Raw genomic sequence first — 112,919 nt, 5'->3', positions numbered from 1 at the left:
TACAATAAATGACAAAGGGTCATCGACTCATGGAATAATGATTAGAGAAATAATGGGTCACCATCCCGTTTGAACCTCACACTACATCTTTATTCCCTTCAATCACATCTTAGAACTTTTACATAGTTATATCTTTCTCATCTCTCATGTCATCCCCCTTACACTACTAGTTATTTTTAACAGGCTGCTCCCCTGTATTTTCTCGTTATTATCACTCCATTATCCCCCTCAATCATTCTTCTAAAATTCTGATTATCACTATCTACTATATATTATAATAATATTAATTATATCTCTTATTATCACCTTATCACCTTATATTTTCTCATCTCTCACCCTATATGTTATACATATCTCATCTCATCTCACTACTCACTATTTGAAGAATATTACGTCCTTAATTATTGTTCCTTGTGGAGATGATTTGTACTCATCTCTAGCTGAATTCACATAAGTGAGTATAAGTTATATTTTTATTGACTAAACTCAAAAACACCAATAGCAATATAAAACTCTATTTTAGTATACTAATAAATAATTCATATTTTTACTAAATAACTACCTCCTAATGGAATGATCCCTTCCTCACATTATGGTAGATATTGATGGAAATATATGTGGCCGACAAGCCAATCACACATTCTACATCTCGTTCCATGTTCATTAATAGAACATATTCATTATAGTGCATGTGTAATGCTTATAATGAAGTCCATGAATACATGATCGAACTTAGTGAATTATGATGAGATCGTAATACGGAGATCACTAGCCTTTACAGCATGTGTTCTAAATATTCTTATTCGAAGAATATGCGAGAAAGACATCGAAGTATCCGATAGAATAACACTATCTAGCCTTAATCATATGATGAGTACGGCCGGTCTCGTAGCCATTAATGTGGAGATACTAATGATAGATAGTGGGTGCTCTTTAGTGAAAAGAGTTCACTGAATTGATCCGTACGAATCCCTTGATGGTATTATACCGAAAAATCAATCAGTTTGATTCAAGTCACGGTTGTGTAAGAGGTCCTTAGACCTGAGACAACAAAGACATCTTGTGGACAGATGGTTGTACTTTGACTATGGCCAACGAGTCTCTAATCATGGGATTCTAAACGGTCTTAGTTCGGGTGCATCAAGAAGTTCACAAAGACGATTGAGTGGTCAAGATGGGATTGTCCACCCTCGGTATAAGAGGCGACAGCCCAGGGAAGACGATGCGATGAAGTCCTTGGCTAAGGCAATGAAATATCAGAGAAGAGTTCTCCAATGATTTCCAAATGCATCTATACTAACTCAGATGACCGATTAGGGTTTGACAATTGACCATACCCTAAGTCACCCAAGGAGTGTCAAGTGGATGAGGGACTATACATACACTGTAAGAGATGATGAACATGTTCCATGAGTGAACCAGTGATGGAGGACTATCCAGTCGATCACGCCCCGATCCGTCGCCAGCAATGTCGTGAAGCCCGAGCGGATGTGAAGAGTCTAGAATTCCACTACCAAGCTTGAGAATCAACATCGTCTTATCTAGAGATGACCAATCCTTGGACTCGTCATGTTGTTCTGTGAATAGGTTGGATCAGTCGGACACCAGTGGCTTATTAGGATTAAAAACTGTGCGAATTTTTGCTCGCACGAAATGCCCCGTGTGATATGTGGTGCAAATTTGTGCAGTAATTCACACTGCACATCACACGAATTTGCACAAAATTGGAAATAAATAACGAGTGCTAAGTTATTTTAGAAAATTTACAACTCACTGGAACCAAAATAAAAATTTTTGAAGCACAAAAAACACATAAATTCTTCATTTTTTCTTATTTTTTGCCGGTCCAATTTCCAATCCTATAAATCTTGAAATGAAGCAGATAGGAATTTAGAAGTTTGCCTCAGTGCTTAAAACAAAAACATTCAGCCTTACTATCTAAATAAATACTACGAAGCTGATAACATTCTAAGCTATAGAGCAATCATATATCCTCCGAAATATGGTATATACATCAATGATACAGATGTATAACAAAAAATTCTAAAATAAAATTTATCTGTGACATCTGTGCAGTAGAAATGACACAAACTTTCGATGGAGAAATTCCATCCTATATTTGGTTAATCCGGGATTGAAAATTTTGAAAAAGCCATGACACCAGCGCGGTAATAGTCTTTATCATTATGCTAACTGATCCAAAATCCGGCACAATTTCATTTCCTCAAGGTTCCATTGATCCACCAATCCGTCCAAGAAACATAAAAATCTGAATTAACAAGGGATTACTCATACTAACAACTTTAGAACCTTTATATTTCCATCTCAAATATTCAATATCCCCATTGAAGAAACTGCTCGCTGATGATGCTGAGAAGGAGAAACACTGACCAGCGAATGCAGTTCCATCGTAAGCTATGATCATCTTCCACTTATGAAGCTGCTTTGACGAAGCATGACAAGGGGGGGGGGGGGGGAGGGGGGAATCCTTCATAAAAATCAGACATCCGCACCGCACAGACTGCGAGTATCTTGTGAAGATCAGTGCGAAATTCGCACCGCACCACACAAACACACGAAATATTTTCGTTCGCACATTTGGACCTTCCCTACTTACACGCCGCACTCCTCTGTTTAGAAGGGAACTTCAACATGTAGAGGTCAGAGTCAGGTGTTATCAGGAAGGGGACAACATAGTTCCCAAAGATGATGGACCCAATTAAAATTTAGTCCCAGGATATATGTACTAAAATTTCATTTTATGATTTTTTGTCAAGTATGCCGTCCCGACAGTAGGAAAACCGTCCGGACGAATTTTCGTCCCGTTTTCGTTCAGTGACGCGGACGGGACGATTTTTCGTCTACGGACGAAAAAACCGACCCCTCCGCGTTACTGAACGTCATCGAAATCGTTGACTTTGACGATGACGCGACGGTTAATGCAGTATAGTGTTATGGGTAGCATTTATGATCGTTTAGATCGAAGAATTTCATCAAACTTAGAAGCGGGGAGGCGTTGAATCATCGCAAAATCGCGAATTCTGGCGATGAATTGCTGCGAGGGCGTTTCTGAGATGAGCGTAAGATTACTCTGCGGCAGAAGGCTGAACGCTGTAATTTCAAGTGGCGAGCCCGAGTTGTATTGGCTGGTCGGATCAACCCTCGTTCTCCCTCGCACAGTTGTCTCCATCATCAAATGCCTGCACTGGACGCCATCGCTGGGTCCGGAATCCGTCGATTTCTCCCGGGAAGCAGGTGACGGTATTTTCTTTTTTTTGTTTTTTTGATTAATTGTTGAGATTACTGGGATGACTGATCTGGGGTCGAGCTATTTTAGGATTATTGCGCGAATGTTGGGCTTAATTTTTCGAGATGGTTAGTACCAGTCTGAACAGACAGCATACATTGTTACTCTTCATCAAGGTTGATGAAAAGTTGGCCAAGAATTCACTTTGAAAGCTGTGATTGGAAACAACAGATGTATTTTTTTACTACAAAATCCAGTTACAAACCTGTAGGATCAAGTTCTTGATATTCCCTCGAACATAGAATGAAAGAGACCTGAAGTTGCCTTGATAAAAAAACAAATATGGTGGCAGTGACAACAGTACTCACAGCTGATTGGCTCTTGGAAATGATATTTTTGAATTGGGTGTTGAAAGAGCTCTGTGTCAAATTTATACAAATCACTTTGTTTCCTTTATATTGCAGATAATTCGTGATTTTCCTTCCAGTTTTAGTCTCACGAAATTAAAGTTCTATTTTTTTTTTTCAGATGACTTCTGGTCATTGTGTCCATAATTTTTTCGCAAGTAAGATTTCCTGATAAAAACTTACGGTTTTCTATGATTGAATACAGATGACTTCCGAACATTTCTTCTGAGAGGGCTTGACGTTGTCGGAGCGCTTATTGTTAGCAATCAGGATCACGAAGAAAATGCTATGAACGCAGTTAAAGCGACAATTGGGATCAGAGAACGCTTTGTTCCTGACAAGGGTACTTGCAGTGTGATTGGAGCAAGTGCAAATGCAAGTACAAAAGATGTTAGATTTTTTCTTTCTCCAATGGGAAAACTGGAATCTTTGGATCTTATTCCGAGTGTCATTCCTGAAGACTTCCCTGAGAAGTTTCTATGGGAGCGAGTTTGCCTTATTAGATGTAGCCTAACCTTGAAGCTGCCGGTTTATGCCTCCATTAATAAAAAATCAGGTGAAAATTCTCCATTGATAAAAGATATCACATATATCTACTGCCTATTATTTTTCAGCACTTTTCCAATGTTAATAAAATTTTCAGAAGAAATTGAAGAAGCATTGCTACTTCTAGAATATCTTACTCTTTCTCATGGCTTTAGACCTCATTTATTTGGAGGATCATCCATTATTGTACCAGAAGGCAAATCACTTCCAATATATATTGATTCAGTTGTGATCTGCTTAAGAATGCGCCGAATGTAGTTCATTAATCTAAATTGATGCTTTTCTTTTCAGACTCTGAAGAGGTGTTTTCCTCAACTGTTGATGCAGTTGCTGCAAAGTTCAGAGATCCGACAACCTTGTATCTGATTGAATCGAAAAAACTGAAATCAGAGGAAACTATTCCTCCTGTTGTTCTTCATGGCAGTGAGTTAGGGTTTGATGCATGTGTTCCAGATTTTGGTTTTCCTGGAAGTGCAGCCACCGTAGGCAATAAACCTCTTTTGACATGTTCGCAATTCTTCAAAAACATGAAGCCCCCTTCCTCATTGATGGAGGTTTGTGAGTAAAATACATAATGTCCTTTTTGCTGATGCCATAATTGTGTCATTTTTTGCGCGCGATAGTTGTCATCTTCATTGTCCGCAACTTGAGTGACAATATAACAATTTCATCATTTCCTTCATCATCCTGGTCACTGACGAATGACAATGACAATGACAATTTCATCATCATATCTCTTCATCTGAGTGAGCTTAACAGAGCGAGGGTGACGAGGCATTATGATGAGACTAAATCGTCATCCGACAGGTGAACATGAGACAATGAGAATAATAATCTCATCATGGTCATTGTTATCTGGTGAGATAATCCACGACTACAAACACTACCTTGTACTAAAATTTTTTTCAAAAAGAAAACTACCTTGTACTAAAAACTATTTTATGTTTCCCTTTTGGGCCTGTGCCCAAACTTATCCCTGCAGATGTGGCCAGGATATATTTTGTGGATAAACCAGTCAAAATATTTACTTTACGAGGCAGTAAGTGAGAAAGGTTTAGTCCTTACTGAATTGGGGTTTAGAATTATTCCTTAATCATGGCTTTTCATAGTTGATCAGATGTCCAAATTCATATTATTATTTTTTTTCGCAAATTCATGGTTGGAACGCAAATTCTGACATTTGAAATTTCTTCAATGCAACTATGTCTGCTATTCTCTTCGTCACTTGTCTTAGTTTGTTTCTGAAATAATTAACTTTCAGAATGTGGACACTATCCATGTGAGTGTCTTCTCCAATTTGTCAGACAGTTCCTTGGCATGTGTGGCACCTCTGGGGAGATATTTTCCTGGTATATAAGTTTCTCATTATCTACAGCATGTTAACTTATCTTTTAGTAATTTTTTTACGTTTTCAATGTGCATTCTGATTCATTTGATATAATGTGGTATTTCAACTACTCTGCAGCGCCCGAACCAGTAAAATGTTCTGTCGTTGACTTCAAGTTGGATGTGCTGTGCTTTTCTTCTAGGGATTTTCCGCTCGACTCAACTATTTCCAGATTAGTTATTCCTGCTCTAGTTTCTCAGCTGTTAGAAATGAAGCAAAGCACCACGCCTAAATTATGTATGAATCATCCCCAGGTAATTTTTCTTGACCGTTTTTGGTAAAATTTGTTGGTGCTTAGTTCTTTCTTCTCTATCTCAGCCTAGGTTTAGTGTTCATACTAGACATCAGTGGACATGGAAGGCTGAGACATTCTTGTTCTTTCTGAGAATATATTATTATTGATTTAATTATCAAATTTTTAAAGGAAAAAGGAATATGACCCGAGATTTTTAATCAATCCCATTCTAGAAACAATTTTAAGAAGAATTTCAAGGACCAAACTAGTTCTCTCCAAACCACCTGCAGACAAAACTCTAAACTTTGTGAAAACGACAGCGTCCATCAAAGCCACCCTCCCCTTGAAAATAATCTCATGATTATATAACCAGATCACCCATAGCACTGTGAAGAGACTTCCCCACTCCGCCTCCCTGCTGAATGTTCACCCCCTGGGAGAAGCCCAGAAGGTCTCGTCCGAAGTACCTGCCACTCACGAAATTTTCTGGCTGGTCCAAACCACCCCAGCAAATTCTGAACACCCAGGACAGGAAACATGCAGCACCCTCAAAGAATGCAGCATGCACAAAAAATCCTCCATCCTCTGGTCTGATGGAGCATCCACAAATATTGGATTCGATGTGCACCAATATTACAATCCCTAACCTTGGCCCAAGGGTCTCGCACAAGTGGCAGACATCCATGCAATGGGCTCTTCGTCTACCCTCTGATCTCAGTACTTTCAGTGTCCAATTCTCCCGAGAACGCAGATCTTCCCCAGTTTTGTCCCTAGTCTATGAAGATATTATGGACCAAAAATGTGATATGGTTCTAACTATATCAAGAAACAAATTCTTGAAAACGATAGAATTGACTCAGAATGGTAGTGTAGCAATACAATTCTTCAGATAGAGGAAGATCCCAGATCCGTAGCACCTTCTCGAGCTCCCCAGCCGAATGCAGCTTCAGCTTGGCAATGCCTCCAATCTCTAGGTTCTTTCTCCAAGTGATCGATCCCCTCCAGTCCAGAGGGGGTTTTCCTTATATGGGAGCAAGATGTCCTTGCTCCTAGCCCAGGCAGTTAGTTACTGCCCTGGGAGGTTAATCTTGATCTTGGACTACATGGACTCCACATGTGTGGGCCCAAGTGTGGTCCCACGTGCAGACTCATTCACTTTTTCTCCTCTCTGTCCTCCTCCTTTCTTCTTTCTTTTATATGTAATCCAAGGTATCGTAACAAAATGTTAGAGAATCTGAGCATCTTTAGTTAATTGTCTTTCTATTTTCTCAAAACGGATGTTGGTGGCATAAAAAATTAACGATGAAGGGTGGGAATACCTTGGTGATTAAGTATTCTCGTTCTTGCATGATGAAGGTGGCATACCTTGGCGATCTCCCCCTGAGTACCCAGGAAGTTGCTCCATAAACATGTGAGATCTCCATACGGAAAAGCATTGGAGTCATCCAACTGATGGTGAGACCATCCCTTATCACTGGCACTGAAAGAATAATGCACAAGGATATAAATCAAACCACTGGAGAGAAGGTTTCCTTGTAATCTACACCATATTGCTGAGATTGTACCATTGATTGACCGTACCATCCTGATTTAACTCGAGGGTGAAAGCCCATCTGCATTTAACAATGTTAGCATCAATCGGTTGCGGGACCAACTCCAATGTCCCCAGCTGTATGGAACTTTTTACTCCAAATCCATAGCCGTCTTCCAATGCAGTAGCTTCATAGCCTCTTGGCGAGACTTGGGATTGACTCGGCAGCAAGTGAAAGAGAAAAGGCCTGGTATGTAGGATGCAAATGGTCATGGTGGGCAAAGTAGGGAATGGATGATAAGTACATGAATGCGTTCCTTTTTGCGTAGCAATGGGTTAATATAGATCTTCCAAGGACAGTGTTATTGGCGTCAGACTTGCGCATAAGGTCAAGGATGTGTCGCATGGAGTAGAAGAGATTAGAGTGGGAGTAGGCAGGGATCTATCTGGGGGAGGTAGCATTAATGGAGGGGCAATCGAGTCGGTAGAAGAACCCTTTAAGTAACATCAGAGAAGATGGAGGAGTCAACAGAGGAAGAGGTGAGTGATTCTCCAGAAACATTGGAGATGGTGAATGGTGAAATAGAAGTCCATGGAATGGCCTGGCAATGTTTGTTGAGGTTGGGATGCTCTAACTGCAGATTCCACTAAAGACTGGTATCATGCTGGCAAAGGTGCAACAAATGCCGTGCTAAGGGCTGTCAGGAACTCCCTTGTAGGGTCCATGTTCAGTCTCACATCGCACACCAATTCTCTTTCCTACCTCGAATCCTGAAAGGTGCAATCATAAGGAACAAATGAGATGAAGCAAAATAAGGGCTGGGTAATGGCGCTGATAAACAATAGGTTAACTGGAAAATTTGGATCACTAAGAGCATTGGATAAGGTACGAGAGGACAGAGGAATGGCAACGCCTTTTCCTTCACAGGACAGGCACTGCCATCGGAAATGGAAACGGCTGAGCGATCAATTAAGCAATGTAAGTATTAAATATGGGGCTGGATACCTGACATATGGGCTGATGCCCCCAGTCAATCATCCAGTGTAAACTTTCGTTATTGGGTTAGCCATACACTTCACCACTATCTATATATGATTCTTTTTTTCGAACAAGAGGCTGGGCGCATCTAGGATTGACCTAGAATTATGATTTATTGCAGAACCTTCCCTCATAAAAAAAATATGGAATGACGATTGGGTCTAGGAGCCTGCTGAGCCACAGGATCCCCCTCTTTTAATCGATCAGATAGAGGTTCTGATTTATAATAATTTGACTTTTCTTTTTTAAGAAGTCAAATATAAATAAACAGAGAAGGGGCGAAGCGAATAACTTAAGAATAATTCTTTAACAATTCCCGAAGCAAAAGTCAAGCTATCGCGGTCATGTTTATTATTTCCGATATTGAAAGGAAGGAGGATCAAGGTGGGAACCGTAGTTGTTTCGTTTGAAGCTGCACCGGTGATCTCGATCGGTACAAAGTAGTTGATTCCAGCCGAGAAGACCAGGAAAAGGAAGGATAAAGAATGTCATATATCTCAGGAGCTAAATCAGTTCCCAATGAACAAGTAAGAATTGCATCAACTAAAATTGAAGGAATTGGACCTAAAATGAGTGGCAAGGTGAGACGAGTGAGTAGCCATGGGCAAATTCTGTAGCTTCATCAGATGATCTGAAGCCTCTCGAGAGATGGTCATGGGCTGAGAAGACGAGGAGGGTGTCACATCAGTCGCAGAGTAAGCAACCTCGTTGGGTTTTCCAAACTTTGCCCGCCAAGAGTTAGCGATGGTCATTCTTCTGACATTGGTGATATATGGGGTAGAGCTGACCATTATTTCCCCTACCGTGTCCCTGGCCATCATGACCCCAGCCACGCCCAACATCTGCACCGCGTCCCTTGCTGTGACAAATGGAGGACAAAAGCAATGTACAATCAGAGGAGGGAGGAGACAATGCAAGTGTGGTCCTGGCAGAGACCTGTAGAGCAGTAGAAAGGGCCTCACCAAGTATCAGCAGATGCGTGTCACTTAAAATTGGGTGTCAAGACTGGCCCGAAAGAGGGTGGTAGCAAGCTCCTCGCTCTAACTGCGCTGGGTCATAAGGTTGTCACATACAGCTGTTAGATTTCCAACTGATTGGGAGACTGCAGAGTGACACATAAAGTCCTGAAGACAGCGCCTTTATTGCCTCCTTGTGAATAACTGCTCGTATATGTCCACACCGCGAGAAATATTGGACATGTATCTGTCACACGAGCCCATTCATCCAAATGGCCTTGGACTGAGAGATGAGTTGTAGAGGCTCGCCGATAAAGAATGTGGCTACCTTTAGCATCCAGGCTGTGACGGCTTGATCCTGAATGAGCCATGCCTGGAGTTTAAGATCCTCGCTGGTTGGAGGATTGTGGAGTTAAAGTATGAGAGAAGACATGAATCTGAAGAAATAAAGGAAGCTGGCAGACCATGTAATTTTGATTGTAATATACCCTTTGATTGTATTTTAGGGGAAAATTCTTTGGTTATCTTCATATTGCAAAATAGTTTAGTCTAATTTCTAAGTAGCTTCCTGTCATTAAGCCCGACAAGCTCACAACTCTCACAAGCCCCCAACAAGCCTATGCAGATTATATTGTGCATTTACAAAATCGTCCCTGTACTTTCAGCTACACCCGTATCATTTTTATCCTCCTGGCGTTTTGCATCCAATAACAGCCATTTATGACAAAACCTATGGGGAGATGGAGGCAGAACAAGGTATCTAATCAGTAAACTTGCACTGTTCCCTAGGTTTTATTGTCCCAGTATCTTTAATAACTATTGCCTGCCTCAGTTGAAATCAGAAGATCTCTCCATCTCAGATTTGGGTTACCGGTTGATCGCCCTCTCCTTCTCACATCCAACTCGCTGCCTTTTACATGCATGCCAACAAGCAGTGAATCAAGGAAAAGTGGTAAATTTTGCAGCATGTACCTTCTCCGCCCTAATTTTGAATGTTTCTCTCATTTATAAATTTATCACAGGGACTACTCTTCTAAAAGATGTGCATATTGACATCTCAAGCAGAGGCGGTGAGCCTTTATTCTCCATCTCTTAGTCAATTAGAGTAAAGTCCTGATGCACTTTTCATTCACCATGCTTTGTGCAGTTTCTGGGGGACTTGTGTCATTAATTCAGGGATCTTATGAGTATTACCATTACCTTCAGAACGGATTTGATGACAATGTATGGAAAAATCTTTCCTTTTTGCAGTTCGATTTTAAATCTCCTAATTTATTCGTACATTAAATATGTTATGTTCTTTACGGCCATTTGCCTTTGTTCGTTTTATTTCATTTAATTTTTCATGTATTTGATATGAGTACCGTATGATTTATATTCGTCCCAGCTGAAACATGCATACGTCTCAATTACTATAGCTTCATTATTCTTCAAAAAAAAAACTATAGCTTCATTATTCACTATCCTTATGAATAGTCGGTTTAATGTTGTTAGTTACGTCATTAATTTAATTAGAGACTATCATTTTGGGATTTACAGGGTTATACTGGAACAACATAATATTTGAACTTCACAAATGTATTCTTTGAACATCATCTAGTTGTTTTTCTGTAAAAATTATCTTCGTTGAGATTTTTCTTTAAACTTTAGTTGCTATTGTTGTTGGATGTAAATGAAAATGGTGCGTGGATATAAGGGTCTGGTAATTCCTTGAAAAAAGTAAAAATATCTAGAGAAACACCTTTGTGATTGATGTCAATCTGGGGCATAAATTGCAATGTCTGCCAATACCTAATTTTCTATTGTATTTTCATTGACATCTTTGTCCTGTGTTGATATTTAGGGATGGGGATGTGCATATCGTTCTCTTCAAACAATAGTATCATGGTTCAGACTTCAAAACTATACATCCATTGAAGTTCCTTCTCACAGGTATGTATTGTTATTTATCTTCGAATCTTCATGTTCAGTTCTCTGAAATAATATTTGGAAGTCCTGAAAAGTGTTTGTTAGAGTAGGCCAGTCCGATTGAGATGAGCCAGCTTGTGTAGGGCAAGGAAGTGGACATCTGTTGGTGGGGAGGTTCTGCCCTTGAGGGTTTCAATTGCAGTTCTCGTGGGCTCACTACATAGAATTTTGATTCCCTTTCGATGACTGACAGGATGTCAAGAATCAGGTAGCGACATGTTTCGGCGCTACTGCGATTAATATTCAGTGTTATAAGTTGTTCAATCTGCTAAAAAATTGAAGTTGTGTAGCAAATCCCCGTCACTGCATTGGCCGCCAAAGCTGCTCTCTCTTGCCTGCATTCCTAAGTGCAAATGTCTGCCACCACAATTGTTGTCTGGGCTTTCATTGCGGCTGCCTTTGCATCTGCCAAGTTCGCCCCATCTGCAGCCACAGTCGTCACTGTGCTACTGGCCCTAACCATGACATCAGATGCAAACGACCCAGAGCCAGGAAATGCAATAGCTGCCTTCTCTACCATCAATAATCCAAGTAGTTTCCCGGGGCCTCCTGACCCAACAAGACAACACCATGGGGTTCCGATCCAATTCTGAGCCTACGTCATGGGGGTGAACTGCTGATTACTCACTGCAGCCTAAACCACCATGGCCGAGGTGGTCACAACACATTTCAACAAGCATAGGGGCAGTCCAGGATGGGTTAGACCAGCAAGCAAACTTCCAATGCTGCTGTGGCCTTTGCCCCTCTTCATGCCACTAATCTGCACCCTTGATATGAGCAATGTATCGATAACTATTTCCCAGTTAGAAAGACTTTGCCAAATTTGTAACAACATCCAGGGATCCATGATCTGAAATAGAGATCAAGAACAACCAAAGAAAGGGAATAGAAGAGAGGATAAAAAGACATAAAAGGACAAATAGAGATCTCTGGTACAGATCTCCCCTCTAGACAGCAGAGTCAATACTGCTACCAACCGCAGGTTGCTCCCTGCAACCACTTCTTGCGGAAACATTTGAATGCCCTGCTCCTTCCCCGCCAGATTATTTATAGCTTCTCTCTCATGCAATAGTAAGACATGTATCTTATATTGATTGACCTTTCCTTCTTCAGTAACTATTGGAGACGAATCATTGTGTATCAGCTCTCCATCCTGACAACTGTCATCGCTTCCCCCACCCTCGTCATCAGCATCGGACTACCTTGCTTCCACCAGCCACTGTCGTTGGTTTTGTCCAACAATCTGTATTCAAAATGCCAACATCAACAGCCCCCATGCCGTCGTCGTTTGTCATGGTGACATCAGCAACTGCCACAACAATTCTGTCGCCATGCCAGGCAATGGTGCGCTGGTATCATATCCAAGGAGGCTGGCTGTCATGCTTCTGAGTTTAGTGAACCTCCTCTGCCCTAACTGCCAGTGTCAAACAGTCCCTAGCCTAACCCTGGCCTCATCAAACAAGGGTCTAATAGCCTACTAGGGCCTAGCTGCATGCCAAAACTGCCAATCTGGGATAACCTCCTTGGGGCGTACTGTCCTGTGGCAAATCATCTCATTGTAATCCTGAGACTATGATACAAACCTCTTTAAGACCTATTGAAGGAGGGCACACGAACAAGTGGAGCCATGTGTGGGATCTTATTGAAACTAGGCAGGGACTTGCGGCCCTATAAATAAGATGTGTTTTTTTTTTAAACAAAAAGATTTGGCCCTTAAAGAAGGTATTGGGCAAGGTGATGTCGGGGGATGAAGGAGCCCTCAAACGATCTGAGTACTAAAGAAGGCAATGTATTCAGCACCAGTGTAACTTAAATCACTCTTTTCAGCAGAGACAGATGCTTTAAACATAGGGATGGGGGCTGTTCTCAAGCAGGAAAAATGACCAATCGCCCAGTTTTAAGCACTATAGTCACTCCATCTGCTTAATGAAGAGTATTACTGAAAACTCATAGCAGTAGTACTTGCCGTTAATCATGGGCTGCATTCTCTTGTGGGCACAAGTGCATGGTGGAGACTGATCACTTTAGATCGAAACATTTATTCTAACATACACATTTTCCGTCAGTATCAAAGGCTGATAATGAAGCTCCTCTGGCCTGATTTTGAGATCCAACTTGAGGCAGTGGAGGAAAATGTTGCAGTAAATGCAGGAAAGAGGCAGACTACGTCACCACCATGTCTCTCTCTCATCCCTACTTGACATGGCGCAGATCACTCAAGAGACAAGCCAACCCCTAGTTGTCGCCCGTATAACAAGGTCTACAGAGAGACAAACCAATAAACTTTAACTTCCAGTTGTGTGAAGACCAGCTGCGACTCCAATTTTCATTCTCTTAATAGGATGGGCAGAATACTACAACAGTCCAGACAATGAAATTAAGGCATGCTGTTATTGAGGTTTCCACCTTGAGGTATTTGAATGTCCTTGTTTCTTCTTTGTTGGAATCTTAGCTAGACCTCTCCCCACCCATTGAGATTCCTTGATTTCCTCACGTATTTCCTCGGGCGTAACAGTTTCTTCCTATGTTTTATTTCAATTGTGCTAGCGAGCTTGTGCTTTTGATAATTTTAGCTTTTCTAAGAATAATGCGATTGATCCGTGCGTGATGATTTTTCTTTACATCTCAGGGAGATTCAACAGGCTCTAGTTGAGATTGGAGATAAGGAGCTCTCCTTTGTTGGATCACATGAATGGATTGGTGCAATCGAGTTGAGCTTTGTCTTGGATAAACTTCTTGGTGTAAGTACTAAAATTCACTTAAGTATTTTATTAATTACTTAATGAACTCAAATCCCTTGACTTATATTCTGAATGCGGAGATGTTGAATCTGGAGAATTTGTAGTGTATGGTTGGGTTATGAAATGTCAATCTCTTGATTCGTCATGTCAAATTAATAGACCGGTAATGTACGAAAGTGATCTGACTACCCTTTCCATCACTTTCCTCTTAATAATTTCACGTATAATTTCATGTATAATCCATACACATAATCATACCAAAATGATGTAAAAATCCTTCCTGCCACTTTCATGATAATTTTTTCATTTACAATCTGTGGATTAGTTATCAACTCAAAATGACCTCAAACCACTTTGGCAACATAATTTTTACTACTCCATTTGCAGACTTCTAATCAACTCCGAAAGACACAATTACCGTTCCTGTCACTTCATTTCCCTAACATTATCACTCTGTCGTGAACAGGTGAGTTGCAGGATTATGAATGTGAGATCAGGCGCCGAACTACCAGAGAAATGCCGCGAGCTGGCAATGCACTTTGAGACACAGGGTACCCCCGTCATGATCGGTCCGTACATTCCTCCGATCTTTGATTAATTACCACTTTATTTTTTCTCATTTCTTACAGAGCCCATGCAATATTTTCCTATTTGGGGAACCAGGTGGGGGGGTTCTGGCCTACACACTCTTGGGGGTTGACTATAATGACGTGACCGGAGACTGCGCCTTCCTCATCCTTGACCCCCATTACACCGGAATCGATGAGGTCAAAAGGGTGGTCAACGGGGGCTGGTGTGGGTGGAAGAAGGCGGTAGACAGCCGAGGTAAGAGCTTCTTCTTGAGTGATAAATTTTACAATCTCTTGCTTCCCCAGAGGCCTAATATTGTTTAAACATGTTGATGACACACATGAGATAACAAGCATTACAGATTTAACAAATGTAATATTCTAATTATTTTTGTTGACACTTAAGCTCTTTTTTTTTGTAACTAATAGTCCCATATGGGACATTCTTAACTAGCCCATTAGGGCTTCCCTATATAAACACTTGTAATCCCCTCTTATTTTTTTAATCAAGTTGGTTTTCTCTTTCTCAAACCTCTTTCTTGGTTCAACAATTTTGATTGGTTTTCTCTCTCTCTTTCTATTTCTTGGTTTTCTCTTTCTCAAACCCCTGGCTGCTTTTACCTAGGTTTTTTTTTGAAGAGATGTATGTTATTTCTATTATTTTGGTGATTTGGTTTTACTCTCAATCCGATATCTTCATGTGAGGTTGCACTTCTCCTGACTTTTTATGGGATGTCTCTCTTTCTAAAGTATGTGTATTTATTATTATTTATGACTATTTCTTATTATTTTTAATTTAAATTTCCTTGAGAAATCCACCGGATGCCCTAATTTTACTATAATTACTCAATAACCTGGGAGAAATCCCAGGTTTATTTTATTTTCTGAGTTTGAATGGATGTTCTTTCTGCTCTTTAAATGATTAGCCTCGTTACCATCCAATCCCTTTAAGTGAATTATTACTTCTCCTTTTGATTTGGCTTCTCTGTGCAACTTTATAAATATCAAATCTTAGGCTGTTAAAATATAGTCCATCGATTTCCTGAAATTTACTGACTCTGTACAACAAATTAAGGAACTACTCCTCAAGAGGTGAATAATGATTACGATGTTACAAAGGTTGTACTATGGCAAAATATTCTTAAAAAAGTTCTGTTCTACGTCTTATGTTCTCATTTAGAGCCCACTAATGCACAGAGATTTTTTTCAGATATCGAATTGATATTTTTAATCACTTAAGTAACTTCAATGAAGTCTTATAGTAATAAAGAATTATCCATAATTTATTTTATGATCATCACAAGAAAAACAATATCTGGAACGTCTACATTTAAGTGGGAAACATTGTATAAATACTTTAATGTTCGAAGGTAAGTTTTCAACAACATGAAATTTATCAATATACAGACACCATCTATCATTAGTAAAGTACAACAAACCACATATGTCGAAATTTTCTAATTTTTTGTTCATAAATATACTTCTAATTGGATCATGAAATCAAGCTCTAATATCCGAATGAATGCAGATGTTGAGAAAATTCGTTTTCAGTAAGAGACCATTTTTAAATAGAAAGGAACTTTAGGTGATTTACTAACTGAAAAGGAGTTGCTCATTGACAGTTTTCTTTATCACATAAAAGGTTTCATTTATCCTTCCTCCCCAATATTCCACAATTGATGGAACATATTTTTTTCTGCAAAGAGGGCAATTTTAATAAAACATAAAAAAGACATTCTCGTGTGCATTTTTAATAATTTTACTCCAACCCTTCCGATGGTAATGAAAGTCTATTAATTGTACTTCAATGGCGCACATATAATCAAAACGTAAAAAAAAAATTCTGAAGGGAAATGTAATAAGTTAATATGGTGTTAGAGTATAGCATTTTTAATGTGATTTATGAGCATCTCAAGTGATAGAAGTTGTAATGCATCTTAACTGTTGAAAGGGGAAAGAGAGCACAAACGTGATTTTGGGAGCCAAAAAACATTAACATTTAATTTTAATGTGCAAGACAGTTTTAACAAAAGGAGAAACTCGAGAGGGATTTATTCTTGTGTGCTCTCCACACAATTGAAATTTATGCTACAAACGAGTTACCTATAACCTATGGATTTATATACTATTTAATACACTAGTATAGCTCATAAAAGAATTAAGGCTATGCAATTATTTATGCATATTTGGAATACATACCTATAGTAGTTTAATTTTACTGTGAATTTAAATATCATTATTTGATACAATGGGAAAACAAATGAAAGCTTTCTATGCTTTTCAAGGTTTAATGCATTTCTGGAATTTTAAATAAGCACATTTATTGAAAAATGTTTAAATAAGCATAGTTTTCCCCAAAATAAATATATCACAAATTTAATACATAAAAAACAGTCTTCACAGACACATATGTTAAACTTAATGTTTCATGCATGTCTGAGATACATGGTCAACATAAGTTAGTTCTTTATCTGAGTTAAGGAATCCCAAATTTAACACACAAAGATAGTGTGCAAGGAATAAGAGGATACAAGTTTGGAGTTATATGGTATGTGAAATATTTCCTCCAAGTTCCGACTTGCATGATATACGAAACCTTTCATGCATGGTTTAAACCAGTTACAGTTCATAAATCACAATTCAACATATAAAAATACTCTACAGTATTATATGATATAACAACTCCATAGATATTTGGACAAATATACCTTACAAGGGACAATATGATACATGTTTAGAGTTATATGTATGTGAAATATTTCCTCCAAGTTTCGACTTGCATGATATATGTTACATTTCATGCATGGTTAAAATCAGTCACAGTTCATAAATTACAATCCAATATATAAAAATATTCTACAGTATTATATGATATAACAACTCTACGAAGTACAATCTTGCATGGATATTTGGACAAATATACCTTACAAGGGACAATATGATACATGTTTAGAGTTATATGGTATGTGAAATATTTCCTCCAAGTTTGGACTTGCATAATATATGTAACATTTCATGCATGGTTCAAATCAGTCACAGTTCATAAGATATACAGAATATATTTGATGATATACCAACTCTGCAAAATGCTATCTTCCATGATTATTTGGACACAGACCTCTACAAAATTATAAATTCCTATAATACCCAAGAATTTCATCTATTGTGAGACTACCACCCTTCTATTATCTGCATCATCTCCATACCAATCAATCCTCCATTTGTCTGCATTTCAGCGCTTCTCGGAGCTTCGAAGAGAGAAGCTGAGAAGCTTCTGTTCATCAGCAGCTTCTCCAAGATCAAGAGATGGCGGCATTTCTGGCGACTCCAGCTTGTTTTCTTCCTCCCAAATCTCTCATTTCATCTCGTTTGCAGCCTGAGGGGGCTTTCCTGAGCTTCAATCTCCGTCGGACCGCTCGAAGACCCAATCAGCTAAAGATTGTTCATTTCTCAAATGGGTTTTCTCGTTCTCGAAATCTCACCCCTGTTCATGCTTCTGGGGAAGCCACTGAGACCGATGCTGTCGAGGAAACCGCAGCTGAGGTATGGTTTCTTCCAATAGATGTAATGTCTCCGTATAAATTGTCGATTTTGTTTTTATGGATGTCGAGGATCGCAGTTTTTCAAGAACGTGAGTATTATGGTGTGTTGGGTATCTTTTCTGATAATCCTCCTAATCATTACACCCATATAACCGTCGATTAATTACTGTACTTTCTTCGTTTTAATTGTCGATTTTATTTTTTTTCTGTTTTCGGAGGACTGCAGGTTTTCAAGAGCTTGAATCTTTTAGTATGCTGGTATAATTTTATGATGACGTATTTTGATACCCTTGGAACCGTTGTAGATCATTGAAATGACTAATTTCTGAAAAGGGGTTTCCGTCCAATTGATGTTATTTCTTCATAGAAATAGGCGATTTTCTTTATTATGGGTTTGGTGGATTACAGGGTTTGAAGACCTTGAGTCCTATGATTTGTTGGGAATTTTTAATGATAATCGTCCGTGCTTTTGCATAATATATACCCAAATAACCATCGATGATCGTTGAATTGGCTGATTACTGAAAATGGTGTCTCCCTATTGATGTTATTTCTTCGTTTTTACAGTCGATTTTATTCACAATGGGTTTGGTGGTCTGCACTTTTTTAATAACGTTAATCCTTGATCTGTTGGTGATTTCTTATGACGATCTTCTATTCTTCACAAGTATTTTGATGCCTGAAAGTTGGATGAGCTGGCCTTTTCGTGAGTTGCACATGTAATTTCTTATGGTATTTTAGAATTTCTTATGTTAATCATGCATGCCTTAAAGTTTCCTTGTGCCCACATGATCATTAATGATCGTCGAAGGACTAATTCCTGAAAACAAGATTTCTTCCCATTGGTGTCATTTCTTCCTGCTGATAGACGATTTTCTTTATCCTGTGTTTAGAGGTGTGCATATTTTGAAGATCTTGATTCATAAGGTATGTTTGGAATTTTAAATGATCATAATCCGCACCTTAAAAAAAAATTATTTTGATGCCAGAAATTTAGATATGCTGGCATTTACTTTGATAGCCATGTAAACACTGAGGATTATTGAAAATTGTAATTCCGGAAAATGGGGCATCAGATGCCAATAAATTGTTGGACTCATCTTTTTTATCAACCGAACACTTATCTGGTTGTTCTCTGTAAGATTCTTCCTGTGAATGAAATTTAGTGGTCTGTCGAGACCAATTCTTATCAATATGATCCCATGTGTCCGGATCAATCAAAACTTAAATTTTCTTCTAACTTTTCATTTAAAATGACATTCATATTGTTCCTAAATGTTTAATCGTGACCATTTTTTTGCCGAATCATGTTATGTTCAGAATCTTGTTAACGTTAGATCATCTATCATTTTATTAACAGGCAAGTCCTGGTGACGAGACGATTGCTCAGGAGGATAATGCAGATGGAGGAGAGGAATCACCCGCTTCTGCTGCTCTCTCATACCTTCAATCCTACAAAGAAGCGTTGATCAACGGGGATGAGTCGACGATTTCAAAAGTTGAGGCCTTTCTTCAGTCGATTGAAGATGAGAAGAATTCACTGGAAATCAAAGCTTTTGCATTGAATGAGGAGTTGACGGTGGAGAAGGACAGAGTGCTCAGAATCAGTGCTGATTTCGACAACTTCAGGAAGAGGACAGAAAGAGAGAAGCAGTCGCTTATGACCAACGTTCAAGGGGAGGTTTTGGAGAACTTGTTGCCGGTATTGGACAATTTTGAGAGGGCCAAGGCACAGATCAAGGTGGAGAGTGAGGGAGAAGAGAAGATCAACAACAGCTATCAGAGTATTTATAAGCAGTTTTTTGAGATCTTTAACTCTCTAGGAGTTGAAGCTGTGGAAACTGTTGGTGCCAGCTTTGACCCCATGGTCAGTTCCCTCCACTTATTAATTAATTCATTGGTTTTCGGGTTATCATCGTCATTAAAACATATCACTAATCCAATTTTTAGTAGCTTTAAATATCAACAAATTTAGATGATTTCGTCCATAATAGAAACCTTCTTCTTGTTTTTTGCGGGCTGTGAAAGTCCCATTTAAGGGCCTGCAAAAAAATTTGGTGGAGTCGATGAACTCTAGAAACCTTGATTTAGTTATATTTTTTAGAATTATTTTTTCTACCCTTTTCAACTAGCATCAGACAGCTTTTTCTAGTTTTTTTTCAAGGTTATGGATTGTGAAAATTTCGTTTGTGTCATTAAACTAATTTTAAGTGCGCAAAAATTTCTTAAAAATTTAGGTGATTTGTCATTGACGATTCTGCTGCTTGCGCTAGCTGAAAACCTTTCGAGTTCTCCAGCTTCTAGTTGGAAGGTCTAGTGACTGTGAAAATTTGATTTAACGAAACAAGATCAAAATTACTGTCTGCAGAAATAAGATCAAAATTGTTAGCGAGCATTTCTTACCAAATGACATTCTTTTCTGAATTATTGAATTTTCATGTTTCATGTAAAAGCTTCACGAGGCGATAATGAGAGAGGACTCTTCAGAGTTTGAAGAGGGCATTATACTGCAAGAATTTCGAAAGGGCTTCAAAATTGGAGAGAGGCTGCTGAGGCCGTCGATGGTGAAGGTGTCTGCTGGGCCTGGGCCGGCCAAGGCCCAAGAGGATTCTCCAGCCCAAGAAGCTGGTCAAGATGCCAATGATGAGGGTGAGTCTTCTGCATGAAAAGTTTGTCCAATCAAATTTCGACAGCTGGCCAATTTTGTAGAGAGAAACTGAAATTTTAGGGGGGGTTCTTCTAAAGTAAAATCTCATTTGACTTATGATAGTGTCCCTCTGAGGACCTGTCAGAAGAGGCAGAAAAGACAACAGGTGGAGTTGAGGACCCTAAAGAGGGGAATCCTAATTAATTAATAAAAGTAATTAATTAAGTAATATTGTATATATTATAGACTCAAATTGGCCTCCAAATTAGCTGGAAAAACCCGTCTTAGGTCCTCAAGTCAGATCCTCAGAGGACAATGATGGGGGTGAGTCCTCTGCTTAAGAAGCTTGTCCAATTAGATTTTGACAGCTGGCTAATTTTGTACAAAGAAACTCCAAGATTGTTGGGGGTTCTGCATAAGTAGAAAGAATCTCACTTGGGCTATGATAGAGCCCCCCTGAACACCTGCCAAAAGAGGTAGAGAAGTTAAAAGCAGGACTAAAAATACCTAATAATTTTTAGGAGTTAGTAGTGGGTGATACTTGAACAAAAATGATGATGAGTGTAGAAAATTTTCAAGACTAGTTTTCAAAGATTCTAAGTAGAAAATTAGTAAAGTGGTATATTTTGGAAGATAAATGGATTCTGAAGGCTGTTGCATCGGGATTAAACGATTACTACTGTAAAAATTGAGCAAAAATGAACAATTGAATTAACATTATTGTAAACAATATTTGGCGAATTCTGAGGGATGACTCAATTTTTTAGTCTTTAAAAATTGGACGCTCAGATATGATTTCAGTGTGTACTGTAAGGAAAAATGATGATGATAATTAAAGTAGAAGTTTAAGATTGTGACTAGGGTTTGAATAATTGTGAGCTTGACATAATATTCTGATGTTAAGAGCACTTTTGGTGGTGTGTATTGCCCACATAATCACCCTTGATGCATATGGTTGTGCCGCATCATTGGTTCCCATTAATAAGGCTGTTGGGAATGAATATGGATGGGGTCATAGAGAAGGAATCTAAAAGGAAGTATTTCGTAGAACAATTGTCAGTAGCACTGCAATGTATCTGTAAGGAGTAAGTCTTTGATCCTATGAATCACATCAAATGCAGTTAACGGAGTTGGAGAGGATGGAAAAAATATTGAAGTGGTTGCTTTCAGGTGGACTTCATTCCAGAACCTAATTTTTCTCATTCAATGGTTGATCAATTCTCCTGTTCAAGGTTCAAAAACATAGTGTGGTTGAATAGTGTGTAGATGTTAACATCTCATCAATTTATCTCTCTACATAAAATCTTCTATACCCAAGAGCTTGGTGACACCTTCTTGATCTTGACTATTACCTGGAATATTTTACCTTCTAGTCTTAAAGAGTAGCTACTAATTAGTTAGAGGCTCCAAGATAAGGTAATAATGAGAGTTTTTCAACTAACATCTAACTCTACTTACTGAGAAGTAAATGGAGTCCTAATCCAAAAATCAGATCAAACTGAGGTGACCAATCTGAAATGACAAAGATGACACGTTTAGGGGATTAATATACTATATGTAAGATATTTATATGCAAATTTATAGTTTTTTATTGGTCTTAAAGTACGAATGAACAATGGGCCAACGAGTTTCCCACTAGATTTATCTTATTTGCGATAGATTTTGTTGGGAAAAAATGTGTCTTGTAAGGCAGCTACATATTCCACAGGTCATTCAATATTCCTGAATACAATAGATTTCTTACAATACATATACAATGCTTATAACATAAGTTAATGAATACATGTAATGATTAATTAAATTATGATGAGTTCATAATAAGTTGATCTTGAGATTTTTAAAATATATCTTAGGAATCCCTATTTTAATGATACTAGAGGAAGACATCAAAGTATCTGCAAATAATAACACTTTTAGCCCCACTCATATGATGTGAATGGCCAATCCTGTAGCCATTAGTATGGAGAGATTAAGGACATATAGTCGGTTCTGTTTGGGGAAAGAGATCATAGATCTGATCTCTATGAATCCCTGAATTGTATTTAGATTAATATCAATCATGTTGATTAATTTGATGATTGTGTAAGTGCGCCTTAAACTTGAGAGACCGAAAACACCTTGTGCGTAGACAGGGACCGTGATCAATGATCCTCTAACAACGAGCTTTAAATATGTTTAGTTCAGATGCAAAAACTTCATGAACATAATTGTGGGCTCAACATGAGATTTTCTGCCTTCACTATTAGATGAAATTGACTCAAGGAGGAAGATGTAATTAAAGCCCTTGATAGGGTGATGAAAATATTGGAGCTAATGTTCCTAAAAAGGCCTTGTCATGCATTAGTACTAACAAGAATGAACATTTAGGATTTGAATATTTGGGGCCATCAGTACTAACCATACTTACACGATAATTGATGATGATAAATGTTCCATGAGAGAGTTGACATGTCCTTTGAGTTGGGTACACTGCACTTGTTTGTTTATCTGAAACTAATTTACACATGAAATGATGTAAATAAAATCTGATTAAACTATAAAAATAGATGATCAAATCACCTTGTGTGGAACTAGTTCCAATCTAATTTTGGGACCTAGAAGAGTGCCTTCAATCCATTTACATGTATGTCCTCTGGACATATCCACACAATCACTGGAATATTGGATCTCCTTCAGATTTGGTTGATCTTATCATCATTTAGTCATACTCAAGAGTGATAGAGAATTTGGGAAGGGAAGAAGACAAGTGTGGAAGGGGGGGGGGAATCTTGTTGGAATGGAAACCTGAAATGGGTTTGTGACTCTCTTAGATATGTTTTTAAAAACCCTTAGAACTCAAGCATATCCACCAACATCCATAGATCTTTGAGTGTGTGACCCTCTTGGTCCATGTATCTGTTTAGTTAATATATTTAATCATCTAGTAAGATTTATTGACCAATCTTACTAATTAAATATATTTGCACATATTTATTAATCACATATAAATTCAACCCCTAATTCATATATTCACTTTCCTATATAACACACCCTTCATTCACTCGAATCCTGAATGACTTTGGATATGGATAACCATCAAACCTTAATATCTCATTTCATTCATTAATGATGAGTATAATCTCTTCTCTAAGATCATTAGAGAATCTATTCTCTAACATCTCCACTACACTGGTAATGAATTTGATACATCTTCCCTAAGTCAATATGTTCTTATATTATAGGATGAATGATTCCATCTCGATCATGAAATTAACTTTGTTTATTTACACATCATCCGTATGATGTCTTTGGTTTGTCAGGTCCGGGGGCCACATACATGACCGTGACATGAATCTAACTGATTAATTCTAAAGTGTAATACCATTTAGGTTTTGATATGTATCAATTCAATTAACTCTCCATCTAATCCCAATATCCATCATATGTCAATAGTATTGGAAATTAGATCAGCTGTACTTGTAATAAAAGTAAATTTCACAATACTATTCTTTCTAGATTTTTTAAAGTTTATATGTATCATCCTTAGAATAATAATTTAATGACTAGTGAATAATATGTTATGATCTCATTGTAATTTTGCAGTCATTGCATGTATTCAATGATTTCATAAAAAATGTTCAACGATAATGATAAGAAAGTAAATGTTTATTTAACGAGTTTAAACATTACGTAAAAATATGGCTGACCTGAAAAACACATAATATCTATCAGTTTATTTTTTCTAGAGCATAAGGTGTAGCTTGTCATCTATGGGTGGGTAACTTAACATAAGGTGTAGTTTGGGTTGAATTATTTCTTGATTAACTAATATATATGTTGGTAAATCTGATTATTAAGGTTAAAAAATAAATGTTATTAGCCTGTTAGATGGTCCAAAGAATGTGTCACACAAGAGTTTTAGACTTTGACAATTATTAGGCTAATGAACCATCGTGGTTGCTTCAGTAGAATGGTCCCATATTTCCCAAGGGGACTGCACTCACATCCTATGGTTATTTGGTTTTCCCTGTCAACCTGCAAGGCTGAGACCATCTAGGTTATCCAATTCCGTTCCTCTGACTTAAGCCCATTATTCCAGCTCATCAATACCTGAATAATAATGGTTCCACATATATGTTCTGACCAAAATTTAATGAAATAAATATCAGTAACTCTTTGATACATAGTCTGATTTAGAGGAATAATTTATTTATGAATAAATGCCTTAAGGAAAAATCCTTGATATATTATGAATTTATTTTAATTAATAATTTTAAAAAATTATTTATAAAATAGGCATAATGGGAAAATTAGGTTTTTTTTGTGAATAATTGATGTAAGTGTCAAATAAATAATGAGATTAATTTCTTAATATATTGAATATATACTTGATATATACAATAATGATCAATGGCATATTTGGAATGGAATTTTTTTAAATTTTTTTGCACAAGAGATAATTTGACAATTAGGTTTACCACAAGTTGGGTGAAACTGGTATGCTTTTTGTATCATTATTGTATATACTTCAGCAGATATTTATATATTGTCTTGAATGAGTGTGTGAAAGTTCTTTTGTCCTCAATATTGGATATCTTTTTGGCTGAATTTATCACATATCTTACCTTAGGCTTGATTGGAGTTGACCTGTTATTCTCTCCTCCAGGACTGAGGTTGATGCAGCTTAGATTAGTCCATTGGTTGCAGGAGGTATTCCTGTTCTCAACTTATCCTGAAAAATCCCTGGAGTTATGCTCCTAGAAGAAGCTACACAAAATTCTGGGAAATGGTTTTGTGTAGTGAAGTTTAAGGTCAATTTGTTCAAAATACCTACATTATTGTCATGATGAATGTTCAAAACGGTTCAAACTGTTAATATCACTGTGAGTCTTTATCTTCAAAGTTAAAATGGGTTCCATTCATGTTCAATTTGACTTCACACCCTTATCAAGTATAGAAAATGAATAATAAAAATTACTTGATCATTATTTGAATTCAGAGATTCTGGACATCCATATCTCATTTTCAAAGGGAGCTTATTTTTCAACATGTGATAAAAACCAAAACTTTCAAATTAGGACTCAAGATTTCTTTCACACATATTCTATCATGTCTGATAATTTTCATTTGTTTTAAATTCAAGATTTTTTTGATTAGTTCAATGACAATCTCAATACAAAGATATTTAAAATGGCCAGTAATTGCATTGTAATAATATCAAAGAATGAAATGGAGTAGAAAATGTGGGCATAAAGCTGGTGTTGTCAGGATACTTCAAGACAGTCAACAATGGTCCAAGAGAATGAATGTTGAAGGGCAGGCTACGCGTAATAATTGAAACACGTTGTAATGGCAGATCCTAGGCTCACTGTAACCAAAGCTAAGTCGTCTAAAAGGTTGATATAAACGGAGCTGAACCTGCCCAGGCCCATCAACACCTGTAATGCAATTCTAGAGGGTTCTGATTTCTCAATCATAAAACTCTATTCTATAAAGATGGATGAAATCTTAGAAGAATTCATTTCATCTTTTAAAATTTAAGATAGCTATTTTCTTATTTTCTTTGGGGATTCCCAGATGTTTGAAAGGTATATCTCTGTGACAGTTGGTACAACAACCCCCTTGGGCCACAGAAGGAACATTAAACAATGGCCTCAATGTGAGTATATTATCATGTAAAAGGGTCCAATGGAGAAGTTAGAAGGGTGGAAGATTATTATCATGTATAAGAAACTCAAATCATCAAACAATAGCCTCAATGAACTAGAGTGAAGCTACAATTTGATCTCATAAATGGGATCACACACATTTTACTATATATCTACGTTTATTAACAAATTATTGCATCTAATGTGATTTTATAAAGGTTGGGATTGATACATTATTCACAATATTATGGTTGAAAATATGTGTAGAAACCTGGTTAGTTACATAACCATGTCGGGTAGTTTTGTAATGTGTCATCTCCAAGTGGTCCTCTAAAAGGATGGTTTTGGTCACTAGATTAGGCGGGATGCGATACTTTCCAACCCTTGCCCACATTGGAGGATTCAGCCTCCACTACTGTAATCCATAAGACCCACTCCTATCCATAAAAAATATGGCCTCTGGTATGCTTCTGTTCAAAATATTTCTATCAATTGGTATCAGAGCATCCTTCGATAGAATTCACTCTAAATAAATTGCACTTCCTCCTGTTTTATTTTAAAATGATATCGTAATTGTCTACTGGGTAGCTGACGTCAATATTGTAATCATATGGTTGAACATTCTGAAAATTGTAGCATCATCTTTTGGACGGTATCTCTGATAACTTGTAAATTATAACGTTTAAGTGACCTGCATTATGATGGTCAATATTACATTACATTTATGTGTTTTAATGGAAATATTTTCATGTTAACATAAATTACCTCCATTATGATTTTTATGATTGTTTCAAAATTTTAGTATTTTTTACATGGTATTTGACCTCTTTTCCTTGAATAAATATTTTTACAAGGCTTAGAATACTTGGATAAAGGTTGGTAAGGGGTTTACTAATTTTCTGGAATTTTCTCCATATAGTTTAATAATTTTCTGACCACTATTTAGCCAAGAAAGGAATTTTAATTTAAAGAATTTATTTATTTATTTATTTGGGATTTTAAAAGAGGAATTTATACATGTATATATATATATACATATATCATGTGGCATCCACGTCATTCACCCAAAATTTGGGTGAATAAGTGGATGCATAAAAAAGAGAAAAGAGATGAGAAAAGAGAACATTATTAGCTCATTATGGCATCGCGATGACATAATGAACAAATCAGTAGCTCGAAAGGATTAATGTGGCACTGTCGGCGAGAAAAGAAAGGTACGTATTTTGTTTTAGTTAAATTTTTTGTGCAATAAATTTTATTGCACGCAGTAACCGACACATGTGCATCTTAAAAAAATAAAAGGAAAAAGAAGAAGAAGAGAGAAATTCACGTTGTATTTATTACACGCGACAATAGATTTGCCGCGTGCATTAAATGCACACCGAAATCCATTCTGCATATATTAATAAATTCTTAAAAGTACCTTGTACGTACAATTGGTTAGCCGTGTTCATTTTTTGCACGTGGCAACCGACACTGTGTGCATTTAATATGATGTAAGCTTACCTATTTTTTTTTATACTTTTCTTTATTTAAAACGGTGCTGACGAGGCGACCCAGCATTTTCGTAACCGTTTAAATGCATTATTATTGAGAAATAATTGCGGCCTGTGGATGCGCGCAAATACGTGTCAGAACGCGATCCGAGGTCAGAGAAAACAAGGAAAAATGTCAGCCAATAGAGAAATGTCATTTGTAAGAGAGATAAAATGATCCAATGACCATGATTAAACATTGATAAATCTGCGATATCTTGAGATCTAGCCATCTGATTGCGTTGAAATTTTGAGGGCATGTTTGTCTTTTATGTCTTTACAATCCATATGGTTGGATCATTAAATAGAGGTCTTGAAAAAAGGTGAAATTCACTTTTTGAAGCTCTCCCTAAGGATTTGGCCAGGAAGGACACAAGAGTTGCTTTGGAAGTCGACAGATCTTGATTCTGATTCAATTTTGTAAGTTTCTGATTTTTTATTTTGAACTTCTTCTTGAGAGATTCTAGAATGCCTTGGCATGGGCAAAATATACATGCCATAGAAGTTGTTTCAAATGAAATTAGCATTTCAATTTTATTTTGATTCGAGATCAGATTTTTAATCTTTAGTTTAAAATAGATTTATAACAATTCTGCATTTTTAGATTTTGAAATTAGGATCAGATTTCACTTTTCCCTCAAATTCTTCTCTTTCTCTCTCTAGGTTAATTCGTTTATTTTCTCTCTGTAGATTGAAAATTCGAATGCTTGTAAATTTAAATAAATATTTAAAAACCCTAAATATAAAATTTCATCCAAAAATTTGTCCATCTTGATGTCCAATTTCAAAACCCCCTTATAGATTATTAATTCCCAATTTTAATTCATAAAAATTGTCTTAAAATTTTATAATAATTGGGAAATTAGTAATACAAATTAATATGATATTATAATTAAAAGTATACTATCTCGATTCTTTTGACCGAAAATATTTAGAATCAAAATTAAGTTTATCTTTAATGTTGATTAATTAAAATCATAGTTGAATATGATAAAGGTTTATTAATTGCAAAATTAAGTCATTCTTGAATTCATTTATTTAAAATTAAAAAATTAATTAGAAAATATTTAAAATTACACTTATGCTTGCTTGCTTTATAAATTTTATTGAGTCAAAAATAAAAGCCCAATTAACGACGTATTTGCACATCATTTTTATGCTTATCAATAGGAAAGGACACGCTCCGGTCACGGTCCAGTTTTAGAAAAAACCTAAACCTAGACCTAATGTTTGGTCTGGTTTGGTTCAGTCTCGGTCCGGTCCGGTCTTCGGTCCGGTTAGGTTGACTAGTAAGTGTGAAAGTGAATGCCAATATGAAGAAAATAATATAAACAACATTTAGAAAGTATTTTTAATCAAAAATATAAAATAGGTTAATAATTTTTTGAAGTTTCACTGAAAGTAGTCCCCTTATTCCTACTTAGCTTGCCTTTGCTGCACTTGGTGATATCGTCACATCTTACTAGACTTGATCAGAGTGCTTGATATTGTGTACATAAGAGAATCAACTATATTCATGTGATTGAAAACATAAATAATATGCCCAAAATAGAAAAGATCTTCCAAAATAATAGTATAAAAAAAGATTGTACCTTTTTTAGTCTTCAATTTCCTCCACTCCCATGTCCTCAACTTCACTGTCCTCTCCTTTGCATTCCATGGTGTTCATTGAAGGCCAACATTTTCATAGCATCACTTTGACTTTTATAAAAGAAAGTAAAAGTGAGAGAGGGAGAGAGAGAGGGATCTAATGAGAAAGGAAGAGGGAGATAGTGAGAGAAGGAAGAGAGGGAGAAAGTGAAATAGGGGGAGAGGGAGGGAGCAAGAGAGGGAGAAAAGGAGAAAGTGAGAGAGGAAAAGGGAGATAATGAGCGAGGGAGGGAGGAGATAATGAGAGAGGAAGAGGGAGATAGTAAGGAAGTGAGAGAGGAAGAGAGTGAAATCAGGGGAGAGGGACAGAGCCAGAGAGGGAGATAATGAGAGAGGAACAAGGAGATAGTGAGAGAGGGAGAGATGGAGAGAGTAAGATAGGGGGAGTGGGAGAAAGAGAGCTAATGAGAAAGTAAGAGGGGGATAGTGAGAGAAAGAGAGAGGGAGATTAAGAGTGAAATAGGGGGAGGAGAGAGAAAAATGAGAGAAGAAGAGGGAGATAGTGAGAGAAGGAGAGAGGGAGAGTAAGAGTGAAATAGGGGGAGAAGGAGAGAGCGAAATGAGAGAGGAAGACGGAGATAGAAAGAGCGAAAGCGGGATATAATGAGAGAGGAAGAGGGAGATAAAGAGAGAGGGAGAGAAGGATAGAGTGAAATAGAGGGTGGGGGGAGCGAGTGAGATAGGGGAATTGGGAGAGGGAGAGAGGGAGCTAAATGGAAAGGAAGAGCGAGATAGTAAGAGAAGCAGAGAGGGGGGGGGAGCCAGCCGAGTTTCGGGGCAACAACCAACCTTACTCAAGCCAGCCCTGGCAACAACAACTCAAATAAAGGTAAAAACGAGTACTCAAACCGTAACGGTGGTGGTTCTGGCAAGGGAAACATACGCAACCCTAGGCAAGGAAATGGCAACAGCGTCGGCAGGCCTCCTCCAAGGTGCCAAATATGCTCAAGAAATGGCCACCGAGCCTTGGAATGCTATGAACAGTTCAACCAAACCTACATTCCACAAGATCCCTGCAACAGTCAAGGGCCATCATATGACACACGCAACACTTACAGTCAACCTCCGTCAACGTTCGAGCAACCTTTTTGCCTGCAGCCGCAAGCACACAGCACAATGTCGTCCGTCGCACCATCTTCCTACTGGTACCCGGACAGCGGAGCCACCCACCACATCGCCACATATCCAAATCTTCTCGTGGATCCTCAAATTTACTCAGGACATGACAAAATATACATTGGCGACGGGTCAGGTTTGAATATTCAACATTCAGGTCATTCGGTCATTCTCACTACCTCTCGCTCTCTGACTCTTCATCACGTTCTACATGTTCCCAATATTACACGAACTCTCTTATCAGTACAGAAATTTGCCAAAGACAACAATGTTTTTTTTTGAGTTTCATGCAAATTATTGTTTGGTTATGGATAGCTCTAACGGACAGGTTCTACTCAAGGGTCGCACTGAGGCCGGGATGTATCAGCTCACGCCCGACGTCTCACCAACGACCCTCCTCAGCGAACGCAGCTCCCCGGACATCTGGCATCACCGGCTGGGTCACCCATCATTTTGCATTCTGCAACAAACAATTCGTCTGTTTGATCTTCCATCATCCCATCTCCCTACAACCTACATTTGCCAAATTTAGCAAATTCACAAATTTAGCAATGTACTACTTCCAAAATTCACAAATTTCCATTTTTTTCTTCCCAAAGTCGAACTCAGACACCCCTACAGCTCATTCATTCCGATCTCTAGGGACCTCCCCCATTCGCTCCCATTTAGAATTCTATTATTATGTGATTTTCATCGATGATTATAGTCGTTACACATGGTTTTACCCCCTGAAATCCAAAAACGATGTGTTCTCAATCTTTCTTCAATTTCAATCCTTGGTCGAGAGACAATTTGCCTCTAAAATTGTCTCCTTCCAATCGGATTGGGGAGGGGAATTTCACGCTCTTCATCATCACCTCATACAATGCGGCATCCACCACCGGGTGTCGTGCCCACACATGCCTCAACAGAACGGAACGGCCTAGAAAAAGCACCGTCACATAGTCGAAACAGCGCTCGCTTTGCTCAGCCATGCCCAACTAACTTCCCAGTTTTGGGATGAAGCTGCAGCAACTGCTACCTTCTTGATCAACCGCATGCCATCACCAGTCCTCGCCAACAAGTCTCCTTTCGAACTTCTATACAAAGCTAAGCCCTCCTCCTCTCTCAAATCTTTTGGTTGTTTGTGTTTTCCTCATCTTCGCTCTTATGCAGCCCACAAACTCACCCCTCGCTCCGAGCGATGCGTCTTATTGGGCTACAACGCACATCATGAAGGCTATCGTTGTCTGTCTCTCTCCTCTCATGTAAACTCTTCATCTCCCGAGATGTTAAATTTGATGAAGGTACATTTCCTGGGTTGACCCCAGAGGATCGTCCACCCCAAACCTCCAGCCTCCTCGGCTCGACACCCCTTACCGCTCCACTACCCATGCCTCCAACACTCATCCCCCACTCTCGAAAGATCCACGTCGACACCTTTGTCCAACACGGCCGACAACTCTCCACTCTCGACACCCTCCTGATCGCATCAAAACACTCCATCCATTCCCGACTCGCCACCTCACCCTTTCCATTCCCTTTGGGAAATCTACGCTCGCATTCAACCTATCTCTCCTCACTGTTATAACATCACCAAACCTACCGCCGAGCCTACTTCTTACTCTGAAGCCGCCACTGAGCCCGCCTGGCGTGATGCCATGCTCTTCGAGTATCGCGCTCTCCTTCAAAATCACACGTGGACGCTCGTCGCCCCTCCCCCGAACACCTGCATTCTCGGCTGCAAATGGATCTATCGCCTTAAACTTCATCTCGACGAATCTATTTCCCACCATAGGCCCGCCTGGTGGCCCAAGGATACCGTCAAACCCGCGGCATTGACTTCTAGGAATCCTTCAGCCCCATCATCAAGATCACCTCCATCCGCCTCCTTCTTGCCACTGCAGTCTCCCAGCAATGGTGCATCCATCAGCTCAACGTCTCAAACACGTTTCTTCACGGTGACCTTCAAGAAACCGTCTACATGTGCCCACCCCCAGGTTTTGTCCATCCTCAACTTTCTTCTCATGTTTTCCTCTTACGGAAATTGCTTTATGGGCTAAAACAAGCCCCACGTGCTTGGTTTCTACAACACTCCACTTATCTTCTCTCTCTCTCTCGGCTTTTCCGGCTCCCGCACTGATACGCCTCTATTTTTTAAAATTACCCCTCTCTCTCGCATTTACCTTCTAATTTATGTTGATGATTTTCTCATCCTCGGCTCGGATCTCCAGGGGGTAACATCGCTCCTTAACTCCCTATTACACAAATTTACGATCCGCGACCTTGGACCGACGCGTCATATTCTCGGCGTCCAGCTCATCCCTCATCCAAGCGGTTTAGCTCGCTCTCAATCTCATTATCTCTATACCCTCCTTCGCCGTACCAACATGGATAATTGTAATCCCACGGTCACTCTGGCCCCTGTCTCCACGTGCACAACTTCTGACGGCTGTTGTGATGCCACTTTCTACCGTCAAATTGTCGAAGGCCCCCAATAACTCACGCTTACTCGCCCAGATATTTGCTATGCTGTCAACAAAGCATGTCAACACATGCATCAACCCCAACCGCACCATTGGAAGGCAGTTAAACATTTCTTGCGGTATCTCAAGGGTACTGCCAATTTCAGACTAATTTATTATAGAAACTCTCACTCATGTTTGAATATGTTTAGCGATGCAGATTGGGCTGGAGATTCAACGGATTGGCGTTCTACAAGCGGATACCTCATTTATTTTGAGACTAATATTGTTTCTTGGAGCTCCAAGAAACAAAGTACCGTTGCCCGCTCCAGCACCGAAGCGGAGTATAAGGCAATGGCCAATGTAACGTCGGAATTTATTTGGATTAAATCTCTCTTGCAGGAACTCCAGATCTCCACGCAAGGCACCCCCCTCCTATGGTGCGACAACCTCGGTGCCACCTATCTCGCTCGCAATCCCATTTTCCACGCCCACATGAAGCACGTGGAAATTGACTTCCACTTCCTCTGCGAACAGGTAGCCGCCAACCAGCTCAAAATCGCGTTCACTTCCAGTCACAATCAACACGCAGACATTCTCAAGAAAAGCCTGGCCAAGAAACCTTTCTTGCTACTCCGGTTCAAGCTCAACCTCCTTCCACTGTTGCGCTTGGAGGGGTGTGTTAACAAAGATGACATGTCCAGCCAACGGCAAGACGAGACAACGGCAGCCGAACCTTTGAGAAGGATTCGGCTGACATAATTGCAATCCTCCACTGCCACTTCGAGGACCGGTCGCCGCCACACGACCAAGGCCACACCTTGTTCCAAGAGCACCGCCCATGAGATCTCGCCTCATCCCTATGTGGCAGATGCAGAGGATCACACTGAATCACGCTGACACGTCATGGACGCCACCACGACTTAAATCCCATTAAGTGATCAGCCACCTAACGCATTGTGGAGACTCTATAAAGAGAACCCAAAAACTGTATTTCAAAGACATCGCCGATAGGCATCAATTCTCTCCTTTTACCTCTTTTGTTCATTTCTGTTTATCCTCTATCTTCTTCCTTGTATTCTGCCTGCCTACCAAATTCTAACAAGTGGAATAGAGGAACAGGGAGAGAGAGAGAGAGGGAGCTAATGGGAAAGGAAGAGCGAGATAGTGATACTAGCAGAGAGAGGGAGAGGGAGAGAGAGAGAAAGGGAGCTAATGGGAAAGGAAAAGCATGGAGGGGGAGGGAGTGTGCGAGGGAGTGTAAGAGCACGGAAGGGGGAGGGGGTGCCGGGCAGAGGAAGAGGATGGCGAAGGAGAGAGGGTGAGGGTGAGAGGAAGATGATGGCGGAGGAGAGGGGGTGCGGGCGAGAGGAAGAGGATGGAGGGGGAGAGGATGCGGGCGAGGGGAACAGGATGGAGGGGGAGAGGAAATGCGGTGGAGAGGAAGTGCATAGAGGGAGAGAATGGGTGAGGCAGAGAGGAAGTGCATGGGGGGGAAGAGAGGGTTGGGGGAGAGGAAGAGCATGAGAGGGGGAGATGAAGAACGTGGGAGGGGGAGAGAACTGCGGGGGAGAAGACGACTGTGGGAGAGGGAGAGGAAGAGTGTAGGAGGGGGGGAAAAGGAGTGGGGGAGAGGAAGACAATGAGAGGGGAGGAGGAAGAGCATTGGAGCAAGAGAGAGGGAGAGTGTAAGGAGGTGGCTATGAGAGCATGCGAACAAGATAGGGGGAGTGAGAGAGAGAGAGAGAGAGAGAGAGAGAGAGAGAGAGAGAGAGAGAGAGAGAGAGAGAGAGAGAGAGAGAGTGAGAGAGGGTGAGGGTGTGAGTGAGGGAGAGAGAGAGAGAGAGAGAGAGAGAGAGAGAGAGAGAGAGAGAGAGAGAGAGAGAGAGAGAGAGAGAGAGAGAGAGAGAGAGAGAGAGAGAGAGAGAGAGAGAGAGAGAGAGAGAGAGAGAGAGAGAGAGGGAGAGAGAGAGAGGTGATAAATCCAAAATGATAGTAATATATATGTGCAATTTCAGCTAATTTATCTACTTCTTTATCTTTATCTGGACATATTATCAACATTTATGTTAAGTTGTGAAACATCATGAACCAAAATCACCTTTTTCTAATTTGGAGTTAATTATTATCATTTGTGGGACTAATCCCACTTAACTCAATGAGTTAAGTGGAATGAATCTCACTCTCTTCTTAGTTTATGTGGAAGATGCAGGAATTAGGTGAAACTTTCATGAATAAAGGAGATAATTAAATGAAGAGGAAGCTATTTGGACCAGAGGAGCAGGCTCAGCCACAACCTTGGGCCAAGAAAGAAGGCCCAAAGCAAGACAGTGGCTCTAGTCTAAAGGCCCACTAAGGAAGCTCCACTAAGCCCACTATGAGAGGCATGTTGGGCCAAAGAAAGGAGGGCAAGGGGAAGGTCCAGTCATGATTATTTATGAATATTTCAGGGGCTTAAATGATGATTGGAGGACAACCTTGGACGTGGATCCAAGCCAGAGAAGAAGATCCAGCCATTCAATCCACAAAACATCCAAGGGTGGAGACTTAATGATAGCACCTTTAATGCTAATTAAGGAAAGAAGCCTTGAACGTCCAGGGGGTATTTCAAAGGTCTCAATGCTGATTGGAGGACCATAATGGACGTGGATCATGACCCTGAAAAGAAGATCTGGCCATCCATTGTATTAAAAATCCAATGGCTCTCCTTTGCTCTCTCTCCCTATATAAACCCCTTCACCCTATTGTAAAATTCATCTTGTGATTCAATCCAAAGTAATGTTTGGTGGCCTAAGAGCAATTGAGTCATAGATCCATTCACCTCAGTGAGTGCCAGGCTGAGCAGGAAGCATCCAAGGCTGAAGAAGCTGGTGGAAAGGAGAAGAAGAAGTCCCTTGGACCTTAGCGGGTGTGACAAAGAGGTTACCTTATTATTTCTCCTTTTTCATTCTTTTCTGTTCGTCTTTTGTCTTTTGGTTAGTCTTGAATCAGCTAGCCAATATCCAGACGGTTCCAGTGCATCCAACCACGCTCTAAAATTCCTTCTAGAACTCATTCTAGAGTGATTTTAGTACAGTCCATTGTTTCTCTCTCCTCCACCAAGGCACCTTCCCCATTTGGCATCCGGACTTAGCCAAATTTTGACTGTCCAGAGCGCCAAACTGTTTCATTTCCTATTTTGTTTTAGCTTTCAAATACTACTAAAAAATACTAAAAAATTATTTTCTGCCTATTAATATTATTATAATATTATATTAATATTTTATTTTTCTTTGTTATATATTTTTATTTAATTAGTTATTTATCTTCATATGTAGTAAACCTACCTCGAAAATTATTAAAAAATACATAACTAAAGCACAAATTCCTAAGAAATAAACCCTTGCTCCCTGTGGATCGACCCTTACTCTCCCTACGCTAGTAAGGTTATTATAAATTTTTGTTGTTTTAATTTGGATAAACCAACGACACTAATTAGTGAAGTTAGCTCATCACTAATTACCTCAAAATGTGAATTATCAAGAGGGAGAGTTTGAGAGGGAGGGAATTAGAGCAGAAGAGAGGGAGAGAGAGAGATAAGAGGGAGAGTGTGAGAGGGAGGGAATGAGAGCGTAAGAGAGGGAAAGGGGAAGAGGAAGAACATGAGAGCAGGTGAAAGCAGGAGGATGCGACGGTAGGAATGAGAGCGGGAGAGGCTGAAAGAGAGAGGGAGAGAGGGAGAGGGGTAGAGTGAGACTGAGAGATGGAGAGAGGGAGAGCATGTGAGGGGGGCACTGCCAGAGGGAGAGAGAGATAGGGAGAAGGAAATGCGGCTTACCAAGTCTCAAATGCGACGGTGAGAGGGTGGCGGTGGCAAGAGGGTCTCGACGGTGACGGCGAGAGGGACTGCGAGAGGGTGGCGGTGGCGACGGCGAGTCTGGCGAATGAGAGTCTCAAGTGTGCTGGAGGTGGCGACGGCGAGGGGGGGGGGTGGCATCCAGTCTGGATCCTCTCCCTCTCTTCCGTATTGACCGAGGAATGTATTGGCAGAGGGGAGAGGAATGAGGGGAGAGTGATTATTTTAATTATTATGATTAATATTATTATTTACGAATGGTCCTCCGTCCAGTTCGACTTGCGAACCGGACCCAGACCAAATGGTTTGGTCAGCCCAAAATTGACTGACCGACAATCTGGTTTGGTCCGGTCTGACCAAAGTTTGGTCAGACCGTGTCCTTCCCTACTCATCAATGCCTAAGGCATTTTAAGGTGTGACATGATACTTTAGCTTGGAATGAAAGTCACAATTTCAAATATATGAATCAAAACAAGATGCAAGTTTACGAACGAGAAATGAAGATAAATAAAATGATCATCAAGTTTGGTGCGATGGACTAAGGAATGAAGATGAATGTGTAATGAAGTCAATACAGATGCATTTAATATCATGAAGTCAATGAAGATAAATCTGATGAAGGCCTGCATTTAAGAGGAATAAGTAAATGGGATACTTTTATAAACCAGGCTGAGCTCAAAAAAGGCGCTAAAAGGGCAACGTGGATTCTTCTTAACCATTTAAGTAGAGCATCAGTTCTCCAATGATTGCGCACTGCGGACGCAGACTACGACGTGTCAGAACGTGATCCGAAAAGGGGTAAAATGAGAAAATAAGTACCAACCAATCATAAAATGCCATTTTAAGAGATTTTTTGAAGAAAGATAAAAGATCCAACGACTGAGATTAAACTCCAGTAAAATGGCGATATCTTGAGATCTAGACGTCCAATTGAGCTGAAATTTTGGGGTCATGTTTGTCTTTTCCCCCTGTACAATCCATAGCTTAGATTTTTGAATAGAGGCCGGGAAAAAGGCAAAATTCACTTTTTGAAGCTCTCCCCTAGGTCTTGGCTAGGAAGGACACAAGACTTGCTTTGGAAGTTGACATATCCGGATTCATTATTCAAAGTTGTAAGTTTCTAATTTGTAATTAGAACTTCTTGAAAGAATATAAAATTCCATGGCGTGGGCAAAATTTACATGCCCTTGAAGTTGATTTGAAATGAAATTAGAATTGTATTTTGATTAATTCAAGATCTGATTTTTAATCTTTAGTGATACATTGATTTGGATACATTCTGCAATTTTAGATTTTTAGATTAGGGTCAAATTTCACTTTTTCCCAAATTTTCTAATTTCTCTCTCTAGGTTAGATCACCTCTTTTCTCTCTGTAGATTTTAAAATTGATTATTGGGAAATTCAATTAAACATCTAAAATAGTTAAATCTAAAATGTTATGAAAACAATCATCCATCTTCAAGTCCAATTTCATAAATCCTTTCGTGCTTATTAATTCCCAAATTTTAATGCATAAAAAGTGTTTTGGTTAATCACCTTGATTTGAATTTTGGAAATCAGAATTGATCTGATAAAATAACCAATACTATCCTATCCAAAGTCTCTTGACCATAAATATTTAATTTTAAAATTTTTTTCTACTGAATTTTGATTAATTATAAACATAATTAAGGATTATTAAATGCAAAATCAATTCATTCTTGGATTAATTGATTGAAATTGGATAAAAATTATTGCTTAGTGCCTCCTTGTAGTTCGACCCCTGGCTTTCTCTATACATAGTATTTAGTGATTGAGGATTATTATTAATTTTATTGCCCAAGTCTAAAAGCCCAAACAACGACATAATTAACGCACCAATTTTAGGCTTATCAATCTCTTCTGTGCATGAGGTCTCCACGTGCTGCCAATGGTTCCCTTCTGGCAATATCAATGTAGTACGAGTTGCACTTCTTCGTGGGATATTTTGACACTCACACCTACAGGTCACACTTTCTCCCCTCTCTATGCAGTACGATTATTTTCTTCTGTGCCGATCTTGATTGCTTCATCGCCTTGAGTGAAAGTAAATGTGTGATAGGACTAGAAATCGATATGATTTAGGATAATTCTTTGGCGGTGGCGGACCTACCCGTTCACACCGACAGTGCACATGCTCTTGGACGAAGATCGTTCCCCACTCCGTCGACCCTTGATCTGGTCTTGTAGATCATTGGGAGCCTGATCACATTATAATCTCTCTCGTGTTGACAATTGGTTACTCCTAAGATCATTCAACTTTCGGAATGCTTGTCGTTAATCTTCTTAACAAACATATCTTCTCATATCGTTACACCATTTTCTATGATCGTTCCTCAATGGTGTAACATGACTCGCCCGATCCCATACGTCATGTTACATCACATTGTGTGCGTGGTACCAATTTTGTTGCATATAATCTATTTTAATATTATATTGTTTCATTATATTCATGTGGTCACTTGTTGGTCCAAAGGACTGTAGGTATTTGGCCGAATGCATTTAATGCATGGTTAGTACAAATAATAGTACTGATCTGGAATTTTTGTGATTAACTTTTATCTATCACGTTTTAAACACAACTTCTGTTTATGAAAGTAAATTTGTTTCAATACTAAGATGGCAATGTGATGTTATTTGTGTGAATATTTTTTGGCACAAAGGAATATATTCATGGGCGTCTTTCTACATCTAAGATAAGACATTTTGGAATTTCATGAATAGGAACTCAGAGGTCATGGTGAAGCTACATTTGTCATAGTGACTTAAGCCTAATCATTACTTACAAAACTATGACCTGAATCAACTTGATTTACAATTTGATATACTTCCTACCATATAAGAATCCATACATATAAATCCAGTTCACTATTTCCTTTTTAAAATTTTATGACAAAATCACGGTTCCGGGTATGTCCAACCATTGCCTTGTGCCCCTAGTTGATCCATCCATGGCCTGGATGCCACCTAGAGGGTGTTTATTTGTAAAATATAGTGTTTTCATTGTTTTTAGGTGTGGAGCGAGCGTACATGTCCCAATTACACACGGACCCTACTCGCCCATGCCCATGTTGCAGGGAAGAAAAAGTACATAGGGGTTACCTAGTGAAGGAATGGAGATGGTCACTTGTGCCAACATGACCTGGGGGAGCCCTCGTAGCGATGCAATGTGTAGAGTGGGTAGTCCACCCTGCCATTCGCAAGTGTCATCGTGGAGGTGCACAACTTGACAAACTATTAGGTGAGAGGGTGAGCTCTTGTCTTAATTCCATTGAATAGAACCTACTATCTATCCTTATTATCTCCACACTAATGAGTATAGGGTCAGCCATGCTCATCATATGATTGAGCCTCCATAGGGATATTTTTTTGGATTCTTTGTTGTCCCTATCGATACTTTTTTGAATAATAATATTTTGAACACATGCTTAAGGACTAGTCATCTCTATATTACGATATCATCATATTTTATTACAATGGTTCTTGTATTCAAGCGATTCATCATGCTACATGTGCATATATATATTTTGCGATTTTCTTGCTGGCCATATATGTTTCCATAAGTCCCTCACTTGGACAAAACCGAATCATTTTTAATTAACAAACCCATTGGTTCCTATGACGAGATGGAAATATATATAGCGTGCAAGCCAATCATGTATTCCATATCTTGTTCTATGCTCATTAGTAGTATGTATTCATTATAGTGCAAATGTCATGCTCATAATGAAGTCCACGAATACATGATCAGACTTGGTACATTATGATGACATCGTAATACGAAGATCACTAGTTTTTAAGAATGTGTTCCAGATATTTCTATTCCAAGGGTACTCAAATAAGACATCAAAGTATCAGATGTAATAACACTATATAGCCTCCTCATATGATGAGTATGGCGGGTCCTATAGCCAAGGCTCTGTGACTTGGTTCAATCATGGACAACAAAATTTTCCATGGATGCAAAAGGGATTATCAACTATAAATGGATTTTGAAAATTATACATCGCACGTATCTCAAACAAAAATTATTCCACCCTTGACTTGCTCAGTGTAAGATTGATCTGAATCCTTTCATGTGCCTGGCCTCTAGAAGTATCCATGCGATCACATTGCTCCTGGATCTCAGCTTGTTCTTCTTTAACTCTCATTGAAAATATTGAAACTCCTCTCACCATGAAGACACTCTCCTTGATTGAGTGGAGAAGAAGTAAGAGGGGAGAGAGGGGGGGGGGCTGGGTGCTTAAAATGAGTGCCCCTTCCCTATTTAAACTTCACTTAACTTTTCTAAAAAACCAATTAAGTAAATATATTCACCAATTCCCCTCTGATTTTATGAGCATGATCCTCTTGGCCCATGTATCATTCTTATTAATAACTTTAGTGGGACACTAATAATTATGAGCTAAGATTATTAATTAACTATATGAACATATTAATTAATTAATTAAGGATCAATTTAACCCAATTGATAGGTTAAGTTTCCAGCCTGTAGGGTGCCAAGCTGCACCTCGTGCATTAGAAAACATTGAGTAGTGTTCAAACTCCCTAATGGAACCTTTACCAACATCAATTGTCATATATTTATAATCCATGATCTGTGCGAGACTCTCGAATGACTTAGGGTATGGTTCATTTTCAATACCCTAATCTCTCATTTGATTATTACTGATGCATAATAGGAATCATTGGAAAATACCTTCTCTAATATCTTCACTACCTTGACTAGGGATTTGCTGCATCGTCTTGATTGAGTCAATGGCCTCTTATATCGAGGCTGGATGATCCCGTCTTTACCACTCAATCATCTACGTTAGCTTCTTTCTATATCTGGTCTATGGCCTGTTTGAATCTTATGATTTGAGCCTCATAATTTATAGTCAAAATGTAGTCGTCCATCCATGAGATGTCTTTAGTATATGAGGTTAGCGGAAGACTTATACAAGTGCAACATGAATCAAACTAATACAAATTTAGGTAGAAATACTCTTGAGACATTGTTCTAATCAGTTCAGATATTCTGAATTTTGCACACTAATAACAACATGATCAAGTATACTTATCGTAGAAGTAAGATTAGTTAGTGCAATTCTATCAATGTCTATCTAGACTATCCATCAAATATGAATATTTATAATATCTGTTAAAAGCATAGTGATCATTGTATTATGATCTCATCATAATTCACTAGGTCATTGCACATATTCCTGGACTTGATGATTGATAACATAATAACACGCTAAATTTGGTATTATTTCAAGAAATTAGCATAATTTTATGCACTTAGAGTTAAAATAAGGTTGTTATCATACATTACGTGTTAATTAATGTTTCCAAGTGAATTCTGATTTTCCCTGATTTTCTGTTAATTTATGAATTCTGTGGAATTTGTTTAAGCTTGGAATAATTTTGTTTAAATGAAAATGGCAGGTTTAAAAATTGGTTTTAATATTAATTAATGTGGGGACAAATTACTGAATTTTCTAGGATTTTATTGGATTTGTTGGGAATTATTTATGGAATAAATGAATTTTTCAACAGGAAAAAACTATATTTGTAAGAAACACAAGGGTTTTTAAGAATTTTTCTAAAATCAAGGGGTTTTTCATATATTATTTTTTGTAATTATACCCTTAAAACAGCTCTCGGTCGTGTTCACATGCGTAAAGACATTATTAAAATAGTTACGTGGTTTTATTGCAAGTATACAGGAGTTTTAATGATTTTCAGGAATAAATGGAACACGTTTAATTGAGAAGGACATAAACACATATTTCTTGGGCAGCATCCATTTGCACGCACACGTTTAATTGAGAAGGTATGTACAAAATTGTAGTAAATTTTCTCTCCGCGCGGTAAGTTCACAATCTGACCCACACATATAAAGAGCGCGGACATGGGATGATGTGGTGCTTTGTGAGCGGCTGAGATAAGTGCTAGTGCACAGGTATGTGCACATCTCTATTTAAAAAGTTGATTTTTCTATTTTTTCTTATTTATAGGATTGGGTACGTGGCACGCCCAGAGAGGAGGCGCCAAATTAAATGGAAATTTCGCTACCAATCAGCCATCGACACATCATTGAGTGTAAGAAAGATTGAATTAATTAAAGGAAAATTGATCCAATGGCTATGATAGGTCAATTTCCATGTATTAATGAATTTTGATCCTGAAGTCTGATTGAGATGATTTGTTTTATGGATTTGCACATCTTGACCTCCTCTTTCTATCTGTTTGGTTGGATCATTTAGATCAAGCCTAAATGGGTGGACAAGAATTAATTACTGATTAGGGGTAAATGGAAATTTTTACCAATTTACCGAAGTACAAAAGCCGAATTTTGAGATGAGGAGGCCCTTCGGGAGGGGGTTCATTCACAGCTGAAAGAAAGAAAGGAGCTTCATCCTGGATCAACCCTGTTTGGTACTTTTTGCTTCATTGTATTTGGATTTTTAGTGTTATTTGGATGATTTGTTAGAGAATTTCTTTGTCGTTCTTGTCAATCTTGTTCTCAACTACTAAATCTCTAGGCTTGAACAAAATGTACAAGCCCATACTTGGATTGAGAGGAGAGATTGTGAGATTTACCAAGCTATTCCAAGTGCACCATAAAAAATATTACAAAAAGTTTAATTGCTAGGAGATATTTATTGCCCTTCATGATCTAATAGTTAGTACATTTTGAATTACCAAATCCCCAAAACCAACTTAACCAAATCAAATTTCCTTCTTACTCCCTCTTCTTGAATCTTTTGATCCTTTTAATTGGATCAAAGAATTCAATTTAGAGCTCCCTATTTCTTCTATTCTTCCTATCTCGTCTACCTCTTTCTCTAAATTCTTCCTCTAATTAGGGTGATTTGATCTTCGACGAAGATTAAATTAACTCTAATTAGCACAAATTATTCAAGTACATCATCAATTGAATTACCTTACTATCTTCCCTTGGAGGATACCTCTACTTATCATTATACATCTTAAGTGACGGTTTTATAAATTTTATTGTATAAGCTAAAATTAGCAATGTGAAGGGTTTATAACATTGCATAATTCACCCCTATTTTTGGCTTATCAATGATAAAAATTCCGCTATAATAATAATAATAATAATAATGAATGCAATATTTTATTCGATGAACTTAAATAAAATATGGTTGTGTGGTTTGTGTTGACGGCCACATAATATCCGTAAATTAGTGTGTAGACCCTCAGGATGGATAGTGGGTGCTCTTTAGTGGAAAGAGTTCAATGAATTGATTCATAAAGTTCCAAAAAATGTATTATACCAAATTGTCAATCAGATTGACTCATGCCATGGTTGTGGAAGTGCTCCTTAGACCCAAAATATCACATACGTCTTGTACACAAATGATTGTAGTTTGGTTATAGCCTACGGGTTCTCTATCATGAGATCTAAATAGTTTTAATTTGGTTATACCAAGAAGTTCAGAAAAACCATTGAGTGGTTAAGATATAATTTTTTTGTCTTAGTATAAGAGGAGACCATTAATGAAAGATGAGCTGAGAAAGCCCTTGGCCAATGTGGTGAAATATCAATGAAGAGTTCTTTATAATTTAATCACACATCAGTACTAACTTGGATGATTGATTTTTGTTTGACAGTTATCCATAACCTAAGTCATTTGAAGAGCATCAAGTGAATGAGGAACTATAGGGACACGATAACCAATGATGAACATGTTCTATGAGTGAGTTGAGATACATTCCTTTTCATCTTCTAGAACACGAAGTGCAGGTTGGCACTCCATAGGCTGGACACTCAACTTAGAAATTAGGTTAAATCTATGAAATAACAATTAATGTATATAATAATATAGTTAATTAATTTTGAAGGTCAATAAAGGTCATTGGTATGTTGTAGTCATTAATTAGACTATTGCACAGGTCTAAAGACACACACAAATGGTGTTATGGACATAATAAGATGAAAATAGGGGAAGGTCGTGAAAGAAACTTAGTCCAGGATTTTTGTGGGGCCTTCCCTTTCTTCTTTACTCTCGCCATAGCTCGTCTTTTCATAATGCAATCAAGATGGCATAACGACAACAACAAAAATTCTACATAGCTTCTCAAGGTGAAGGAGGAGATTTGAACTGATGGGGATTGTGTGGTACGTCTAGAGGTTCCATACATGCTAAGCTTGACACATATCAATTAAGGATTTAAGAAATCACAGATTGAATCCATGCCCATGTGATCCAATTCATTTTTTTGATGATGTGCTAACAATACTGTCTTCCACTAAGCTTGTATTCACATCAAGGCCCCGTGAACCCAACATCATGCTCAAAATAGGTTGAGCAAACGAGCTTGATTATATTATCAACTTCTAATGAGGCGTTGTATCCTTCTTCAGATATGTAATAGGATTATTGGTGTCCTAAAACAATGGAATTGGGTCTTGATTCAAAGGTATGACTCCAAGCTTAGTGATGAGCATGCAAATCATCCATATACTTGGATACTTTAACTATAATTATTTACTCAGATTTTGTCATCAATTTTTAGGTTGGCCTACGTATAACATTTGAAGTAGGCTATACCGTTATGCTTCATAAACATGACACCAAGTGTATACTTTCTATAATTAGGATATTACTGAATATGGTATTTTGTGTTACCCCTTAGTTTCAATTCATCTTCTTCATGGACTGCAAATTTGTAATTATGCATTGTAAAGATGTTAAGAACATATACCACATAAGTTTAATGCTCAATACATATAAGAGAGTACATTACTCACAACACAACGAACCCCTATTAGAATTTTCACCCCAACGCCTTTTTGTTATGATTTTTATGTTCATGGATTTGGACACTATTTAGAGCCTTACTAAACTACATCTTTGGATCCATATTCAGAATTACAAAGATTGGTTCTACCAAATAATGAGGTAAACATTCCTACATCATTCTAAATGAGTAGAATGCCCTCAACATAAATAATTATGAAAATTATGAGAATTACAGTGCTCCCCCACAGGTGTTCATTTGTATACAAATGTGGATTGTTGGGAAATAGGTGGTGTGGGCTATTAGGTTCACTAGACCCTAGCCCACTGAGGATTCCCACTCTTAATCCCACATAGATAAATCTGTAGTACTCTCTCGCTCAGCCCTATATAAGGGCATGTATCCCTTCCTTTCTAAGGAATTGAGTAATATACATCTTCACTTCTTCAACATGGTATCAGAGCCTTGGTCGATGACCTAGGGCATCTTCCGCATCTACGTCCAGGGTGAAGGAGGTTTTCCCTTATGCTGCCCTGCATCTTCTGTCCGCGAATCATCTTCGGCGATCTCCTGGCGTGCGCTCTGCATCCCTTAGGCAATCTCTGTCCCACGGCATTCCCATGTTAGGACTCCTCCCCCTCGATGTCTCATCTCCTCTCCACCCTAGTCTCGATGTCGGCTTCCTCGTCGGGGTTCACCTTCACGTCCTCATCTGTCCCTTCTACCTCCTCTTTGTCCTTGCTTTCGGTGTCCTCCTTCTCCTCACCATCCTTATCCCTCTTCTTGACGTCCTTTGGCCATCATTCGTCTCCGTCTACGTTCTCTTTCCGCTCGTCTATCCTCTCTGGTGGTTTGCGGCAGACTCCGACCGTCTCCAGCCATCTCCGGCCATCACCAGTCATCTCTAACCATCTTTGGCTGTCACCGGCCGTCCCGGCCGCCTTCGGCAGTCTCCAACTGCCTTGGCCGCCTTTGGCTCCCTTGTTGGCCGCCTCCACTGCCTCCGGCCGGTCTCATTTTCTCACTACACTAGCATGTCACTGGCCATCACCTGCCATTACCGGCTGTCACCAGTCGTCGCCGACCATCTCTGGCCATCACTGGCCATCTCCAGCCATCTTCAGCCGACCTCGCTTGGGCAGCCCTCCTCGGCCACCTCCGGTAGCCTCAGGTGGCCTCGGTCACCTCCGGCCACCACCGATTGCCTCGGTTGCATCGGCAGCCTCCGACGGCCTCGGTCGCCTCAGTTTCTACTAGATGCGTTGGCTGTCTTCGGCAGCCTCCACTGCCTTGGTCACTGTGGGGCTCTCTTCAGCCGCCTCCTGCGCCTATGGCTGCCTCGGTCGCCTCCAGCCGCCTCAACTGCCTCGGTCACCTCTGGTCGCCTCGGCTGCCTCGGTCACCCTCGGCTCCCTCCACCACCCTCCGTCGCCTTTGGCAGGCTCCGATGCCTACGGCTGCCTTGGTCGCCTCAGTTGCCTCGGTTTCCCGCGGGCTTCCTCCTCTGCCCACCGCCGCCTTCAGCCACCTCAAGCGCCTATTGCTGCCTCAATCGCCTCAGTAGCCTGGGCCGTCTCTTTCTTCCTTAGTCGCCGCGACTGCCTCCTCTCGTCTCCACCACCTCGACGAACTTTGGCTGCCTCGGCCATCTTCTCCTTTTCAGTAGTCTTCAGCCTTCAGCCGTGCTCCGCCATCTTTCCGGCCATCCTGCACCACACTCTACATCGCCTACTATTACATCACAATCTAGGCGTGGATGACAAGCATCCACGCTCCAGCTTGCAGGGGAGTGTTGGAAAATAGATAGTGTGGCCTATTAGGTCCACTAGACGGTAACCCACTGAGGGCCCCCTCTCTTTATCCCACATAGATAAATCTCTAATACTCTCTCTCTCAGCCCTATATGAGGGCATGTATCCCTTTTTCTAAGGAATTAATGAATATATATCTTCACTTCTTCAACATGGCTCATTTGATTCTTACTGAAGATACAACAAGCTGGCTTCAGCCCATACTTGGACTCTAAAAATTCACACTAGGACGGACGAATTTAGGTTGTATTGTATACACCTTCAGCCACATCCATGTTCCATATTCAAGCCATTCTTTTATGGTGAGAATGATTTTGGTTGATTTTATCATGGAAGCTAGTGAGAGCCATTTGAGAACTTGAATATTTACACCAATACTTATTTGAAGATCCACGTATATCTGATGGGTACCATTTCATTTTAGGGGTCCACCAAGCTCTAAACTTGGTATGTGGACCAAATATCATAGTTTATATGTTCTCGTGCCTTCCTAGATTTACAGTAGCCTCTTCATAATTCAGAGACCACAATGTAGGAGATAGAGTAACTATACAGTTACTTGAATCATTATTTCCAACATTATAGTCCTGTTGTTTATTCGTCTCTACCAGATATAAGAAGTTTATTTGTGTAAATTTTTGATAAGTTCAGGATAGAGTCCTTGATAAGGTCTAATAGATAGCGATCAATTTATCTATTGTGTATGATTAAAAATAAAAAAATATAAGTTATATATTGAGTGCAAATACGTGGTATTGTTTTCATTTATTGGCTTTTGAGACTAATCCCATCTGATTATCTTGAAAAAGTGGATTATGCTTACAATTTACTTAGGATTTTATTGAAATATAATATTTATATAAAAAGTATTAAATTCTGGATGAAATTAGGAGATACATAGAAATCTAAGCATGATATGGATCATTATAAGAGGGTAATTATTCAAGGATAATAATCGAATCTACTTAACCATTTTTTGGAGACCATGTTAAAGTGAGAAATGGCTTATAGATTTAATTTCGTGAATTCAAATTTCAAAGTAGATTTCTCATTGGAGGATAAAAGAAAGTCCAGATCAAGGGTTGATTTTAAGATAATAAAAGTCTCATATATCCCTGGAGTTATATCTATGAGTTGAGAATATTTGGCCTCCTCTATTTTAACTTCTCGTCCCCATCTTTGTGTCCCATCATTGAATTTCATCCCAATATTTTGCTGGTGGCCTTAGTGCATCACTTTCCTAGCTCCAAGTTTTTTTAACAGTGTCATAAAGAGAGTGAAGCAATCCAAATCTTTTAATCTCAAGAAGAAGAACAAAGAACACCATCTTGGGCACTTACTGATGTGAGAAAAACAATTTGTGCAGTCCTTTTCCTGGTCTTTTGTTATTTTCCTGGTCTTTGTTTCTTGGTCACTATTTAGAAAGGCAGCCTGGATTCAAATCTTTACAACTCATGAGATCACACCTAAAATTTATTCCTGTAATGAACTAATTTTTTCTGTAGACCCTTAAACACATACCAAAATTGAAACTCACTAGCCCAACAACCAGACACATGCTTTTCGGTCATCTTGGGCCCTAACTGATGTGACAGAAAATGTATGTGCATTCCTATTGTTTATTTAGTTATTTTCTTGGTCGCTTTTGCTAGGTTACTGTTGAGAAAGCTTCCAGAGATCCAAATGTTTCCAAATCATAAAATCATATTTAAAAATTTATCCTGTAATGAAATTTACAACATTTTTTTACACCCCCAACAATAGCCCAAAATTTTCGCTTGCTGCACCCCCCCAACAGCCGCTCGCTTCATACATAGGCGCACATCACCGCTGTCAATAATGCATGGGCAAAGGTGATTTTTTTCTACTTTAAATGTATCCCTAAAGTTTCCTAAATAATTCATAAAATACCATCAGTTTCATAGAAGTTATCAAAAATAATAAATTAGTTTGTTTCAGTTGTTTTCTTTCACTTTTACTGAAATTATTTCGTTTAAAATCATAAATATAAAAAGATATATATATATATATATAAATTTAAAAGTATTAATTTTATATATTAAGTGAAAATTTAATATTTCATAACCTGGGGATATGACCCTTATAATGTGGTAGGCAAAATTTTTTAATTATTTTTTATTATAAATCATAAACCTTTAATGACATAGTTAAGCTCCAATGTTAGTTTATTAGTCCTGAACCTATGAGGTTGTGATGGTTTTGGATCGATAGTTTCTTCCATGGCATCTTTTGGTCTCACTGTTTTCTATTGGAACTTAAGAGTCTATTGGGAAAACATATTTAGAACAAAACATCTTTGTTCCTCAGGATTTTAAAAGTAGTATATCCAATTACAAATTTTGATATCTATAAAATCTATGACTGAATTACTTTCCAATTAATCTGAGTCATCTGCATCATGCCTCGTCAGATGAAATAGACTTCCGGATTTCATACTATTTAGAATTTAGTTTAATTCTCTTTTCTTAATTCTTATCGATTGAAATTATGTGACTGGGTAATAAGCTCAGCAAGTATGCAGATATAATGAGTTCCAATACTGATAGGAACACTAGAAATCTTAAGTATCTCATTGGACATCAAACTATATCTGTCGAAATGTAATTCCACATCTTTAATGGAACATTTATCTGAGATGTATGTGGTTAAATCAGTATAGTTAGGGTATCATTATCCTTCATGAACTATTTAAATAAGAAAATATCATACTTAATAATGTTGTAGGCATATCTCCATTCATAGGATTGGAAACATGGGTAATTTACCAATAAGGAGTAACTAGTGAGTTTCATATAATTAAGAATAAAATGCACTATCTACACATCCTATGAATTTTTGTTATTGACCTTTTGGTTATTAACACCTTTCTTTCTCTTCTATGAACAATACAAAAAATTGATATAATTGTAAGGAGCATTGAATATATTTATTGTGATTGGGCTACATGAACATCTTTATTTTATTGTCATTCTCAAGCGAATGTATCACTTTCATGTTGGTCATAAAACCAAGAATTCTGGGATTTAGAATGGATATTATTTAGCAAGTTAAATAATTCAACCAGCTTGACCTGAATCTTGTTCCTATTAGGATTAATTATAAACTAGGAATTAGTCATGAAGGATTGGAAAGTTGAGGTTAATCTCTATTAAAAAGAGAGAACCATTAGACAATCATATATTACTATTTGTTCATTCAATGATCCTCAAGACAACATCACATGCAAAATATCACTCGACCATGTGAACAAGAGATAGAGGTTTGAGATTTTAACATCTAAAAGTTATATTTGACTATTCACATGATTATCATTCAAGTCTCATAGCCTTATGTCATACATTTTCATATTACCGCATTAGAAAATGCCTCATTGAAGATGTCTAATGTATCACATTCACTGTACAATGCATGCGGTTATTGATAGACAGAAAAACCATGGTATGCATTTCTGTGTACTAGTTAAAGCATTACGTATGTCTGTCACCTAATGGGATATGTTTATTAGATATTAGGTCATTTATGACCTAATGATTTTTATAATATTTTCTATTGACGAGTAAGGAGTCCAAACATATACAAATCTATACAAATTCTATACAAATCTCAAGTGTACAGAAGAAGAGAAATTGAAATTCTCTTGGTGGGGATCAGAAACTTAATAATCATTCTATGACTTGAAATATGCCCCCACGAATCATAATACATATCAGCGAGCACCCATATCATGGTGCTGACTCATGATTATAATATCCAATCTTACTTTGGTCCTCAATCCTTGTATGACCAAGAGTATACCCCCACCAAAAACTGAGATTGGTATAAGTAGTTTCTTTCTTAATTAAAATAAATAGATTTCCACGAAATCTTGGAGTACACCCCTAGCAAACTACATCATTCCTCTCCAGTAGCCTAATATCAAAGACTAGTTCTTGGTCCCCCCCTCCCAAATAAGAAGGCATTGAGTGGAGTCCACCAACCTAACTTAAAGAGATTGGGATCCTAAGACTACAATGAGACCACGGTTGTGTCTATTATTCTCTCAGTAAAATATATGAGGTTAATCGAGGAATTGAGTTTTATTCTCTAGTTTATAATGGGATTGTGATCCTCATTAGACATGTTATAAAATCAATTGCATAGAAGAATGTTGAATCAAAGATAGCTCCTAAATTAAAATACTGTATAGATATAGACATCACCTTCGCATAAATAACATTGATGGTTTCTTAGTTTCTTGTGCGAGCAACTTCAAGTCATTCATATAGGCCTCTAGATGTATCATGAAGATCTGGAGAGCACTTGATTTCCTATTCTTTTCATCAAACTCTACTGCTGGATCTGATTTCCTCTCCATCTAGACTCACTAGAAGCACCACTCGGAGGAAAAGAAGAAAAGAGGATCATTCAAGCTGAATGACATGGGTTCAAATGAGGGTGACCCCTCTATTTATATGGTCCAATTTTTTTCATAAAATTCTACGAAAATGATACAGAAGTCATTTTGTCTAAGAATATTTCGTAAAATCCCTCAAACCTAGAGTACATCCGCAAACATTAAAAAATTATATATATGAAGGTCTATTTATCAGTCTAGTTAGTATCGCAAGTAGCCTAATAATCTTTATTGAAAGTGCTATTATATCTTATTTAGATTTTTTAGTCAAGGATAAATTTAGCTCATTTCTACGGTTAAGTAGCCAACCTTTAGGGTGACAAATTACAACTCGTGTGCTAGAAGATACAAATGATTATGTCTACTCTTTCATGGAGGCTTTACCATAATTGGTTATAGTGTTTGTACAATACTTCATCCATGTGAGAATCATAAATGACTTATGATATAGTTAGCCATCGAAACCCTGATTGGTGACTCTGATTAGTACCAATGTGTGGTGAAATACCTCCTATATTTCCTTAACCCTTAGACATGGATTTAACTACCTCGTCTTTATTGAGTCAATCTCCTCTCTCTCTGCTCCGCTGCCCCCCCTCCCACCTCCACCTCTCTCTCTCTCTGCTCCGCTGCCCCCCCTCCCACCTCCACACCTCTCTCTCTCTCTGTTCCGCTACCCCCCCCCCCCCTCCCCCTCTCTCTCTCTCTCTCTTCTCCGCTGCCCCCCCAACCTCCACCTCTCTCTCTCTCTCTCCGCCCCGCTCCCCCCCCCCCCCCCCTCCCCTCTCTCTCTCTCTCTCTCTCTCTCTCTGCTCCGCTGGCCCCCCTCCCACCTTCACCTCTCTCTCTCTCTCCTGCCCCCCCTCCCAAAGAGTGCCGCGCCTTTTATTTATTAATTTTTCGTCATGTTCGTGTTCGAACGAACCGAACGCGAACATGATTTTTCTGCTGTTCCTTCGCCAACGAATAATCTTCGTTCGTCGACGAAACACGAACTTTCCTACCCTAGTCTAAGCCGTCAATGTCCATCATAGAAAGTTTCTATTTCTCATTGTAGACTGGATTAGAGTGAATAAAATTTAAATTAACTTATTCACCTCTCAGAACATACTTTACCCACTTAGAATAACATTTATAATAAATGTCTTTATCCCATCATTACCATATGAAAATTACTGTAATTGAGAACCGTAAATGATAGCATATTCTCTGTAGATTAAGGAATTACTCTAACAGATAATTGATTTACATGAAAGTTTAAGCATAAAAATCCAGATTCACATTCACGTATTACGCATCAGTTGGTGCGTTTGCTCCGGAAGATCTCCGTTTTAGCATTCGATGTTTGAAACATGCTGAACATGATCGGTATTGAGTACGCGCCATCTGATTCGTGTCGTTTAATAAAGTTGCGAAAATGGCCTTTTCTGGAGTAGATGTATTCTTGCCCTCGTTATCGTGGAAAAAAACCCGGTTATCTTCCCCGCAATAAAATGAAACTTTCATTGATACCTGATGAAATACAGTAGTCGGCAATCTGCATAAAAATCGGCAGAATATCCTCCATAATTTGTGCATTTGCTTTGTTTCAAGCTTATTTGTCCGCTCTGTTCTCACTCCACGCGTGTGATCATGCTCATCTTGCAAATGCATTACCATAAATAGGCCATGTGGCAAGGTCAAATATGTTGAGGATGCTGCGATGTTGAATTAGTTGATCTTCGATATCAATAAATTTAATGCGAAACAAAACGTTGACAAATGTTAATGTAAAATAAATGAATCGGCGGTAGACCCATAACTCATTAACATTTTAGGTTTTCGAAAACGATAGGGGCCCCTCAGAGCGTTGACTGAATCAATGAATAAGTTTTCTTCTCTAAGTACAATGTTAACTTCTGGTCAGCATTCCGTGTGGTCCATCGTTTGACGAAGTCTGCTGTGTACCCGATGGTATTTATTTCTCTTTGTTCCAAAAAAATTGTTCCGATGAATGGTTTCAGCAGTGCTTTCAGACAATTTATCTTATCAATTTTCTGTTATAAATGGAGTTGTTCTGCGTTTATTCAGACCTTTAGAGTTCAACTTCTAATATCAACTCGACAATGAAGAAGCGGGCAAGACCAGTCTGTTCTTGTTCACCCACACACAACCACGTCAAATCGTTTGCAATCTCTACTCATTATTATTAAGAAATGATCAAGCATACATTCTATAGTTGAATCCATTGGCATACATTCTATAGTTCAATCTCTACTCATTAAATGAATAGTGCAGCTTTTCTTTGGGGGAAAGACCCAACGAACATATACAGGTAACGATCGGAGATCGCAGCAAATGGATCTATGTGCGGTGACATATTTTATTGCAGGTCTGCGCAATTTCTTGCATGTGCTCATTTCTTTCCTTTATCCGAGTGAAATGGTTAGGAAAATGTTAACGTTCATCAAATAAAATGATATTTCAGACGCTAACTCAGAATGATTCCAACAAATTTTTGACAACCATAAGTGTTCGACAGAGTGTTCGAACACAAGGCATTTTTTTTATATGCATAGCATTGTTATAGAATGACTCACAATCATTTTGGTTCTTTGTTATAGAATGACTCACCTATCTTTCAAGACGAGGAGTATCAATCACAAGGGTAGTGTTTGCCCGTCTCGATACCGGTATCGGATGACGGTATCGGGACGGACACTGTATCGGATATCAGAAAAGGCAATTTTCCGGTATCCGTTCATTCCACTATCCAGATATTGGATATCGGTAGCAGATATCGGTTACTACAGTGCCGATATCCGATACCGATACCCGTCTCGATGTCTAGGTCCGTCTCCGTCTCAGGGGGAAGGATGACGATATCGGATATTGGTTTCAATATCCAACACCGATATTTTTATAAAGGGTTAATAGCACGGTACATCCCAAACTATGTCCAAAATCTGCGAGTTAACCTTAGCTTTTTTTTTGGCACGGTATATCCCAAACTCACTAAGTCAACTGAGATATATCCCAGTGATGACGTGGAGTCCATCGTGGCTGCCAGGTGGATCTTTGGCCAGATTTTTACATGGCGGAACCCACCTGGCATCCACGCTGGATTCCACGTCATAACGGGGATTTGTCGATCTGCCAAGGGTTTTCCGATAAGAGAGAGAGAGGCATTCTAGAGAGAGAGAGAGAGGTGTTCTAGAGAGAGCGGCATTGTTCTCTAGAACACCTCTCTTTTTCTCTCTAAAACACCTCTCTTTTTCTCTCTAGAACACCTCTTTTTCTCTCTCTAGAACCTGCCAAGGGTTTTTCGATAAGAGAGAGAGGCATTTTAGAGAGAGAGGGAGAGAGAGGCGTGTTAGAGAGAGAAGTTCTAGAGAGAGAAAGATAGGTGTTCCAGAGAGAGGTATTGTTCTCTAGAACACCTCTCTTTCTTTCTCTCTATAACACATCTCTTTCTCTCTCTAGAACCTCTCTCTCCTTTTCTCTCTCTTTCTAGAGGGAGAGGTGTTCTAGAGAGAGAAAGAGAGGTCTTCTAGAGAACAATGCCTCTCTCTAGAACACCTCTCTTTCTCTCTCTAAAACCTCTCTCTCCTCTCTCTCTCTCTAGAATGCCTCTCTCTCTCTCATATCGGAAATCCCTTTGCAGGTCGACATATCCCCGTTATGATGCGGAATCCAGCGTGGCTGCCAGGTGGGTTCCGCCAGGTAAAAATCTGGCTGGAGATCCACATGGCAGCCACGATGGACTCCATGTCATCACCGGGATTTATCTCAGTCGACTTAGTGAGTTTGGGATATACCGTGCAAAAAAAAAGCTAAGGTTAACTCACAGATTTTGGACATAGTTTGGGATGTACCGTGCTATTAACCCTTTTATAAAAGGGGAAATACTACGTAGCATCACCAACTCTCTGTTTTGTTCAAAAAATAGCACCAACTTTCTGTTTTGTTCAAAATATAGCACACGCCAACAAGAAGACGCCAAGTGGCGTCTTCTTTTTTTTTTGCCAGCGATGGTCAAAATGCTGATGTGGATTCCGTCGTGGTAGCCAGGTGGACTCCACAATGGCATCCACGCCAGGTGGACTCCACGTCAGCATTTTGACCATCGCTGCCCATTGCCGCCGCTGCCTGTCGCTGCCCGTCGCGGGCGGATTCCACCGTGGCTGCCTGTAGCGGGCGGCCGCCGCGGGCGCCCGTTCCTGGCCGCGCCGCTGCCGCCGCGCTGCCGCCGCCGCCGTCCGTCTCCGGCCGCCTCCGCTGCCGGGCGCCGCCTCTGCCACCTCCGCCGCTGCCGGGCGCTGCCTCGGCCGCCTCCGCCGCCGCCGGCCGCCCGTCTTTTCGCCTCGCCACCTCTCTTCCTCTGTCCTTCCCATTTTCTCCTTCTCATCATCTGTCCCTCTCTCCACTCGTTCTCTCTCTCTCGACCTCTCTCCCCCTCTCCTGCTCCTTCTCTCTCCCTCGCTCTCTCTCCTCTCCGTGTCACCCTCGCTCCCGCTAGTTCTCTCTGTCTCTTATCCCTCTCTCTCGTGCTCTCTGTCTCTCGCCCCCTCTCCCCTCTCTCTTTCTCGTTCTCTTGGTCTCTCGCCTAGTTCTCTCCCCCTAACTCTTTCTCGTTCTCTCTGTCTCTCATCCCCTCTCTCTTTCTCGTTCTCTCTCTTTCTGCCCCTCTCTCTCTCTCTCGACGTCTGCTCCTTCTCTCTCCCTCGCTCTCTCTACTCTCCGTCTCACCCTCGCTCCCGCTAGTTCTCTCCCTCTCTCTCTCGTGCTCTCTGTCTCTCCCCCGCTCGCCCCCTCTCGTTTTCATTTCCTCTCTGTCTCTGTCTCTCTCTGTCTCTGTCTCTCTGTCTCTGTCTCTCCCTGTCTCTGTCTCTCCCTGTCTCTGTCTCTCTGTCTCTCTGTCTCTGTCTCTGTCTCTCTCTCTCTCTCTCTCTCTCTCTCTCCCGCTACTTCTGTAGCCCTCTCTCTCGCTCGTTCTCTTCCTCTCTCTCCCTGTCTCTCTCTCCCTCGTTCCGGTCTCACCCTCCCTCTCGTTCGCTCTCCCTCCCTCTTTCCATATCGCCCTCTCTCCCGCTCTCACTCTCTCCCTCTTGTTTTCTTTCTCTTTAGTTCTCTCCTACTCTCCCATTCCTCCCTCCCTTCCTCTCTCTGCCACTGGCTCTCCCTCTCCTTTCTCACTCTCGCCCTCTAGCCCTCTCTCTCATCCTTTCTCCTGCTCACCCTCTCCTCCTCTCTCACCCTCACTTTCACTCTTCCTCTCTCTATCCACCTCCCTCCTGCTTTCACCTCTCTCTTCCTCTCGTTCTCTGCTCGCTCGCCCTCACTTTGGCTCTCCTTCTCTCCCTCTCTCATTCTCTCTCATATTCTCTCATATGCTCTCCTTCTAGCCTGCTCCCTCTCCCTCGCGCTCTCTTTCCCTACTGAACTCTCTCCTTCTCGCCTGCTCTCTCAGTCTCTCTCCCTCTCACTTCCCGTCTCCGGCCGGCGACGGCGGCGGCGGCCAGAAACGGGCGCCCGCGGCGGCCGCCCACTACGGGCAGCCACGGTGGAATCTGCTCGCGACGGGCAGCGACGGGCAGCGGCGGCAACGGCCAGCGATGGTCAAAATGCTGACGTGGAGTCCACCTGGCGTGGATGCCATCGTGGAGTCCACCTGGCTACCACGGCGGAATCCACGTCAGCATTTTGACCATCGCTGGCAAAAAAAAAGAAGACGCCACTTGGCGTCTTCTTGTTGGCGCGTGCTATATTTTGAACAAAACAGAAAGTTGGTGCTATTTTTTGAACAAAACAGAGAGTTGGTGATGATACGTAGTATTTCCCCTTTATAAAAATATATTTCATTTATTATAAATGAGTGAGATAGATAGCTTATCGATATTGGTACCGATATCAGTATATCGGTGTTCGATATCCGGATATCGAAAACAGATATCCGGCAACCGGTATCCACCTCATCCCTCCACCTTCGGTACCCGATACCAATATCCGTCTAACCCCTTATAGACGGATATCAACCGATATCCGTTTATAGGTTGACTTATGCATATCGGTTGGGGGAACACTACACAAGGGTATCCCATAACAGAGTGGTATTAGGTAAAGTAACTTCACAGGCGCCCCTGAAACTGCACGAAGGAAGGTTCATTATTCTGCATTTAACTTGAGAAAAGAAGAAGAGAAATGACAGGCTTCATGGGACAATACACAGCTGACTTACGTCGGGGGAATCACGTATGATGCACAGTCAATCTTCCTTGGCCGCCCCGAGAATGTAACCCCCTCCCTTTCTCTCTTCCACACCGGGGGGGCAGTAAGTTCCCAAGAGCATATCCCACGTCGCGAGGAAGTGAATCGAGTAATTGTACTTGAAGCCGTAGACCTGGTGATGAACGCTGTGGAAGGAGACGTTGTTGCGCAGAAATCTGTGCATTGGATTCCAGTTGGGCAACCACATGCCGCAGTGGTCGTCCACGGCCTTGATAGAGATCAGGCTGAAGAACAACGCAGAAGTCATGGGCGACATACCGGACACGGCCATGGCGACTGCGCCGCCGAGGTTCTGCCCCACGAACGCGTCGAAGAAGTCGGTGTACTGCGCGCCGTAGGAGTAGGGGACGAGCAGCCGGTGGTGCAGCGCGTGGAAGTTCTTGAAGAGGAACTCGTTCTCGTGCAGAATTCTGTGCCAGAAGTATTCCCACGCGTCCATGATGAGCATCGCCATGGAGATCTGGCCCGCCACTTGAAGATATCCCGCCTTGGCCTTTGGTTTCACCGCGTACCTCCCTATAACCTGCGTTGATGATGCAGCCGTTCGTTATTCGACCAAGACGGCGGCGACGACGCATCGAACAGAACAGAACGGAATAAAAGGCACGAAGGCTTTCGTGCCGTTTCCCTTCCGAGGTTAGGACGGATGGCATTCGTCCTCGAGCCTCAACCTATAGAGTAAATCAGTGGTGCCCGAAGACGGAACGGAAAGAAATGCGCGACGGGTTCATTTGCGTTTTCCGTTCCGTCCTCGAGCCTTGGATCGGTTTGCATTTCATGCCCGTCTCCGTTAAAACCAGCGCAAGAGCAGTACTCGTCGGTCGAAGATGGTAAAAAACATGATCGGGAGTCGGCCTGTTTTAAGGACCATGAAGTAGAAGACGGCGAGGGCTATCTGCGTGGCGTGGATGGCGAGAGTTCCCAGAATGACTTGTTTTCGAGTGGCGATGTTCTTGGGCTCTATCTCGCCGAAGTGAAGCCGATTCTCCTCCCGCGAGTAGACGAGGTATTCGTAGACCCAACACGTTACCCAGTAGACGGCGATCGGAGCGAAGGCCGGCAGCAGCGCCTCCATATCTTGAGCGATGCAGTCTTCTGATGGTTATTGGTTTCGCTCTGTTTGCGCTTCTTGCTAAGTGATTATAAGCATCTTTAAGGGCCACCGTAACACTACTTATGGCGACATCTATAAATACAACATTTGAGCGGTCAAGTCTGTTGTTGGGCTGTCAAACAGTTGAATTATGAGGCCCTAAAGTAAGTTCAGCTCACCATAAGTCACAAGATTTGGGTAAGGAGATAAGATTCAACCAGCAAAAGAATAGCGATTCGAGTGCCTGTAGGCGACGAAAAGGGAGCTCAAGAAAGTAGCTGTCACCGTCCCTCGCTACTTGAGGTTAACTAAACAGCTGTGAGACGCGCCGATAGGAACTCATATTCACAGTCCGAAGAGGTGTCCATCACTTTGAGAAACAGACTAAAACTTGAAAAAGACAAATATTTCTGGTGAATGAAAGTCAAGGCCGGGACAAGGACGCATTAAATAATTTTTGGTTTCAGAGTTGAATTAAACCATACACTCATTAGAACCCCTAATATTTGGTTAATCTTCTATACAAGCGGAGATTTAGAACTGTTTCTTCGAGGAGTTCTCATGTAACCTTGGGAACATTAAGACATGGCTCGGTATTGAATGCGTCTCATCTACTAAAGAAAGGAAGGGTGCTCTGACTCTTTAGAGGACTTGTGTCTCAATTGGTCAAATCTTCAGACCTCCGGTTTTAAAGTCCGCTCGACAATTCATATGTCCGCCTGTAATAGTTCATCTCAAAGTGCAATCAAATCGTTTGTTATTCTTTCGTTTAAGCTAAATGACGAGTGACTTTCCCTTTCATAATATCTCACAAAAAGTCAAGAAAGTAGTTGGACGGAACTCCCACATGCGGGAAACCCTTAAAACATATTGAAAAATATTTATACGGTCGTCGTGGTAGTTGGTAACGTATCATTGCAGGATTCTACTAAACTGCAAAATATAATTAATTATTTTCATAGTAGTTCATATTTCTGAATGTATTAATGTCAATTTGGAACTTGACACATCCAACATTTGAATATTTAAGAACAAGTTGTGATAGGAAAGTTACAGAGCGGATACATTTCAACCATTTGTGCTGGATACTGCAGATTTTTAGTCGTCAAGACTTTAAGGCTTCACGTTTTTCGTATCCATATAGTTGTTAAATAATAATTTAGTTCACATTATGCATTTCGTTTCCTCTTCGTAAGCATGGCATATCTGAGTTTTCGCTTCACAAGCTTAGGGAAATATCTCAACTTCTTAGAGTTGACTGATATTTGAAGTGTAATTATCATTGTTTTTAAAATTAAGTGTATTATAAATATTATTTGATGAAGAGGGGAACTTTAAAAGATTACTTCCTCAATAATTTTTCAACTTTGAAATGAACGAATTCTCCATGGTGCATGCCCAATTAGCAAAAGGCCCATCTCAAAGCCTTTATCAAAGTTATTTGACATAGAGAGAAAAGGGCTCTCTATAAAGGAAGGGAGAACAGAAATAAAAACGTCCCAGATAAGAGAAATGACCACTCTTTTGGCGAAGGGGGCAGAGGACAACAAATCTTCACCTTGACAAAGCTGGATGACATTTAAGCAATATTAAACATTTGCCTGAAGAACAAAATATGTGTTCATACGTGGCTGGTCGTGGAGAGTTCCAATTTTCCATTAAGAGACATCTCTATATCCAAAACATTACAAAATGACAACCACCACTAATATAATTTTTTAGCTTATGAAACATCTTATCCTGCTTCACAAAACAGCATAAACATGCGCACCATGCTCTGGGGATTGCCATATTCAACAGTTTGAGTTCGTATTCACATAGGGATATAAAATGCCAATAAAGATGGAAAATTTAAATTCAAGACTAAGATTAATACCTTTTAGAGAAACTACCTGAGTATGTGGGTCAATGAATGTTGTAGTTAATTTATGCCAAAGTGAGGCCTTAGTCAATGGGTTTGGAATTAGCTTATACACTTTAATTCCTATCAGGAATCATGCATGTAAAGGTAATTGATTTAATAGGGTTCATATTATGAAAATCATAATATGAAACTTTGATTATCAGGTTCTATATTGGTGGTCAAATAGATATCCTTTTCAGTCATTTAATGTGATACCTAAAATATATCCGAGTTAATGGATCATTGTATAGATTTTAATGATATTTTAAAAAGATAATTTCATTATCTGCCAGAACTATAGGAGAAAATTTTTAAAGTTATATTCATGGGGAAATTGCAATGATTTGCAATGATCAGTTTTACTTTTTAAGGTTCATAAAATGAAGCAGTGATATCTCCTATATGAACTAATGGGCAGATCAAATCGGAGAAGTCAAGGTCTTGCCAAATAAGTAAACCTTAAATGTTGTGAAAGACGCGGTTGGGAATTAAAATGGAATGCACTGGATTTTAGCACTTAAAACCATCAAACTAGAGACCAAAGTGGGGCTTGAAAAAGAAAAATTGTCATTCTTCCAGATCTTTCCAAAAAATGGAACTTGAATTCTATTACGATTATAATGACAATTGCAGTTGTTTGCATTTTATTTATTATTCCCAGCCAAGCCCTAAAGAAATCACTAACTGAATGCCTTATAGAGTCTCAAATCTCTCTAACGCTGATAATTTTATATGTGTGTTTGGGTAATTCAGATATTCGGTTTTTTTCTCCAGTACCCTTTTTAGCATTTTGTGGTATTCAGTGCCCATCCAGATGGAGGGGATGAATCAAGCATAAAAAAATTATTCAAATTTCATATCTGGAAAGGAATCTCAGTTTTTTTCTGAATTGACTTTGTAACCAGCTTGTAAACTTGCTCCTTCTGCTCAAAAAGTAGTCCCCACTCATTAACTCAAACCTTCTGACTCAGTATATTTTTATCGAAAGCATCAAGTTTTGCTCCTTAAGTTTTTCCTTAATAGATAACCTTAGAACCTTGCCATTATAATGAGCTGCAACAGAAACACTTTTTTATTCTTTCAACAAACTCCAGTAACTTCGCTGCTCCCCTGCTTTCCTTTCAGCTGTATTGATTGTAATTAATATATACCTTTGAATGTTGGAGTTATGAAATGTCATGCTTTTGTGTTTTTATTTCATGGTTGCAAAGTGTCCGCAACTATACTACCTTCTATTTTTATTAAAAGATATGCAATATAGGTATCCATTAGTGAATTGATCAACTGCTTAGAGCTCAGCCTTGTTTACAAAAATATCCCATGTACTTCTTCCTCCTAAAGGTGACCCTTCTTCAGATTTATCTTCATTGACTTCATGATATTAAGATGCATGTGTATTGACTTCTTACCAGATTCATCTCCATTTTGTAGTCCATCATGCCCAACTTAATGATTATTTTATTTATCTTAATTTCTTGTTCATAAACTCGCGCCTTGCTTTGATTCATTTATTATAACTTGTGAATTTCAATCCTGCCTTAAATAGCGTGTCACACCTTTAGATGGAAAGCCTTAGGCATCTTATGCCTAGGAGCACAAAAATGATCATATTTGGCATACAAATGGTGGCAGAGAAATTTCAAATTCAAGAAATAAAGAACCAGCCTAGAAGGATCAGGGGATAGGGAAGACAAAACCCATCGAGCGTTATTTGTAGTACCTTACTGCAACCTATTAGTTTTCTAAATACAAAATAAGCTGATGCAATGTAACGAGTGACTACAAACCTGACATTCTCATTCACTTACTTTAAACTCAACTAAGAAGCAGGTTCTGAGGTCACAAAAATGTTAAACCGAATATGCAACTTCAGGCACCGATGTCTAAGCAGACAAATGAACATGATATGGATTAGAAAAAGTTAGAGGTTACCAAGAAGTGGAATATACAGGAAATCCAAAATCGAATATATTTGGTATCGAACGGATAAACGGTGAAACTCAGAATCAAAATAAATAAAATAAAAATATAACATAAATCAGAAGAAAGTCTCTTTCTTTAGTCATCAATAGAAAGAGGTTCACATCTGAAGCTAAGATGGCTGGCAATAAACCAACAAAGATGAGATGGACTGACCGTAAGAGGCCGCTACGAGACTGCCAGGGGAAATCCTGCCCTTGCTAGCTAAGATAGATAGATATTCGTGGTGCAACTATTCTGTAAATAGAATCTCTTACTGATAAGGACAGAAGGAAGCTTGGATATGATTGGCTCAGTCGGGGAGTAAAATAGGGTTGGATTAGAGGGAGGGGAAGAGATAATAAATTAGTTGATAAAGAATCACTAGACTGAATGGCATTGACCAAATGTAAGAGAGAATAACTATCTCCTTCAATATCATACAATAGACCACTCCCCCACTTAGGTTATTACGGCTTACAAAGTCAAGTGATTTCAGAACTTGCTCGTGAAGTCACCACCAACTTTTTTCCTTCTTGGAAAACATATGAATTTCATTATAGACTTATTGATTACCTTGTTTTCTTTCCTATTTTTCTTTCATTTTTCTTTCATCATTCAGACATGGAAATATTCTTTAGAGGTTGGTGCAAGTCTTCTGGGAGGTCTTCTATAAAAAATAACAGTCTTCATTATTTGATCGACGAATGATGTGAACGAATATTCTGAAAGAATACATACTGAATATAAATGCCTGGGCATCCATATCATATGTTGTTTATGTTTCTAGATGTTGAATTTGAATATGATAATAGGCATTTATGCATCCCTTTGATTTATTGACATGCAGATTTATGATTACAGATCAACTAGAGAGAACTCTTTCTTTGGAGCAAACAAATGCAACCGATTGGGAGAAGAACTCTTTCTATGGAGCAACAGCACAACAAAGAATATTTTACAGGAATATATTGAATTATTGCATTAACATAGAATCTCAAATCTCTGATTAGTGCCACCTCAAATGGTCTCTTTGTATATATTGGGCTACATGTTGGTGACTTCATTAACATAAAATTTGTAGTTGACTCAATTCCAACGACTTTTTGAAGACTTTCAAATTTAATTTCTTAAACTTTTTGAAAATGATTTAAGATGTTATTTTTTTCTCTTGCTTTTAAAGTCACGCCTAAAATTATTTCTGCTCATCAATCCCTCCTAAAATCACGTCTAGCAGCTAATGATTTGGAACATGGAAGAGTTCTGAGATCATGCAACGATGGAAATGAAAAAGAATGAACAAAATAAGAAGAAGAATGAAACTTTTATCTAAAGGTGCAACTTTAGCAGTAGAGCAAACGTTACCCTGTTCAATGCTCCGAAGGTTCTGTAAGAACATTCTAGGACCTAGGGCTGTCACAAACAGTTAAAAAATCTCAATGGTGAGAAATGCACTTGGTCATTCAGGGAAAAGGGTCCGAGAAAAAAGTGATTGGGATCAACTATAGTGATGCAACAGCTATAGATTGGAAATCCATGGATCCAGAAACAATATCTCAACCTGACCAAAGAGATAAGTGAACTGGTTTGTTGTAGAGTACTTATTATTGATAAACCGATGATCTTACTTCTGGAGTAGACGGATGAGGAAATATTTTACCTAAGACATGGAGCAGGTGTGAGTTTACAAGGAGGAGTGAGGCATAAGGAGTGGGGATGAGTCCATGAGTATAAGGGATAAGTGAGGTAAATGAATGTTATTCAGGTTCATATTATTTATCTGTTGGATAACTGACAGAGACAAATTTCAGTGTTATTTTAGAGTCATTGTGATGGCACACACCATACCCACTGCCCGCCGTCGTCGTCAAAGATTGGGTGAAAATTGCTCGATTATCGCGTTTTGTTTTTACATCGTTCTTTCTCCTTTGTATTTTCCCGTTCTTGTCGTTGTGTTTTCATTGGTTTTGCGATGTGTCCCGTACGTCTTTCGTTTTCGTCACGGGGAGGGGTCAGCCATTTTGGACCCGCTCCCTTATGCCTTGTCTCTTTGTTTTCTTTTCCCTTTTATCTTAATTTTCCCCTTTTATCTTTTAATGAGGGGGTCCATTATAGAAGGCCCCCCCTCAATGGACAATTCTTCCCCCCCCCCCCCTGTTAACCCAATTTGGGGGCCCATTTGACCTCTCCCCTTTACAAGGGAAGAGGGGGCGCCCTAATCATTCAGACAAGGAAGATCAGAAGAAAAAAAAAATTCGTGTTGCCTTTCTGGTCTCCCCCCTTCCATAGAGAAGAGATCTCAGAGAGGAAGGGGAGGGGAGGACGGTCGAGCAGGACAGGGAGCTGAATTTTCTCACTCTTGCGAGGCCCTCTACCACCTGTTCAAGGAGACCGTGGGGAAGATCTCACGCATGGTTGGTGCTACTAGAGGAAGAGCCCCGACCATTTTTAAGCATTAGTGAGGGAGCTTGACGGAGGGACTTGGGCACCTGTCAATCCTCTCCTTTGATCGTTGTGGAGGAATCCAGCATCAAAACGGGCGTCTAACTGGTTGGAAGTGCTACTGTTCGGCCAAAATTGGCCGCGGATCACCGCAGTTCACCCGTGTTCAGAGGGACTCACCGGACGGCACCGCCAGAGCTCCACCTTCGACGTAATTTGGCACTGCCTATAGAGGCTATTGCCCGGCATTCGACAACGTTAGATGCCCCCGTCGGCTTGCTGACTCGGTCACCTGTCGGCAGACCTCCTCCACGACTACCCTTACCGGCTGTCGTTCGGATTCCCGATCCAGCTGACCTCTCGGTTACGGTTGACCCGTTCGACCCAGTGAGCTGATCCAATCGATCCCGCAGTCGACCGAGTGACCCGACCAATCCAATCCGGCCGACCGACCTGGCCGACCCAACCGATCCGACCCGACCGACCAAGAAAACTGAACTGGTTGACCAAACCGACCTGTCTGATTGACCCAGCCGACCAAACCGAACGGCCTGGCCGACCCAATTGAACGAATTGACCGATCCGGCCGACCTTCCTGCCCGGTTTGGCTGACTGGATCGAAAGACCTTGTGCCAGATGAAGTCTCAAATTGGATTGACCACCCCCGACTGGTTGGACCTATTGTCCCTATGAGTCTTCGTTGGTCACCCGCACTACTCCGACAGCCACCGCGTGAATGCACGAATACCCTTCACGAGGGTTACTCCATTCGTTGCCTCACCGCTCACCGGGGCCGACCATTTTGTTGGAGCTGCACCGTCCTCAGGCCGTGCCGGCCTGGTCGTCTATTGGTTTGAGCCGCGATCGCTGCCGAACTCATCATCCTCCTCTCCTCTGACCTTTTTCAGTAGCTCCAGCATCATCTTTGCTCGTCGAGCTACCATCTGTTCTCCAGCATCTCTCTGCCCCACCAGCTTTAACCGCTGCTGATGTCGACAAAATTCTGCACTGCGAGCCACACCGACGAGGTACGCCATCCTCTCCCGTCGCTCATTTATTTACATTTTGCAGTATATTTTTGTATTGACTCCACCGCGCTCGGGCTAGGTAGGTGAGAGGGGGAAATTGAGAGAAACTTTGATACTTGAGTGTCTTATCCATATGGACGAGACCGTCCGTTACGTGCGAGCCATATGGATAGAATTTTTTCGGTCGTAGATGCCTTCGTCGCTCTAACGAGGTTCAAGAGGCCACCATTGCCGTCACCCAGCAACCCCCGTCCGAGCTTGGAGCTCGGCGCCTCCGTCGGGTCGGAGTCTACACGTACGACACGTAGGGCACTTATTTTGTGCATTGTAGTTACATAAACCCGTTAGGATTACCCGTCGGAGGACGACATCGTCGACGTTCGATACCACTATGCCTTATCGGTACCGAGCCATCATACTCGGTGTCGACCGGATGATGTCCCCGACGACGTCCAACATCACATCGTTAATGTAATTTGCCTGAATTGAATATGATTTGTAGTATTTGTCTGAAATATTTTTTTACTAGGAGTGAGCTTGTCTCCATAGGGACTGGCCTTTCCAAGTGAATCCAATGATTTACTTAGGATTAGGGGTAATAAGATAACAAAACAAGTGATGAGAGGAATTGATTATAGAATGTGATAATAAAAAGGAATGAGTAATAATAATAAAGAGAGTGAAAGTATAGAAAAGTAGTTATTTGTAAGTGGAGATAATTTGTAATAATAAGTACTAGTGGATGGTGTTAGGGAGACTAGAGAATAGGAAAAGATAATATATTACTCATATTCCTCTTGGGGATAATACTTTTAAAGATCTAAGAGGTGGTAAGGAAGTAGGTTGTTGAGATGAATTTATGGTATTATAATTGAGGCTGGTTTTAATGTAGGAAGTGGAATAATATATTTAGGTTTTTTTTAAAGATTTAATAGAAATAAGGTCAAGATAGAGACTATTCCGTATAGTATGATTAGTAGGTTATATGTAAGGTAGAAAAGATAGAGATGGTAAGGAGATATTATATTTAGGTAAGTATTCAGTATGATCTTTCTTTTAGTGACATGTACCATAACAAGGAAAATAGAAAGCTCTATAAGAATTAAGATAGATAGCAGAGTGATATTATTCAATTGTGTATATTAATGATGCAGAGAGGGTAGTATAAAATAATAGGACTTAGGAGGAATGAAAGGTCAATATCTATAAGATTATATGATTAATATGTAAATTATAATAATAGAAAGCAGGTTTGTAGGTATAATATTTAACAAGTATTTGTAGTACTTTTTTAAAATTAAAATCAGAGACAAACTTGATAAATCAGTCGATACCCAGTAAGTGTTCAAAAGAATTCCTCAAAGAGGTAGCAACACAAAAAACACAATGCAAATACTGAGAAATACCTCAAAGAGGCCTGAACAGGTGAAAGGCTAAAAACACGAGGTTAGAAGTTAACCTATATTGATAATTTGTAAAAGCAAAACAAGTATTTAAATTCCTACTAAGGATATTATTTGAGTAAACAGAGATTTTCCTCTATCATGTGCATCCATGAGCCATGTCCTCTATTATGGGCTCTAGTAATGAGCTCGTGTGGGCTCATTGCGAGCTCGCTTGTGGGTTCGATTGTAAGCTTCTTGTTGGCGAGTGCCTAGGCGGTGGCACTTTTGCGTGGATCTGAGTGCTTTTGCACCTGACCACCAGCGACTACCTTGAGTGCTGCAGCCACTAGCACTTGACTCTGCCTACAGCAAAAAAATATTTTTATCTTTACCTTCAGCCCTGTAATAAAATAACATACTTATAAGAGTAATTGAATCAATTAATACTACATTGTTAAAATATGATTTGCATATAAATAATTTGGTCTGTAAAAATGTGAATAAAATGTGTTGTATTAGCATGATAGATTAATGAAGACAGAAATGGTAAGTTTGTATTAAAATGAAGCTAAGACAAATGATATGATTAAAAATTGTTTTTAAAAAATTACAAGTTTCCATGTCTCCTTAGGGATTCATCAGAACCTTTGGTTACAAAATAATGGAGTTTTTGAACAACGATTCTCTCATTTGTGATATAGTTTTGGGCTCTGAAATATAAAAAGGGACATCTAAAAGCTCTATGTTGAAGGATCTATCCTTGAATAGAACAGGGATTTGAATAAATATTACTAATCATTTTTCATAGTCTGTTTCATTTCTCACATTGTTCATTGGTCAATCCTATGAATCTCTTGATCTTTATTTTTTGAGCGTCACTTTAGAACCATCTGACTCTATATATTTGTTTTGTCAAATATCAAGAAAATGTGGTTAACCCCCATTCTCATGACCAGAGGGGTGGGGTGAAGGAGAGGTTCTGATAGAATTGGGGACAAAAGGTTTATCACTTGATCTCAGAGGCATTATTATCATTTGTTAGATTGAAATTCATGGCCAATTATAGTTCACAAAGAGCTCTTCAACCACTATAGCTATGGTGTAACCACCTATTTCAAGGGAAGGGGGAGCACTTCAAGTTTGGATTTAATTTTCTAATGGAAATATATGTAGCCAAAAAACCTTTCATACTCATTACAATGCATGTGTAATGCTTATAATGAAGTCCATGAATACATGATCACAATCAGAGAATTATGATGAGATCATAATAAGGAGATCACTTTTCTTTAAGAATGTGTTCTGAATATTTGTATTAAAAGGATACTCAAAAAGGTTCTTCTTGTGTCTGGCTGGAATATTACTATCTAGCCTCACTCATATGATGAATATGACCGACCCTGTAGCTATTGGTGTAGAGACAATGAGGACAGAATGTGGGTGCTCTTTAGTGGAAAGAGTTCACTAAATTGATCCATGTGAATCCCTGAATGGTATTATAACAAATAGTAATCAGTTTCATTCATGTCACGGTTGTGTTAGTGGTCCTTAGGCTTGACGTAACAAAGACGTCTTTGGATCAACAATTGTACTTTGACTACGACTTACGAGTCTCTAAAAAAGGGATTCTAAACAGTGTTTGTTTGAGTGCATCCCGAAATTCATGAAGATGATTGAGTTGTCAAGATGGAATCGTCGACCCTGGGTATAAGAGGAGACAACTTAAGGAATATGATAAAATGAAGTCCTTGCCAAGGTAGTGAAATATTGGAGAAGAGTACTCCGATGATTTTCAAAAGCATGAATACTAACTTAGATAACTGATTAGAGTTTGATAGTTGCGCATACCTTATATCATCCTCGGAGTGTTAAGTGGATCAGGGACTATACGTAAATGGTCACCGATGGTGAACAGGTTGCATGAGTGAGTCGATGTAGACTCCTTTCTATCTTGTACAGCATGAGGTGTAACTTGGGCATCCACGGGTTGAACACTTAACAGATCTATTGGGTCAATCAATCCAAAATTAATAATCTATATGATTCTAAAGTTCGTTAACTAGAAAGCCAATAAAGATTATTGTGCCACTGGAGTCATTAACTAGAGTAATACATGGGCCTAAAGGGTCATTGCAAATGATCTTTTGGACGCTAGAAGATATATTAAAATTTTGGGTTTTTATGAAAAATATCCACTTAGGATAAATAGGAGAATTTTATGAATGAATTTAACCCATGCCAAAATTATTCAGGGGCCTTTCCCTTATTATCCTTTCTCCCCGTAGGTCTTCTCCCAATCCTTATGTGATTGAAACAACATAATGACGATTATGAAGGGTGAACAGAGCTCATCCAGGCAAAGGAGGAGATTCAATGTGCTGAGGATTGTGTGAATACTTCTAGAGGGTACACACTTGAGTAGCTCCACATGACTCTTTTAAGGAGTGACGAAATCATGGATGCGATCTATGCCTAGGTGATTTGTTTCATGTTATTTGTTGATACCATTATCGTTACTTTAAGTGCTCTGTTGTGAGTCATTCTATGTTTTTAAATCAAGATCGAGGCCCTAGGGCCCAACATAATTATCTTCTATACCAGTTTCATATGGTGTAGTGTTCTATGTGAATCCATGTGGGAAGGACAACATAAAAAAGCTGTACAATCTGATTTGTATCCGTATGTTGTTTCCCTTTCCTCCCAAACCTTTCCTTAAGATGATAAATAAGATGGTATTCTCAAGTTGTATTATTTGGTAATTCCTTGCCAACAATCCTACATGAACAATTGTGCGATCACCATTTGATGGGTTAAGGACAAATTTCATCAATCTGGAATAGATTGGTTAAATATTCAGTTAGAGAGTCCAACATTTGCACTTCTGTGTAGTATTCATTCTCTTTCGGCTCTTGGAATCATATCCAATTCAAGCAGCTTGAAAATACTACCACTTCATGTGCTTCGATTTCCTAAACCCTTTCTCGTACTTCTATTGAAACAGAATGATTCCAGGCTCTTTCATTGATTTGTTATTCTTGTCCACTTGTATCTCCTTCTCCAAATTTTGTCACAATGAATTCATAAGATTGAATATACATTATTGTTTGATTTTTTGTATTTTAAGGTAATTTTGGATGATGCATATGTAAGTTATGGAAACATTACCCGGAAAGTACATCATTCAAACAAGAAAAGAAAGATAGGTTTCATGGCCTACAAATTTTGATTGATTTTTTTCATGTTTGAGTTACTAGACTTTGAATATATTCGATGTGATGGGTATTATCCCCTCGGCACTACTTTGGTGTGTGATATTCATGTTTTGGAGAAAACTTCATGGGATTATTCTTTGTTTTGTATGTTTTACCATTAAAGATGGATGACAATCACTGCTAACCGGATCGGGTCCCAAAGAGTTAAGCTTGGTATTTTTGAAAGTAACTTATCTTAGACAACTGACTTGACTCTTTAGTTTTGTGCCAGTTCTAAAATTAGGTTTAGCTAAAGGCTCCCGCTTTCTTGCCACAATGATTAGATTTACTTTCCAATCTAGCTCTAGGCCGGTTAGGGTTAGGTCCAAGTTGAAAAGTTATAAATACATTTACTTCAAGGATAGAAACCACATTATAAAGGATTCAAAACGCACAAATTTAAGAGAATTTTGAAACAAAGAGGGCAAGTTAAGAAAAAAATTATGAAGTCAAAGAAACAAGGGCACAACTTTAGGATAGGAACATAAGATGAGCAAACGTTAAATAAAGTACCTTTACTTTGTACCCTTTCCCTTATGTAGTTATGTATAAAGAAGGATATAGAGGAAATTAGGGTTTATTTTTATTTTATTTATTAATGCTACAATGTCCAGAGGTTATGTTATTTTCACTACCAGGAATTTCAGATAACCAACTTGACAAACTACATGTATTATGTTTCTCCTGAAATCACGCGTTGGTGTGATCATATGTTTTGATGTTTTATTAAAGTTTGATTCATTATAAACTCAATCACTTGATAACCTTTCATGTTTTTCTGATATATTCCATAATTTCATTTATTTAATCGACTTCGTAACCTTCACTCCTGCTTCTAAACACGTTTAGACTCATGCCTAACCAAATAAGCTGACTTGTGTCTTATTTTTCAAACAAACGCTATATCTGTATTTTGCTTCATCATGTCTTGTTTTGTCTGATGCAATTCGTTTATCCCATTTAGTTTGTACTATCTTATTTCACACCATACCTTATGGAAATTCAATAGAAAGAAAAAGTCAAACTCCACATCTAAGAGGTGAATTAGAGGGAGAACAGCCCTTTGCCTTGGGAGTCCTTTGGAAGCTGATTAAACATTTCATTCTTCCACGTCCTCTTATTTCACTTTTTATCAAATGGAATAAAAATAAAGCTTCCTCGCTGAAAAAGATTTGAAAATATGCTATAAAATACTTAATGAATGGGGCCCCTTTTTCCTCAAGGTCACATAAAACTTCCTTACTCCAAAATAAAAAGTAACGTCCAATAACTTGTTTACATTTCAGAATTCCAAAATAAACTTAGTTATTATACTAACAAATAACTAGTTTCAATTGAAATATAAATTACCCGGGGGCCTTTATTTATCTTAAACTAAAAAAAAGGTATCGTAGCTATTTTTTTGTAGAAGGTACATTTGCTGCCAGTGCCACTCGGGCGATGACTACAACTTAAGGGACAGTTTTACACTCTATACATTTTGATTAAAGGGTTTGTTTAAATTAAATCATGTATAATAGGACCTCAATGTATTCTAACCTATAACAGGGACCTCTTGGTTCTTTTTCCTTAGAAAAATATCACTCTTTTACCTTTGAATGAAAAATGCTTCTTCTATGAAAATCCATTATTTGCGAAAGTTCATTTTTTTTACATTTATTTACTTCCTCTCATATTGAAACTTTATTTAATATATCCAGAATAAAAACATCAAGGTCTGACATAAATTGAACAAAGGTAGATACTTTTCGATTATAGTTTTGAACTTGACCAACGCTTTCAACTGAGCAGAAGACCCAACGTGATTGAAAAACACTGCAACATTAATTGCTGGAATACTTTAATGATAAATGAGCTCATGTTCTAATCAGATTTGTCCATATTTTATGGAGGTCACATTCGGATGGATATAGGCTGATACATCTCTAGCTTGTGTTTAAGTTGATGACGACCATGACAACGCATCGGTACCGGATGTGCCTCCTTCTTCACACGAGACATCCCACGTCATAATACGTCATCAATGCCAGATTCATAACTGCCCTTTGATGTGACACGTCGACACGTTGCCGAAATCGTTTAAATATTAGAATTTTAAATTAACAGTTATCCTATTTTATTTTTCCTTCAAGGCCTATACATAGGTCAATGTTGTAAGAAACACTTGGAGAACTGCTTTTGGAATTGAAGTTTCTTCTTCTAAAGGAAGTTTGCCCTAGTCGTCTTCCCTTCCGAGCCAATGCTGTTGCCTCATGCCGCCACCGTCGCCTTGAGAAAAGACCACTTGTCCTCCTATGCCCGCGCGCTCAAGGCTTTTCATCCACGCCCGCCTTGAGAAAAGACCACTTGTCTGCCTCTCCGCGCCCACCGCGCGCACGACCGCCTGTCCGTACCCGATGCACGCATGGCCGCCCGCCTATACCCAGCACGCGCATAGCCGCCCGCCTGCACCCGCTCGGGCCCACCACGCGCACGGCTGCCCGCTCGCGCCTGTCATGCGCACGACGGCCATTCTGTGCACCGAGTGCCGCTTCCTGCCCTCTTTGCCGCCACTTGCAACCACTAGCACCGTCACCCGCTGCTTGCCCATTGCGTGCAACCGCCTACCCCAAGTCGCCCACGCAGCAACTCATTGCCGTGCATACCAGTTGGATGCGCGACACCCTATCGAAGCACACGCCACTCGCCCCCCCAAATGACGCATTAAGAATTACCCACACCGCCACGGCGCACTGCTCTAGTGCCGAGGCAAATTATGTTCTCTTGGGTATCGGTGTTCTTCATCGAGTGTTCCTTGATTGTTTTTCCACCGCCGTCAGATTATCTGATTTGGATGTTGAATCTTCTAGCGATTAGTTGATTAGGCATTTGAATCTTCTAGCGATCGACCGTTCGATTTATTGAAATTGTTGCTTTCTTTTCACCACGGTTATTGTAAGACAGTACTCCCGACCTCTAATGAGGAAAGAGGCTGCACCATCAGTATTTACACTGGACTTAAATCTTCAAATTCGATCGTGTGAATTGTGGTCTGATTTATCCCACAATACCTTAGATAGTCTTTCCTACCTAGTCTCCCCTAGTCATCCTGCATCATAAATGTTGGGTAAAGTATTCAAGCTACTTGCATTTATCTGGTTTGATTGAATAATGACCCTATCTAAGATGATGTAACATGACTTACTGGGATCGATCGGCTCATGCCACATCACAGGCGAAGGTCAAGAACTTGGGATGCAACGGAGTTAAAAGATGCCATAATAAATTCAACGTGAAACCGACAGATCCGAGGTGTTGGGACAGATAGACCACACGAGGAGTCATGTCACGAACGAGCTTCTAATGACCTCGGTGGTTGGTTTGAAGCCCAATGGAGTGGGGGACGTTCACAATTTAGGCACATCCCGTCCATTGCCGCGAATGAGGCTGATCTGATGCTGTCAAATGAATTTCCTAATACATAATAGTGGCTATTCCTATAACAAATGTAATTTCTCCTCGGGTAGAGGAGCAGTTGGAGACGAGCATTGTGAGAGATAATAATACTGCAAAAAACCAAGGGGATAATGAATGTGACCAGAGAATCCGATGGCTCAAATTCAGCTTATGTGGACTTATGTGGACCGGGCATGACACTCGGCTTATGTGGACGAAGTCTGGCTCAAATTCAGCAGGGTGGAAGCATCTCACACGGAGGGGCGAGCACGGGGGGTGGTAGTGGTGGCCACTATGACGGAGAAGGACCGGTGACAAAATGCAAGTAACCAGGGACTGCGGTGGGCCTGGGGAATCTTCAGCAAAATTGCAAGAAACCAGGGACTAAACAGTGTGCGGGTGTGAAGACTACAAGGGCTCCACACTAATCCAGCCAGCAGTCTCAACAACACTATTGGGAAAAACCCTGACACACGCTGGAGGTCTCATGGCATCGTGGGAGAGAACAACGAGTAGAAGCACCTCGCTCCACAGAATATGGGGGACCACCGACGTGCGAATGCTGGTGGATGCAATCAGTGATTCCTGAAGATGGGATCATTTTTTAATGGTCGAGCGAAGGTTGGATAACCTTGCATGGCTGCATGCAGGAATGACGACGGTGGAGGCCATTGCATTGCAAAGGGTCAGGGTCACTAAGGTATGAAGCCCGCTTTCCAAAATAAAAAACCACGAGCAGGGGGATTTTGTGGCATTGGGAATAGTCAACAATCCATTTACCAGATTATTGCGTGCACGATGTTGCCCTGATTGGTGGCTGTCCCGACAGAGGTTGGCAGGAACGGGTCAATGGCAGCGAACCTCCTTGGAGGTCAAGAAGAGGAATGGCGATTGACTGATGGTGGCGTTTGAAAATCAGTGAGTTGGGGATGGCGCGCTAGAGCTTCCCCATGCTACGGACTCTGCTGCAACAAGTGAAAACTCTCTACTCCCACGGCAAGGATGAAGGGGAGGAGAATGGTGGGAAAAGGAATTGATGTCTAACATCCTCTAGGACACCGTCATGTTGACACTGAGTATGATGGCTTGGTGCCAATAAAGAATGATGGTATCGAACGTCGACAGTGCTGTCGTCCGACGGGTAACCCTAACGGGTCAATGTATCTACGATGATCAAAATGAGTGCCCTACATGTTGTACGTGCAGGCTCCAACTCGAGGGAGGCGCCGAGCTCCAAGATTGGACGGGAGTCGCCGGGTGACGGCAATGGTGGCCTCTCAAACCTCGTCGGAGCGACGAAGGCATCCACGGCCAAACGGAATCTATCCGTAGGGCTCGCACATAACAAACGTACTTGTCTGTACCGGCAAGACACTCACAGAGTCATAGTTTTCTCTCAATTCTTTCCTCTGTCACCTACCTAGCCCGAGCGCGGTGGAATCAAGACGAAAGTATACTACAAGAGGTAAATTAACAAGCGGCAGAGAGAGGATGAATCTCGTCGTCAGGCGGCTCGTCGTGCAGGCTGTTTGTCAATGCGGCGACGGCAGCGAGTGCGAGGGAGAGGAGCCGGAGAGCGATCGGCGGAGAGTGAAGGAGGAACCGAGGAGGACAGCGCGTGGCGAGACTTCGGCTCAAGCGACGAGGGGAACCGGCTTGCACGCCCCTCAGGGGTGGTGTGGACGGAGTCCAACTGGCTGCTAGTGATGGCTGGACCCGATTCATCAGTGTCGACGGGCACAATGTAGGGTAGCCACAGTGATTGGGCAGCATAGTTTTGATCATCAGGACGATGGCGTCGAAGGATCAGCCGTTCGGTCTGCAGACGGGTCAATCGCCATCAGCGAGTCTTCGCACACTAGTTGATTTGTCGATAGCGGAATTACCCTTTAGACGGCGATGACGTAGGTCGGGGGTGGACGATCGATGAAGTGATTCTTTCCAGGTCCGTCGGCCATCGAGGAAGTTCCTATGTTCAACGGATGTTCACGGAGCTTGTCAGAAATTCTGGCCAGAAGTTGCTCTCGGTGTGAGATCTGGCACTTCCAAGCAGTGCTTCTCACGATAGGGTTCGAATCAGCTCACGTAGTGTTGGGGAAGGCCAGAAATCGACCACCACTACCAGAGGAGGTGGGAAATTTCCTCCGCCTCCGATGGTCCAATCCTACGGGGCTCGATCGCCGTGAAACTAGTCCACTTGCCAGGTCCCGATCTGTCGCCCCAGGCAGCGAATTGACGAGTTCCGCTGGGAACTCGGCGGCCCCGATTGAGAATGACAATTCTCACTCAGGCGAGCGGTAGTCCACGGCCGCGTTGCAATCCGTCGGAGGAGATCAGAGAGAGGGGTTGCGAGCTTCAAGAAATTCCACCGTCGTGGTGGGATAATCTTCCTGCAAGTCTCCTTCTCTTCAATTCTCCTCCCTCCGCCCTCGTCTTCCCTTCTTCACCCTCCCTTCTTCCTGCGCGGGAGGGGGGAGACCAGCCTTAGAGAAAATTCAACTAAAAAATTAAGGAAAACAAATCTAAGAGTTAGGGCGCCCCTCTTTCCGTTATAAAGGGAAGGCCAAACGGGCCCATTAGGTGGGTCAACAGGGGGATAGGGTCCATTAAGGGGGCCCTTATATAATGGGCCCCCTCATTAAAAGATTAAAAGGGAAATTAAAATAAACAGAAGATAAGAAAACAAGAGACAAGGGCACAAGGGATGAGGTCCAAAAATGGTTAAGGACCCCTCCCCGTGACGACGACGAAGGACGTACGGACGCATCACAAACACGACCAAAACACAACAAGTCCGGAAAACATAAAACACGAGAGAAAGAACGATGAAAACATAAGTGATAATTGAGCATCTTTCACCCGGTCTTCGACATTGAGGACGGGCGGCGCGGATGACGTCGTCGACGATCCTTGATGGCGTATGCCATCAGGAACCCTAGAGCGATGTGTTCTTCATGCAAGCAGTCTTCTAACTTCTTAAAACAAAGGGCTCTCTAAAAAAACAAGTTTTTCTCATTCTAAAAACAAGTCCAACATATGTCGACAGCCTCCCCCTTTCCCTTATAGTCAAAGGAACAAAGGGGGGGGGGGGGTTAAAAGGGCCCTAATGGGCCTTCTTTAGAGGGAGAAGCCTAATGGGCGTCCCTTCTAAAGGATCCTTCAAGAGAAAGAAGCCATGCATGGGCTTCCCCCTCTCAAAGGTATAAACGACCAGCATAAAGAAATAAAAACTTCACATGGGGGAGGCTGATAAGTCCAAATTTAGGGATTTTATGTCGTTGTTTGGATTCAGACTTAACCAACAATATTTATGAAAGTTTTCCACTTAAATACTCTATAATAAATATAGGGAAAGTAAGGGGTTGATCCATAGAGAGGCAGAAATTTCATTTCAGAATTTTTCTCAAGCTTGAAATGAAGTGAGATTCAAAGTGAGATATATAATTTCTGAGATTTTATGGATATTTAGTCAATTTATATGAATTCTTATGATCTAAATTAAATCATAATTATAGAGAAAAACACTAAAAATGTTTTAGAATAATTTTTGTAAATTTAATTAACACTAGAAATAGGAAATAATTTTTTTTTAATTTTATTGAATTTAATTAACACCAAAAATACTAGAAATATTAAAAACGAAAGTTAAATGTTTTTTGGAATTATCGTAGATGTTACAGAATACTGATTATTGATTATATTAATTTCTTGGTTTTTCTGATTTTTTTGGAATTTTTAAATATATAAATTAAGGAAAACACCTTTTCCGGCTATCGCCGGTCGCAGCGTCGGAGTGGCGGCGGCAGAGCAATGGCGGAGCGCTGGTGGCGACGGTGGCGGCGGATTGGATGAGCCTATGGTTCTTGTGTAGCCCATATAGGGCTGGCCTTAGTGGGTCATCCAACTAAGGTTCAGCCCAATTCGGCTAAGTCAAGACTTAGCCAAATGGGCTAAGCCCTAATGGGCTTGACCCAATATGGTTAGGTCTTAGTCAATTCGACTTTTTTTGCCCTAAATGATGGAATTCAAATACGATTATTTTTTGAAATTTGAATGGAAGAGTGAAGGATGATCTATAGAGAGACTGGAATGGATTTTATAAAGAGAAGAAACGGTTTTAAAGAGAGAAAATGACTGAAATGAAGAGATAGAGAGAGAAAATGAAGAGAGAGTGTAGAAGAAGTTTGAGATAGAATTTGAAGGTGAAAATGAAGGATACTTTTGATAAAATTTTGAGAGGATGAACTAGGAATATGAATGAAGATATAGAGAGATAATGAAATGATTCTAGAGAGAGAAAGTAGGGAAACATGTCTTAAGAGTGAGAAAATGATGGATTTTAATGGTAAATGGATGGATGGATGATGATGTGAAAATGAAAATCTAGGTTCCTAAAACCTCAATGCAAGCGTTTTGAGCCCTTAATGCTTCCTCTCAAGTCTGGACCCTTATATTTTGCCAGGATCAGGCATTTTCAATGCAAACACAAGATCAGATTGAATGAAAACTTTAACAAACTTACATTAAGTAGGTTGAACAACCCAGATTCTAAAATATGCCTTGTCCCGCTGGCCAGCCACTTGCTAGAGCATGTCCAGAATGAGGGGAAAGGAGGGAGAAAAGATTATTTATAGATCGAAAGAATTGCTAAAATATCCCTTTTGGTATTTTCTATTCTCTTTTCTTGCCATTTGTGCCTCTTTTTCTCCATGGGTTGAGAGTTTCCCCTTGTAATCTTCAACTTCTTTCCTTGGAAGGCTTTTGCGAGCCCAATGGAAAGGTCAAGTAGGGGCCCATCTTCCTCTGATTTCTCATTTGAGGTCCCCAAACACCCTTTTTCTCCTTTCAAGCCCCCTTTTGAGAGTCAGTAAACTCTCAAAAATTCTCCAACTCTTAAAGAATTGTATCTTCTTATTCCTTCGAATTTCTGCATGTGTGAAACTTTACAATACTCATCAGTACTAAAACTGCTTGACTTCAAAGAAGTGAAGGAGTTTAGTAAACAATAACCATAATGTGCAAAACTTAGAATTTATAGCTTATGCATAAATATTTAGTTGATTCAAATAATAACATGATAAATTCTGAATTAATAATACCATAATCCTTTAAAATGTATCTAAATATGCATTAAGTTTTCCGGTTATCACAGGCCCGTACACACGCAGGAGGGGACCTCCATGCCGTCAAAGGGGTGATGAAATAAAAATGGAACGATGCGAAGAGGAAGACCATACATGTGAAGGACCTCCATAAAACCGTTAAAACGACCTGAACATGAAATAAATGACGCGAACACGATTTTCAAACCTGGTAGCAAAAGCTCGGGTTCTTCACGTCGCCTCGGGCTGTGTGACGTGGCTGAAGACAAGTCTGGGCGTGCTTAGCGGGATGGTCCTCCATCATAAGAGACATGAATATAGATATAAAATATCGATTATAAATGTCTCATGAGCTAGTGGTTGGCATAACAATAACAACATTTGTCAATATGCTTCTATCTATTTACTAATATGGTCTTGTATTATTAATGTGTGTGTTCCATTATCATGGAAATGTTCCCTTGTGGCACACTGAAACTATGGTGCCAACAATTGCAAATGAGTTGGGTCCAAAGTGGTGGCAGCTACCTGAATTGAATATTTTAAAGCCTCTGCTTAAGAAATAAGTTGCAATAAATGTGCCATAGATGATTTTTTATATTCAATGCATATATAATCACAACACAATGTGTCACTGTCGCAGCTTGAGTTCATTCCCATTTGTTTTAATAAATTATTGATATAAATGTAAAGTTTTCCTTGTTTTGCTGTCCAGACTGTCAGATGGTCAAATTCTGAACTAGTAACATTGCCCAGATTCAACGTGTGCCGGTGATGGCGAGGACGCCAATGCATCGCCTGGGACACGTCACCGCAGGCAGTCGGGGTCAACACAGACGTTACGGATCCAAAGATGAAGTCAACAGAAGTCAACCCACCTCGGTCAACAGGAGTCAACGAAGAAGTCAACACGCCACAACCGTCGTCCGCCACGTCACCACCCGCGCACGTCTCCACGCGCGTCATGACACGACGCCAAAGGCAGATCCACAACTACCCTTTGGCGTGACGTGATGCACGTTTTCCCTTGCGTCTTATTTTCTAGTTATTTTCTCTTTCCTCCAAGGCCTATATAAGGTCATTTGTTTCAAGAACTCATTAGGCAATCATAATTCAAGAATTGAGTTTTCTTTCTAACTCTTCTTGGAGGATTGCCCTACCCCTCATCTTGCCCTAACCTTCCCGCCGCCGCGTCGCCGTGCGTCATCACCGTCGCCGCCGCCACCACCGCCCGGTGCGCCGCCCGTCGTCATCACCGCGCGCGCGCGCGGTCACACGCCGCGACCGCGACGCCACCGCGTGCCATCCCCGCGCCGCCCGTGCGCTCCGCACGCCGCGGTCGCGCGCGCTGCGTGCCGTCGGCGGCGCCTCAAGCGCGCGCCTCGGCTGGGTGCGCTCCGCCGCACTCCGCGCACTCCGTGCGCGCGCAGGCGCTCCGCGCGCTCCGCACTCCGGCGCTGCGCGCCTCCGCGCTCCGCGCCCGCGCGCGCTGCTCCGTGCTGCTCCGTGCGCTCCGCGCACCCTTCGCGCGCTTCGCGCGCGCGGGAGTTCGTCGCGCCCGACCCGGCGTCCCCGCTTCATAACGTCCACCAGGGCCGGACAACGCCCGGAGCGCCCGTTCCAGTATCACGCCGCCTTCGTCGCCACGAGCAGAATTACCTGCAGCCTCTACACGCACCACGGTGCTGAGGTATACCTGAACCCTGTGGTGTCGACGTGTTCTCCGCTCAGTATTTTCTCGGGAAGTTTCCACCGCCGTCAGAATTAGACTTGGATTTCCTCTTCTTCTCTCCTTTTCTCGAGTGTTTCTTCGCGACGTGAATTCGAGGTATTGATTTCGGTGCTTAGGCATCGTCGCGGTGGGGGAAGACAGTACTCCCGCCCTCGATAAGGGTCGGAGCTGCACCACCAGATTTCATCGGTTTTAAGTCCGAGAATCGACCGTGATTTCTGTGGATTGTTTTATCCCTTAACCCATTCCTACCCATAGCCTCGTCATCCGCCCTAAATCGTCCATCCCATAGTCGTCCTACGTCAGCCGGTCTTAGTGCTTGGAGGAGAACATTGAGCAGCCTTTTCTTGTGCCGCAGAAGTCTGGAGCAATAGCTTTATAATGCTTAGAAGTTAAGGAGAGAGGGTGGGGTTGCAACCTGGTACATGAATTGGGTCTATTATGAAAGATTACATCGTAGTCGTAGTCATTACATGGGGAAGACAAGGGAAGATATTGAAGTAACAAGGTGAGGCGCCACATGCCTTAGTGTTGCGTCTGTGCCTTGACGCCCCAAGTCCCACGCGCGTGCCTACTGGCATCGTTGCTACACGTGGGCCCCTGGGCCGGGCACCGCGCACTCGTGGGCCTTGGAAATCAATACACCTACCAGTCCAACCCCAGCCTTCATGCTCCTCACGCCACCAACACCCGCTCTAACACCATCGCGCATGGCTCTCATAGTTGCATTTGTCCTCGAGGCCCCAAACTAGGCAATGTGGGCCCAGTGCTACCCACAGGAGCGTTGCACACCCCATAACCATCTCGGTGCTCTCTGTGTGCCAATGCCTTAGTCTTATGATGGGAAGTCCACCGTCCCATGCCCCACACACATAATGCGTGCGAAGTGCGCACACCATCCCCATTGTGCACGGGTGCGTGTCGGCACGTTTTCTGTGCGTGACCCGCGCCACTACCGGCCAGCCTGCCTTTCCTACATACGCTTGGCGTTCATGGGCATGTATTCTTGGTGGCCCCGCCACAATCAGCACATGTTTGGCCTGCCCTGATCCGTGGCCATTGCACGTGAGGAGCACTAGCAATAAAAGCGCTTTGGCTTTAAAGATAATAGTCGGCTGTCACCACGACAATGGGTGTGGTGTTTCACGCCTAACAACTCAATTCCAAATCATGAGGCCAAGTACACAGACACGTCCCCACAATAAGCAAACAAGCCTTTGTATAGGAAATGTCCTCAACTTTGGGGCCTTACACCAACTATAACTTTATATATTTTTATTTCTATAAGAGTAGTTAGTTCTATGAGAAAAAAAATATTTTTATATTGTTGAGAAGTTTAAATTATTTAAAACTTTCAGTAGTAAATTAAGTTTTTGGAAAGGCATGGCTTTAAGAGTGATCAACGTCATTGTCCTTTGATATGCGGCTGGTGAATTTTGAAGTCTGAATGTCATGAAAATATATTAGTAGGTTCCTTCTAGTGTAGTAAATGATTTTTTTATTTTCCTAGTTCATATCTTTATTTCATGGGGTCCTCGTGTCAGTTAAGCAGCTAAGGACTAACCTGGCTGGGGGAAGTAAGTTCTCCAGCTATATTATATTTTTCTTCTTAAGTAACTTAGGAATTTTCTATCTGGAAAATGAGGAGGGGAAAATGGGACACACTTATTATTTTTGGACAGCTTAGGCTAATCCTTAATGCTTTGTAGGGGTATCCACTCTGAGGTGATGATGTGCCGTAACTGTGTTTGTGTGAATGTCACCCAAGGAAATCACTTTGAAATAGGGCTGAATAACGATACGAAAAAAGGTAAAAATTGGGTGAAGCCCTATCATCCTTGACCGCCAAAGTCTTCAACATAGCGAGAATGCTTCACCTTCTTCAACTTGAACGACATCCCCAAAGCCTCCTTCTTATACCCCCCCAAAACCTTATTCTTATGGCCCCCAAAAGACTTACTTTGATTGACCACAATGATCTAACTAGAGCAATAACAATATATTTCTGAATAATATGTCTTTCTCTTCATCAATGAATAGTATATAATCACTGCTTAAGTAGTATTCAAGACAAGGCCTAATTTCATGTATTTTAGCGAGAATTTTGCTTGTTATCAGAAATTTATTAGTTCAGAGAAACACTTTTCAAATGTGATCATGACTTCCTACAATAATAGCTCCTTGCTTGGGATGAAATTTATTGGTTCCTTTATTACCATTCGTGCTTAAAAAATGTCTTCTTAATTTCTAAACTAAATTTTTTCTAATTCATATGGTTTCAGAAGATAATGAAAAAAAAGTTTATATCGGACAGAATATTTAAAATTTAATCAAATCAATCATGAGAGGTTGTTCTTGGTTGTTATTTTTCAACCATCAGATTACTTCTCGTCCAAGTTCAAACCTTTGTAGATCATTTGAAACTCAATGAAATAATGTAATTCCAAGTTCTAGAAATTTTTATTAATGATGGAAACTAGTGATATGTTGACTAAAATTTAAAGCTCAACCTAAAAACCGTACTCTTGTAACGCGATGTGCCAAGATGACGGCTCGAGTTTTATCAAAAGGTGTCAGTAGACGGGATGAGATGCAACAGATGAATGAAGAAGGTTAACAGAATCATTGAAATGCATGTTAGGGTATTGTCGATAAGGGCGATAGGACCAGATAGACGACACGAGGGGTCTAGGGGATAGGGCAGGCTCCCAATGATGTGATAGATCCTCTCGAAGACCAACAAAGTGGGGAGGCAATCACTGCCCGTAAGTGTCCACAATTTTCATCTGTAACGAGCCTAATCTGACACTTAAGAATGAAATCCCCTACACTTGTGATGATAGTTAGCTCTAGGATACTAAGCTCTTGCAGAGGAGCGACGAAGACGACACTCGAGTTAGTAATAATAGTGGAAAGAAAGATGAAGAGCAGTGTGACCTACGGGCCAGTGCCTGGACACTCGCAGGTGTCGTGGCTCCTTGTCCATGGTGGTAGTCATAGAGGCTTGATGGGTAGTCGTAGGTGGCATCAACACGCCGCGTGAAACACGCCGTCCACATCTCTCATGACCAAAGGACGCGTCTGTCAGGGCATCGAGCCACCGCTGAAGGCTGTAGATGGCAAAGGCCGGGCCTCTTGGTCGCAGCGGTCAAGGACGCATGATCGTAATGGCAGACTAAGGTCGTAGGCAGACGGGCGGGTGTAGCAGTTGGTGGTCAAGATTGTTGTGGCAGACTAAGCCTACGGGTGGTCAAGCAAGGCAGAGGGTGGCCAGGAGCCGCGGGCGGCCAAGATCCATGAGCGGTTGGGGCCACGTGCAGCGGGGGGTTGCAGACGGCTGAGGGCTGCGGGCGATTAGGGTTTGTGGATGGCTGGGGCCGTGGGCGGGTGAAGCTGCAAATGAAATGGTAGAGGTGATGTCGAACATCATCAAGGACATCGTCCAAGGGGTATTTCCCTACCAGAAATATAACTATGCGAGTGCAAATAATCTAGGTGGGGTGTACGCGCAGGTCTGACTTGTGAGAATTTTGTCAAATTCTGAGCTCCGGGGTGGGGGACCGATGACGGTGACGGTGACGGTGACCTCCTGACCCTCGTCGGAATGACGATGGCGACTATGGCCAGAATGGCATTGAATAGATTAATTCGGTTGATGCTCGCAAGTACCTGACGGGCTCGACCCGTACATAGGGAACCACTCAATTCATAATTTTTGTTAGATAATCTCTCACCTAATCTAACCGGTGTGCGGTGGAGTACAGCCAAAAATATACTGAAAGATGTTATATAGCTGACGAGCAAGGGGAACAACTTATCTCATTGGTAGTGGAATTCATCATCAACGTCTTCGATGGAGCCTGATGGAACGGGCAAGTAGGTGGAGCGTGCTGGTGACGGCCCGGGGTAGCTTGATAGGCGGTGAAGCCACGGCACTGGAGCTTATGTAGATGGAGAAGCTGAAGAAGAGAGTTGGTGACAAGGCGGCACACACGAATGGCGAACTCACAGATGTGACAATAGTGGCAGATTGACATGTCTAGAGTGAGCTAATGGTGTTAATCGATGCGAGGTTCTAGTCCTACGGTGGGTGGCATCGACACTCGGGCGCAGGGCACGGAGGTGTCAGTAATGGGAGTTCCCATCGATGTCGGCACAACAGGTGTCATGGCTAGCCCAACTTAGTCTCATTGGGTTTGGTGGCGGCGTGGGGATGACCCGTTGAGCCCGTTGCACTCCTGCTTGGTTTTCAGCGCTGACACGATGATGCATGTTGTGGGTGCATGGCAGAAGATCAACAGCTGCGCGAGAGGAGAATTCTCGCGAAAACACCGGTTAGTGCACCAGATCCACAGGCCCCTTGCCACCCGCTCTGCGGGTTCATGCGATGGGGCAAACTTTGAGTCTTGTAGGGCTCAGAGGGTCTACGGATTGATCATATAGGATGGCACCCAGGCAGACCTGTTGACGGTGGCATAGTCGCACTCTAATATCACTATTGCGAATAGTCCACCGTTGAATGAGCGATGCAGCAGCGTTGACAGCCGGTAATGTTGTTATTACAAACAGTCCACGGTAGCTTGGATCACTCACGTGACCCGAGTAGAGCAACGCAGGATCAGGCGAAGGTAATACTGCAAACAGGTGAATGGTCCATGCGGCGACATATTGGTGAACAGTCAGATGACCTGCTTCCGAGGATTGTATGGTCGTGGATGTGATAGTCGGGCGGCCAATGGGAGGACTTTAACACTATCGACAGATTGATGACAAGGACCCGCAAAGAACTTGATGGCAATCAACGACAATCAACTAGCGAAGCCTGGAACAGATTGGTAGACGACCAGCTGAACCGGGTTGACTTTCTGACAACGCACAATGGACCATTTCAAGTGCAAATGACAACTGATCGACGCCCCTATTCATTGCACGTGGTGGTTCCCCCCCTTCTTCCTCTCCTCTCTTATTTTCCCTCCCCTTTGTCTTTGAGATCTGAAAATGTAAGAAACGTAACTGCAAAACAACAAATCCAGATCTGACAAGAATTGGTGCCCATCATGGCCTTACATAGGGCCATGATGGCGCCCTTACAAAGAGTCCAATAAGGGAGGTCCATTAAGTGACCCCCTTTTACAACATAAATAAAGAAACTAGGTAAATGAAAATGATACAAAAGTAAATGATATGGACGAATACGGCGATACAAACAAGACAAAAGCATCACAATACAGACAATGAAAATGAAAACATGATAAATTGGCGAATGAAATGAGCACAAACTGACGAGAGATTCAATTCACTCAACGGTGAGGTCGTGCTTCTCACCCAAAATGTTAAACCCAGATTTCTTCATCGTAGCCTTGGTGTGCCACTTGTGCGGCGTGTGAGCCGACGGGTTTTTGGTGATGATGATGACGGCTTTGACGGCGTGGGATCCTAGACATGTTCTCCATTAAGAGGTTACAGGGGACACTAGCTGTGGTTGCACGCAGGTGCCCATGGATGTGAGTAATGTGGGCTGGACACGGCGTGGCGACACAATGGTGGCGGAAAGGGGCTTTTGGTTATATTGGACAGTTAGGACTCCGACGACAACAATGGCAGGTGTTCTTCGGTGGAGGAATGGGCTTCACAATGGTGAATTGGTGGCAGTGGCGGCGGTTGATCGACAATTATTGTCCTCAAGCTAGTCCAGGAAAGCAAGAAGATAATCTTCTTAGAGGAGAGGGTGGAAACCCCAAAGTGAAGAGGAAACTCAAATTTCAAAAAGGAATTCCAAATGGCACTAGGGGCATACCATCCCTTGTTGGGTTCGGTGCCTTGGTTCATCCACGGAAAACACGTTTCCATGGATGCAGAAGTGTATCGATCGTTTCACAACTGAACTTTAAAACAAACATTGAATGCAAATTTATTGACCAAACTTATAAATTAACTATATCAACATATAGATGAATTAAATAAGGATCGATTTAATCCAATCGATAGATTGAGTTTCCACTCCATGGGGTGCCAAGCTATACCTCATGCTTTAGAAGATATAGAGTAGTCTCGAATTCTCTCATGGAAATTTTACCATCATAGGTTACTGTTTATGTATAATCCATCCTTTGCACGAGACTCTCGAACCACTTAGGGCATGGTTTATCACCAAACCCTAATCCGTCATTCGAGAACTAATGCCTAATGGAGATCATTGGAGAATACCTTCTCCAATATCCTCACTACCCTGGCCAGGGATTATTCTGCACCGTCTTCCTTGAGTCAATCTCCTCTTATACAGAGGGCGAATGATCTTGTCTTGACCACTCAATCATCTTCATAAGGTTATTACTACATCTGATCTATAACTTATTTGAACCCCATGTTTAGTGGCTCGTAAGTCATAGTCAAAATGTAGTTGTCCACTTGGTGTCTCAGGTCACCGGATCACTTACACAACCATGATTTGAATCAACCTGATTGATATTTAGGTATAATACCATTCAGGGATTCATATGGATCAATTCAGGGAACTTTTTCTCTAAAGAGCAATCACTATATGTCCTTACTGTTGCCACACTAATAGCCATATGATCAGCTATACTTATCGAATAAGTAGGATCAGCTAGTGCTATTCTACCCGGATAATTTGATGTCCATCTCAACTATCCTCGAATAGGAATATTTAGAATACATGTTTAAAAAACTAGTGATCACTGTGTTATGATCTCATTTTAATTCACTAAGTCATTGCACGTGTTCATGGACTTCATTATAAACATCACACAGAACAGTAATAAACTTAAATAAACATGGTATTGTGATTGGCTTGACAGTCACATAATATCCATCATCCCGGATATAGCTAAGGGTGGTCGCCCTAATGGGCCACATTAGGGGAAATTTCTAAAATAAAGACATTACCTAATGGTCCAGATAAACTTGAAAAAACACAAGGAAAGACGATAGAGCCCGAAAACATGGAGGTCCCAATAAAAATATAAGGACATAATACAGAAAGTAAAATATATGCTGAGACCGGTGGTGAAGCCGTATACTTGAAACTCTTGTTCTTCAGTTGGCTCATGCTCCATGATGTGGTTGCTACTAAGCTTGGGCTTAGTCTTCCAGATGGCCATCCATCACATACTAAAATGCCAAACTTATCACAAGTGTCAAGGACGGGCAAAATTCAGAAGCCATCCATTTTTCCTTTTAATCTTCTATCACCCTACACCATAAAAAGGATTCCAAGTTCCATGGAGTCTGATTCATGTTATAAACAAATATACTCTAAAATAAATGGTGGAAAACTGCTTGAAAACTTCTTCAGGGAGTGAAAGATCTCTCTAGCTTTTGAAGTGTGATTTTTAGAGAGCAAGGGGAAGGGGAGTTTGAAATTAGGGCTCAAAATTTAATTTATGCACTTCGAAATCTGAAAGGGCACAATCGTAAATTATCAAGAGATGAACACTCGTATGTATTGAGTGTTATTTGACATATGTAAACGTAATCCTTTTATTATCTTACCATAAGTTCAAAACACAGCTCAAGCATTAAGAGTAAAAACTAGTCGTTATTCCAATGATTTCAGATTTAAAGTAATCTGAAAATTTTCAGGTATGTTTACCACACCATTTTACTCAACACATGCCATTGGATAGTAATATCTTCATATAAATGATCTTCACTAAATCATCTATAAATTCAGCATTAAGTATGCAAAGGTAGTAACAATGAATTTGATAAAGATATTAAACCAATGAAATGAGGTCAAGTTAGGTCAAATATTTGAACAGTGTGAAAGAATATATTGATGCTCATGTCATAGAAAATCCAAGTCCTAATTCAATGATTTGACTTATTCACCATATGGTCTAACTTAGTCTATTAATATAACTGTGGATGGCTATTTGATCTTCACTCACACTTAGCCAACTACTTGACTAAGGAACTATTGTGCTTGATCACAACCTTTTATTAAGGCAGACATTAGTTTGAGCGTTCATCAAAACATAGATTAAAGTATTTTACTAAAAGGTCCTTTAAGGTTAATCATCACCAAGGAATAATTCAATCTCTTACATCTGAGGACACTAAAATAAGGTTTTAAAATGTTACATAGGCAAGTTAAGTGAAGTAGGTAGGGAAGAAAGAGTCATAGGTCAAGTAACTAAATGCTTAAAATAGGTGCCAATTCTGACATCACCACAACCCACTCGTTTCTCTCTCTCTGCTCATGGTGGTTCTTTTCTTGTGTAGCAGCATACTGAAAAAAGGCTAGATATAGTTGTAATGGTATCTATGGAAGTGGATACTTCATTTTTGTTTTGTTAGTTCCTTGAGACCTTTGGATATTAGTAAAGTAGTTCCTGTTGGTATTGCATGAATGAAAGGAAACAATCAATCTACTTGGGGAAACAAGATGTAACTTAAATGGACATTTGCTCTTGCAACTGATTAGTTGATAGGAGATCTGCCTTATGAGGGTGCACTATGATATTTTAATTGTAAAACATCGAAGTAGGCCTTTCCTATAAAAAACTAATTATTATTCAAACCTTGAATTATGAAATCTTTTCTATCCCACTTAACACCTCAGAGTGCACTGTTCTTACAGAAACAAAACGATTTTACATCTTCTTAACCCAGAATAAGAAAGCAGAGCTTAAAGGGGACTTCTACGAACAAATCTACAAGAGACAAGTGGGGAGTGTAGCTCATAGGATTATAGCATATGGATATGAACTATGATGTTGGGGGTTACAACCTTTCCTTTCTGAATTCAGGCCCAAATAGGAAGGGAAGGTAAAACTTTATGAGCATAAATGAATGACTGAGATACCAGCCACAAAGCATTGAAACTTTGGTATAGGTTCTTTGTTAATATGGAAGGGCCTTTATTTTTTTAATTTTGAATTAATAATGAAGGGTTTGAATCAGCAGATATATGTTCCCATCACTCTTCGTGCACCAGGCTTAGGAAGTATAACAGAATCAGTCTAATAGAAGCATAGCCACGCGTTCCTCATTGTTGTTTGCTCACACTAATTGTGGCCAGTTGGGAGAATTGATGACTGCATCAAAGATGCAATGCTGGTATATCATTTCTCCTTAAGTCACCCATGAAGGGTTATCCCAGATCTATGCCAGGATGGGACTCTCGAATCTTGTAGAACAGACTAGGTATGATGAGATAAAATGTGATAGAAACACAAGCATCTTAGGTCATTTTCAAATCTGACAAAACATACTATGTTAGACCCTAGTTTACGAATGGGATTCACTTATCAGCAAAAGCAATCTAAGGTGTGAGTTTATGAGGAGAAGCAAGTTTACGTGTGCTTCGGCTTTGAAGATGTCGTTTGATGGATATTTGGCCAGTCAACCAATAGAATATAACAATGTTTGTTAACCAAGTTTATCTGATTGTTGCCACTTGTTAGTGGGAAAAAATGTGTTGGGACTTCAAATTATTTTGGTTATTGTTCATTCACAAATTATGAATTGAGTTTGTAATGTAACCTTAGAACTTGAACAAAGAGAAATGGAACGAATGGTTCTGGAATATAGATATTTTTAATAACTGAAGTTGTATGATATCTTATTTCCAGATGTACGACTAGGAGACGTGAAAGTTTAGATCTTCTGCTAGGTAAAGTAACAATAGAAGATAATAAAGAGAAGATATAAGATTTAGCAAATGAAATTGTTCCATTTTAAAAACTTAAGACTCTTTTTTGTTTTTAATTATTCCTTAATCTTCATAATCATTGACTGTGTAAAATTGGTTTCCATAATTATTTCTCTGTTAGCATACCAAAATAGGGAACATACCTATGATAAGTTTCATAGGTAGTGGAACTAGGACTATAAACTGGCCTTTGTTGTCTAAGTTGGGAGTACTTCAATGGTCCCTTGCAAGAGTATAGCTTGTTCCTCTCTGACCTCGATTGACTTATCCATAAGACAAAATCACTTCAATACTGTGGAGATTCTCATTCTTTTATTACTTCTACACTATTATTGATTATTCTTTTCATATACCATTTATTTGACGTGTTTTTACTTTGTAACGCTTCATTGTCTCCTTTAGGGGAATAATCTTCTTGCTGTCGCACTGTCGTTTCTTCACTCTGCTCCTGCTCATTGTTCAATATTAGTGAAATTTTCCTATCTTCTTGTCCTCTTTTAAATTAAACTCATCCAGGAAAAGTACAGAGTTTTTTCTTTCACTTTTGGATAATATGTAGACAGATTTAGGATTAATCAGATGAGATATTCTATTTCTCTTAGAGTGTGAAAATCTCAACTACGAAGAGCAAGCAATAGATCAGACACTCTGATGAAGTGAAAATGCCTTTTATTTATGAAATTTTATTACCAGTTTTCTTTATAACATCATCACAAGTCATATTTTTGCTTCATAGCTAATGTAACCCGGATCTAAAAGGTTAGCACTTGGTGGTTTTCGTAACCATGTTTGGAAAAGAAGAGCTATGGATAGCATCTATATGGATCAGAATCATCCAGAATATTAGTGCTTTAGAATACACAAGATTCAAGTATTTGCAAGGAGGCCAACGTTGAGACTTGATACTTCTATTGTCTGCCACCTTGGTATGAAGATTCTTACTTGAAGATTTAAGATAAGTATCTTGCATTTTTTCTCAAACTATAAATTCATTTCAACCATTCATAAAAGAAATAACATACAGAGTTTGGTCATTTGATGCATGATTAAATAGCTTACATGTTAACACTGTCAAATCATAGAGAAAAGAAAATGTTATTGCACAAGATGTTTATGACAGACTCAGTGAAGGATTAATGACCATTAGTCTGATCGAGATATTTTATTTTTTTTCATCTGTATCCTCTAGTTTGTTCATCAGAATTGAATTTACGACCTTTTAAATACTGGTAAATATATTTCCTTATCTTTGGTGATCTCCACACATATTTAAAAGGTCATAAATTCCATTCTGATGAATATATTAGATAATATAGGTATAATAAGACAAAATATGCAAGTAAGGAGATAGCTAAAAACAACTTATACTGAAAGAGATAGTTATACTTAGTTATGTATATAACTATTTTTCTTGAAATTTAAGTAAGTGATCATTTATTATTAACTATACTTTAATATCAGTATGTATGAAAGAATTGGAATATATGTGAGGGTTGGAATAACGGAACATTCAGCCGTTTACTGTACCCATGTAGTCCTTGTGAATCAATTACATAATGTCTCTAACGTCGAATAAGAGGAGGATTGGGAACAGAGTTTAACGAGGTGAAGCATCTTTATCTTGCATAAGACATCGAATATCAAGAACCTGCTTTGGATACCCTCAAACTGCAATAAGGACTGGCATAAGCAGTATCAGAAAATAATTTAGTCTATGATATCTATATATTATTCAATAAATAGGTGGACCTTGTTTCAGATAATTTAATAGTCTAGATTAAATAAGATTTTTAGAACATAATTCATCCACATCTTAGGTCATATCCCATAAAATTAAACTAGCAAAAACTAAACCTGAAACATAGTGATGATTGAATCATCTTTGATGTAATCGCTTGCTATCATTCATTTTTGCAAAGGACTCATGTCAAGACACAATTATCTAGCATCTAGACTTATTTTTGCAGTCTTCAGTACACATAAATCATTGTCTTATTCAAAATTCACAACACAATTAATCTAATAATATCTGAATAATTTTTTAGTATCCCAAAGTGGAGAGGACACTCAAAAAAAAGAGAGAGAAAAGGAGGGAAGAGACAACAAAGGTTTACATTGACTTTTATCACCTTGGAGTTTAGGTTAGTTTATTCTTACCAAATTGTTTCATAAAAAATCTGTGACTTTAAATATATCATGTGATATCAAATAATCCTTGTGTGCTTAACCATATAGGCATATTTACTAGTCTATTTAATGAATTAGTACTCTTCATATTCTTTAATGGCTATATCAATAAATTGATGAACATATAAATAATTATCCATATCTGATTTAGGCCAATCGAATAGTTGACTTATCATCATGTGAAGGGACTTGCTCACCTAAATATTATAAAAAGGACAAATGATTTTTGAAAATTTTTAGTAGAGCCTTTATGTCATTACTTTCTTAAACTCATAATCTGTCGTTCGTGTAAAATTCGTAGAATAAATTACGTTACGGTCAAGTGTTTCACCTAAGTTGTTCATTATACATTATAATGCTTTGTAAATCAAAAAAATAATCATTTAATGTTATTTCAGTTTGAGAAACCAAAGTGATGGCTGGTCTGTTCAGTCCATGGTGTTTTGGTCACTAATTTTTTTTTTTTTATTCTAATGGTCTGATTACAATTAATTTAATTTTAATATGTCACATTATTCATCTTTGGATAGAACTACAGCCATGTTACTCAAAAGTGATTGACATAAAACCAACGCTTTGGGTGGCCCAAAGTTGAATAGAAAAGAAGGCTGTGGGTGGCCCGAAGTTGAATACAAAAGAAGGTCTTGGTTCTATAAAGCCCAAGCAAGAATATTAGTTGCATGTAGGATCACCTGTGGCTACTACCGTTGTGAAGTGTTGTGGCCCCTACTGTTCATGCAGTCAACTCACTGTAGGAAGTAAGCCCATCCACATTCAACATCTCGTTAAATATTCATTGGTGGAGTATATGATGTAACACGGTATGGTCGGGATCGAGCGGCTCATGTTACAACATGGAAATTAAAGATTTGGTCAATGTTGCGCGTATGATAATGTAATGTGCTTGTAACATTAATGAAATGATATTCGGCAGCACTGACAAGTTTCGACGTCCAATAAAGTGGCGGAGTTTGATTAATCAAAATTAGACTCCTCAACGTCCCTTTGGATGAATTAGATGATTAAGTAATGAGGGATGTTGTTAATACCCTGAGGCGTCCAAACCCCTACTGATAGTGACTAGTCGTATCATAAGGAATTAAACTACCTCTCTTAAAAGGGGTGGCTAATCCTAACTTAATAGTATTGAATTCGATGGCAATAGGAACACACATCAACGACACTGAAAGAAATAAACTCAAAAGCGAACAAATGGGAATCGTGGGAACCTGTATGGGCTGAACCCAATGTCCGTGGTGTTGTAGTCCATGAAGAAATACTCGTGGCTGGCGCGAGTGGTGACAGGCACGAGGGCAACTGGGCCTGGCGACACAGAGATGGCGCGCGTTGGTGACAGACCCAAAATGTACCATGTAAATGTACACATTTTAAGCTCATTTTGGGTACGTATCATATGTATCTTGTCATAATTTTATAGGATTTTGTCTTTCATGCATTAAATTGAGCAAATGATAACATAATGCATGATTAGTGTCATTTTTACACATGTTTAACGTACTCAATAATTTCTTAGCAAAAATATATTTAAGACCTTTTGAAATTTCTAATGCTCTATTTAGTATGTATGCTATTGCAAGGAAGGAAAGGAAGTTAAAGAAATTAAGAAAATAAACAAATAGGGAAAAGTTAATAAAAATAGGATATATAATTACAAAAAATAAAAAGGCTTGATTGGATCAGCTAAGGCATTTACCAAGGGCATGGGCCCAAGACAGCCGCAGGCCAGCGAGAGCAGGACTCAAGCCAGCCCGCAGCTGGCAAAGGACAGCGCCTGACAGGCTGCCAATGTCCACCACACATCCAAGATAGGAGAGGCTTAATGAGGAAGTCCGGTAGCACGATCAAGAGGTAAGGCGTTTCAATTCGAAATGTAACATGCGCTAAATAATATAGCGATCCGTTAGATTAAAGCCTTTAATATGGGATCAGAAGTCCCTTATATTGCTAGTCACAGTGGGCCTGGGCACTAAATAATGTGATCGCGGCCCGACGGGCTGCGATCTAAGGAAAACAAGAAATAAATCACGACCGGGCTTCGAGACAACCCACCCAAAGCCGATGTCTTTTTTGAGCCATTTTAAGTTGACGGATGCGATCTCATCCGTCCGATCTTCTTTAATATGATCGGACGGTGGGATCTCTTCTGTTTCGTTGAAACATTTTTATTTTTATTTTAAGCATTCCTATTGGCCAGCAGTGATGACGAGGATCGCGGGCCCCTTTGAGTGGGTGAATTAGAAGAAAAGCTGCCAATGAGGCAGCTGATTCAGCATGTTGATGGGGCAGTTACGTGGTAGTGATAGGGTATACCACACTAATCCAGGTCCACAACTGTAATTTAATCGCAGCCATTGGACCAAGATGAAAGGGATCCAACGGCCAGGGGCATTTACGTCCACTCGTGCCCCAGGCCATCGACCCCACTGGCCGGAGGCCATTTTCGGTCGACGAGGGAGAACCAGCGGCCATCCAACGGCCCGGGAGGATCCCCAAGGCCACCCCCCTCCATCGAACAGCCTAAGGGATCCCTCCTAAGCCGTTAAAGGGGCCCCCAATGCCCCTATAAGTCCTATCTTTGAACATTTTGCACACGGCAACGGAGATCCCATCCGGCGGTGATGAGAACAGAAAGAGAGGCGGGACAACCCTCCAACCGCTCTTGGAGCTCTGGATGGTGCCGAAGAGAAGCTGAGTCACCCTGGATTTGCATCAGCATGGAGGAGACGAGTAAGGAGACCACATACCGAAGTTAGGCGATGGCGATCAGCACCGCCACCTTTGCTCATCGAATCAGGGCAATTCAGGTGTGCTCACAATTTTCTTCAACTGATTTTTATATTTCATGGTACTCTGAGTGCATGCTTTTGTTTAGAAATGAGATCAATCAAGTTTTGTAGAGTTTTGTTACCGCAACGTCTCTTAGACATTTCATCGAACACTTCACGTGTTCAATAAATATACTTTGATTTTCCTATGTTTACACTTATCAGCCTTAGAAAAATATAAAAACACAATCTACCCCCTCGTCCGTCTTCTTTCGGGTATTCTGTCAAACACCTCACAGGCGATCGATAGAAACACCCTTATAATCAATATTCTCTCTTAAAATCTGTATAACACATATAAAAAACTTAATATTAATTAAATACTATATTATATATCTCTTCTTCGACCCCCTGACAGGCATTTGGCCGAACACCTCTCGGGTGTTCGACTAAATCGGCCCTGTAATTCTGGAAATCAACTATAAATAGACATATAAAATATATGAAAATCATACAGTAATCCTATAACAGTATCTTACCTATAACAGTTATCTTATATAAGTAGTAGTCTATAATTTAAAATCTATCTTATAGTTATATAAATACTTCCTAATTTCTCTTACTACCTGTTCACTCACTAATATCCCTGTTTCCTTATACTTAGTACAACATTATAGTTAATAATTACTTAATACTCTCTCTTTACCTATCTTCTTAGTATATAAAATTAATACTCTACTCCTAATATATCTGAATATATATATCTAGCTACTTATTCTTATTCTTTCTCTTATTAAATGACTTATCTTATTAAACTAATATCCCCTCTACTTACTAATTATTGAATTCTTCTTATTATCTTTAGTATTATTAATATATCTTAATAAATAACAACTCAATAATTAAATATATACCTAAAGGCCAGTCCCTGTGGAGACGACCTTACTCTAACTATACATACAACTTGATAATAACATTAATAAAAAGGTCAGTTCCAAAATATAATGAAAAGATTTGTTAAAAGCTTGTTCAAATCTACTATTGGCTTCCACCCTAAGCTCATAAACTGAGAACTGAGATATGCCATTTAGTAGTAATGGAATGCATGCTACAAAATGAATTAAAATTAAACTTTGCTGTATTGGCAACATGGCTTAATCTTTAAAATTGGCGTTCCAATTGTATATTATTCAGTAAAAACATGCCTGAATTGTACTTCGTATTATGACTTTCCAATTGCGGCATATCTTGAAACATTGAAATACTGGATGTCTTAAGTGACAAAGTCACATAAATAAACGGGGAAATACTACGAAAAGGCATAAACTTTAGTTTTTGTCAACGGGGCAGCATGAACTTTCATGCTTGTCTAAAAAATAGCAAGGACGAATGAGAAGACTCCAAGTGGCGTCTTCCTTTTTTTTCAAGCGGCAGTCTAACAGTGACGTGGATGCCACCATGGCACCCAGGTGGACTCCACGGTGGCATCCACGTCACCGTGTGACCGCCCGTCTCCGTCCCCCGCCGCCGCCCTTCTCCGTCCCCCGCCTCCGGCCGCCGCCGACGCCGCCCGTCTCCGTCCGGCGACGCCCCCCGTCTCTGGACGCCGCCGACACCGCCTGCTGGCATTCGCCGTCGACGCCGCCCATCTGCCGCCGTCGCCGCCGCCCCTCTCCGCCCGCCGCCGATGCCACCCCTCGCCATCTGCCGTCAACACCACACCTCCCTGCCTGCCGCCAACGCCGCCCCTCTCCGTCCGCCGTCGACACCCCCCCCCTCCGTCCGCCGCCGACGCCGCCCCTCTCCGTCCGCCGTCGGCGTCGTCGGGGGTGGCCGGAGATGCGCGGCGGCGGCGGCCCGAGGCGGGCGGCGGCGGGGGACGGAGACGGGCGGCGGCGTGGGGGACGGAGCCGGGCGTCGTCGGCGGTCACACGGTGACGTGGATGCCACCGTGGAGTCCACCTGGGTGCCACGGAGGCATCCACGTCACCGTTAGACCGCAGCTGGAAAAAAAAGGAAGACGCCACTTTGCGTCTTCTCATTCGTCCTTGCTATTTTTTAGACAAGCATGAAAGTTCATGCTGCCCCGTTGACAAAAACTAAAGTTTATGCCTTTTCGTAGTATTTCCCCTAAATAAACTGAGAAATAAAAATAGGGGAAAAAATCATTTGCTTGGAGGTCAGTAGAAGCCTGATATGATACGTTACCAACTACCACGATAACCTCGTGGATTTTACAAGACGCATCAAAGGGAAAGCCATTCATCATTTAATTTCCATGAAAGGATGAAAAAGTATTTGGATTGCATTTTGAGTTGACCTATTACAGGCTGACATATGAACTGTCGAGCCGACTTTAAAAGCAGAGGTCTGAGGGTTTGGCAAGTTGTACAATGAGTCCACCGAGAAGAGTCAATCGGTGCAATAAAGTTACTTGAGCTAGTAAATGAGACTCATTCAATGCCAAGCCATGCCTGAATATTCCTAGATGAAACAGTACGAAATCTCCCGCGGTATAGAAGATTAACCACACCTTAGCTGTTCCAACCAGTTTATCGTTCAATTTAACTCTGACACCAAATGTTTTTGTCTGTTTCGCAAAATTATGGACAGCAAGAATGTGTACTAACTATGGAGGAAAACATTGAAAACTGCGGCGTGGATCACAGCTTCTTAGTTGACTCAAGTAGCGAGGGATGGTGACAGCCACCTAAAATTTTGATTAAAAAGTACGGAGTACTTGTTATTCGTAGGCTAATAAATCCAGACAAAGAGGACGGTGGACATAAGGATTACTCGAGTTTGCACCCTCCAATTAAGATTGGATTAACAACTACGGATTACTCGTTAGTGATATGCTGGACCCAGACCCTGAGAGGCATTTTACCGATCCAAAACCCCAAAAAACAACGTCGCTCATCCCTATTTTCTTGAGCTCCCTTGTAGTCGTTTACAATCACTCGAATCGCTATTCTTTTGTTGGTTGAATCTTATCTCCTTACCCCAAATCTTATGACCATGGCGTGCTGAATTTACTATACAGCCTAATAATGAAAATGCAGGAAAGCCCCAACAACAGACTTGACCGCTCAACTGGTGAATTTATAAAGGTCGCCCTAAGTAGTTTTACGGTGGCCCTCAAAGATGCTTATAATCACTTAGCAAGAAGCGCACACAGAGCGTCACCAATAACCATCAGAAAACTGCAACGCTCAAACGATGGAGGCGCTGCTGCCGGCCTTCGCTCCGATCGCCGTCTACTGGGTAGCATGTTGGATCTACGAATACTTCGTCTACTCGCGGGAGGAGAACCGGCTTCACTTCGACGAGATAGAGACCAAGAACATCGCCACTCGAAAACAAGTCATTCTGGGAACTCTCGCCATCCACGCCACGCAGATAGCCCTCGCCGTCTTCTACTTCATGGTCCTTAAAACAGGCCGACTCCCGATCATGTTTTTTACCATCTTCGACCGACGAGTACTGCTCTTGCGCTGGTTTTAACGGAGACGGGCATGAAATGCAAACCGATCCAAGGCTCGAGGACGGAACGGAAAACGCGAATGAACCCGTCGCGCATTTCTTTCCGTTCCGTCTTCGGGCACCACTGATTTACTCTATAGGTTGAGGCTCGAGGACGAATGCCATCCGTCCTAACCTCGGAAGGGAAACGGCACGAAAGCCTTCGTGCCTTTTGTTCCGTTCCGTTCGATGCGTCGTCACCGTCTTAGGCGAATAACGGACTGCATTAACGCAGGTTATAGGGAGGTACGCGGTGAAACCAAAGGCCAAGGCGGGATATCTTCAAGTGGCGGGCCAGATCGCCACGGCGATGCTCATCATGGACGCGTGGGAGTACTTCTGGCACAGAATTCTGCACGAGAACGAGTTCCTCTTCAAGAACTTCCACGCGCTGCACCACCGGCTACTCGTCCCCTACTCCTACGGAGCGCAGTACACCGACCTCTTCGACGCGTTCGTGGGGCAGAACCTCAGCGGCGCAGTCGCCATGGCCGTGTCCGGGATGTCGCCCATGACTTCGGCGTTGCTCTTCAGCCTGCTGTCTATCAAGGCCGTGGACGACCACTGCGGCCTGTGGTTTCCCGACTGGAATCCAATTCACAGATTTCTCCGCAACAACGTCGCCTTCCACAGCGTTCATCACCAGATCTACGGCTTCAAGTACAACTACTCGCTTCACTTCCTCGCGACGTGGGATATGCTCTTGGGAACTTACTGCCCCCCCGCAGTGGGAGAGAGACAGGGAGGGGGTTACATTCTCGGGGCGGTCAAGGAAGATTGACAGAGTCTGTGAATCATAAGTCCCCGGATGTAAATCAACTGTGTATTGTCCCTTGAGGCCTGCCATTTCTCTTCTTCTTTTCTGAAGTTTAATGCAGAATAATGAACCTTCCTTCGTGCAGTTTAAGGGGGGCCTGTCAAGTAACTTTTACCTAATACCACTCTGTTATGGGATACCCTTGTGATTGATACTCCTCGTCTTGAAAGATAGATGAGTCATTCTATAACAAAGAACCAAAATGATTGTGAGTCATTCTATAACAATGCTATGCATATAAAAACAAATGCCTTGTGCTCGAACACTCCGTCGAATGCTTATGATTGTCTAAAATTTGTTCGAATCATTTTGAGTTAGCGTCTGAAATATCATTTTATTTGATGAACGTTAAAATTTCCCAAACCATATCAGTCAGATAAAGGAAAGAAATGAGCTCATCAAGAAAATGCGCAGACTTGCACTAAAATATGTCACCGCACATGGATCCATTTGCTGCGATCTCCGATCATTACTCGTGTATTTTCGTTGACTCTTTCCCCCAGAGAAAAACTGCACTATTCATTTATTATGTCAATGTATTCAACCATAAAATGTATGCTTGTTCATTTCTTAATAATAGTGAGAAGAGATTACGAAAGATTTGACTTGGTCGTGTGAAGGCGAACAAGTAAAGGCTCGTCTTGTCCGCTTCTTCATTGTCGAGTTGATATAAGAAGTTGAACTCTAAAGGTTTTTGAATAAACGCAGAACGACTCCATTTAAAACAGAAAATTAATCACATAAATTGTCTTAAAGAACTGCGGAAACCATTCATCGGGACGATTTGACGTTGTTTTCTCGGTGAGCCAGTACAGGCTGGTTTCTCCTCTAAATTGTCAAGTGGATACTAATAATATCCTCTTTTACTTGGCTTTTTGTTATTTCGTCGGATTGATTTTGGTTGTTTTATGCCGGTGATTGACCTTGTAATAATATCGTGAGAGATTTAGGACCCACATAGTGGAACATTTGGTAAGGTCGCTATGACCTAGCCTCTTTATCTGAGCCTTATCTGTTAAGTGTGATGCTTACCTGGAAATGCCAATTCGGCACTGGAACCTGTTTTATGTTTCTCTCATTTGTCAAACTTGGGGCCTACTTTATGATACATAAGACTGCCCTCTCTCACCCCCTCTCCGTTGACTTCTCTCCTCCACCTAATTTTTCTCTCATTCTATAGGCTCTTTAATTCTCTCAACTGCCCATTATTTTTGAATAGGGTTAATATCACGGTACAGCCCAAACCAGGTCGAATGTCTGCGATCTAACCTTAGCTTTTTTTTTTGTACGGTATATCCCAAACTCACTAAGTCGTCTACGATATATCCTGGCGATGACATGGAGTCCATCATGGCTGCCAGGTGGATCTCCGGCCAGATTTTGACCGGGCGGAACCCACCTGGCAGCCACGCTGAATTCCACGTCATCACCGGGATATGTCGACCTGCCAAGGGTTTTCCGATAAGAGAGAGAGGGGCATTCTAGAGAGAGAGAGAGATGGCCTAGAGAGAGAAGGAGAGAGGTTCTAGTGAGAGAACAAGAGGTGTTCTAGAGAGAGAGGCATTTTGTAGAGAGAGAAAGGGAGAGAGACCCGACTGAAGTCCGGCAGAACGCCTCTCTCTCTAGAACACCTCTCTTTCTAGAGAGAGAGAGAGGTCGGGTCTCTCTAGAGCGCCTCTCTCTAGAGAGACCCGACCAAAGTCCGGCAGAACGCCTCTCTCTAGAACCTCTCGCCTTCTCTCTCTCTCTCTCTAGGCCGCTTCTCTCTCTCTCTCTATAGAATGCCCCTCTCTCTCTTATCGGAAAACCCTTGGCAGGTCGACATATCCCGGTGATGACGTGGAATCCAGCGTGGCTGCCAGGTGGGTTCCGCTAGGTCAAAATCTGGCCGGAGATCCACCTGGCAACCACGATGGACTCCATGTCATCACCAGGATATATCGTAGACGACTTAGTGAGTTTGGGATGTACCGTACCAAAAAAAAGCTAAGGTTAGATTGCAGACATTCGACCTGGTTTGGGCTGTACCGTGATATTAACCCTTTTGAATATTCTACCACCCGCTTCCATCATTACTTCTATCTATGGGTTTGACGGTCCCATGATAGTACGGTCCAAGTTTCTATAAAGGCGCTGGACCTCATCTAAACTTTGCTCCGAACCTGGTCCAGTCATGTTAATTGATCCCGGTATAGTCATGTTGATACATGACTAGACCGCGATCAATTACCATTACTGTCAATGTCAATGAATAAAAAGTAAAAAATGGCATGGAAAAGAAGAGAAATAATAGTGAAAGTATAGGAAAAAAGAAGGAAAGAAGAAGAAAGGATGAATAAAAGAAGAGGAAGAAAAAGAATAGAAGAGTAAGAGAGGAAGAATAGCGGAAGACGAGAAAAAGGAAGCTGAACAAAGAAGAGATGAGTGCGAAAGTACAAACAAAGGTAAATGAAAATATTCAACAACAAAGAACAAGAAAATAAGAAGAAAGAATAAAGGAAGGATGAAAGTGAATGAAGAAAAATGAATCAAATAAAATAATCACATGAGAAAAAGAAAATGAAGAAAAAAAGAGGAACGAAGAGAAGAAGGAAGAGAGGGGCGGGTACGGTCGGCGTGAATCAGGAAAGGGGGGGTGGGGTTGCAGCCGGCACGAATGGATTGGCAGTCGCGGTCAGTTCAGGTCAGACCGGTCCCCTGTTCAGAATGACAAACCCTATTTGTAATTCTTCCTCTCTTCTCTATAACCTGTCTTGACAACTTCAACCTTTCTCATAACCCGTCTCCATATATTCCATGCTTTCTCGCTCCCACTTTCTGTTAACCCATCCAAGTAATTGCATCTGCATGCGTCCTATCCCTTTAATAGGGCTACACGCATAGTTGTGAGAAAATTTTTTGCTTGAGCTTATGGTGAAGTCGTGCTATTGGAGAGGAGTGATAATCCTAATAATGGCAAGGAAAATGACTATTGAGGTGCCTCACCTTCTACAACAATCAGTTTGTTATGGCTTCCTCTCTCCCTTACTTCCAGACCTTATCTTCTCCATCATCTTCTTCATTTTACCCTTGACATCAATCACCACCCACCCACGTCTCCCTCCCCCACCCCATAATCTCCATCTCACCTCTCATTTTTCTTCCTTCTTCGTATCTTCCTCCCTTCTCCTGCCTTATCCCATCTGTCTTGTGAATTCACTTTCAGCACTTGAATTGCATCCATAGTGTGATACACATGAACATCTTCTCTCATCAACTTCATTATCTCACCCCATTTAAATTATCTTCCCTCACCTTCTCTTCTATTTCATACCCTCCGTGGAGCTACAGATCAACCTCAATCAAGGTCATTCAACATCAGAGCAATCATGCTATTAGCTCCCTTCTCTAACGTTACGTGTGACACCTTAATTTTGAGATAATTGTTGATTAACAATAATTTTTTATTTTCTCTGAATGGTTGTGTAACCTTGTGTCTCCATTTTTCTTAAAATTTAATTATGTATTGTGAAGCTTTTACTTCCATTAAGTTGTGCATATCATTGTCATTCTCTAGTTTTCCCCTGTTAAGTCCTTACCTTAGGGGTTCACTTCCATTCTACATGATTAAACCCATTTGTATCATCATTATAGAATATTCATTAATAATATTTGGAATTGATAAAAAAATTTCCTCCCATTTCTTCCTTTACATATCCTTTCACTCTCGATATCTCTGCTCCAATAAACGTGATATACAAGATTTCTGAAATCTTCTCCGACCAAAGGGTTTGATATGTAAATATTTTCATATGGGAGAGATATACTAAAACAACATCCATAAATCTCCAAATTGGTAACTGTATTTCTTTGATTGATTCATCTTAAGCATTCTAATGTGTGGAAGGCTGTTTTCATATTTTTTCATAATCTTTGAATATGTGGTTTGGATATTTCAATAAAACATATTGATTTTGGAGCTCAATTTGGGGATTCTTTATTTTATATTGATACATTTTTAATCCTTTCATTTGATTTAACTTTTATTCCTAATAGCATGATATTATCACAATGAAATTTTCTTCATACATATAAATAAAATTGTATTTATTTTTAGTTGAGAATCACAATTAGCTTTAGGTTTGCACTTGGATAATTGACCACTCAAAATTGAAATGAAAAACTTTTACTTTATTTAATAATATATATATATATATATTTATTGATTTCGAAGAGTAATCCGACTTGACTACTGACAGTCATTTGGAATTTTCTCACATCCTCATGGGTTATTTTTGAATTACAATACAGGTGAGTTAAATGGTGAATTTTGGATGGAAATGGGATTAATAATTGAAGTCCAGGCCACATATTGGGGCAGAGGAAAAAACCCAAGCCACAGCCAAGATCATTAAAAGTGGCATATTACACAATAAGTCCTTTCCACAACACCTCTTTATGAACTGGGTGACACAAACGCAAGAATTGCGGAACTAACCTACTACTTAAAGTTGATTTATTTATTTATCAGGAAATAATAAACACAGATCCAGACTTAAAATCAAGGAATCCTTCCTCTCCAAACCTCTGGAGTTAAATTTGAAGGCCAAGATAGGTACTACACTTTTCCTCTCTATTTGTATCTCGTCTTTGATCAAGTTTCCAACTCATCATTGGGAATGTAGTGTATCAGATCAATTTGGTACACTCCTTTTATGAAATATTTTGGGAGATAAAATTCTATTTGATACTTTCCTCGTGACTCAGGGGAACCGTGACAGCAATGTTTCTAGGACCATTTCTTTTAGTTTCTTATCATTTCGCACAGTAAGTATTCAAATTTAACTCATATGTCAAAATCTTTTCAATGCCACAAACAAGGGTAAATTAATGTGTCCTCCATAAAAATTTCATGTTGCAACCAGTCACTGCCATCAGCTATTGTCAATTTCCTCTTGGCTGAGCTCAATGCACTTAGTTGATAGCTAACCTAGTCACTTGCTAAATTGATTGGTCCCAATTACCAGAAGTTCTAGTCCTACTAAGTAAACTCATCCGATGCTGAGTTAACACAATAAACTATGGAGAACTTAATGGATCTGAAACTTACCATTTAAAAAGGAAACAGTTATATAATTTGTCTTAAAAATCAGATCCTAAAACAAAATATGTTAACTTAAACTTCGCTTTATAATAAATCAGAAGCATTTATTCAAGGTATAATCAAAGTATGGATGTAAATTCATTATTTGGTATTGGATTATCGATTACATATTCAAAAAAACCATGATGAAAGTGTGTGGACATGCGCACACTAACATGTCATGTCACACGCTTATTATAGTTAAAATAATCCTTTTATATTTTTCTTTTATTGTATATATGTAGGGACATGTGGCCCAACATGAGCAGTCAAATGGGAATAATGTGTTAAAATTTGGGATAATCATTAAGGATTCCTCTTTAAGTTAAATGAATAAACCCTAAAAGAAGCCAAAGTGGATTAATGTATGGCTAAGAATGGTTCAACTTTAAGAATTAATATCGGACAATCTAAAATATGGATGGATCTGAAATTTTGAGGGACGCTTTGTCTTTATCTCCTCTAACCATCCATATGGACTTATCTATAAAATGACCCCTAATCTTTGTAAAAATGTATTTTAACTCTCTTCTTCCTAGAGAGGCTGATTGAAAGATAGTGAGGTTATTGATAATTCATCAAGGGATAATGTTGTCTAGAGTGTTTGGGAAGGGTCAAAAAATAATTGTGATCACTCAAAATATAGGGATTTTATGTCGTTATTTTGATTCATACTTAACCTTCAATATTCATGAAAAATTTCCTCTTAAATACTCTATAATTAATATAGGCCACGTAAGGGGTTGATCCACAAAGAGATGGAAATTCTAATTATAGAATTTTTCTCAATCATGGAATGAAGAAAATGATTTTAAAACCAAAAAATAAAAATTCTAATATTTTTCTGGATATTTAGTTAATTTATATAATTTCCTATGGTTAAAATTAAACCAGAAATACAAAGAAAAACACTAAACAAATTAAATTGATTTTCCTAATTTTTATAATAAAAATAGAAAATAAATATTTTTAGAATTTCTGGAATTTAATTTACACCAAATCCCACTAGAAGGATTCAAAACAAGATTTAGAGATTTTTTAGAATTTTATAGATGTTAGAAACACTATAAATTTATTATATGCATTTTGTGAATGTTTCCTAATGTTTTTGAAAATTTTAAATCCAGAAAGTAATTGTTCCTAATTGTTTCTGATTTTTACTGATTTTAAAATACTTTTAAATGCTAAAAATAAAGAAATTACATGCTCTTGCGATCGCCAGCAACAGCGGTGGCGACGGTGGAGACGATAGCAAATGCGACGGCAACAGTGGTGGCAAAGCAACGACAGCCGTAGCAACAGCACCGCCGGTGGCAAAGCTACAATGACAACAATGGCTGCCTGGGTGGGCCAGCACACCTGGTGGACTCGTATGGGGCTAGCCTTACTAAGCCAGCCCAATTAAGATAGCCTATTAGGTTAGTTCAATTGGGTCATCCCAACTAAGGCAACCTCTTGGGTCACGAAAATTAAGACAGGACTTAGCCGATTTGATTAAGTCCTTCACAGTGTAGTTTTTTTACCCTAATTAATGAAATTCAAACATGATTCTTTTAAAAATTTGAAATTAATAGATTTTAGAGAGAAAGAGAAACTATTTTAGATCGAGAAAATGACTGAAATAAAGAGACTAGAGAGAGAACATGAAGAGAGGGTGTAAAAGAAGTTTGAGCTGAAATTTGAGGGTGCAAAGGAAAGATATTTTCTATGAAATTTTGAGGGGATGAAATAGGGATATGGATGAAGGTATAGAGAGAGGAATAACCATTTATAGATAGAAAAAGTAGCAAAAATGAGTGTAGAGTAAGACAGTAATTGATGTCGGACGTCGTCGATGGCGTTATCCAACGGATAATTCACTAAAGTTAAGTAACTACGTGAGTGCAAGTGACCTAGGTGGAGTGTACGTGCAGGGCCGACGAGTTAGAATTTGCCGAGTTCCAAGCTCCGGGGCAGGCGACCGATGATGATGGTCACCGATGACAATGATGAGTGACGACAATGACTACAGGACCGAACAGAAAAATTTCGTAGGGGCTTGCATATAACGGACGAGCTCGACCCATACCTAGGAAGACACTCAACTCATGGTTTTCTCAATAATCTCTCACCTAATCTAACCCGAGCACGGTGGTGTACAGTTGGCAATATACTGAAAGACGTAATATAAATGACGAGCGAGGGGATGGTGTACCTCGTCAGTGATGTCGTTCGTCGTCGGGCCTTTGTCAGTGTGAGTGCTGACACAAGCAGATGCAATGAGAGAGAGTTGGGAGATTGTCGAGACAAGTTAGAAGGACCAGCATAGGGCAGCACAAGTGGGGCGACCATGGCTAGGCGCACGGGACTGAAGAGTTTGGTGGGTGCGAGCGGAGTGGGTGTCGATGTGTACAATGGCGGCATGACTGGCGTGGCAGCAGTGGCAACAGCATGGTACTAAGGTGGCGGTAGTGGCAGTTTTAGGCTGCACTGGCAGCACGAGGAACTGTGGACAATTTGGTCAGTACCGGGTAGTCGATGTGCAAAGAGATTCGGCACCCTCCCGTGGGGCGTCGTGGTTGCAAATTGCAACAAATTCTCCACGGGTAGAGAAAAGATGGCCCACCCAGTCAGAAACTCCAGGTGGCTGATTCAAGCCAAGTGCAACCAAGAGGGAAAGGGGGACGATCGCACGTCCAACGACACACGGGTGGCAAAAGTGCAGAAAGGAGCAAACTCGAACATGCCGCGCGGAGTCGTTGATCATGCAAATGATACAATCAATGAGGGATTCACCCAGAAGATATTCACAGGATTTTTCAGTCAACTTTCCTGGTGACGACTCCACTCAACAGGACTGAAGGCACACTGCAAGGGCCGTAGATCCTTTGCGCTTTGTTCTATGGGTTTCCCTTTCACTTTTATTCTTCCTTCCCCTTCTTCCTCTTCTACCTTCTTCTTCTTCTCTCAAGGTGAGATCTGAAAACGTGGAGTAACGGCCAACAACTTTTAAGTCCAGATCTCAGGAGAACGTGGTCCCATCCTGGCCTTATGTAGGGCCATGATGGGCCCATTACAATGAGTCCAACAAGGGGAAGTCCAATAAGAGACCCCCCCCCCCCAAATTTACAATATAAATAAAGAATTTATGAAATCAACATACATGAAAATAAAACGATATGGATGAGTACAAAAATGCGATGATACGGATGAGTCACGACGAGTAGGGTGCACTCGTAGTGACAAACACAACACATAATTTAAAATGACAGAAAACAGACAATTAAAATGTGAGCACGTGCGTGGACATGCTCTACTTGGGGTATTGAAACCCAAGCGTCTTCACGGATGCTTTGGAGTGCCAAACGGGCTGGACACATACTGACGCTGATGTTGATGACAGCGTCGATGATGATTCGTTGATATCGTTTGGGCGCGCTCCATCAGTGATGGATTTTAAATGTAAATAGATAGATAATGATGGGGAAAATATAAATATAGTGTCCTAAAACCTTAATGAAAGATTACTGAACCCTCAATGCTTTGTCTCAAGTCTGGGTCCTTTATATTTTGCCAGGATCAAGCACTTTTCAATGCAAACAAGAGATGGGATTAAGAGAAAACTTCAATAACCTTACATTAAGCAGGTTGAACAACCTGGATTCTGAGAAAATGCCTTGTCCTGCTAGCCATCCACTTTCTATAACACGTCCAGAATGAGGGGAAATGATGGGAAAAAAGAGTATTTATACATTTTAAAAATTACTAAAATACCCCTTTGGGCATTTTCTATTCTCTTTTCTTGTTATTTTTGTGTCTTCTTCTCCATTGGTTGAGATCTTTGCCTTGCAATTTCCAGCTGGTTTTTCTGAGGTTTTTGAAGGCCCAATAAGTAGGTCAGTTCGTGACCCAAGCCCCTCTGATTTCTCTTTCAAAAGACCACAACACCATTTCATCATTTCAGCCCATTTTGATAATTTCTAAGCTCCCAAAATTCTCCAATTCCCTAAGAATAGTATTTTCTATCTCTTGTAAACTTCTGCACATTTTGGAACTATAAAATACTTACAATTAATCAAACGGATTGACTTCATACTAGTCAATGAAATTAGTGGAAAATAATCATAATGTGTAAAAGTTGGAATTTCTAACTAATACATAATATTTGGTTAATTAAAATAATAACATGATAAACTGTACATTAATAATACCAACAACGTATTACATGTATGGAAATGTATACACATTTATCATGTTATCAAATTGGAGAAGATGATGTGCATCCAAAAATTTTGTTGATCCCAGCATAACTCATAGCACTTAGGTTAGGCTTACCTTACATTTGTCCTCATCCATTTACATGAAGATCCATATCATCTTCTTCAGCATTTCTATTGTTCCATCTGATAAGCCAAAAATAGTGGTGAATTTTGCAATTTTATAAGCCCTTGTCTTTGTTGACTATAGCTTATACAGTAAAATTTATAAAACCCTAGCTTAAGATGCATAGTGATAAGTATGGGTACCATCCAAGGGAAGCAAGTAAGGTCTCCATTTGATAATCTGCTCAAATAATTTGACCCTAATTAGAGTTAATTTAATCTTCAATGAAGATCAAATCACCCTAACTAGATGAAGAGTTTGGAAAGAGGGTTAGAAGAGAAGGGATAAATAAAAGAAGTAAGGAGCTCTAAATTTACTTCTTTGATCCGATAAAAAGGGTCAAAGGGTTCAATTAGAGGGGTTAATAAGGATATTTTGTCTTATCTTGTTTTAGGGGGATTTGGAAACTAAATTCACTAACTTTTATATCATAAAGACAATCTATTTGCTGCTATAAATTAAATTTTTTTATATTTTTCATTAATGTGCAAACGAAATAGCTAGGTCAATTTCATAATCTCTCATCTCAATCCTAATAAAGGCTTCTACATGCCGCTCAAGCCAAGTGATCTAGAAATGCAGACTGAGATCAAGAGGAAAAATCACAAACTTCGCTTAAACATAATCCAAATTCCACTAAAATTAATATAGAAGGAAATACAAAGCACCATATAGGGTGCTCCAGGATGAAGCTCTTCTCTATCTTGCAGTTGTGATTGAGCAACCTCCATAATGACCTCCTCATCTCAAAATTCAGCTTTTATACTTAGGTTACTTGGTAAAATTACAATTTTATCCCACATTAATAGTTAGTTTATATCCATCAATATGGGCTTGATCTGAGTGATCCAACTGTATAGATAAAAAGAGGAAGTCATGACGAGAAAAATCGTAAAAGAATCACCTCAATAGGACTTATTAACAAATGAAAATCGACCAATCAAAGCCGTCGAATAAATTTTCACTTATTCAATTTAATTTTTCAACACAGCATTTTAATTTAAAATGGCGAGTTCATTCTCCTAGTGCCACGTACCCCCTGATAGAAATAAGATAAAATAAAACATAATCATTATATCTGGCACTACGCACATACCAGTGCACTTGTACTTTAGCAGCCAATGAGAGTGCGCCACGTCACCCCTAATGTGCACGCTGTGTATGCATTGCACGGGAGGTGAACTTACCGCCTTGATAGAATTTCGTAGAATTTTGTTTAAAAATCCCTAATTAAATGGGTGCGTCCAAACAGACGCTGTCCAAGAAATATTTGTGTTTATGCCCCTCTCATGTTCTCTCTCCTCAATTATTAAGAAAACCATTAAGAACTCTTGATTAATTGCAATAAAACCCGACAACTATTTTAATAGTATCTTTACGCTTGCACACACGATCGAGAGCTGTTTCCAAGGCATAATTGGGACAACAATTTAAGAAAAACCTCTCAAACATTAGAAATTGCTTTAAACTCATGTTTCCCTTATAAATATATTATTTTTCTATTTTTTATAAATATATTATTTTCTCTCTCTTCCATTTATTAAGAAAATCATTAAATATCCTGATGAATTGCAATAAAACCTGACAACTATTTTCATAGTATCTTTACGCCTGCACACAGGACCGAGAGCTGTTTTCAAAGCATAATTGTGACACCAATTTAAGAAAAACCTCTCAGACATTAGAAATTGCTTTAAACTCATGTTTCCCTTATAAATATATCATTTTTCTACTCGAAAATTCATTTCTTCCTTTAATCAATTACCACAGATCCCAATAAAATTTCATAAATTATAGAAAATTCACTAATTCTTCCCCACATTAATTAACATTCAAACTAAATTTTAAATTTGCCATTTTGTTTAAACAGAATTATTTCAAGCTTAAATAAATTGCAAAAAATTCATAAGCGTAAAATAAAATTAGGATAAAATCAAAATTACTTTTAAATATTAATTATGTGTAAATATGTGATAAGAACCGTCTTTTAAACTCTTTAAATGCATAAAATTGGGCTAATTATTTGGATTAAATACTGAATTTAGGGTTTAATGACCATCATCATGAGTGACTCTATCCTTTTGCATGCACCTCAGATATCAATTTCATCATCATTTAATTGGAAAGCCTAAATTTAACATCCCATTATGATCTTGTTCGCTACTCATCATCTCATTCCACCATCATGTTTTAACATTTTCATCTGTCAAGCTCACTTTCAGTTACACTACATCTATCCACCTCTACCTACAACCCATTCTATTATTACTCATTTTGTCCTCATTAAACATTTATTATCTTCTCTTATCCCTCTTCACTCTTGATTTTCATTACATCACTAGGTCTCACACTGTATATGCTTTCTCATGTGTATTGAATCATCATTTGAAGTGAATTAAATCCCTAAGATACATTCCGTGTGGAGATGATCTGTACTCATCCATTTTCTAGACTTTTTAAATGATTTTCAGTTTATTAATTTTATTGATTAAACTAATTTCATATCAATAGCCTCTAAATGATAATTAGCACTTTAAAATTAATATGTTGAAATAAATGATGAATGATTTGTGGTGTTTTAGGTACTTTCACGTCTATAAATATATTGAAAAAAGGTCCCCCTATAAGTCTAAATTGATGTGATGTTGTAAAAGCATATAAGATAACATTGGGATACTATGACTATAATATATAAAATCAACTCAATCATTTTAATAGATCACCTTTCTCTCTCCTTATTCATAACATAGCAAAAAATCTTTCTTGGAGTGTTTTTTAATTCACATCCAGTTTTTAATGATCCAGTAAATTCCTACATGTCCTAAGGATAA

The 112,919-nt window shown here is 40.1% G+C and overlaps 4 protein-coding genes and 1 long non-coding RNA gene across 9 annotated transcripts; 3 read left to right on the top strand and 2 right to left on the bottom strand.

Annotated features, from left to right (window-relative positions):
- Positions 1-2,983: 2,983 nt before the first annotated feature.
- LOC144706659 (Peptidase C78, ubiquitin fold modifier-specific peptidase 1/ 2) lies at positions 2,984-15,035 on the top strand. Of its 2 annotated transcripts, XM_078579659.1 has the most exons (13): positions 2,984-3,255; positions 3,860-4,210; positions 4,492-4,754; positions 5,462-5,549; positions 5,666-5,841; positions 10,014-10,104; positions 10,181-10,300; positions 10,371-10,418; positions 10,496-10,572; positions 11,192-11,280; positions 13,946-14,057; positions 14,524-14,626; positions 14,721-15,035. In XM_078579659.1, the coding sequence occupies exons 1-13, from the start codon at positions 3,048-3,050 to the stop codon at positions 14,948-14,950; spliced, it is 1,956 nt and encodes a 651-aa protein (XP_078435785.1). In that variant the 5' UTR covers positions 2,984-3,047; the 3' UTR covers positions 14,951-15,035. The 2 variants fall into 2 exon arrangements, with proteins under 2 accessions (XP_078435785.1, XP_078435786.1); XM_078579660.1 differs by lacking the exons at positions 10,014-10,104; positions 10,181-10,300; positions 10,371-10,418; positions 10,496-10,572.
- A 2,788-nt stretch (positions 15,036-17,823) lies between these two features.
- EMB1241 (Co-chaperone GrpE family protein) lies at positions 17,824-20,930 on the top strand. The gene is made up of 3 exons (XM_078579745.1): positions 17,824-18,169; positions 19,529-20,035; positions 20,622-20,930. Exons 1-3 carry the CDS (start codon positions 17,933-17,935, stop codon positions 20,832-20,834), a joined length of 957 nt encoding a protein of 318 aa, XP_078435871.1. The 5' UTR covers positions 17,824-17,932; the 3' UTR covers positions 20,835-20,930.
- A 36,884-nt stretch (positions 20,931-57,814) lies between these two features.
- LOC144706807 (sphinganine C4-monooxygenase 1-like) lies at positions 57,815-59,458 on the bottom strand. Of its 3 annotated transcripts, XM_078579864.1 has the most exons (3): positions 59,101-59,458; positions 58,237-58,809; positions 57,815-58,144 (listed from the first exon to the last, which is right to left on the bottom strand). In XM_078579864.1, the coding sequence occupies exons 1-2, from the start codon at positions 59,359-59,361 to the stop codon at positions 58,264-58,266; spliced, it is 807 nt and encodes a 268-aa protein (XP_078435990.1). In that variant the 5' UTR covers positions 59,362-59,458; the 3' UTR covers positions 57,815-58,144; positions 58,237-58,263. The 3 variants fall into 3 exon arrangements, with proteins under 3 accessions (XP_078435990.1, XP_078435989.1, XP_078435991.1); XM_078579863.1 differs by lacking the exon at positions 57,815-58,144 and having other exon boundaries at positions 58,146-58,809; positions 59,101-59,457; XM_078579865.1 differs by lacking the exon at positions 57,815-58,144 and having other exon boundaries at positions 58,146-58,809; positions 59,155-59,452.
- Positions 59,459-76,136: 16,678 nt separating this feature from the next.
- LOC144707078 (uncharacterized) lies at positions 76,137-77,286 on the bottom strand. Its single transcript, XR_013582400.1, has 2 exons — positions 76,669-77,286; positions 76,137-76,601 (listed from the first exon to the last, which is right to left on the bottom strand). It is a non-coding gene; the product is annotated as an uncharacterized LOC144707078 (long non-coding RNA).
- Positions 77,287-99,408: 22,122 nt separating this feature from the next.
- LOC144706971 (sphinganine C4-monooxygenase 1-like) lies at positions 99,409-100,723 on the top strand. Of its 2 annotated transcripts, none has more exons than XM_078580073.1 (2): positions 99,409-99,745; positions 100,023-100,723. In XM_078580073.1, the coding sequence occupies exons 1-2, from the start codon at positions 99,485-99,487 to the stop codon at positions 100,566-100,568; spliced, it is 807 nt and encodes a 268-aa protein (XP_078436199.1). In that variant the 5' UTR covers positions 99,409-99,484; the 3' UTR covers positions 100,569-100,723. The 2 variants fall into 2 exon arrangements, with proteins under 2 accessions (XP_078436199.1, XP_078436201.1); XM_078580075.1 differs by having other exon boundaries at positions 99,413-99,691.
- Positions 100,724-112,919: the final 12,196 nt, after the last annotated feature.

Source organism: Wolffia australiana, chromosome 8 (genome assembly GCF_029677425.1).
Source record: "Wolffia australiana isolate 7733 chromosome 8, ASM2967742v1".
Lineage (NCBI taxonomy): Eukaryota > Viridiplantae > Streptophyta > Magnoliopsida > Alismatales > Araceae > Wolffia > Wolffia australiana.
This window is presented reverse-complemented; position numbering and strand designations above follow the sequence as displayed.

What these genes read in the sequence shown, in the direction of transcription:
- LOC144706659 (XM_078579659.1), top strand. Translation starts at nt 3,048, where the DNA reads ATGAATTGCTGCGAGGGCGTTTCTGAGATGAGCGTAAGATTACTCTGC. An exon ending in TCTGGGGAGATATTTTCCTG is followed by an intron (nt 5,550 to 5,665) that starts GTATATAAGTTT and finishes ACTACTCTGCAG; the next exon opens with CGCCCGAACCAGTAAAATGT. An exon ending in CAGTGAATCAAGGAAAAGTG is followed by an intron (nt 10,301 to 10,370) that starts GTAAATTTTGCA and finishes AATTTATCACAG; the next exon opens with GGACTACTCTTCTAAAAGAT.
- EMB1241 (XM_078579745.1), top strand. Translation starts at nt 17,933, where the DNA reads ATGGCGGCATTTCTGGCGACTCCAGCTTGTTTTCTTCCTCCCAAATCT. An exon ending in TCGAGGAAACCGCAGCTGAG is followed by an intron (nt 18,170 to 19,528) that starts GTATGGTTTCTT and finishes TTTTATTAACAG; the next exon opens with GCAAGTCCTGGTGACGAGAC. An exon ending in GTGCCAGCTTTGACCCCATG is followed by an intron (nt 20,036 to 20,621) that starts GTCAGTTCCCTC and finishes TTCATGTAAAAG; the next exon opens with CTTCACGAGGCGATAATGAG.
- LOC144706807 (XM_078579864.1), bottom strand. Translation starts at nt 59,361, where the DNA reads ATGGAGGCGCTGCTGCCGGCCTTCGCTCCGATCGCCGTCTACTGGGTA. An exon ending in TTACCATCTTCGACCGACGA is followed by an intron (nt 58,810 to 59,100) that starts GTACTGCTCTTG and finishes TCATCAACGCAG; the next exon opens with GTTATAGGGAGGTACGCGGT.
- LOC144706971 (XM_078580073.1), top strand. Translation starts at nt 99,485, where the DNA reads ATGGAGGCGCTGCTGCCGGCCTTCGCTCCGATCGCCGTCTACTGGGTA. An exon ending in TTACCATCTTCGACCGACGA is followed by an intron (nt 99,746 to 100,022) that starts GTACTGCTCTTG and finishes GCATTAACGCAG; the next exon opens with GTTATAGGGAGGTACGCGGT.